At 40.3% G+C, this 144,179-nt stretch overlaps 1 non-coding gene across 1 annotated transcript; it reads right to left on the reverse strand.

The window, feature by feature from the left end:
• Positions 1 to 6,146: 6,146 nt before the first annotated feature.
• Positions 6,147 to 6,250, reverse strand: LOC112804223 (small nucleolar RNA R71). The gene has a single exon (XR_003202840.1). It is a non-coding gene; the product is annotated as a small nucleolar RNA R71 (small nucleolar RNA).
• Between the last annotated feature and the right edge of the window lie 137,929 nt (positions 6,251 to 144,179).

The raw sequence follows: 144,179 nt of genomic DNA on the forward strand, positions 1-144,179 counted from the left end.
CATGGAGACGTCGCCCTTCGGATTTCTCATATGGGAACCCCCGAGATATAGTGCCCGGATCACTGTGCAGGTACCGGCGCCTGCTCGCCCTATAGATCCGAAGGGATGCGAGCGGGATATTCTTGCCTCAGACCTCACATCTCAACGTAAGCGGGATTAACCACCGTCCTTACGCCGCCGCCGCTACCTCGACAGGCGGGATTAACCACCGTCCCTGCCAGCGCATAGCGTCTCAAAATATCATGTAAAAATATTATTCCAGTGGTTTTCAAAAGCATTTTCAGTATACATAGATCCATCATTCCTCATCTCATATACCAATTATCCTTCACCTAACGTCAAACCATTCTCAGCACGCCAGAAACCTAGACCTCCGTTTTCTAATTTACCTTAAGATCATGTACTAGAGCCCTTAATTTATATCCCATGTTCTAATACTCAAAACTAGGTTTTTAACACCAACTTTGAATGATCGTAACTTTCTCTACAAAATTCCAATTTTCACAAACCTTATACTGATTCGAAGAATTTTCAAAGATCTTTAATTCTAAACAATTTTTAATCAATTTTGAAAACCGAGGCAAAGGTTATGATCAAACAAAGTTTACCAAAAACTCAATTTTTCCAAACTTCACAATTACCACCCTATCTCACCATACCCATACCAAATCATACCAAACCATCCAAAGCTCCATTTTTCATCAAAATGTACCTGTTATAGCATAATACATCAACCTCACCACATTTTTCTTCTCATTTCATTATTCTCAATTCCAACATCAACTATATAACACTTATGATCAAAATCACCATCAAACCCACCATTTCATAAATCATGACACTACAATCATTATAAGAACCAACTCCCAATCCATAGAATCATTCATCATCATCATATCATTATAATTCATCACAATCAACTCAACATTCATCAATTCATCAATATTTAGTATACCAACCATCATTTTAATTCAACCTATCCTATTGGTCACTAGCCTATGTGTCCATGAATATTATATACTACATAGAGGAAACTGAAACCATACCTTGGCCGATTCCCTTTATGCACCCAAACTCAAAATGAGCACCAACAAGCTTCCAACCACAATCCAAGCTTTCAAATCCACTCCAACAAGCACAAATAAGTTCCAAAAGCTCCCAAAGCCACAATAATCAAACTATATACATATAAATCACCACAAATCAACCTAGGGTTCAACATAAGCATAATCTCACAAGGGTTTAAGAGCTTTTACCTTTCCCAACAGATTTGACAACGCAAATCTAAAGCTAAGCAAGGATTAAAGCAAACCTAAACATCCAAAATTACAAAAACCCATTTAACCCAAAACTCTAATAAAACCCGAAATTTTGAAGAGCAGAACTGGAAGGATTTCGTGATTACCTTGAGGGTTTCTTGGGTGGGTTTTGTAGAGCTCTTCACAAGGAACGCGTAGCCGTAAACGGTGTGGCGATCGGAGCTCCGTAGCTCAAGATATGAGCTTGGGAAGTTTGAAGTGAATAGTAACAATGGTGGAAAGCTCTCACCTCTCTCTTCACTTCAGCTGCTGTTGTGTTTAGGTTATGAGGGTGAAAGTGGCTGAAATGGGTTCATTTAAGTGTATTTATATGTTGGGCTTGGGCCTAACTTGGGTCCGGTCCAACCCGTTAGCGTTTTTAGTCCGTTTGGCCTAATTTCGGGCCAAACCTTTAAAATTAAAGCCCGGTTTTCCATTTCTAATGTTTTTCTAAGGTTTTTTATGGTTTTCACTTTTCTCGTGCGGTACCAGGCAGACTTGAACCGGTTCAACCGGTTCAATTGCCGGTTCGCAATTTTTCACAGATTTTCGTAGAAAGCACATTTTCTGACTCAGAAAGACCCACTGAGTCCAAAAATCACCTTTAAATCCTCAAATTCTCTCTCTAACCTTTCGAAATCTAATTTGGGCAATTAATTCACTTAATTAACCGGTTGATTCGTTGCGGTTCTTACATTCTCCCCACCAAATAAGAAATTTTGCCCTCAAAATTTGAATCACTTGAGAAAAGCTCGGGATAATCCTTTCGCATCTCAGACTCCAATTCCCAAGTGTGCTCTTCTACTCCTGCTCGCTCCCAAGCAACTTTAACCAATGGGACATCCTTTCCTCGCAGCTTCTTTATACTAGTGTCATCGATCCTCACTGGTGTCACTTGGAGAGTCAAGTTCTCTTTCAACTTGACCGATTCAGGCTCCAACACATGAGCCGCATCCGACGTGTATTTATGGAGTTTTGACATGTGGAATTCGTCATGCAAGTTAGACAGATGAGGTGGCAAAGTGATGAGCGGATAATTTATACGCTTTTTGGCATTGTTTTTAGGTAGTTTTTAGTAAGTTCAAGCTACTTTTAGGGATGTTTTCATTAGTTTTTATGTTAAATTCACATTTCTGGACTTTACTATGAGTTTGTGTGTTTTTCTTTGATTTCAGGTAAATTCTGGCTGAAATTGAGGGACTTGAGCAAAACTCTGAAAAAGGCTGACAAAAGGACTGCTGATGCTGTTGGAATCTGACCTCCCTGCACTCGAAATGGATTTTCTGGAGCTACAGAAATCCAAATGGCGCGCTCTCAACGGCGTTGGAAAGTAGACATCCAAAGCTTTCCAGCAATATATAATAGTCCATACTTTATTCGGAAATTGACGACGTAACTTGGCGTTGAACGCCAAGTACATGCTGCTGTCTGGAGTTAAACGCCAGAAAAACGTCATGATCCGGAGTTGAACGCCCAAAACACGTTATAACTCAGAGTTCAACTCCAAGAAAAGCCTCAGCTCGTGGATAGATCAAGCTCAGCCCAAACATACACCAAGTGGGCCCCGGAAGTGAATTTATGCATCAAATGCTTACTTATGTAAACCCTAGTAGCTAGTCTAGTATAAATAGGATAAGTTACTATTGTATTAGTCATCTTTGGTCTCACTTTTGTATTATTCTTCATCTTAGGAGACTATTGATCACACTCAAGGGGGCTAGCCATTCGGCCATGCCTGAACCTTTTACATATGTATTTTCAACAGTGGAGTTTCTGCACACCATAGATTAAGGGTGTGGAGCTCTGCTGTACCTCAAGTTCCAATACAATCACTATTACTTTTTATTCAATTCCCTTTTATTCTTATTCCAAGATATACGCTACACTTAACTTTGATGAATGTGATGATCCGTGACACTCATCATCATTCTCACCTATGAACGTGCGTGACTGACAACCACTTCCGTTCTACCTTAGGCCGTGCGCATATCTCTTAGATTCCCCAACAGAATCTTCGTGGTATAAGCTAGATAGATGGAGGCATTCATGAGGATCCGGAAAGTCTAACCTTGTCTGTGGTATTCCGAGTAGGATTCCGGTATTGAATGACTGTAACGAGCTTCAAACTCCTGAAGGCTGGGCGTTAGTGACAGACGCAAAAGAATCAATGGATTCTATTCCAACCTGATTGAGAACCGACAGATGATTAGTCGTGCTGTGACAGAGCATAGGAACATTTTCACTGAGAGGACGGGATGTAGCCATCAACCATGGGTGATGCCTCCAGACAATTAGCCGTGCAGTGACAGCGCATAGGATCATTTTCCCGAGAGGATTGAAAGTAGCCACCGATGATGGTGATGCCCTACATACAGCTTGCCATGGAAAGGAGTAAGAAGGATTGAAGGAAGAGTGAGTAGTGAAGTAGAGTTTCAAGAGGAGCACAGCATCTCCATATACCTATCTGAAATTCTCACTATTGATTTACATAAGTATTTCTACCCCTTTTTATTTTCTATTTTATTATTAATTTTCGAAACCATAAACCAATTTAATCTGCCTAACTGAGATTTACAAGGTGACCATAGCTTGCTTCATACCAACAATCTCTGTGGGATCGACCCTTACTCGCGTAAGGTTTATTACTTGGACGACCCAGTACACTTGCTGGTTAGTTGAACGGAGTTGTGAACTATGGTATTGGCATCATGTTTTTGGCGCCATTATCAGGGAATGAAAAGCAATGAATTTTGCAAAATGGAATAACAAGTGAATCACAATTTCGTCCACCAAGTTTTTGGCGCCGTTGCCGGGGATTGTTCGAGTATGGACAACTGACGGTTCATCTTGTTGCTCAGATTAGGTAATTTTCTTTTCAAAAATTTTTCAAAAATCTTTTTCAAAATTTTTCTTTTATTTTTCGTTTTTCTAAACTTTATTTTTGAAAAAATTAATAAAAATCCAAAAAAAATCATAAAATCATAAAAAAAAATCAAAAATATTTTGTGTTTCTTGTTTGAGTCTTGTGTTAATTTTTAAGTTTGGTGTCAATTGCATGCTTTAAAAACTATTCTTGCATTTTTCGAAAATCTCATGCATTCATAGTGTTCTTCATGATCTTCAAGTTGTTCTTGACAAGTCTTCTTGTTTGATCTTGATGATTTTTTGTTTTGTGTTGTTTGTTGTTTTTCATGTGCACTTTTGCATTCATATTTTCCATACATTAAAGATTTCTAAGTTTGGTGTCTTGCATGTTTTCTTTGCATCAAAAATTTTTCAAAATTATGTTCTTGATGTTCATCATGATCTTCAAAGGGTTCTTGGTGTTCATCTTGACATTCATAGCATTCTTGCATGCATTCATTGTTTTGATCTAAAAATTTCATGCATTGAGTATTTTTGTTGTTTTTATCTCTCATAATTAAAAAAATTCAAAAATCAAAAAAATATCTTTTCCTTATTTTCCTCCAAATTTTCGAAATTTTGGGTTGACTTGGTCAAAAATTTTTAAAATTAGTTGTTTCTTACAAGTCAAGTCAAAATTTCAATTTTAAAAATCTTATCTTTTCAAAATCTTTTACAAAAATCATATCTTTTTCATTTTTTTTCGAAAATTTTAAAAAATTATTTTTCAAAAATCTTTTTCTTATCTTTATATCAAATTTTCGAAAATTAGCTAACAATTAATGTGATTGGTTCAAAAATTTGAAGTTTGTACTTTCTTGTTAAGAAAGGTTCAATCTTTAAGTTCTAGAATCTTATCTTGTAGTTTCTTGTTAGTTAAGTCAATTTTAAAATTAATCTTTTATCTTTTATCTTATCTTTTTCAAAAATTTTATCTTTTTCAAAATTTGATTTCAAAATATCTTATCTAACTTCTTATCTTCTTATCTTTTTCAAAATTTGATTTCAAATCCTTTTCAATCAACTAATCAACTTTTTGTTTGTTTCTTATCTTTTTCAAAACCACCTAACTACTTTTCCCCCCTTAATTTTCAAAAATATCTCACCCCTTTTTCAAAAATTCTTTTTAATTAATTAAGTGTTTCATGTTTTAATTTTAATATCTTTTAATTTTCAAAAATACTAACCCCTTTTTCAAATTATTTTCGAAATTTCCCCTCTCTTTTCTTCTTCTATTTAATTAATTAATTACTAACACTTCTCTTCACCTCTCTTCATCTAAGAATCCGAACTTCTTATATCCCTTGTATTTGGATTCTTCTACCCCTTTCTTCTTCTACTAACATAAAGGAATCTCTATACTGTGACATAGAGGATTCCTCTTTCTTTTTTTGTTTTCTTCTCTTTCATATGAGCAGGAACAGGGAAAAAGGCACTCTTGTTGAAATTGATCCAGAACCTGAAAGGACTCTGAAGAGAAAATTAAGAGAAACTAAATTACAACAATCCAGAAACAACCTTTCAGAAATTTTCGAACAAGAGAAGGAGATGGCAGCCGAAAATAATAATAATGCAAGGAGAATGCTTGGTGACTTCACAAAGCCAACGTCCAAGTTTGATGGAAGAAGCATCTCCATTCCTGCCATTGGAGCCAATAACTTTGAGCTGAAACCTCAGCTAGTTGCTTTAATGCAACAAAACTGCAAGTTTTATGGACTTCCATCTGAAGATCCTTATCAGTTTTCAACTGAGTTCTTGCAGATCTATGAGACTGTAAAGACGAATGGAGTTGATCCTGAAGTCTACAGACTCATGCTTTTCCCTTTTGCTGTAAGAGACAGAGCTAGAATATGGTTGGATTCACAACCTAAGGATAGCCTGGACTCCTGGGATAAGCTGGTCACAGCCTTCTTGGATAAATTCTTTCCTCCTCAAAAGCTGAGCAAGCTGAGAGTGGATGTTCAAACCTTCAAACAAAAAGATGGTGAATCCCTCTATGAAGCCTGGGAAAGATACAAGCAGTTGACCAAAAGATGTCCATCTGACATGTTTTCAGAATGGACCATATTAGATATATTCTATTATGGTCTCTCTGAATTTTCGAAAATGTCATTGGACCATTTTGCAGGTGGATCTATTCACCTGAAGAAAATGCCTGAAGAGGCTCAAGAACTCATTGACATGGTTGCAAACTACCAATTCATGTATACCTCTGAGAGGAATTCCGTGAATAATGGGATACCTCAGAAGAAAGGAGTTCTTGAAATTGATGCTTTGAATGCCATATTGGCTCAGAACAAAGTGTTGACTCAACAGGTCAACATGATCTCTCAAAATCTGAATGGACTGCAACATGCATCCAACAGTACTAGAGAGGTAGCTTCTGAAGAAGCTTATGATCCTGAAAACCCTGCCATGGCAGAGGTTAATTACATGGGTGAACCTTATGGAAACACCTATAACCCATCATGGAGAAATCATCCAAATTTCTCCTGGAAGGATCAACAAAAGCCTCAACAAGGCTTTAACAATGGTGGACGCAATAGGCTAAGCAATAGCAAGCCATATCCATCATCTTCTCAGCAACAGACAGAGAATTCTGAACAAAACACTTCTAATCTAGCCAATATAGTCTCTGATCTGTCAAAGGCCACTTTCAGTTTCATGAATGAAACAAGATCCTCCATTAGAAATTTGGAGGCACAAGTGGGCCAGCTGAGTAAGAAAGTCATTGAAACTCCTCCCAGTATTCTCCCAAGCAATACAGAAGAGAATCCAAAAGGAGAGTGCAAGGCCATTGATGTGATCAATATGGTCGAATGCACAAGGGAGGAGGAGGACGAAAATCCTAGTGAGGAAGACCTCCTGGGACGTCCCTCAAGCAAGAAGGAGTTTCCTATTAAGGATCCAAAGGAATCTGAGGCTCATAGAGAGACCATAGAGATTCCGTTAAATCTCCTTCTGCCATTCATGAGCTCTGAAGACTATTCTTCCTCTGAAGAGGTGATGAGCGGATAATTTGTACGCTTTTTGGCATTGTTTTTAGTATGTTTTTAGTATGATCTAGTTAGTTTTTAGTATATTTTTATTAGTTTTTAGTTAAAATTCACTTTTCTGGACTTTACTATGAGTTTGTGTGTTTTTCTGTGATTTCAGGTATTTTCTGGCTGAAATTGAGGGACCTGAGCAAAAATCTGATTCAGAGACTAAAAAGGACTGCAGATGCTGTTGGATTCTGACCTCCCTGCACTCGAAGTGGATTTTCTGGAGCTACAGAAGCCCAATTTGCGCGCTCTCAACGGCGTTGGAAAGAAGACATCTTGGGCTTTCCAGCAATATATGATAGTCCATACTTTGCTCAAGATTTGATGGCCCAAACCGGCGTTCAAAGTCACCCTCAGAAATCCCAGCGTTAAACGCTGGAACTGGCACCAAAATGGGAGTTAAACGCCCAAACTGGCATAAAAGCTGGCGTTTAACTCCAAGAGAAGTCTCTGCACGAAAATGCTTCATTGCTCAGCCCAAGCACACACCAAGTGGGCCCGGAAGTGGATTTTTATGTCATTTACTCATTTCTGTAAACCTTAGGCTACTAGTTTTCTATAAGTAGGACCTTTTACTATTGTATTTTAATCTTTTGATCACTTTAGATCTCTAGATCATCTTTGGACATCTAGTTCTTAGATCATTGGGAGGCTGGCCATTCGGCCATGCCTAGACCTTGTTCTTATGTATTTTCAACGGTGGAGCTTCTACACACCATAGATTAAGGTGTGGAGCTCTGCTGTACCTCGAGTATTAATGCAATTACTATTGTTCTTCCATTCAATTCCGCTTGTTCTTGTTCTAAGATATCACTTGTTCTTCAGCTTGATGAATGTGATGATCCGTGACACTCATCATCATTCTCACCTATGAACGTGTGACTGACAACCACCTCCGTTCTACCTTCGATTGGGTGAATATCTCTTGGATTCCTGATTGCACGATGCATGGGTTGATCGCCTGACAACCGAGTGCTCGCCTGACAACCGAGCCAACCATTCCGTGAGATCAGAGTCTTCGTGGTATAGGCTAGAACTGATGGCGGCATTCAAGAGAATCCGGAAGGTCTAACCTTGTCTGTGGTATTCTGAGTAGGATTCAATGATTGAATGACTGTGACGTGCTTCAAACTCCTAGCAGGCGGGGCGTTAGTGACAGACGCAAAAGAATTGCAAGTATGTTGCCTTTTCTGTTGAGAAAGGTTTAATGTTTGAATCATATCTTTTCTTGTTAGCCAAGTTTTTAATTTTCAAAATCAAATCTTTTTAAAATGTTTTTCAAATCATATCTTCTCAATCACATCCTTTTAAAACTAATCATATCTTCTTAACCACATCTTTTTTCAAAATAATTTTCAATCAAATCTCTTTGATTTCTAATTTCAAATTTTTTTTTCAAAAATCACTTGATTTCTTTTCCACTTTCATTTTCGAAAATTAAGTAATGTTTTTCAAAAATGTTTTCAAAATTTTTTTACTTAATTTTCGAAAATCACTTCCCTCCTTCTCACATCCTTCTATTTATGGACTAACACTATCCTTAATGCAAAATTCGAACTCCATCTTCTTTGATAAGTTCGAATTTTCTACTTCTGTCTTCTACTCTTCTTTTCTTCTGACACTTCCAGGAATCTCTATACTGTGACATAGAGGATTCCACATTTTCTTGTTCTCTTCTCTTTCTTATGAGCAGGAGCAAAGACAAAGGCATTCTTGTTGAGGCTGATCCTGAACCTGAAAGGACCTTGAAGAGAAAGCTAAGAGAAGCCAAAGCACAACTCTCTTTAGAGGACCTGACCGAATTCTTCAAAGAAGAAGAACAGATGGCAGCCGAAAACAACAATGCCAACAATGCAAGGAAGGTGCTGGGTGACTTTACTGCACCTACTCCCGACTTTTATGGGAGAAGCATCTCTATCCCTGCCATTAGAGCAAACAACTTTGAGCTTAAGCCTCAACTAGTTTCTCTAATGCAACAGAATTGCAAGTTCCATGGACTTCCATTGGAAGATCCTCATCAGTTTTTAGCTGAATTCTTGCAAATCTGTGACACAGTCAAGACTAATGGGGTTGACCCTGAGGTCTACAGACTTATGCTATTCCCTTTTGCTGTAAGAGACAGAGCTAGGATATGGTTGGACTCTCAACCTAAAGAAAGCCTGGACTCTTGGGAAAAGCTAGTCAATGCCTTCTTGGCAAAGTTCTTTCCACCTCAAAAATTGAGTAAGCTTAGAGTGGAAGTCCAAACCTTCAGATAGAAGGAAGGAGAATCCCTCTATGAAGCTTGGGAAAGATACAAACAATTAATCAGAAAGTGTCCCTCTGACATTCTTTCTGAATGGAGCATCATAGGTATTTTCTATGATGGTCTCTCTGAACTATCCAAGATGTCTTTGGATAGCTCTGCAGGAGGATCTCTTCATCTGAAGAAGACGCCTACTGAAGCTCAAGAACTGATTGAAATGGTTGCAAATAACCAATTCATGTACACTTCTGAAAGAAATCCTGTGAACAATGGGACTAGTCAGAAGAAAGGAGTTCTTGAGATTGACACTCTGAATGCCATATTGGCTCAGAATAAAATATTGACTCAACAAGTCAATATGATTTCTCAAAGTCTGTCTGGAATGCAAAATGCACCAAGCAGTACTAAGGAGGCTCCATCTGAGAAAGAAGCCTATGATCTTGAGAACCCTTCAATGGAAGAGGTGAATTACATGGGAGAACCCTATGGAAACACCTATAATCCTTCATGGAGAAATCATCCAAATTTTTCATGGAAGGATCAATAGAGACCCCAACAAGGTTTCAACAATAATAATTGTGGAAGAAACAGGTTTAGCAATAGCAAGCCTTTTCCATCATCTTCTCAGCAACAGACAGAGAGTTCTAAGCAGAATAACTCTGACTTAGCAACCATGGTCTCTGATCTGATCAAAACCACTCAAAGTTTCATGACTGAAACAAGGTCCTCCATTAGAAATTTGGAGGCACAAGTGGGTCAGCTGAGCAAGAAAATTACTGAACTCCCTCCTAGTACTCTTCCAAGCAATACAGAAGAAAATCCAAAAGGAGAGTGCAAGGCCATCAACATGGCCGAATTTGGAGAGGAGGAAGAGGCAGTGAACGCCACTGAGGAAGGCCTCACTGGGCGTCCACTGGCCTCCAATGAGTTCCCCAATGAGGAACCATGGGAATCTGAGGCTCAAACTGAGACCATAGAGATTCCATTGGACTTACTTCTGCCATTCATGAGCTCTGATGAGTATTCCTCCTCTGAAGAGGATGCGTATGTCACTGAAGAGCAAGTTGCTAACTACCTTGGAGCAATCATGAAGCTAAATGACAAGTTATTTGGAAATGAGACTTGGGAGGATGAATCCCCTTTGCTCACCAAAGAACTGGATGACTTGTCTAGGCAGAAACTGCCTCAAAAGAGACAGGATCCTGGGAAGTTTTCAATACCTTGTACCATAGGCACCATGACCTTCAAGAAGGCCTTGTGTGACTTAGGGTCAAGTGTAAACCTCATGCCTCTCTCTGTAATGGAGAAGTTAGGGATCTCTGAGGTACAAGCTGCAAAAATCTCACTAGAGATGGCAGACAACTCAAGAAAACAAGCCCATGGACTTGTAGAGGATGTTCTGGTTAAAGTTGAGGACCATTACATCCCTACTGATTTCATAGTCCTAGAGACTGGGAAGTGCATGGATGAATCCATCATCCTTGGCAGACCCTTCCTAGCCACAGCAAGGGCTGTGATTGATGTTGATAGAGGAGAGTTGATCATTCAAGTGAATGAAGAATCCTTGGTGTTTAAGGCCCAAGGATATCCCTCTGTCATCATGGAGAGGAAGCATGAAGAGCTTCTCTCAAAGCAGAGCCAAACAGAGCCCCCACAGTCAAACTCTAAGTTTGGTGTTGGGAGGCCACAACCAAACTCTAAGTTTGGTGTTGAACCCCCACATTCAAACTCTAAGTTTGGTGTTGGGAGGTCCCAACATAGCTCTGGGCATTTCTGAGGCTCCATGAGAGTCCTCTGTCAAGCTAATGACATTAAAGAAGCGCTTGTTGGGAGGCAACCCAATGTTTTATAATTAACTATTTTCTTTTGTTATTTTATATTTTTTAGGTTGATGATCATAAGAAGTCACAAAATCAATGAAAAACAGGAAGAAAAATAGCACACCCTGGAGGACGCACCCACTGGCGTTTAAACGCCAGTGAGGTTAGCTGTTGGGCATTTAACGCCCAGTCTGGCACCATTCTGGGCGTTTAACGCCAGAAAGGGGCACCAGACTGGCGTTAAACGCCAGAAAAGGGCAAGAAGCTGGCGTTAAACGCCAGAAATGGGCACCAGCCCGGCGTTTAACGCCAGAATTGGCACAAAACGAGATTTTGCTTGCCATTTGGTGCAGGGATGACTTTTCCTTGACACCTCAGGATCTGTGGACCCCACAGGATCCCCACCTACCCTACCACCCTCTCTCTCTTCTTCACCCATTCACCAATCACCTCAACACCTCTTCCCCAAAAACCCTTCACCTATCAAATCCCATCTTTCTCTTCACCACTCACATCCATCCTTCATAAAACCCCACCTACCTCACCATTCAAATTCAAACCACTTTCCCACCCAAACCCACCCTCAAGTGACCGAAACCTACCCTTCCCCTCTCCTATTTAAACCCTCCTTCACTCCTTCATTTTCACACACCATACACACCACTTCTCCCCTTCTTGGCCGAAAACAAAAGCCATTCCCTTTCCCCTCATTTCTTCTTCTTCTACTCTCTTCTTTCTTCTTTTGCTCGAGGACGAGCAAACATTTTAAGTTTGGTGTGGTAAAAGCATTGCTTTTTGTTTTCCCATAACCATTTATGGCATCCAAGGCCGGAGAAACCTCTAGAAAGAGGAAAGGGAAGGCAAAAGCTTCTACCTCCGAGTCATGGGAGATGGAGAGATTCATCTCAAGGGTGCATCAAGACCACTTCTATAAAATTGTGGCCTTGAAGAAAGTGATCCCTGAGGTCCCTTTTTCACTCAAAAAGGGTGAATATCTGGAGATCCGACATGAGATCTGAAGAAGAGGTTGGGAAGTTCTTACCAACCCCATTCAACAAGTCGGAATCTTGATGGTTCAAGAGTTCTATGCCAATGCATGGATCACCAAGAACCATGATCAAAGTGTGAACCCGAATCCAAAGAATTATCTTACTATGGTTCGGGGGAAATACTTGGATTTTAGTCCGGAAAGTGTAAGGTTGGCATTCAACTTGCCCATGATGCAAGCAGATGAACATCCTTACACTAGAAGGGTCAACTTTGATCAAAGGTTGGACCAAGTCCTCACAATCATATGTGAAGAGGGCGCCCAATGGAAGAGAGATTCAAGAGGAAAGCCGGTTCAATTGAGAAGGCATGACCTCAAACCCGTGGCTAGAGGATGGTTAGAGTTTATACAACGCTCAATCATTCCCACTAGCAACCGGTCCGAAGTTACCATAGACCGGGCTATCATGATTCATAGCATCATGATTGGAGAAGGAATAGAAGTTCATGAGGTTATAGCTCAAGAACTTTATAAGGTGGCGGACAAGTCCTCTACCTTGGCAAGGTTAGCCTTCCCTCATCTCATTTGTCACCTCTGTTATTCAGTTGGAGTTGACATAGAGGGAGACACCCCTATTGATGAGGACAAGCCCATCACTAAGAAGAGGATGGAGCACACAAGAGACCCCACTCATCATGAGATCCCTGAGATTCCTCAAGGGATGCACTTTCCTCCACAAAACTATTGGGAGCAACTAAACACCTGCCTAGGAGAATTGAGTTCCAACATGGGACAACTAAGGGTGGAGCATCAAGAACACTCCATCACCCTCCATGAAATTAGAGAAGATCAAAGAATCATGAGGGAGGAGCAACAAAGACAAGGAAGAGACATTGAGGAGCTCAAGCACTCCATAGGATCTTCAAGAGGAAGAAAGAGCCGCCATCACTAAGGTGGACCCGTTCTTTGATTTCCTTGTTCTTTATTCTTCTGTTTTTCGAAAATTATGCTTATGTTTATCTATGTTTGTGTCTTGTGATCATTAGTGTCTTAGTGTCTATGCCTTAAAGTTATGAATGTCCTATGAATCCGTCACCTTTCTTGAATTAAAATATGTTCTTAATTGAAAAAGAAAAGAATTGCATGAATTTTGAATTTTATAACAGTTTAATTATTTTGATGTGGTGGCAATATTTTTGTTTCTGAATGTATGCTTAAACAGTGCATATGTATCTTGAATTTGTGGTTCATGAATGTTGGCTCTTGAAAGAATGATGAAAAAGGAGACATGTTACTGAGGATCTAAAAAATCATTCCAATGATTCTTGAAGCAAGAAAAAGCAAAAAAAAAAAATCGAAAAAAAGAGAAAAAGAAAAGAAAACGAAAAAAAAAAGAGAGAAAAGAAAGAAATAAAGTTGTGATCCAAGGGAAAAAGAGTGTGCTTAAGAACCCTGGACACCTCTAATTGGGGACTTTAGCAAAGCTGAGTCACAATCTGAAAAGGTTCACCCAATTATGTGTCTGTGGCATGTATGTATCCGGTGGTAATACTGGAAGACAGAGTGCTTTGGGCCACAGCCAAGACTCAATAAGTAGCTATGTTCAAGAATCATCATACTCTACTAGGAGAATCAATAACACTATCTGGATTCTAAGTTCCTAAAGAAGCCAATCATTCTGAATTTCAAAGGATAGAGTGAGATGCCAAAACTATTCAGAGGCAAAAAGCTAAAAGCCCCGCTCATCTGATTAATACTGATCTTCACAGATGTTTTTGGGATTCATTGCATATTCTCTTCTTTTTATCTTATTTGATTTTCAGTTGCTTGAGGACAAGCAACAATTTAAGTTTGGTGTTGTGATGAGCGGATAATTTGTACGCTTTTTGGCATTGTTTTTAGTATGTTTTTAGTATGATCTAGTTAGTTTTTAGTATATTTTTATTAGTTTTTAGTTAAAATTCACTTTTCTGGACTTTACTATGAGATTGTGTGTTTTTCTGTGATTTCAGGTATTTTCTGGCTGAAATTGAGGGACCTGAGCAAAAATCTGATTCAGAGACTAAAAAGGACTGCAGATGCTGTTGGATTCTGACCTCCCTGCACTCGAAGTAGATTTTCTGGAGCTACAGAAGCCCGATTGGCGCGCTCTCAATGGCGTTGGAAAGTAGACATCCTGGGCTTTCCAGCAATATATGATAGTCCATACTTTGCCCAAGATTTGATGGCCCAAATCGGCGTTCAAAGTCACCCTCAGAAATCCCAGCGTTAAACGCTGGAACTGGCACCAAAATGGGAGTTAAACGCCCAAACTGGCATAAAAGCTGGCGTTTAACTCCAAGAGAAGTCTCTGCACGAAAATGCTTCATTGCTCAGCCCAAGCACACACCAAGTGGGCCCGGAAGTGGATTTTTATGTCATTTACTCATTTCTGTAAACCTTAGGCTACTAGTTTTCTATAAGTAGGACCTTTTACTATTGTATTTTAATCTTTTGATCACTTTAGATCTCTAGATCATCTTTGGACATCTAGTTCTTAGATCATTGGGAGGCTGGCCATTCGGCCATGCCTAGACCTTGTTCTTATGTATTTTCAACGGTGGAGCTTCTACACACCATAGATTAAGGTGTGGAGCTCTGCTGTACCTCGAGTATTAATGCAATTACTATTGTTCTTCCATTCAATTCCACTTGTTCTTGTTCTAAGATATCACTTGTTCTTCAACTTGATGAATGTGATGATCCGTGACACTCATCATCATTCTCACCTATGAACGTGTGACTGACAACCACCTCCGTTCTACCTTCGATTGGGTGAATATCTCTTGGATTCCTGGTTGCACGATGCATGGTTGATCGCCTGACAACCGAGTGCTCGCCTGACAACCAAGCCAACCATTCCGTGAGATCAGAGTCTTCGTGGTATAGGCTAGAACTGATGGCGGCATTCAAGAGAATCCGGAAGGTCTAACCTTGTCTGTGGTATTCTGAGTAGGATTCAATGATTGAATGACTGTGACGTGCTTCAAACTCCTAGCAGGCGGGGCGTTAGTGACAGACGCAAAAGAATCGCTGGATTCTATTCTGGCCTGACCGAGAACCGACAGATGATTAGCCATGCTGTGACAAAGCATAGGAACATTTTCACTGAGAGGATGGGAGGTAGCCATTGACAACGGTGAAACCCTACATAAGCTTGCCATGGAAAGGAGTAAGAAGGATTGGATGAAGACAGTAGGAAAGCAGAGAGACGGAAGGGAAGGCATCTTCATGCGCTTATCTGAAGTTCCTACCAATGAATTACATAAGTATCTCTATCTTTATCTTTATGTTTTTATGCGTTCATCACCATATCCATTTGAGTTTTCCTGACTAAGATTTACAAGATGACCATAGCTTGCTTCATGCTAACAATCTCCGTGGGATCGACCCTTACTCGCGTAAGGTTTATTACTTGGACGACCCAGTGCACTTGCTGGTTAGTTGTGTGAAGTTGTGTAATGCCATGGTAATGAACACCAAGTTTTTGGGGTTCATGACCGGGGATTATGAGAGTTGTGAAAAGTATTGTTCACAATTTCGCGCACCAAGAGGATGAAGATGTGACTGGAGAGCAAGTTGCTCAATATTTAGGAGCTATCATGAAGCTGAATGCCAAGCTGTAATGAAACTTGGGAAAGAGAACCTCCCTTGCTGATTAGTGAACTAGACACTTGGATTCAGAAAACTCTACCTCAAAAGAAACAAGATCCTGGCAAGTTCTTAATACCTTGTACCATTGGCACCATGAGCTTTGAAAAGGCTCTATGTGATCTGGGGTCAGGGATAAATCTTATGCCACTCTTTGTAATGGAGAAGCTGGGGATCATTGAGGTACAACCTGCCTTGTTCTCATTACAATTGGCAGACAAGTCATTGAGACAAGCTTATGGAATAGCAGAGGACGTGTTAGTAAAGGTTGAAGGCCTTTACATCCCTGCTGATTTCATAATCTTAGACACTAGGAAGGAAGAGGATGATTGCATCATCCTTGGAAGACCTTTCCTAGCCACAGCAGGAGCTGTGATAGATGTCAACAGAGGTGAATTAGTCCTTCAATTGAATGGGGACTACCTTGTGTTTAAGGCACATGGCCATCCCTCTGTGACAAAAGAGAGTAAGCATGAAGAGCTTCTCTCAGTTCAGAGTCAAGAAGAGCCCACACAGTCAAACTCTAAGTTTGGTGTTGTGAGGCCACAACCAAACTCTAAGTTTGGTGTTAAGATCCCATATCCAAACTCTAAGTTTGGTGTTGGGACTACACTAACATTGACCTGATCACTTTGTGGCTCCATGAGAGCCACTGTCAAGCTATTGACATTAAAGAAGCGCTTGTTGGGAGGCAACCCAATTTTATTTATCTAATTTTTATTTTATTGTTATTTTGTGTTTTATTAGGTACATGATCATGAGGAGTCACGAAAAAATCATAAAAATTAAAAATAGAATAAAAAACAGCAGAAGAAAAAAATTCACACCCTGGAGGACGCACAGGCTAGCGTTCAACGCCAGTAAGATGCATCTGGTTGGCGTTCAACGCCAAAACAGAGCACCATTCTGGCGCTGAATGCCAGAAACAAGCAACATTCTGGCGCTGAACGCCAGGAATGTGCCCAGAGAAGAAAAGCTGGCGCTGAACGCCAGCAACAAGCATGAAACTGGCGTTCAACGCCAGAAACATGCTTTACATGGGCGTTGACCGCCCAGAACGTGCACCAATGGGCGTTTAAACGCCAGTTGGGTGTGCAAGGGCATTTTACATGCCTATTTGGTGTAGGGATGGAATTCCTTGACACCTCAGGATCCTGTGGACCCCACAGGATCATCTCAGGATCTGTGGACCCCACAGGATCCCCACCTAATATATTCCCACCTTACCTCCTAATCCTATTTTTGTGATTTGAATTCCCCATGTCACACTTCCCAACACTTCTCACCAATCACCTCAATTCCTCTTCCCAATTACCCCTTCACCACTCACATCAATCCACTCTTCCCCATAAACCCCACCTACCTTCATAAAATTCAAAATCAATTTCCCACCCATTCCCACCCAAAATAGCCGAACATACACCCTCCCCTCTCCCTATAAATACCCTTCCATTCTACTTTATTTTCACACAACACTAACCCATCTTCTCCCCCTTAGCTGAACCTACCTCTCTCCCTCTCTACCATATTTTCTTCTTCTTCTTCTTCTCTTTTTTTCTTTCTTGCTCGAGGGCGAGCAAGATTTTAAGTTTGGTGTGGTAAAAGCATAAGCTTTTTGTTTTTCCATTACCATCAATGGCACCTAAGGCCGGAGTATCCTCTAGAAAAGGGAAAGGGAAGACAAAAGCTTCCACCTCCGAGTCATGGGAGATGGAAAGATTCATCTCCAAGAGCCATCAAGACCACTTCTATGATGTTGTGGCAAAGAAGAAGGTGATCCCCGAGGTCCCTTTCAAGCTCAAAAAGAATGAGTATCCGGAAATCCGACATGAAATCCAAAGAAGAGGTTGGGAAGTCCTAACCAACCCCATGCAACAAGTTGGAATATTGATGGTTCAAGAGTTCTATGCCAATGCATGGATCACTAGGAACCATGATCAAAGTATGAACCCGAATCCAAGGAACTATCTCACAATGGTTCGGGGGAAATACTTAGATTTTAGTCCGGAAAATGTGAGGTTGGCGTTTCACTTGCCCATGATGCAAGGAGATGAACGCCCCTACACTAGAAGGGTCAACTTTAACCAAAGGTTGGACCAAGTCCTTATGGACATATGTGTGGAAGGAGCTCAGTGGAGAATAGATTCCAAAGGCAAGCCATTTCAACTAAGAAGACTGGATCTCAAGCCTGTGGCTAGAGGATGGTTAGAGTTCATTCAACGCTCTATCATTCCTACTAGCAACCGATCTGAAGTTACTGTGGATTGGGCCATCATGATTCATAGCATCATGATTAGAGAGGAAGTAGAAGTTCATGAGGTCATCTCCAATGAACTCTACAAAATAGCCGATAAGTCCTCCACCATGGCAAGGCTAGCTTTTCCTCACCTTATTTGCCATCTATGTTACTCAGCTGGAGTTATCATAGAAGGAGATACCTCCATTGAAGAGGATAAGCCCATCACCAAGAAGAGGATGGAGCAAGCAAGAGAGACCATGCACGGTTCTCAAGAAGTGCATGAGGAAGCTCATCATCAACAAATTCCTGAGATGCCTCAAGGGATGCACTTTCCTCCCAACAACTATTGGGAGCAACTCAACACCTCCTTAGAAGATTTGAGCCACAATGTGGAACAATTAAGGGTGGAACATCATGAGCACTCCATCATTCTCCAAGAAATAAGAGAAGACCAAAAAGCAATGAGGGAGGAGCAACAAAGGCAAGGAAGGGACATAGAAGAGCTTAAGGACATTGTTGGTCCTTCAAGAAGAAGACGCCACTAAAGGTGGATTCATTCCTTGTTCTTTATTTCTTTCTGTTTTCGGTTTTTTTAAATGTTGTGTTTATCTATGTTTTGTGTTTCTACTTCATGATCATTAGTATGTAACCATGCCTTAAAGCTATGAATAAAATCCATTAATCCTTCACCTCTCTTAAATGAAAAATGTTTTAATTCAAAAGAACAAGAAGTACATGAATTTCGAATTTATCCTTGAATTTAATTTAATTATATTGATGTGGTGACCATACTTTTTGTTTTCTGAATGAATGATTGAACAGTGCATATGTCTTTTGATATTGTTGTTTATGAGTGTTAAAATTGTTGGCTCTTGAAAGAATGATGAACAAAGAGAAATGTTATTGATGATCTGAAAAAAATCATGAAATTGATTCTTGAAGCAAGAAAAAGCAGTGAAAAAGAAAGCTTGCGAAAAAAAAAAGTGGCGAAAAAAAAATAGAAAGAAAAAGAAAAAACAAGCAGAAAAAGCCAATAGCCCTTAAAACCAAAAGGCAAGGGTAAAAAGGGTCCAAGGCTTTGAGCATCAATGGATAGGAGGGCCTAAGGAAATTAAATCCAGGCCTAAGCGGCTAAATCAAGCTGTCCCTAACCATGTGCTTGTGTCATGAAGGTCCAAGTGAAAAGCTTGAGACTGAGTGGTTAAAGTCATGATCCAAAGCAAAAAGAGTGTGCTTAAGAGCTCTGGACACCACTAACTGGGGACTCTAGCAAAGCTGAGTCACAATCTGAAAAGGTTCACCCAGTTATGTGTCTGTGGCATTTGTGTATCCGGTGGTAATACTGGAAAACAAAGTGCTTAGGGCCACGGCCAAGACTCATAAGTAGCTGTGTTCAAGAATCAACATGCTTAACTAGGAAAGTCAATAACACTATCCAAAATTCTAAGTTCCCAGAGACGCCAATCACTCTGAACTTCAAAGGAAAAAGTGAGATGCCAAAACTGTTCAGAAGCAAAAAGCTACAAGTCCCGCTCATCTAATTATAATTAATATTCATTGATATTCTGAAATTTATAGTATATTCTCTTCTTTTATCCTATTTGATTTTCAGTTGCTTGGGGACAAGCAACAATTTAAGTTTGGTGTTATGATGAGCGGATAATTTATACGCTTTTTGGCATTGTTTTTAGGTAGTTTTTAGTAAGTTCAAGCTACTTTTAGGGATGTTTTCATTAGTTTTTATGTTAAATTCACATTTCTGGACTTTACTATGAGTTTATGTGTTTTTTTGTGATTTCAGGTAAATTCTGGCTGAAATTGAGGGACTTGAGCAAAACTCTGAAAAAGGCTGACAAAAGGACTGCTGATGCTGTTGGAATCTGACCTCCCTGCACTCGAAATGGATTTTCTGGAGCTACAGAACTCCAAATGGCGCGCTCTCAACGGCGTTGGAAAGTAGACATCCATAGCTTTCCAGCAATATATAATAGTCCATACTTTATTCGGAAATTGACGACGTAACTTGGCGTTGAACGCCAAGTACATGCTGCTGTCTGGAGTTAAACGCCAGAAAAACGTCATGATCCGGAGTTGAACGCCCAAAACACGTTATAACTCGGAGTTCAACTCCAAGAAAAGTCTCAGCTCGTGGATAGATCAAGCTCAGCCCAAACATACACCAAGTGGGCCCCAGAAGTGAATTTATGCATCAAATGCTTACTCATGTAAACCCTAGTAGCTAGTCTAGTATAAATAGGATAAGTTACTATTGTATTAGTCATCTTTGGTCTCAGTTTTGTATTATTCTTCATCTTAGGAGACTATTGATCACACTCAAGGGGGCTGGCCATTCGGCCATGCCTGAACCTTTTACTTATGTATTTTCAACAGTGGAGTTTCTGCACACCAAAGATTAAGGGTGTGGAGCTCTGCTGTACCTCAAGTTCCAATACAATCACTATTACTTTTTATTCAATTCCCTTTTATTCTTATTCCAAGATATACGCTACACTTAACTTTGATGAATGTGATGATCCGTGACACTCATCATCATTCTCACCTATGAACGTGCGTGACTGACAACCACTTCCGTTCTACCTTAGGCCGGGCGCATATCATGAGGATCCGGAAAGTCTAACCTTGTCTATGGTATTCCAAGTAGGATTCCGGTATTGAATGACTGTAACGAGCTTCAAACTCCTGAAGGCTGGGCGTTAGTGATAGACGCAAAAGAATCAATGGATTCTATTCCAACCTGATTGAGAACCGACAGATGATTAGCCGTGCTGTGACAGAGCATAGGAACGTTTTCACTGAGAGGACGGGATGTAGCCATCAACCATGGGTGATGCCTCCAGACGATTAGCCGTGCAGTGACAGTGCATAGGATCATTTTCCCGAGAGGATTGAAAGTAGCCACCGATGATGGTGATGCCCTACATACAGCTTGCCATGGAAAGGAGTAAGAAGGATTGAAGGAAGAGTGAGTAGTGAAGTAGAGTTTCAAGAGGAGCACAGCATCTCCATATACCTATCTGAAATTCTCACTATTGATTTACATAAGTATTTCTACCCCTTTTTATTTTCTATTTTATTATTAATTTTCGAAACCATAAACCAATTTAATCTGCCTAACTGAGATTTACAAGGTGACCATAGCTTGCTTCATACCAACAATCTCTGTGGGATCGACCCTTACTCGCGTAAGGTTTATTACTTGGACGACCCAGTACACTTGCTGGTTAGTTGAACGGAGTTGTGAACTATGGTATTGGCATCATGTTTTTGGCGCCATTATCAGGGAATGAAAAGCAATGAATTTTGCAAAATGGAATAACAAGTGAATCACAATTTCGTCCACCACAAAGCTACTTGATACACCACCGGCCCGAATCTCTTCAAAACCTCAAACGGTCCTATATATCTTGGGTGAAACTTCTTGGTCTTGATTGCTCTTCCAATCCCAGTTGTCGGTGTAACCCTAAGGAATACATGTTCTCCCACTTCAAACTCTAAGGGTTTCCTTCTCTGATCCGCATAACTCTTCTGTCGACTTTGGGCAGTTAAAATCCTTGCACGAATCTTCTTAATGTTCTCAGTAGTCTCTGCTATCAAATCTGGACCCAAAACACTTACTTCTCCACATTCATACCAACAAAGTGGAGACTGACACTTTCGTCCATACAAAGCCTCACGGTTTTGCCTTTGATGATAGGGATGATGGCCAAAGCCCCCCAAACTCACTCGTCAAAATGCGTCATGCTAGGGAGAGGTATCCACACCCTTATAAGGCATGCTTCGTTCCCCTCTCCAACCGATGTGGGCCTTACAATCCACCCCCCTAAGGGAGCCCAGCGTCCTTGCTGGCACATCGATCCGGACTCCGGCTCTGATACCATCTGTAACAGCCCAGACCACCCACTAGCACGATATTGTCCGCTTTGGCATACAAGGCCTCACGGTTTTGTCTTTGACGATAGGGATGCTAGCCGAAGCCCCCCACACTCACTCGTCAAAACGCGTCATACTAGGGAGAGGTATCCACACCCTTATAAGGCATACTTTGTTCTCCTCCCCAACCGATGTAGGCCTTACAATCTACCCCCCTAAGGGAGCCCAGCGCCCTCGCTGGCACATCGATCCGGGTTCCGGCTCTGATACCATCTGTAACAGCCCAGACCACCCGCTAGCACGATATTGTCCGCTTTGGCACACAAGGCCTCACGGTTTTGCCTTTGACGATAGGGATGCTAGCCGAAGCTCCCCACACTCACTCGTCAAAACGCGTCATGCTAGGGAGAGGTATCCGCACCCTTATAAGGCATGCTTCGTTCCCCTCTCCTACCGATATGGGCCTTACAACCCACCCCCTAAGGGAGTCTAGTGTCCTCGCTGGCACATCGATTCGGACTCTAGCTCTGATACCATCTGTAACAGCCCAGACCACCCGCTAGCACGATATTGTCCGCTTTGGCACACAAGGCTTCACGGTTTTGTCTTTGACGATAGGGATGCTAGCCGAAGCCCCCCACACTCACTCGTCAAAACGCGTCATACTAGGGAGAGGTATCCACACCCTTATAAGGCATGCTTTGTTCTCCTCCCCAACCGATGTGGGCCTTACAATCTACCCCCCTAAGGGAGCCCAGCACCCTCGCTGGCACATCGATCCGGGTTCCGGCTCTGATACCATCTGTAACAGCCCAGACCACCCGCTAGCACGATATTGTCCGCTTTGGCACACAAGGCCTCACGGTTTTGTCTTTGACGATAGGGATGCTAGCCGAAGCCCCCCACACTCACTCGTCAAAAGGCGTCATGCTAGGGAGAGGTATCCACACCCTTATAAGGCATGCTTCGTTCCCCTCTCCAACCGATGTGGGCCTTAAAAATTTCCCTTTTTGCCTCAGCCGAAAACCCTTCCCCCCAAACTAACGACAGCAGTAGCTGCAAGCAAAATAAAGTAAAAGAAAAGGGTTAAGAGGAAACAGAAAGAAGGAGAGGGGAGAATGGAGGAACGGCGCCGGTGAGGAGCCACTACTGCCGCCGCCGCATCGAGGCTGAGACACAAAGAGGGAGAGGGAGATTGAGCTGCGGCAGGGAGGAGGAGAGGAAGAAGAGCGTCGTGCCTCACCGTCGCCACCATGCCTTGCTGCCGTGGCCTAACAGCATCGCACCACCTTGGAGTCTACCGCCATCCTCGCAGGCATGAAGGAAGCCCCTTACTGCCACTGATGCCCGTGAAGCCACCGCCGTCACTGGTCAGAACTCAGGCGAGAGAGAAGGTCGTGAAGGAGGAGGGAACCGCGCCGTTCAGTCGCCGTTTGTGAAGCCTGGATCGCCGTTCTACCTCGCCATTACCACTGAGTCCGCACCCAACCCCAACCGTGCTGCTGTCCCTACGGTGTCACAGAGCAGATCTGAGGAGAGGGAGAGGACCACGATGGGGGGAAAGAGTCGCGCCACCCAGTTACCGGTGTTGTCACGAGGAAGAGAGAGATAGAGAGAGAAAGAGAGAGAGAGAGAGAGAGAGCCGGAGAAGAACCGTCACGGAGCTGTCCCTGCCGTTGCATCCAGCTGCTGTTGGGAGCCTTGTCGCCGCTCATGGGGCTGCGCCGATAAGCCTTTGCCGCCGGAAGACCTCGCTGCTGTCACTAGAAAATCCTGCTGGTAAGTGTTTAAGTTGGTCTTCGTTTCCTTTTGGGTTTCTAGGAGCTTCATTGTTGTTGTATGATTAGTTTCAGTTATCGTTGCCGGAGAGCTGGTCGCCGCCGCCACTCACGGTGGTTACCGGCGTTGCCGCCAGACCGGTTTGGAGACCACCGTTGTTTCGGTTCAATCGTTCCTTTCTCGTTTCGGTAAGTGATTTCGATTTGAAAGCCCTTTAGATTTAGGCTGAGGTATTATGGCATCATCAGTCGTAGGGTTGTGTATCGATGCTTGTGTGACGTGCTCGGAGTTCGCAGCTGCTTCATTTCACTAGCTCAGTAAGTATTTAAGTTTTGGAAAGTCTCGCGTTAATATTCTGTTGTGTTTTGTTAATGAATGTGAGCTTGGATAACGTGGGGTCGAGTCCTGATTATTGTATGTTGTGATTACTGCTGCTATGGTTATTGCGCAAGTGGCTTGGAGCCAAAGTTTTGATTACCAGTGATTTCGGGTTGAGCTAAAAGGTTTCATTAACGCGCTTTGGGTTATAGTTTCGACTAGTTGAGGTAGGGGCTTTTCATACAAACTAATTTATTTAAATTAGAAATTGTTATAAATAGATATGCTGTGCAAAATATATTTATGGTGATTATGTGAGTCTTATGAATTGTCTGATTTTGTCTTGAATGAATATGGTTTCCTGTTTGATTGAAACAAGGTCTGATGTTGATAAATTGGGATTTCTGGATTGGTTGATTTGAATGATTTTTGATAATCTGAAAGTAGAGTTTTTGTTTTATTAGAAACTGATTTGGTCGTGAACTTGTTGGAAAGAGTTGATGATTGGTTTTGTTGGGACCCGGAAAGGGTGGCAAAGTCCAAGTTTTAGTTGAGATGCTGCCGAAATTTCTATAAAATCCAAGACTTTATTTGAAACAGTATTTTAAAAAGAACGGATTATGCCTTGAACTGTGTTATCGGTAAATGAATTAATTTTGAACCCCTTTATTTAGAAAATTATTATATTTTGAATGTAAACTATTTTAGAAGAGAATCATGTTCTAAAGTCGATTTAAAGATGAAAACAATCAATTTTGGAATTTGATCAAATAAGCAAATTAAAGGAGTTTTAATGGAGTTTGATTAACTAATTTCACTCTACAACATTTTAAGAAATGGTTGAAGTATTTTCTGAAATTTTGATTTAGTGGGCTGAAACACTTTCCGAGCCTTTGGAAACCGATTTAAGAATGAAACGAAAAAAATTGGTGTTTAGTTTAAATGATTTGGTTTTGGGTTAAGTTAGTGGTTTTGAAATGGTTTCGGAATATTTGGATACATGACTTGGTTTTGGTTTATATTCTACTTTTAATTATTCTACTTGGTTTTGGTTTAAGGTTTCGGAGATTTTCAATGAATTTAAGAAATAAGTTAGGTTATTCTCCCCTGAAGTCTTGGGACTTCGCTGAGGAATTCAAATCTTGATTGAGAAATGAATGATTTAGAGTCTTTCAAAGAGATTTTCGAATTTGGCATGTTGTTGTGATTGTTTGGAGGTGTTGGAAAGATGTGGAAAGTGGCTCCATTTTGAAAAGTGATTCTTGGCAAGATGTGAATTGAATACGTTTGTTATTTAAAAGAAAATGGGCCAAGAATGAATTTGAAATAAGTTATTGAGCCTGATTGACTATGGATGTCCTCAAGATTGATGAGTTATGGTTTGATAGGCATAAGGGTCGGGTTCGTCCCACTTATGCTGACATGAGATTTTTTATAAGTCACTGGCCCCGAACAAGGACGGTGGTTTAATCCCACTTGTCGAGGGTACAGGTCCCGCGTAAGGACGGTGGTTTGATCCTGCTTATGGTGGAGACAAGGACGGTGGTTTGATCCCGGTTGCGTGATTGATATATTAAGTTCTAGTTTGGTATAAAGTATCTGACCGGTTCAGCATAGACTTAATGAACCTATACTTGGAACGAGATGGTCATTTATACCGTGTAGGTAACTGCTTTCAATGTTATGGTCTAGAAAATTATGAAAAATTAAACTCTTACAGCATAGACTTAATTGAACCTATGTTTGAGACATGTTGGTCATTCATACTGTCTAGGAAAAACTTTTCAGATTTTACATAAAAGGAAAAAGGTTTTGTTTTAAATTATTTGAGAAATTTACTAAATCTTCAAAAAGGGATTTTCTGGATTTCAAATGTGTACCGAAGGTTTTGGAAAGACTCATAAGACGAGCAATGATCACTGTACTCTAAGAATAATTTTTATTTTACGTATCTTGTTATAGCAATTTCTGTAACCCTATAGTGAGAACAAGAGAGGACGACGTTCTCACTCCCCTACAGGTTATTCCTTTTCAGGATATGGACGACGAAGCTTCAGAAGAGTTATGTTTATTTTTTGGTTATGCGATATTTTTGTATTATCTTAGTTATTATTTTCCCTCGCCTTTGTCTTTATTAAGTTTGTAAGAGGGATAGGAGATTGTGATATGTATGTTTGTAAGCTAGTGTTATGTAAATATATATATCCTAAGGTATTGTATCTGGTTTGTATGTACATGTATGTTTATGTTTTCACGAAAAAGTGTTTACAAAAAGTTATGCGGTTTTTAAGTTTTAAACAAGCTCATATTTTAGTATAAAATATTATAAGAGTCATCGTACTCAAGCTATCAGGGTGACGCAGCCAAAAGCATGACATTTTGATAGTTTGGGTGTTACAAGTCGTACCACCTTATTATCATTGACTTATGACTCGAGCATAGGGATTTAAATGATAGGGTGTTACAAGATATCCAACCTGAGTCTTACCTTTCAAGGTAAGGAGAATATCTAAAATTTTTAAGCTAGGTTGCGATTCAATTTGAGTTAAGGTTTAGCCTAAGAAGGCTTAAGAAAAGAATATCTTTTGAAAAATGTAAACCCCGAGTAATTAGTAAATAATCAACTAATATGTTAATTATTATTTAAAGAAATTAAAAATATAATTTTATAATATAATAGGGTAGAGCTAATTAAAATAAGAATTTTGACACTAATTTTAAAGAATTTGACCCAAAATTGACCCGAACAGGCCGAACCGGGCCCGTATTGGGCCCAAGGCCCAACTCAACTTAAATAAAACCAAGAGCTTCAGCTTTCTCTACCCTCTCTTGATGAAGCATGCTGGAAAATACTTTGCGGGAATGGAAGAACACCTTCCAAAATTACCAACCCTCACTTATCAATCAAATCCACATAACTTTTGATCCGAAATTCCAATCGTCGCACCGTTTATGGCTACACGACCAGTGCGTCGAGCTCTACAAAGCCCAATTCTTAATTGGTATGAAATTTACTCCCCAGTTTTAGATTCTCTCCTTACCAATTTCAAAATTCAATGTGTATCCATGTATCCATGTTGGATCTTGTATAATTCGGTGTTTAAGTTTAAGTTAGCTTGTGAGTTTTGTTGGGTTTAGCTCACTTGAGATATGGACAAGGTAAGCTTCCTCAATTTCCTTATGAAATGTTGAGTTAGAGAATTCTATGTTAATTATAGTGGTTATTATATTGTTAGATTGGAAATTAGTTTGGAAATGAAATTAATTTGAGGATGTGGGAGCTTGAGATCGATTTTTGAAAGCTAAGTTCCTCGGTAAGGGGATGTGTTGATAAGCTTGTGGTGTGGGAACGCTTGAAGTGTTCCGGGTTTATCAAGAAATCGGCCAAGGTGTGGTTTTGGTTTCTCGCATGTAATATATAATATCTTGTGAAAACTTAGGTTAGATGACCATAAGATAGGTTGAAGCATGTATGTATGTTATGAGTTAGTAACCTTAACGAAAATATTGAGTTGTGTTGAAATGGGTTGATGATTGGTGATTTAATGATGATACTTTAATGATTGAGTATGAGATTATGTTGATTATGAATTTTTGGGGTTGAAATTTGTGAATTTGTGTATTGACAGGTCATGGAGTAAATGTGTAAAAAATGGTCAAACCGTAATTAATTAAATAATAAATTAAATAGGAGCAAATATGGTTAGAAAAGTCAGTAATTGGAATTTGATCATTTAAATATGATATTTGGATTCAGTGATTTTTTCTGAGTCGGAAAATATAGTTTTTTGCAGAAAAACGCACACTGGAATTTCGACTGGCAGTACCATCTAAAATCTGTCTAGTACTGCAGCTGAGAAAATGTATTATAAGTGAATAAGGCTAAGAAATTAGGATTTATAATTAGGGAAGTGGTGCACGAGATTGTGATCTCTAACAATGGCACTCAACTTGGCATGCGCATTTATAACTCAGCACTTTTTTCACAACTTCGCATCACTAACCAGCAAGTGTACTGGGTCGTCCAAGTAATAAACCTTGCGTGAGTAAGAAACGATCCCACAGAGATTGTTGGTATGAAGCAAGCTCTGGCCATCTTGTAAATCTCAGTCAGGCAGATAATAAATGGTGATAGAGTTTTCGAATAATAATAATAAATAAACAGAAAATAAAGATAGAAAAACTTATGTAGATCATTGGTGAGAATTTCAGATAAGTGCATAGAGATGCTTGTTCCTGTTGAATCTCTGCTTTCCTACTGCTTTCTTTCAATCCTTCTTATTCCTTTCCATGGCAAGCTGTATGTAGGGCATCACTGTTGTCAATGGCTACCTCCCATCCTCTTAGTGAAAAAGGACCAAATGCTCTATCATGGCATGGCTAATCATCTGTCGGTTCTCGATCATGTCGGAATACAATCCATTGATTCTTTTGCGTTTTTCATCACGCCCAACAATCACAAGTTTGAAGCTCGTCACAGTCATTCAATCCCAGAATCCTACTCGAAATACCACAGACAAGGTTTAGATTTTCCGGATTCTCATGAATGCCGCCATCAATTCTAGCTTATACCACGAAGACTCTGATCTCACAGAATGGAAGGCTCAGTTTTCAGGCGAGGGCAACCATGTGTCGTGCATCAGGAATCCAAGAGATACACACTCTAGCTCTCCCTTGGAGAACGGAAGTGGTTGTCAGGCACGCGTTCATAAGAATGGATGATGATGAGTGTCACGAATCATCACATCCATTAGGTTGAAGTACAAATGGTATCTTAGAACAGGAATAAATTGAATTGAATAGAAAATAGTAGTAATTGCATTAAAACTTGAGGTACAGCAGAGCTTCACACCCTTAATCTATGGTGTGTGGAAACTCCACCATTGAAAATACATAGGGAGAAGGACCAACAATACAATAGTAAAATGTTCTGTTTATACTAAAACTAGCCACTAGGGTTACATAGATAAGTAATTGATGCATAAATCCACATTTGAGGCCCACTTGGTGTGTGTTTAGTCTGAGCTTGAGCTTTACACGTGCAGAGGATTCTTTTGGAGTTGAACGCCAAGTTGTAACCTGTTTTTGGCGTTCAACTCTGGTTCGTGACGTGTTTCTGGCGTTTGACTCCAGAATGCAGCATGGGACTGGCGTTGAGCTCCAGTTTACGTCGTCTAATCTCGAATAAAGTATGAACTATTATATAATGCTGGAAAGCTCTGGATGTCTACTTTCCAACTCCGTTGAGAGCGCATCATTTGGAGTTTTGTAGCTCCAGAAAATCCATTTCGAGTGCAGGGAGGTCAGAATCCAACAGCATCAGCAGTCCTTTGTTAGCCTTCTTATCAGAGTTTTGCTCAGGTCCCTCAATTTCAGCCAGAAAATATCTGAAATTATAGAAAAACACACAAAATCATAGTAAAGTCCAGAAATGTGAATTTAGCATAAAAACTAATGAAAACATCCCTAAAAGTAACTAGATCATACTAAAAACTACCTAAAAATAATGCCAAAAAGCGTAGAAATTATCCGCTCATCACAACACCAAACTTAAATTGTTGCTTGTCCCCAAGCAACTGAAAATTAAATAGGATAAAAAGAAGAGAATATACTATAAACTCAAAATATCAATGAATATTAGTTCTAATTAGATGAGCGGGACTTGTAACTTTTTGCTTCTGAACAGTTTTGGCATCTCACTTTTTCCCTTGAAGTTCAGAATGATTGGCATCTTATGGGAACTTAGAATTTCGGATAGTGTTATTGATTCTCCTAGTTAAGTATGTTGATTCTCGAACACAGCTACTTTTATGAGTCTTGGCCGTGGCCCTAAGCACTTTGTTTTCCAATATTACCACCGGATACATAAATGCCACAGACACATGACTGGGTGAACCTTTTCAGATTGTGACTCAGCTTTGCTAGAGTCCCCAGTTAGAGGTGTCCAGAGCTCTTAAGCACAATCTTTTTACTTTTGGATCACGACTTTAACCACTCAGTCTCAAGTTTTTCACTTGGACCTGCATGCCACAAGCATATGGTTAGGGACAGCTTGATTTAGCCGCTTAGGCCTGGATTTTATTTCCTTGGGCCCTCCTATCCATTGATGCTCAAAGCCTTGGATCCTTTTTACCCTTGCCTTTTGGTTTTAAGGGCTATTGGCTTTTTCTGCTTGCTATTTCTTTTTCTTTTATTATTATTTTTTTTGCCATTTTTTCTTTTTTTCGCAAGTTTTTTATTCACTGCTTTTTCTTGCTTCAAGAATCAATTTTATGATTTTTCAGATCATCAATAACATTTATCCTTGTTCATCATTCTTTCAAGAACCAACAATTTTAACATTCATAAACAACAAGATAAAAAATATGCATTGTTCAAGCATTCATTCAGAAAACAAAAAGTATTGTCACCACATCAATATAATTAAACTAAATTCAAGGATGAATTCGAAACTCATGTACTTCTTGTTCTTTTGTATTAAAAACATTTTTCATTTAAGAGAGGTGAAGGATTAATGGAATTATTCATAGCCTTAGGACATAGTTACTAAATACTAATAATCATGTAATAAAGACACAAAACATAGATAAACATGAAGCATAAAAATCGAAAAACAAAGAATTAAGAACAAGGAATGAGTCCACCTTAGTGATGGTGGCGCCTTCTTCTTGAAGGGGCAATGGTATCCTTGAGCTCCTTTATGTCTCTTCCTTGCCTTTGTGGCTTGATCCCTAGTGATTTTGGTGCTCTTATCCTTAGTTGCTCCCAATAGTTGTGTGGAGGAAAATTTATCCCTTGAGGCATCTAAGAGATTTCTTGATGAGGAAATTCCTCATGCTCTCTTGATGTGCAGTCAAATGCTCTTCTACTGGGCTATGGACCCTTTGAGATGAATTTCTCCATCTCCCATGACTCAGAAGTGGAAGCTTTTGCCTTCCCTTTCCTCTTTCTTGAGGTTTCTCTCGCCTTAGGTGCCATCAATAGTTATGGAAAAACAAAAAACTATGCTTTTACCATACCAAACTTAGAATATTGCTCGCCCTCGAGCAAGAGAAGAAAGAAGATGAAGAAGAAGAAGAAAATATGAAGGAAAGGGGGAAGTGTGTGGTTTCGGCCAAGGTGAAGAAGAGAGGGTTGTGGTGTGTGAAAATGTAGAAGGATAGAGGGCTTTATATAGTGAAGGGAGAGGGAGAAGGTTCGGCTATTTAGGGTGGGTTTGGGTGGGAAAGTGATTTTGAATTTTGAAGGTAGGTGGGGTTTATGGGGAAGGGTAGATGGATGTGAGTGGTGAAGAGGTGATGGGGAAGAGAGATTGAGGTGATTGGTGAAGGGTTTTTGGGGAAGAATGTTATTGGATTGTGTGAAGAGGAAAGAAGGTGAGTTGAGGTAGGTGGGGATCCTGTGGGGTCCACAGATCCTAGGATGATCCTGTAGGGTCCACAGATCCTGAGGTGTCAAGGATTTACATCCCTGTACCAGTGAGGCGTGTAAAACACATTTACATCCCTGTACCAGGTGAGTTGATGCTTGTTTTGGGCGTTCAACGCCCATCTGCAGCATGTTTCTGGCGTTGAACGCCAGTTCCATGCTTGTTTCTGGTGTTCAGCGCCAGCTCTCCTCAGGGTGTATTCCTGGCGTTCAACGCCAGATCCATGCTCTGTTCTGGTGTTGAACGCCAGCCAGATGCTCCTTACTGGTGTTTAAACGCCAGTAAGCCCTTCCTCCAGGGTGTGCTTTTTCTTCTGCTGTTTTTGAGTCTGTTTTTAATTTTAGTATTTATTTTGTGACTCCACATGATCATAAACCTAATAAAACATAAAAGAACAATAAAATGAAAATAAAATTAGATAAAATAAAAATTGGGTTGCCTCCCAATAAGCGCTTCTTTAATGTGAATAGCTTGATAGTGGGCTCTCATAGAGCTTCACAGATGTTCAGAGCATGATGAGGGCCTCCCAACATCAAACTTAGAGTCTGAATGTGGGGGCTTCTCAACACCAAACTTAGAGTTTGGTTGTGACCTCCCAACACCAAACTTAGAGTTTGATTGTGGGGGCTTTGTTTGACTCTGTATTGAGAGAAGCTTATCGTGTCTCTTTTCCATGTTTACAGAAGGATAACCTTGAGCCTTAAACACAAGGTAGTCCCCATTCAATTGAAGGAATAATTCTCCTATGTTAACATCTATCACAGCTTCTGTTGTGGCTAGGAAAGGTCTTCCAAGGATGATGCATTCATCCTCCTCCTTCCTAGTATCTAAGATTATGAAATCAGCAGGGATGTAAAGGCCTACAACCTTCACTAACACGTCCTCTACCAATCCATAAGCTTGTCTTACTGACTTGTCTGCCATTTGTAATGAGAATATGACAGGCTGTACCTCAATGATCCCTAGCTTCTCCATTACAGAGATTGGCATAAGATTTATGCCTGACCCTAGGTCACATAGAGCCTTGTTAAAGGTCATGGTGCCTATGGTACATGGTATTAAGAATTTGCCAGGATATTGTCTCTTTTGAGGTAAAGTTTGCTGAACCCATGTATCTAGTTCACTAATAAGCAAGGGAGGTTCACCTTCGTAAGTCTCATTACCAAACAGCTTGGCATTCAGCTTTATGATGGCTCCTAGATATTGAGCAACTTGCTTTCCAGTTACATCTTCATCCTCTTCAGAGGAAGAATAGTCTTTAGAGCTCATGAATGGTAGAAGGAGATTTAATGGAATCTCTATGGTCTCTATATGAGCCTCAGATTCCTTTAGGTCCTCAATAGGGAACTCCTTCTTGCTTGAGAGACATCCCATGAGGTCTTCCTCATTGGGATTCACGTCTTCTCCTTCCTCTATAGGTTCGGCCATGTTGATCATGTCAATGGCCTTGCACTCTCTTTTTGGATTCTCTTCAGTATTGCTTGGGAGAGTACTAGGACGAGTTTTAGTGACTTTTTTACTCAGCTGGCCCACTTGTGCCTCCAAATTTCTGATGGAGGACCTTGTTTCACTCATGAAACTTAAAGTGGCCCTAGACAGATCAGAGACTATGTTTGCTACGTTAGAGGTACTCTGCTCAGAATTCTCTGTCTGTTACTGTGTAAATGATGGAAAAGGTTTGCTATTGCTGAACGTGTTTCTTCCACCATTATTAAAGCCTTGTTGAGGCTTTTGTTGATCCTTCCATGAGAAATTTGGATGATTTCTCCATGAGGGGTTATAGGTGTTGCCAAAGGCTTCTCCCATGTAATTTACCTCTGCCATTGCAGGGTTTTCAGGATCATAAGCTTCTTCTTCAGAAGATGCCTCTTTAGTGCTGTTGGATGCATTTTGCTATCCATTCAGACTTTAAGAAATCATGTTGACTTGCTGAGTCAACACTTTGTTCTAAGCCAATATGGCATTCAGAGCATCAATTTCAAGAACTTCCTTCCTCTGAGGCATCCCATTATTCACAGAATTCCTCTCAGAAGTGTACATGAATTGGTTATTTGCAACCATTTCAATAAGTTCCTGAGCTTCTGCAGGCATTTTCTTTAGGTGAATGGATCCACCTGCAGAATGGTCCAGTGACATCTTAGAGAACTCAGATAGACCATAATAGAATATATCTATTATGGTCCACTCTGAAAACATGTCAGAATGACACTTTTTGGTCATCTGCTTTTATCTTTCCCAAGCTTCATAGAGGGATTCACCATCTTTTTGCTTGAAGGTCTGAACATCCACTCTAAGCTTGCTCAGCTTTTGAGGAGGAAAGAACTTAACCAAGAAGGCCGTGACCAGCTTATCCTAAGAGTCCAGGCTATCTTTAGGTTGTGAGTCCAACCATGTTCTAACTCTATCTTTTATAGCAAAAGGGAAAAGTATGAGCCTGTAGACTTCAGGATCTACTCCATTAGTCTTAACAGTCTCACAGATTTGCAAGAACTCAGTTAAAAACTGGTAGGGATCTTCTTATGAAAGTCCATGAAACTTGTAGTTCTGTTGCATTAGAGCAACTAATTGAGGCTTTAGCTCAAAATTGTTTGCTCCAATGGCAGGAATTGAGATGCTTCTTCCATTAAACTTGGAAGTAGGTGTAATATAATCATCAAGCATCCTCCTTGCATTATTGTTGTTAGGTTCGGCTACCATATCCTTTTCTTGTTCGAAAATTTCCGTAAGGTTGTCTTTGGATGGTTGTAATTTAGCTTCTCTTAGTTTCCTCTTCAAAGTCCTTTCAGGTTTAGGGTCAGCTTCAACAAGAATGCCTTTCTCCTTGTTTCTACTCATATGAAAGAGAAGAGAACAAAAGAAGAAGAGGAATCCTCTATGTCAAAGTATAGAGATTCCTTTATGTTAGTAGAAGAAGAAGGGAATAGCGGAAGGAAAAGGTAAGAATCCAAACACAAGGGTGAGGATAGGTTCAGGTTCTTGAGATGAAGAGAAGTGTTAGTGAATAAATAAATAAATAGAAGAAGATGAGGGGGAGAGAGTTCAAAAACTAATTTTGAAAAGGGGTTAGTAATTTTCGAAAATTAAAGGAAGAAATAAAATTAAAATTAAAATTTGAAACAATTAATTAATTAAAAAGAATTTTGAAAAAGGGTGAGATATTTTCGAAAATTTGAGAGGGAAAATTAGTTAGGTGGTTTTGAAAAAGATAAGAAACAAACAAAAAGTTAATTAGTGAGTTGAAAAAGATTTGAAAATTAGTTTTAAAAAAGATAAGAAGTTAGATAAGATATTTTGAAATCAAATTTTTGAAAAAGATATGATTTAAAAAGATATGATAAAAAGATATGATTTTTAAGAAAAAGATATTTTGAAAAAGATTTAATTTTTTAAAATTAAAATTAATTACTTGACTAACAAGAAACTAAAAGATATGATTCTAGAATTTAAAGATTGAACCTTTCTTAACAAGAAAGTAACAAACTTCAAATATTTAATCAATCACATTACTTGTTAGTTAAGTTTCGAAAATTTGAAATAAAATTAAGAAAAAGATTTTGAAAAATGTTTTCAAATTTTCGAAAATCATAATAAAAGTGAAAGAGATTTGATCTTTGAAAAAGTTTTTGAAAAGATAAGATTTTTAAAATTGAAAATTTGACTTGACTTATAAGAAATAGCTAAATTTTAAAATTTTTTTACTAAGTCAACTCAATTTTTGATATTTTGAGAGAAATAAGGAAAAGATATTTTTTTTATTTTAGAATTTTCAATGATGAGAGAGAAAAACATAAATATGACCCAAAACATGAAAATTTTGGATCAAAACACTTAATGCATGCAAGAACACTATGAATGTCAAGATGAACACCAAGAACACTTTGAAGATCATGATGAACATCAAGAACATATTTTTGAAAAATTTTTGATGCAAAGAAAACATGCAAAACACCAAACTTAGAAATCTTTAATGCTTAGACAATATGAATGCAAAAATGCACATGAAAAACAATAAAAGACACAAAACAAAAAAAACATCAAGATCAAACAAGAAGACTTACCAAGAACAACTTGAAGATCATGAAGAACACTATGAATGCATGAATTTTCGAAAATTGCATAAATTTTTAGAAATATGCAATTGACACCAAACTTAAAAATTGACCCAAGACTCAAGCAAGAAACACAAAATATTTTTGATTTTATGATTTTCTAAATTTTTTTGTATTTTCTTTTATTTTTTTGGAAAACATATAGGAAAAAGAAAATAAGAAATTCAAAATTTTTAATAAGTATTCTAGGAATCTTTCAATGTTGGCCTGAAGCTCCAATCCAAGGGTTGGATGTGGCTTAATAGCCAGCCAACTTTAGGATATAAATCAGGCATACAACAGCTGATATTTCAATTAACTTGCCCCTATGCTGATGGTTTGGAAGCCTCAGTCCAAAAGAATTAGACATGGCTTTACAGCCAACCAAATTTTAACATGCTTCATGAAACTCTAGAATTCATTCTTAAAAATTTTGAAAATTTTTCAAAAATAGGTGAGAACATTTTGAAAAATATTTAATTTTCTTGAAAACATTTTGAAAAGAAAATAAAAATAAAATTACTTAATCTGAGCAACAAGATGAACCGTTAGTTGTCCAAACTCGAATAATCCCCAGCAACGGCGCCAAAAACTTGGTGCACAAAATTGTGATCTCTAACAATGGCACTCAACTTGGCATGCGCATTTATAACTCAGCACTTTCTTCACAACTTCACATCACTAACCAGCAAGTGTACTGGGTTGTCGAAGTAATAAACCTTACGTGAGTAAGGGTCGATCCCACAGAGATTTTTGGTATGAAGCAAGCTATGGTCATCTTGTAAATCTCAGTCAGGCGGATAATAAATTGTGATAGAGTTTTCAAATAATAATAATAAATAAACAGAAAATAAAGATAGAAAAACTTATGTAGATCATTGGTGAGAATTTCAGATAAGTGCATAGAGATGCTTGTTCCTGTTGAATCTCTGCTTTCCTACTGCTTTCTTTCAATCCTTCTTATTCCTGTCCATGGCAAGCTGTATATAAGGCATCACCGTTGTCAATGGCTACATCCCATCCTCTCAGTGAAAAAGGTTCAAATGCTCTGTCATGGCACGGCTAATCATCTGTCGGTTCTCGATCATGTCAGAATAGAATCCATTGATTCTTTTGCATTTGTCATCACGCCCAACAATCACAAGTTTGAAGCTCATCACAATCATTCAATCCCAGAATCATACTCGGAATACCACAGACAAGGTTTAGACTTTCCGGATTCTCATGAATGCCGCCATCAATTCTAGCTTATACCACGAAGACTCTGATCTCACAGAATGGAAGGCTCGGTTGTCAGGCGAGGGCAACCATGCGTCGTGCATCAGGAATCTAAGAGATACACACTCTAGCTCTCGCTTGTAGAATGGAAGTGGTTGTCAGGCACGCGTTCATGAGGATGGGTGATGATGAGTGTCACGGATCATCACATCCATCAGGTTGAAGTACGAATGGTATCTTAGAACAGGAATAAATTGAATTGAATAGAAAATAGTAGTAATTTCATTAAAACTTGAGGTACAGCAGAGCTCCACACCCTTAATCTATGGTGTGTAGAAACTCCACCGTTGAAAATACATAAGTGATGGTCCAGGCATGGCCGAATGGCTAGCCTCCAAAATGTAATATGAATTCGAAAATAGGGAGAAGGACCAATAATACAATATTAAAATGTTCTATTTATACTAAAACTAGCCACGAGGGTTACAGAGATAAGTAATTGATGCATAAATCCACTTTCGGGGCCCACTTGGTGTGTGTTTGGGCTGAGCTTGAGCTTTACACATGCAGAGGCTTCTTTTGGAGTTGAACGCCAAGTTGTAACGTATTTTTGGTGTTCAACTCTGGTTCATGATGTATTTCTAGCGTTTGACTCTAGAATGCAGCATGGGACTGGCGTTGAGCGCCAGTTTACGTCGTCTAATCCCGAATAAAGTATGGAATATTATATATTGCTGGAAAGCTCTGGATGTCTACTTTCCAATGCCGTTGAGAGCACGCCATTTGAAGTTTTGTAGCTCCAGAAAATCCATTTCCAGTGCAAGAAGGTCAGAATCCAATAGCATCAGTAGTCCTTTGTCAGCCTTCTTATCAGAGTTTTGCTCAGGTCCCTAAATTTCAGTCAAAAAATACCTGAAATTACAGAAAAACACACAAAATCATAGTAAAGTCCAGAAATGTAAATTTAGCATAAAAATTAATGAAAACATCCCTAAAGGTAACTAGATCATACTAAAAACTACCTAAAAATAATGCCAAAAAGCGTATAAATTATCCGCTCATCAGGAAGGTAGAAATATTTAAAGTGCGATTTAGAGCGCTAATCTTAAAAGGTTTTGGCCCTGAATTGGGCCAACGAACAAAAATAAGTGAACTGGGCCCAAGTGGGCCTAAGACCCATCATATAGAAACATTAGTTATGAGCATTTCAGCTCATTTACCCTAATTAAAGGTGCCTGGGGCGCTGAAATAGAGAAGGGAGGAAGAAGAGAGAAATCCTAACTCTCTTTGGTCTTCAAATCACAATAACTTTCTCTCTGGAACTCCGATTGACGAGCCGTTTGCAGCCACGCATTGCTCTTCTCATCCTCTACAATTTTATCTAAGTTTTTTGGTGAGTAATCTACTGTCCTTTGACCAGTTTTCATTTTTCTCTTTAAATTTGAATTTGATTTGGGTTTTGAGGAAACCTTGTGATCTTGGTTGTTTAGGAGTGCTCTAGTATGAGCCATTGGTGATATTCATCATAAAATTTTGTGGATTAAGGTAAGGAACCCTCTAATCCTTGTAATTTATCATTTTCATGAACCCTAGATTGATGCATATATGTGAAATTGGTTATGTTAGTGTATTTGGTGATTTTGGTGCACAATTGGGAGGTTGGTGTTGCTTATGGAGCTTGGTGAGGCTTGGAGCTAAGGGTTGATGGAGACTTCCAAAGAAGAGGCTTAATTGGTTTGGCTTCAAGGGGTACTGTTTAAGTTTCATTTAAGTACTGTGTGGTGTGATGAAAATTCCTAGGCTAGATGTCCTAGGATTAAGTTTGGATTGTGTGAATGGTTGGTGCTAATATGTCTAGTTGATATGTAATGAAAATTAATGATTGGGTTGAGAATTGTGTGAATTGTATGTTTGGTGTGTTGAGAATTTGATGAATTGGATAATGAATATTGGTTTGTGTAATATGCATTTAAATTGTGAATTTGATCCAGAGGCCATGAATTTTGGGTCGGAGGCCATAAAGAGGTAAGAAAGGTAAGTTGATGTGTGTACTGTGTGATGATATAAGAGATTGGATGGATTTTTGTATTAAATGTATGAATAATTGGTTTGGTTATTGAACAATATGGTTTGAGGAAATTGAAGTGTGGAATTTGATGGTTTTCGGTGAAACTGTGTAGATGAGGTAGCTTTGGTTTTGGTTGAGTGTAATTATGTGAATGTGATTGGGTTGTGGTCATTTGGATGAGTGGAAATGAATTTGGCTTGTGAACATTGGAAAAATTGGTGGTTTCTAGTTTTGGGTAAAAACTAATTTTTGACTAACCTTGACAGCCTGTAACTCGGCCCACGGAGTTTGGAATTCTTCAAAATTGGATTTTTATGAAAGTTTATTCAACGATCTTTTCAACGGTTCAAAAATGGTTGAAAAGGGAATTTTGTAGAAGAAGTTATTTGTGTTGTGTAAGACCCAAGACTTTTGAAAGTCCTACTTTGAACTAATCTCAAATGATATATTTATTCACAGTTTTATTTTCGGGAAATCATTTTATTGAGAATAATTTAAGGTAATTTTGATTTATTGGATTTGAAATAAATTAAGGTTTTTATCCAAACTCTATACTCTTGGATTATTTTTCTATTTATGATTTAAAGTTTTAGAAATTCAAAAATAATGAGGTTTGGCTATTTAAATCAGAATTTCATTTAATTTTATAATTATTGAATTATTTTCTATATTTAAATTATAAACTTGGTAGTTATGAAATAATAATAATTTTATATGATTTGGATTAAATAAGTAATATTTTTATATATTAATACTGCTGTTTTGGAAAATAAAGGATTTAATTATATTATTTCTAATTATTTGATTTGGACATTTTATTGAAAATAATTTGTAAAAGTTATGAACAAATAGTATTTTTTATATGTAAATAGTGTTGGATTTAACTTGGGTTTCAATTATTATATCATTCTCAATTTTATGTGAAATTACCAAACTACCCCTGACCCTAATTTTCAAAATAATGAAACCCTAACCTAGCGACCCGCTACCCGACCCGGTTCCCTCCCCCCCACACCCTTAGCCGCCGAAAAATTTTTCTTCCCCTAACTCAATAGCAGCAGCTGCAAATGAAATTGAAGAAAGAAAGAAACAAAAAGGGAAAGAGAGAAGAGGGGGAGGGCCGGAAGGGAAAGAGAGGAGGTAAGAAGGGAGGTGGTACCGGTGGGCGTCACTGCCACCGTCGTCACCGTCGTGACGCCACCAGGAGGTCGGAACTGAAGAGAGTGAGAGAGCAGCAGCACCGAAAGGGAGAAGAGTGATAAGTGAATTTTTGCCGGTATAGAAATTATCAAGTAACCAATCGTAGTATAGTCGAAGCCGACATAAAATCCATTATCAAAGTAATTCTACAATTTATAATCGAGAGTATTAATCTCCCGAGTCGTTCTTCCCTAGGAATGCTACAAGAATGCATGTTATTGGTTAAGTGGTCTTTTGTGGTTTGAACAACACTTAATCAATACTAAAAGCCTTGGCCAAGGTTGAACATTAGAAGTTCCATCACTATAGCTTCCTTCAATTGTGATAACAATGGAGTGTTGCCTCACTTAGTTAACACCTAATCATAGAGGAAAGTCAAGTGAAAGTAACTAACTTGAGTCACAAGTCCTAGTCTTACCCCAGGGAAGTCTAGCTTTAGTGCACTCTAAGTTAATTAGCAATTCTCAATCATCAACCAACAATTGACATCCATTATTCAAGTGTCTCCAATGACTCAACTACTAGGCCAAGTGAGGGAATGCTACTCCATATCTAAAGTTGACATTTTCTCAAACATTTGGAGAGCAAGAATGAAAGACATAATAAAATTGAGAAGAGACTTAGAATCAAAGTAATTCAACACAAGAGATTAACAACAATCAACAATGAACAACAATGAAAATGAGATCTTCAATGCATTAATAGAATCCAAACAACAAAGTTAAATCTAAGATCTATGAGAATTGAACAATTACAAACACTAATTGAGATTAGAGAAGAGGATCTACAACATGAACAAAGTAAATTGAAAGTTGCAATGGATCTCACCAAGGAATGGTTGAGAATTGAGAGAATGAAGATGAACCCTAGAGAGAGGTTGGAGTCTCTCTCTTTACAAAATGTAACCAACTAAAAATATCTAAAAAAGCTTGTAAAATGAGTGTATAGATGTGAATGTCTCCCAATCCCCTTCAATCCTTGGTTCTTATATGCAGTTTGGCACCAAAGTTGGTTGCAGAAACCCTCCAAAATCACCAAACACGTGTTGCAATAACAGAATCACGTGCGGACTGTGACGTGTACGCGCACGGTACGCGTGCACGTCCTTGGCCGAGATCAGTTCTTTGGCTTTTTGTGCTTCTCTCCATTTGCATGCTTCCTTCTTTGCTCCTTTGATCCATGCTTAGCCTATTTTAACTTGAGATTACTAGCAAACACCTCAAGGCATCTTATGGAATCAAGGATGAATTAAAATTATCAAATTAAAGGCTTAAAAAGCATGTTTTTACATTCAAGCACAAACACGGGAGAGATAACAAAACCATGCTAATTCATAGGCTAAATGTGAGAAAAGGTTATCAAAATACTCTAAATTCAACACAAGATAAACCCTAAAAATGGGGTTTATCAAAGAGCACCGCGCCCACCGTCGCAGTCGCCGTCGTGGCTTGCTGCGGTCAGCATCGCCGTCTCGCCGCTGACGTCGTTGAGTAGAGGAGAGTGACCACCATGAGGAGCCACCGTCCTCGCTCGTCGCTCCCCTGGAGTCGTCACCGTCAATCCTTGCCCCTGTCGCCACCGCGAATCATAGAGATCGAAGCCAATGGAGAGGAACGTGCAAGGAGGGGGAGTGTTGCTGCTGGAGATGCGAGCTGGAGGAGCTGCCTTTAGCCACCGCCGTTGCACCAGTCGCCACCGTGTGCAGTCACTACTGCGTGTGCCACCGCCGCCACCTCTGGGTCTATCACCATTTAGCAGATCCGTGAAGAGAGAAAGAGAACCTGGGAAGAGGCCGCTGCTGGACGAGAAACCAATCGCATCGCTGAGGTTTCGGCCATCATCGTCGATGAGGGAGCTCACCGGAGTTGCCGGAGGCTGCCACCGCGCTGTCTGATTTTGTGTTGAGCTGCGTCACTGGAGTTCTGGCCGCCGGAAAACCTAACCGTCGTCACCGAAAAATCCTGCCGGTAAGGGTTTAAGTTGGTCTTTGTTTCCTTTGGGTTTTCGGAAGCTTCATTGTCATTGTATGTTAGTTTCAGCTATCGTCGCCGGAGATCTGGTCACCGCCGCCATTCGAGGTGGTTACCGGGGCTGCCGCTATGCTGGTTCAATGAACACTGCTGTTTCGTTTTCTTATTTTGGTAAGTAGTTGTATTTTAGAAAACCTGCATTAGTATCTTGTTATGTTTGGTTATAAACTATGAGGTATTGGTAGCATAGGTTCGAGTTCCATATGTTGTGTGTCACTTCTAAGTTGCTGTGAGTACTGCGAAAGTGATCAGGGGCTGAGTTTGTTGATCGCTGTTGGATTCGGATAAGAGAAAAGGTTTCGTAATGCATTTTGGGTTATGGTTTTGACGAGTCGAGGTAGGGGCTTTTATACAAACTAATTTATTTTAAAGTGGAAATTGTTATAAATAGATATGCTATGTCAAATGTAATTCTGGTGATTATGTGAGTCTTATGAATTGTCTGATTTTATCTTGAATGAATATGGTTGCCTGTTGGTACAGGTGCAAAACCCTGGATAGTGATCCGAGCACTATATCTCGGGGGTTCCCATACCATGATTCCGAAGGGCAACATCTCCATGGGGATGTGTCAGGTTGGAAGTTGAACCGAAAATGTGATATCATAGCCAGTAGGTAGACATTCATCATTTGTATTTATGTGACATTGTTTTGGTGTGTATATTGTAATTCGTTTGCCTATTTGAATACTTGTTGTAATTGCTATTGATTGTGTTTGAACTACATTATTTGTGATTGTGATTGAGTGGTTGGTTTGTGATGAATTGGTTGATGGCTGAGTTGTTTGGGCTGGGGGGCTGTGTTGGATTGGATGGGCTTGAGGTCGTGATTGGTATATTGAGTTCTAGTTTTGTATAAAGTATCTGATGGGTTCAGCAAAGACTTAATGAACCTATGTTTGGAACGGGATGGTCATTTATACCGCGTAGGTAACTGCTTTCATGGTTGTGGTCTAGAAAAGTATGAAAAATCAAACTCTTACAACATAGACTTAGTGGAACCTATGTTTGGGACATGTTGGTTATTCATACTGTCTAGGAAAAACCTTTCATATTTTACAAGAAAGTAAAAAGGTTTTGTTTTAAATCATTTGAGAAATTTACCAAGTCTTCAAGAAGTAATTTTCTGAATTTCGAATGTGTACCCAAGGTTTTTGGAAAGACTCATAAGGCGAGCAATCATCACTGCACTCTAAGAATAGTTTTTATTTTATGTATCTTGTTATAGCAATTTCTGTAATCCTATAGTAAGAACAAGCGATGACGACGATCTCACTCCCCTACAGGTTATTCTTTTTCAGGATATGGAAGATGGAGCTTATGAACAGTTATGTTTATTTTTCTGTTTATTCGATATCTTTGTATTATCTTAGTTGTTATTTTTCCATCGCCTTTATCTTTATTAAATTTGTAAGAGGGATAGGTAATTATGATATGTATGTTTGTAAACTGGTGTTATATATATATATATATATATATATATATATATATATATATATATATATATATATATATATATATATCGATAAATCCTATGGTATTATATCTGGTTTGTATGTACTTGTATGTTTATGTTTTCAACGAAAAACTGTTTAGGAAGGGTTATGCGTTTTAAGATTTAAACAGGCTCATATTTTAGTATTAATTATTAGAAAAGTCATCGTAATGCTCGAGCTATCAAAGTGGCGCAGCCGGAAGCGTGACACTTTTTTAGTTAGTGTTCATACCCTGGGTCGAGCTATCCGACCCGGGTTGTTTGATGACAAGTCGACCGACCTCTTCAGGATAGAACTACCGACCTCTTCTCAAAGAGTTCGGCCAAATCACCAGGAAAGCCCAAAAAAGGGCCCAAATAGAGGATCCCGACCCAAATCCCAAGGCAGCCCAAGCCTAGAAGAACAAGGGCGGTTCCCTTGAAGATAAGATAACTCTACTCAAAGATAAGATAAGATAACTATCTTATCTCCGGAAAAGATCACTCTACAACATTATAAATACACTGGAGCACCCAAGTATATCTCATACTCTGATTCTACAAAAAACCTACTTAATACCCTCGCTAACTTAAGCATCAGAGTCCCTTGCAGGTACCACCACCCTCTGGTGACAAAGGATCAGCAGGATTACTAGTCCAACAAGTCAGACACGACAGCTCCGGCTGCCACGCACAAGCCGGACCCATCACCTCCGATCAGTACAGAAGATCTCGTTCGAGATCGACCTACAGTTTCAGGTAACCTTCGGAACATTGGCGCCGTTACCGGGGACCTGGAAGTCATCCCACCATCATGGCGGATAACCTGAACAATGACCACAACTCTGATATGGAGAACAGAACACCACACAAGAACGTGGAGGTTACACTAGAGGATACTTTTCAACCTAACAAAGACAAAGACTCCGCAAGCACAGGACCCATGGAAGCACTTCAGGATCGCCTAAAACAACTCGAAAAATAGGTCGAACATCAGCGGGAGGTCGAGAAAGACTACGAATGGAAGTTAGGTGACGCCGTGAATTAGAAGATAAGCTCCAAAAGCTCGAAGCTGATCTCAAAACTAAAATTACTCGATCTGGTCACGAGGATAATTCCCGCAAGGATCAAGATCCATTCACCAAAGAGATCATGAAGGCCAAAATCCCAAAAAACTTCAAACCTCCCGATATGACTTTATATGATGGCACATCAGATCCCAGCCATCATCTCAACAATTTCCAAAGCAGAATGTATCTCACTGACGCCTCAGACGCCACTCAGTGCAAAGCTTTCCCGACCACCTTAACAAAAGCAACAATTAAATGGTTTGACAATCTGCCCCCAGGTCCATCTCAAGCTTTGACGACTTAGCCGAAAAGTTTCTAAACAGATTCTCCATCCAAAAGGACAAAATTAAACACGCCCCAAGTCTACTAGGGATCAAGCAAGGAGATCGGGAAAGTTTTCGTAGCTACATGGAAATATTCAACAAAGCATGTCTGGACATTAAGAGTCTGCCAACCGAAGCAGCCATTATGGGTCTCATCAATGGCCTACGAGAGGGACCTTTTAGTCAATCCATATCAAAGAAATATCCCACATATCTGAATGAAGTACAAGAATGAGCAGAAGAAAATATCAACATGGAAGAAAACTCTCGACTAGGAGAAATCCCAAAATCTGGATTCTTCAACTCTTCTCGAGATAAAGACAAAGATTCCAAGAAAAAAGATGATCCGCATGGAGAGAAGATTAAGAAATACCACAATTACACCTCTATCCGGGTGTCTCTTGTGGAAGTCTATAGTGAAGTATGCCACACGGAGAAGATTCTACCACCCCGTCCACTGAAAAGCAAAAATGGAGGAGGAAACCGGACGGAATATTGCGAATACCATCAAATCTATGGACATCCCACCAACGAGTGCTTCGATTTGAGAGAAATTGGTAAGGGAGGGGAGACTAGATCGGTACCTAGCCAGTAAGACAGATGAGCCCAGAAAAAGAAGAAGAGACGAAGAGGTTGGCCGCTCAGAACGACCACCTCATACCACAGAGAGGCATGTTCACATGATACATGGGGGATTTGTGGGAGGAGGAATCTCCAAATCTTCTCACAAAAGACACCCCAAAGAAGTGTACCACGTCGGAGGAGAGGAGGCACCCGACTTCCCTACTATCACCTTTTCTAAAGAGGACACAGCTGGCGTCATCACGGGACATGACGATCCTATGGTCATCACTATCATGTTGGCCAATGCCAATCTACACCAAACACTGGTGGACCAAGGAAGCTCGGCTGACATTTTATTCAAGACAGCCTTCGACAAACTTGGCTTAGAAGAAAAAGAGCTTAGAGCATATCCGGACAGCTTATTTGGACTTGGAGACACCCCAATCCAACCACTCGGTTACATCTCGCTACACATAACCTTTGGAAAAGGGAACCGGTCTAGGACCCTCAACATAGACTATATCGTGGTCGATGTGAACTCAGCCTACAATGCCTTAATAGGTTGGACAACTCTAAACCAGCTCAGAGCAGTAGTCTCAACTCCACACCTATGCATGAAGTTCCCAACTGCAGAAGGGATCGCTATGGTAAAAGGAGACCAGAAGACAGCCCGCCGCTGTTACAACGAAAGTCTAAACCTCAGAGGCAAAGCAGAAAAAATCCACACCATCAAACTCGGAGGAGTTCGAGGTCGAGAAGAATTCCGTCAAAACCAGAAGGCGAGATCAAAAAAGTCCAGATTGGAGATGTCCCGGACAAAACAACCAACGTCGGCGCAATTCTTAAAGAGGATGTAAAAAAGGCCCTCATACAGTTCTTGAAAGATAACGTCGACCCGAAGCTAATATGCCACAAATTGGCAGTATATCCAGGGTCTCGGCCAGTATAGCAAAGGCATAGAAAGCTCAGACCAGAAAGATCCCAAGCTGTCGAGGAACAAGTACGAGCCCTACTGGAGGCAGGATTCATCAGAGAGGTGAAATACCCATTATGGCTAGCGAACGTGGTCTTAGTGAAAAAATCAAATGAAAAGTGGTGGATGTGCACCGATTACATTGATTTCAACAAAGCCTGCCCAAAAGATCCTTATCCGCTCCTAAGTATCGATACTCTGGTGGACGCCTCCTCCAATTACAAGTACCTCTCATTTATGGACGCTTATTTAGGATACAATCAAATCCCAATGTATCCACCTGATCAAGAAAAAACTTCATTTTTAACTCCCAAAGCAAACTACTATTACATCGTCATGCCCTTCGGACTCAAAAATGTAGGAGCTACCTACCAAAGGTTAATGAACAAAGTCTTCGCAGAACACATCGAACAACTAATGGAGGTATATGTAGATGACATGTTAGTAAAAATGCAAAGTGAGGAGTCGCTACTGTCCGACCTTGCCCAAGTATTCAACACCATAAGTGCTGCGCGAAATTGTGAACAATACTTTTCACAACTCTCATAATCCCCGGTCATGAACCCCCAAAAACTTGGTCTTCAATACCATGGCATTAACACAACTTCTCACAACTAACCAGCAAGTGCACTGGGTCGTCCAAGTAATAAACCTTACGCGAGTAAGGGTCGATCCCACGGAGATTGTTAGTATGAAGCAAGCTATGGTCATCTTGTAAATCTTAGTCAGGCAAACTCAAATGGATATGGTGATGAACGCATAAAAACATAAAGATAAAGATAGAGATACTTATGTAATTCATTGGTAGGAACTTCAGATAAGCGCATGAAGATGCCTTCCCTTCCGTCTCTCTGCTTTCCTACTGTCTTCATCCAATCCTTCTTACTCTTTTCCATGGCAAGCTTATGCAAGGGTTTCACCGTTGTCAGTGGCTACCTCCCATCCTCTCAGTGAAAATGTTCCTATGCTCTGTCACAGCATGGCTAATCATCTGTCGGTTCTCGGTCAGGCCGGAATAGAATCCAGTGATTCTTTTGCGTCTGTCACTAACGCCCCGCCTGCTAGGAGTTTGAAGCACGTCACAGTCATTCAATCATTGAATCCTACTCAGAATACCACAGACAAGGTTAGACCTTCCGGATTCTCTTGAATGCCGCCATCAGTTCTAGCCTATACCACGAAGACTCTGATCTCACGGAATGGTTGGCTCGGTTGTCAGGCGAGCACTCGGTTGTCAGGCGATCAACCATGCATCGTGCAATCAGGAATCCAAGAGATATTCACCCAATCGAAGGTAGAACGGAGGTGGTTGTCAGTCACACGTTCATAGGTGAGAATGATGATGAGTGTCACGGATCATCACATTCATCAAGTTGAAGAACAAGTGATATCTTAGAACAAGAACAAGCGGAATTGAATAGAAGAACAATAGTAATTGCATTAATACTCGAGGTACAACAAAGCTCCACACCTTAATCTATGGTGTGTAGAAACTCCACCGTTGAAAATACATAAGAACAAGGTCTAGGCATGGCCGTGAGGCCAGCCTCCCAATGATCTAAGAACTAGACGTCCAAAGATGATCTAGAGATCTAAAGTGATCAAAAGATGTAAATACAATAGTAAAAGGTCCTACTTATAGAAAACTAGTAGCCTAAGGTTTACAGAAATGAGTAAATGACATAAAAATCCACTTCCGGGCCCACTTGGTGTGTGCTTGGGCTGAGCAATGAAGCATTTTCGTGCAGAGACTTCTCTTGGAGTTAAACGCCAGCTTTTATGCCAGTTTGGGCGTTTAACTCCCATTTTGGTGCCAGTTCCGGCGTTTAACGCTGGAATTCCTGAGGGTGACTTTGAACGCCGGTTTGGGCCCTCAAATCTTGGGCAAAGTATGAACTATCATATATTTCTGGAAAGCCCAGGATGTCTACTTTCCAACGCCGTTAAGAGCGCGCCAATTGGGCTTCTGTAGCTGCAGAAAATCCACTTCGAGTGCAGGGAGGTCAGAATCCAACAGCATCTGCAGTCCTTTTCAGTCTCTGAATCAGATTTTTGCTCAGGTCCCTCAATTTCAGCCAGAAAATACCTGAAATCACAGAAAAACACACAAACTCATAGTAAAGTCCAGAAAAGTGAATTTTAACTAAAAACTAATAAAAATATACTAAAAACTAACTAGATCATACCAAAAACATACTAAAAACAATGCCAAAAAGCGTACAAATTATCCGCTCATCACAACACCAAACTTAAATTGTTGCTTGTCCTCAAGCAACTGAAAATCAAATAAGATAAAAAGAAGAGAATATGCAATGAATTCCAAAAACATCTATGAAGATCAGTATTAATTAGATGAGCGGGGCGTTTAGCTTTTTGCCTCTGAATAGTTTTGGCATCTCACTCTATCCTTTGAAATTTAGAATGATTGGCTTCTTTAGGAACTTAGAATCCAGATAGTGTTATTGATTCTCCTAGTAAAGTATGATGATTATTGAACATAGCTACTTATTGAGTCTTGGCTGTGGCCCAAAGCACTCTGTCTTCCAGTATTACCACCGGATACATACATGCCACAGACACATAATTGGGTGAACCTTTTCAGATTGTGACTCAGCTTTGCTAGAGTCCCCAATTAGAGGTGTCCAGGGTTCTTAAGCACACTCTTATTGCCTTGGTTCACAACTTTATTTCTTTCTTTTCTTTATTTTTTTCGAATTTTTTTTCTCTCTTTTTTTTTCTTTTTTTTTTCGAAAATATATATATTTTTTCATTGCCTTTTCTTGCTTCAAGAATCATTTTAATGATTTTTCAGATCCTCAGTAACATGTCTCCTTTTTCATCATTCTTTCAAGAGCCAACATTCATGAACCACAAATTCAAAAGACATATGCACTGTTTAAGCATACATTCAGAAAACAAAAATATTGCCACCACATCAAAATAATTAAACTGTTATAAAATTCAAAATTCATGCAATTCTTCTCTTTTTCAATTAAGCACGTTTTTTATTCAAGAAAGGTGATGGATTCATAGGACATTCATAACTTTAAGGCATAGATACTAAGACACTAATGATCACAAGACACAAACATGGACAAACATAAGCATTAATTTTCGAAAACCAAGAACATAAAGAACAAGGAAATTAAAGAACGGGTCCACCTTAGTGATGGCGGCTCTTTCTTCCTCTTGAAGATCCTATGGAGTGTTTGAGCTCCTCAATATCTCTTCCTTGTCTTTGTTGCTCCTCTCTCATGATTCTTTGATCTTCTCTAATTTCATGGAGGATGATGGAGTGTTCTTGATGCTCCACCCTTAGTTGTCCCATGTTGGAACTCAATTCTCCTAGGGAGGTGTTTAGTTGCTCCCAATAGTTTTGTGGAGGAAAGTGCATCCCTTGAGGAATCTCAGGGATCTCATGATGAGTGGGGTCTCTTGTGTGCTCCATCCTCTTCTTAGTGATGGGCTTGTCCTCATCAATAGGGGTGTCTCCCTCTATGTCAACTCCAACTGAATAACAGAGGTGACAAATGAGATGAGGGAAGGCTAACCTTGCCAAGGTAGAGGACTTGTCCGCCACCTTATAAAGCTCTTGAGCTATAACCTCATGAACTTCTATTCCTTCTCCAATCATGATGCTATGAATCATGATAGCCCGGTCTATGGTAACTTCGGACCGGTTGCTAGTGGGAATGATTGAGCGTTGGATAAACTCCAACCATCCTCTAGCCACGGGTTTGAGGTCATGCCTTCTCAATTGAACCGGCTTCCCTCTTGAATCTCTCTTCCATTGGGCGCCCTCATCACATATGACTGTGAGGACTTGGTCCAACCTTTGATCAAAGTTGACCCTTCTAGTGTAAGGGTGTTCATCTCCTTGCATCATGGGCAAATTGAATGCCAACCTTACACTTTCCGGACTAAAATCCAAGTATTTCCCCCGAACCATAGTAAGATAATTCTTTGGATCCGGGTTCACACTTTGATCATGGTTCTTAGTGATCCATGCATTGGCATAGAACTCTTGAACCATCAAGATTCTGACTTGTTGAATGGGGTTGGTAAGAACTTCCCAACCTCTTCTTCGGATCTCATGTCGGATCTCCGGATATTCACTGTTTTTGAGTGAAAAAGGAACCTCGGGGATCACCTTCTTCAAGGCCACAACTTCATAGAAGTGGTCTTGATGCACCCTTGAGATGAATCTTTTCATCTCCCATGACTCGGAGGTGGAAGCTTTTGCCTTCCCTTTCCTCTTTCTAGAGGTTTCTCCGGCCTTGGATGCCATAAATGGTTATGGAAAAACAAAAAGCAATGCTTTTACCACACCAAACTTAAAATGTTTGCTCGTCCTCGAGCAAAAGAAGAAAGAAGAGAGAGAGTGGTGGGGTAGGTGGGGATCTTGTGGGGACCACAGATCCTGAGGTGTCAAGGAAAAGTCATCCCTGCACCAAATGGCAAGCAAAATCTCGTTTTGTGCCAATTCTGGCATTAAACACCGGGCTGGTGCCCATTTCTGGCGTTTAACGCCAGCTTCTTGCCCTTTTCTGGCGTTTAACGCCAGTCTGGTGCCCCTTTCTGGCGTTAAACGCCCAGAATGGTGCCAGACTGGGCGTTAAACGCCCAACAGCTAGCCTCACTGGCGTTTAAACGCCAGTAGGTGCGTCCTCCAGGGTGTTCTGTTTTTCTTCCTGTTTTTCATTCTGTTTTTGCTTTTTTCATTGATTTTGTGACTTCTTATGATCATCAACCTACAAAAAAAAGATAAAATAACAAAAGAAAATAGATAAAATATAACATTGGGTTGCCTCCCAATAAGCGCTTCTTTAATGTCAGTAGCTTGACAGAGGACTCTCATGGAGCCTCACAGATACTCAGAGCCATGTTGGAACCTCCCAACACCAAACTTAGAGTTTGAATGTGGGGGTTCAACACCAAACTTAGAGTTTGGTTGTGGCCTCCCAACACCAAACTTAGAGTTTGACTGTGGGGGCTCTGTTTGGCTCTGCTTTGAGAGAAGCTCTTCATGCTTCCTCTCCATGATGACAGAGGGATATCCTTGTGCCTTAAACACCAAGGATTATTCATTCACTTGAATGATCAACTCTCCTCTATCAACATCAATCACAGCCCTTGCTGTGGCTAGGAAGGGTCTGCCAAGGATGATGGATTCATCCATGCACTTCCCAGTCTCTAGGACTATGAAATCAGTAGGGATGTAATGGTCTTCAACGTTAACCAGAACATCCTCTACAAGTCCATGGGCTTGTTTTCTTGAGTTGTCTGCCATCTCTAGTGAGATTTTTGCAGCTTATACCTCAGAGATCCCTAACTTCTCCATTACATAGAGAGGCATGAGGTTTACACTTGACCCTAAGTCACACAAGGCCTTCTTGAAGGTCATGGTGCCTATGGTACAAGGTATTGAAAACTTCCCAGGATCCTGTCTCTTTTGAGGCAATTTCTGCTTAGACAAGTCATCCAGTTCTTTGGTGAGCAAAGGGGGTTCATCCTCCCAAGTCTCATTTCCAAATAACTTGTCATTTAGCTTCATGATTGCTCCAAGGTATTTAGCAACTTGCTCTTCAGTGACATACTCATCCTCTTCAGAGGAAGAATACTCATCAGAGCTCATGAATGGCAGAAATAAGTCCAATGGAATCTCTATGGTCTCAGTTTGAGCCTCAGATTCCCATGGTTCCTCATTGGGGAACTCATTGGAGGCCAGTGGACGCCCAGTGAGGCCTTCCTCAGTGGCGTTCACTGTCTCTTCTTCCTCCCAAAATTCGGTCATGTTAATGGCCTTGCACTCTCCTTTTGGATTTTCTTCTGTATTGCTTGGAAGAGTACTAGGAGGGAGTTCAGTAATTTTCTTGCTCAGCTGTCCCACTTGTGCCTCCAAGTTTCTAATGGAGGACCTTGTTTCAGTCATGAAACTTTGAGTGGTTTTGATTAGATCAGAGACCATGGTTGCTAAGTCAGAGGTATTTTGCTTAGAACTCTCTGTCTGTTGCTGAGAAGATGATGGAAAAGGTTTGCTATTGCTAAACCTGTTTCTTCCACCATTATTGTTATTGAAACCTTGTTGAGGTCTCTGTTGATCCTTCCATGAAAAATTTGGATGATTTCTCCATGAAGAATTATAGGTGTTTCCATAGGATTCTCCCATGTAGTTCACCTCTTCCATTGAAGGGTTCTCAGGATCATAAGCTTCTTCCTCAGATGAAGCTTCCTTAGTACTGCTTGGTGCATTTTGCATTCCAGACAGACTTTGAGAAATCATATTGACTTGTTGAGTCAATATTTTGTTCTGAGCCAATATGGCATTCAGAGTGTCAATCTCAAGAACTCCTTTCTTCTGACTAGTCCCATTGTTCACAGGATTTCTTTCAGAAGTGTACATGAATTGGTTATTTACAACCATTTCAATTAGCTCTTGAGCTTCAGTAGGCGTCTTCTTCAGATGAAGAGATCCTCCAGCAGAGCTATCCAAATACATCTTGGATAGTTCAGAAAGACCATCATAGAAAATACCTATGATGCTCCATTCAGAAAGCATGTCAGAGGGACACTTTCTGATTAATTGTTCGTATCTTTCCCAAGCTTCATAGAGGGATTCTCCTTCCTTCTGTCTGAAGGTTTGGACTTCCACTCTAAGCTTACTCAATTTTTGAGGTGGAAAGAACTTTGCCAAGAAGGTATTGACTAGCTTTTTCCCAAGAGTCCAGGCTTTCTTTAGGTTGTGAGTCCAACCATGTCCTAGCTCTGTCTCTTACAGCAAAAGGGAATAGCATAAGTCTGTAGACCTCAGGGTCAACCCCATTAGTCTTGACAGTGTCACAGATTTGCAAGAACTCAGCTAAGAACTGATGAGGATCTTCCAATGGAAGTCCATGGAACTTGCAATTCTGTTGCATTAGAGAAACTAATTGAGGCTTAAGCTCAAAGTTGTTTGCTCCAATGGCAGGGATAGAGATGCTCCTCCCATAGAAGTCGGGAGTAGGTGCAGTAAAGTCACCCAGCACCTTCCTTGCATTGTTGGCATTGTTGTTGTTTTCGGCTGCCATGTGTTCTTCTTCTTTGGAGAATTCGGTTAGGTCCTCTACAGAGAATTGTGCCTTAGCTTCTCTTAGCTTTCTCTTCAAGGTCCTTTCAGGTTCAGGATCAGCCTCAACAAGAATGCCTTTGTCTCTGCTCCTGCTCATATGAAAGAGAAGAGAACAAGAAAATATGGAATCCTCTATGTCACAGTATAGAGATTCCTTGAGGTGTTAGAGGAAAAGAAAATGGAAGGCAGAAGTAGAAAATTCGAACTTATCAAGAAAGATGGAGTTCGAATTTTGCATTAAGGAATAGTGTTAGTCCATAAATAGAAGGATGTGAGAAGAAGGGAAGCAATTTTCGAAAATTAAGTGAAAGAGTTTGAAAACATTTTTGAAAAACACTAATTGATTTTCGAAAATAAGAGTGGGAAGAAGTAAAGTGATTTTTGAAAAAGATTTTGAAATTAGAAATCAAAAAGATTTGATTGAAAACTATTTTGAAAAAGATGTGGTTAAGAAGATATGATTAGTTTTAAAAAGATGTGATTGAGAAGATATGATTTGAAAAACATTTTTTTAAAAAGATTTGATTTTGAAAATTAAAAACTTGGCTAACAAGAAAAGATATGATTCAAACATTAAACCTTTCTCAACAGAAAAGGCAACATACTTGAGATGTTGAATCAAATCATTAATTGATAGCAAGTATCTTTGAAAATAGAAAGAAATCAATTTTGAAAACATATGATTGAAAAGATATGATTTGAAAAAGATTTGATTTTGAAAAACTTTGAAAACTTGAAAAAAATTTGCATTGAAAACAGAATCTTCCCTCTTGTGCCATCCTGGCGTTAAACGCCCAGAATGGTGCACATTCTGGCGTTTAACGCCCAAAACTATACCCTTTTGGGCGTTAAACGCCCAACCAGGTACCCTGGCTAGCGTTTAAACGCCAGTCTGTCCTTCTTCACTGGGCATTTTGAACGCCCAGCTTTTTCTGTGCAATTCCTCTGCTGTATGTTCTGAATCTTCAATTCTCTGTATTATTGACTTGAGAAGACACAAATAAAAAACATTTTTGGATTTTTAATAATCAAAATGCAACTAAAATCAAATAACAATGCATGCAAGACACCAAACTTAGCAGTTTGTATACCACTGACACTAACAAAATGGGAATGCATATGAGACACACAAAACACTCAAGTCAATAGAATTCAAATATCAGAGCAAGAAATCATCAAGAATTACTTGAAGATCCTTAAGGACACATGAATGGATGCATGCAATTGACACCAAACTTAAGATGAGACACTAGACTTAAACAAGAATTTTTTTTGGATTTTATGATTTTATGATTTTTTTGTGTTTTTCGAAAATTAAAAGGAAGAAGATATCAAAATTCTTAATGAGAATTCCAGGAATCAGTGCAATGCTAGTCTAAGACTCCGGTCCAGGAATTAGACATGGCTTCACAGCCAGCCAAACTTTCAAAGAAAGCTTCGGTCCAAAACACTAGACATGGCCAATGGCCAGCCAAGCCTTAGCAGATCACTGCTCCAAAAGCAAGATTGATAAAAATCAACAAGCTCTTGTGATGATAAGTTGAAACCTCGGTCCAATGAGATTAGACATGGCTTCTCAGCCAGCCAGACTTCAACAAATCATCATAAAACTCTAGAATTCATCTTCAAGAATTTTGAAAAAAAATAAATACCTAATCTAAGCAACAAGATGAACCGTCAGTTGTCCAAACTGAACAATCCCCGGCAACGGCGCCAAAAACTTGGTGCGCGAAATTGTGAACAATACTTTTCACAACTCTCATAATCCCCGGTCATGAACCCCCAAAAACTTGGTCTTCAATACCATGGCATTAACACAACTTCGCACAACTAACCAGCAAGTGCACTGGGTCGTCCAAGTAATAAACCTTACGCGAGTAAGGGTCGATCCCACGGAGATTGTTAGTATGAAGCAAGCTATGGTCATCTTGTAAATCTTAGTCAGGCAAACTCAAATGGATATGGTGATGAACGCATAAAAACATAAAGATAAAGATAGAGATACTTATGTAATTCATTGGTAGGAACTTCAGATAAGCGCATGAAGATGCCTTCCCTTCCGTCTCTCTGCTTTCCTACTGTCTTCATCCAATCCTTCTTACTCTTTTCCATGGCAAGCTTATGCAAGGGTTTCACCGTTGTCAGTGGCTACCTCCCATCTTCTCAGTGAAAATGTTCCTATGCTCTGTCACAGCATGGCTAATCATCTGTCGGTTCTCGGTCAGGCCGGAATAGAATCCAGTGATTCTTTTGCGTCTGTCACTAACGCCCCGCCTGCTAGGAGTTTGAAGCACGTCACAGTCATTCAATCATTGAATCCTACTCAGAATACCACAGACAAGGTTAGACCTTCCGGATTCTCTTGAATGCCGCCATCAGTTCTAGCCTATACCACGAAGACTCTGATCTCACGGAATGGTTGGCTCGGTTGTCAGGCGAGCACTCGGTTGTCAGGCGATCAACCATGCATCGTGCAATCAGGAATCCAAGAGATATTCACCCAATCGAAGGTAGAACGGAGGTGGTTGTCAGTCACACGTTCATAGGTGAGAATGATGATGAGTGTCACGGATCATCACATTCATCAAGTTGAAGAACAAGTGATATCTTAGAACAAGAACAAGCGGAATTGAATAGAAGAACAATAGTAATTGCATTAATACTCGAGGTACAGCAAAGCTCCACACCTTAATCTATGGTGTGTAGAAACTCCACCGTTGAAAATACATAAGAACAAGGTCTAGGCATGGCCGTGAGGATTATCAAGAGACCTGAAAGAGACCTGAACAAGGACCAAGAAAGAGGATTATCAAGTAACTCGACAAGGCCCGACGTGACAAAGTCGGCCCGGAAAGATAAAGTTACAAAAGATAAATCCCTGAAAGAGACCTGAACAAGGTCCAAGAAAGAGGATTATCAAGTAACTCGACCAAAGCCCGACAGATGAAGTCGGCCCAAGATATAAAGCTACAAAGGTAATCCCTGAAAGAGACCTGAACAAAAGAGGATTACCGAGTAATTTGACAAGAACCAACACGATAAAGCTACCATTGGAAGAAGACCTTAAGTAAGGTCCAAAAAGGAGGGCTACAAACAAACAAAAACCAAGTTTAGCAATATCAGAGCAGCGTCAGGCCAAAGAATCAAGTTAATCATGTCAGATAGAAACTTACGAAAGCTCCAAGATGAGTGCAAAGCAGACAGATATAAAAACTACTAAATTATGATAATAGCAAGCTTCATAGGCCACCCAAATCAGCCTAGAAAGCTCGAGAAGTCACTTTGTTTTTCAAAACAAAGTTGCTAAACAAGCAACAGAAAGTATCAACAGTCAACAAAACAACATTTACAAAAAAGAGTTCAAAGCCCACAGGCCGGGCTATACACAAACATGACAGAGAAATCATAGAGGATCCAAAGACTTCCTAGTAGCAGCATCAACATGAGGTGAATGAGGACGAGTCTGGAGAGGCACCGCATCCACTGTCCCATTGCCTCAATTCAAGATCTGACAATCAGGATCTGGCTCAACTACGGTCGAAGGGGCTAAAGAAACCGGCATGGCAGAAGCTTTAAGAGGAGGCGCAGGAGGAAGTTCAATGTCATCATCGGGATCATCCGGGACAATCTTGCCATCCTTTACTACATTATCAAGAATAACGAGAGTCAAATTGGCATCAGGGGCAACAATCCAGAACTGCTTCATCAGGTTCTCATAGGCGGCAGTCACACTGCCCACAAGGTGACCCTGGAGCTCGGCATAATCAACCCGAGCAGTTTCCAAGTCATCTCGAAGATGCACCAACTCCATATAAGCTGAGACATAGCTATTCTTGTGCTTCAATGCCATGTCCTCAGCCAACTTCAAGGAAGCCGCCAAGGCTATAGAGCTAGCCTTCTCACGCTCCATTTCCTTTTCTACCTTCGCCAACTTCACCTCCAATTCCTCCTTCAGACCCTTGATCCGATCAAATTTTGATTTAGCCTCCTCCATGAAGGATTTCATAGCATGAATCGGGATACCCTGAACAGTTCGGAAAATAGCCGCACCCATATGTGCCATCTTCACACTATTTTTGGTGATGAAATCTAGGTGCTGAAGAAGGGACACATCATCCATGGAAAGTCCACCATAAGGGGCAATTTGCTGGTCAACAAGCTCGACAGCATCAAAATCCAGGGCATCCAGGTTAAAGGGCTCAGATGTTTTCTGCTTTTTTGAGGGAAAAGCACCAGAAACTTCTTAGTATCCAGATGCGGAGGCTCCCCCTAAATATCCTCCAAAACACTCACAAAGGCCTGTTCGACCTCGTCCAATATCTCCCAAGTATACCGAGATACCATGACATTCTTTTGCCACTCAAGAGGAAAAGCAGGTTCATCATTTTCATCAAGAAAAAAGGGGCGAACCCCCTCAACAGCTCAAACTTTAAAGAAATAGTTTTTAAAGTCCTTAAAGGACTCGTCATACATGGCAAAGACTTTGTGTCCTTGAGCAGATCTAAAGGAAACCCAAGAAGCTTTCTTTTTTGAGGAGGCCCTAGTGATGACAAGTCATCATATACCCATTTTTCAAGCTAATTTCACTTGTTTTGTTAGCATTTATGCACTTTCTTGCATCCTAAGTAAGTGATTTGGAGTGAAAATGCACAACTTCTCTAAATCAAGCAACCACCATGAAATTAATGTTAAATCATGAGGTTTAAGCTAATTTTAATTGCATTTTAATTGATTTATAAGCCTCTTGAATTTAGTGATACTTTGAGTGGTTGTTTGGTTTATTTTAGGTGAAGAAAAGAAAAGAAAATGAAAAGCGTGGCCTAAGAAGTGTGACGCAAGAAAAGAAAAGCGTGGCAAAGGAAAGGGGAAGCGTGCCGCATTGCAATGGGGAAGCAACCTTGCCCTCCACAAGGGCAGACTGCTCTCTAGGAGGGCAGCATCAAGTGACCAAGCAAGCAAGGCAACCCTGCCCTGCCCACTTCAAAGGCAGAGCACAAAATGGTGCCTTGGAGCCAAGAGAAGAAAACATTGCCCTGCCCTTGTGGAGGGCAGGATCGTGCTCCATGAGGAAAGAAATCCAAGGAAAATGACACCCATGCAAGCCACAAGTTTCGAACAAGGGACCATGAAGAAGCCAAGCTCTAACACACACTAGCGTGCCAAGAAATCAAGAGAAAAAGTGGCGTGTTTGCAAGCTCCCAGGATCGAACCCACGACATGAAGGAAGGGTCATTGCCCTGCCCTTGGCGCGGGCAGGGCAGAAATTTGAATGGCGCACCAACTTTGCTCCCTGGCGCACCAAAATTACTTCCTGGCGCACCAACTCCTTCCTTGGCACGATCCTGGCGCGCGCGTTCCTCTCTGGCCGCACCAAACCGATCCTGCCCTGCCCTTGGCACGGGCAGGGCAGCGTTTTGCAATCCTGGCACGCCAAACGCCCCCTGGCAGCACCATCCGAGCGCTCAACGCTCCCTGGCGCATCAATCCATTCCCGCCCTGCCCTTGGCACGGGCAGGGCAGCCTCTGGCGCACCAACCTTCGCACCACACGCACCAAGGCCGCACCAAATCACACCACCATGCATCAATTTTCTGCCCTGCCCTCCACAAGGGCAGGGCAGCCTCCTGGAAGTGGATTTTGGGCCAAAAATTCAAATTAAAAATTAATTTGAATTCATTTCTTCACCAATCCAAAAGCCCATCCAAATCCCAAAATCCAAGAATAGAAAGTGTATAAATAGGACTTAGTTTGATGTAATTAGGACTTTTGAATTTTTACCTTTTGCTACCTTTATGCTCATTTTTGGAATTTTCACTTTTACCTTGGCTTTGCAATTTTACTTTCATCTTGCTTTCGAGCTTCCTTGAGAGACTTGACCGAGAACTAAGAGGATCAAAGGAGAGTCTCCTTCCTCACTTCTCTTGGGCAATTCTACTCTTCTGTTTTCTGAGTATTGGGTGTGTGAAATTGGGGAAATTCTGTCCCAATTCCCATTCAAGCTCTTTGCCTTTAATTTTCTGCATAATTCAATCCAAATTCTGTTATTCAATTGCTTCTTCTTTAATTTTCTGTCAATTGCTTAGTGAATCTAGATCTGGGAAGGAAATTGGGTTTTAGGCTCTGCTACCTAAGCCCTGGGGATCCTGAGATCACTTTTGGTTCTTCTGTGAACCTTTACTGCACTTTAATTTCCTTGCTGTTTAAATTTCTGTTTGCATCCAATTCAATTTCTGCTATCTTCATTACTGCAATTTACTTTTCTTTTGTTAAGATCTTGCAATCCCACTCCTTAATTCCCTTTTATCTTCTAGCAATTTATCTTTCTTGCCATTTAAGTTACTGCAATTTAAGTTTCTTGCACTTTAAGTTTCAGTCATTTACTTTCTTGCTCTTTAAGTTTCTGCACTTTTACTCTTCTGTTCTTTATTTTACTGCAATTTTCCCTATCCCCTTTACATTTACTGTCATTTACTTTCTGTTAAACACAAATCACTCAACCAAAGCTTGATTCGCTTGACTAAATCACCCACTGAACTAAAATTGCTCAATCCTTCAATCCCTGTGGGATCGACCTCACTCATGTGAGTTATTATTACTTGATGCGACCCGGTACACTTGCCGGTGAGTTTTGTGTTGGATCACTTTCCCCACATCAAGTTTTTGGCGCCGTTGCCGGGGATTGAAATAGATTGACAATGATTAAGTGAAGTAGAGGTCTAGATTAAGTAGTTTTTCTTTTACTGTTACTCTAACCCTCACTAACACACTAATTGTTTGTATTTTTGCTTAAACTAACCGAAACCTCATTCTAGCAATAGATTGAAGTTTCATTGGCTTTCTGGGTTAGTGTGTTTATTGCTGTGTGTTTGTATGTCAGGTATAGGGAGATCCTCTCCTATTATCTCTGAAATTGATCCAAGGACTCTTCGGAGAATAAGAAGAGCTGAAAGAGGGAAGTTCATTGTTGGGGAAGAAGAAGAATCTGAAGAGGAATCTGAAGAAGAATTCCAAGAAATGGAAGGGGATACCAGTCAACCAGGAGGAGGAGCCAACAATAACCAACAGAGAAGAGGTTTGGCCTCATACACATTTGCAAATGCTAGGCATTGTGGGAGTAGCATTCTTCCTCCCAATGTCAATGCAAACAACTTTGAACTCAAGCCACAGCTCATCACTCTAGTGCAAAACAATTGTTCTTTTGGAGGAGGACCTTTGGAGGATCCAAACCAACATTTGTCCACTTTCTTGAGAATCTGTGACACAGTGAAGACAAATGGTGTGCCCCCTGATAGCTACAAGCTGCTGCTCTTCCCATTCTCTCTTAGGGACAAAGCAACCCAATGGCTAGAGACTTTTCCAAAAGAAAGCATCAACACTTGGGATGACTTGGTGAGCAAGTTTCTTGCCAAATTCTACCCCCCTGAAAGAGTCCTAAGGTTGAAGACAGAGGTTCAAACATTCACTCAATTGGAGGCCGAGAACTTATATGAAGCATGGGAGAGATATAAGGCTCTATTGAGGAAGTGTCCACCAGAGATGTTCACTGAGTGGGATAAGTTGCAAAACTTCTATGAAGGTCTCACTCTTAAAGCTCAAGAAGCTCTTGATCACTCTGCCAGAGGCTCTCTACAACTCACGAAGACCACGGAGGAAGCTCAAAACCTTATTGAGATGGTGGCCAACAACCAATATTTCTTTGCTCATCAAAGACAACGCCAACCATCACAGAGAAGAGGAGTCATGGAGTTAGAAGGAGTTGATTCAATCTTAGCTCAAAACAAGATGATGCAACAGCAGATTCAACAACAATTTGAACAAATGGCTAAGAGAATTGATGGCTTGCAAGTGGCAGCAGTGAGCACCACAAGCCAACCTCCAACCACTTGGGTGCAAAGTGAAGAAACTCAAGAAGAGCAACAACAAGAGCAAGTCCAATACATGCACAACCAAAATCCTGGAACAAATGAAGTTTATGGTGATACCTACAATCCATCTTGGAAGAACCATCCCAACCTTAGATGGGGAGACAACCACAACCAAAACCAACAACCATGGCAAAGAAACACAAGCCAAAACAATTGGAAAAACACAAACCACAACTCCCAGCCAAACACTAACCAAACCTCATACAGAAAACCACAAAACAACTACCCAAATTCTAACCAATATCCAACCAATAACTATCCTACCAACCAAAACACTTATCCTCATCCATCAACACCCCAAAACCAACCCATCACACAAGATTCACAGAGAATTACCAATCTAGAAGTACTCATGGAGAAACTAATGAAGAGCCAAGAATTAACAAACAAAAATCAAGAAGCCTCCATGAAGAACCTAGAAAGACAGATTGGACAAATCTCTAAGAAGATCTCTGTTGAGAAGCCATCAAGTTCACTACCTAGTGATACCATTCCCAACCCAAAGGAAGAATGCAAAGTGGTGCAACTGAGAAGTGGAAGGGTGTTGACAGATGGTAGCCAAGAAGCAACAAAGAAACTTATGGAGAATAACACTGAGCCAACAAAGAAGGATGAAACCATCAACCAAGACAAGATAAGCAAGAGTGCTTCAGAAAAGCTCACAGAGGAAGATAACAAGCCACAGAATTCAAAGAAAGGCAAGCAAATCATGGAGGAACCAATTCCAAAACAACATCAAGTAGTGAAGAGCTCAACACCACCACTACCCTATCCTCAAAGATTTCACAAGGAAACAAAGGACCAGCACTTCCACAAGTTTCTTGAAACTTTCAAGAAGTTGGAGATTAACATACCTTTGGCAGAGGCTTTGGAGCAAATGCCCCTGTATGCTAAGTTTCTAAAGGAGCTCATCAACAAAAAAAGAGATTGGAATGAGAAGGAAACGGTGATGCTTAGTGAGGAATGCAGTGCACTCATCAAAAAGGGACTTCCTCCCAAGCTTGATGACCCTGGAGGTTTCTTCTTACCATGCACTATTGGAAACTTGTTCATTAACAAAGGGATGTGCGACCTAGGAGCAAGCATAAATCTGATCCCATATTCTCTAGTGAAAAAGCTTGGCATAGAGGAGATGAAACCAACAGAGATGACTTTGGAATTGGTGGATCAATCAATAGTCTATCCTAAAGGTCTGATTGAGAACCTTTTAGTTAAGGTTGGCAAGTTCATCTATCCGGCAGATTTTGTGATCCTAGATTCTCCAGAACATGGAAATGACTCTATAATACTAGGTCGGCCATTCTTGGCCACTGCTAGAGCCATTGTGGACATAGAGCAAGGAGAGTTAACCCTTAGGATGCATGAGGAGAGCATCATCCTGAAAGTTTTCCCAGAATTCCAAATGGATGAAGAAACAAGCAGAATAAGTGATGATCTCCTTCCAAAGCAATCAACTGAAAAGGAAGTGGAACAAGTAAACGAACAGATACAAGAAGAAAATGGGATTCACAAAGAAGCAGGGGTGATCAACAAAAAGGAAAGCATCACCACTCAAGTAACTGCCAAGAAAGGAAGAACAACAAGTAAGAAAAAGGTGAAGAATAAGAAGAAAGTTCACAAAGGGTGGAAGAACAAGAAAATCCCAACTGAAGGATTCTCTAAGGGTGATAAGGTGCAATTAATATACCAACAGCAGGGAGCAAAAGATTATTACACTATCAATCAAATTCTGTCTCTTGAGCATATGGAAATTGAGCATCAAAGCACTCAGAGAAAGCTGACAGTGAGAGGTGACAAGCTGAGACATCACCAGCATCAACCACCTTAAAGGGAGGTTACTGTCAAGCTAATGACAATAAAAGAGCGCTTGTTGGGAGGCAACCCAACCTGAGGTAGTTTCTTTTCATAGCTTTTCAATAAAGATGTTGAGTAATTGTTGTGAATTGCAAGGAGCTAAGTTTGGTGTTGCACACCAATACAATTTAAGGGAGAATGAAAACTTCTAAGTTTGGTGTCCCACCAAAAATATCATTTAACACATTCTCACCTCTTGCATAATTCTAGCTCCAAGCAATCAAACACATTATTCAACTGTTTAGATGCTTTCTAGCTTTTGTTTCATTTAAACTTTAGCAAGAATACATGGTTTCACATATGGTTAACTTGGTACAGCTGAGACAGTGGCACAACAATTAAGTTTGGTGTTCATACACCAAAATCAATCCAAGAGCCACACTCAGTATTATGCCTACTAACCATATAATTAAGGGCTTGAGAATCAAGCAACTTTGAGAACTATGCAGGATATAAGCCAACATTTGAAGACATTATGCATTGTAACTCAAAGAGGACACAGCAGAAGGAAAAATCAAAGGGCTGCAACTTCAAAGGTTGTATCTGAACTTAATCCTTGCTGCTGTGTGATGTTTCGAATCTGGAAGTCATTGTATTTCTTGCTAAAGTGTTCATTTAGTTACAAGTGAAATTGTTTGTGAAAATGTCAAGTCTGCATAATGCTTGAATCCATCACTTAGCTTTAAACATTGCCTTGTTTCCCATATGCTAAATAAAAGAGTTTGGTTTGAATTGAAAAGTAAAATATCCAATGTTGCTTGAGTTTGAATGGAAGTTAGTGGTGGCACATGTGTTTGATTAAATGCATAACTCATCAACTAAGTGTTGCATAATATCATTCTCATTACTTGTAAGTTAACTTGCTGTTACAAAGACTTTTATGAAGAATGAAACACCCTTGGTAACAAAAACAGAAAGAAAAGAAAGAAAGAAAAAGCCAAAATGGCAAGAAAAACAAAGAATAAAGGTTGGACACCAATGGTTTGAACCTTAGGACAAATGCCTGTGGTGTTGTTGTACTGAGATCTGCTTGGATGAGTAAATTCTAAGGGGTATTTTGAAACCCGGTCACTTAGATCAACTGATTTGGGATGACCAATTGAAAATCCACAATAAAGAGCAACTCAGATACAAAGCACTTAGTGATCCAAAGAGATGCTGGGCATCAATGATCCTAAGGAGAATTAAGCAAGCTAAGTGTCTGTGGTGGAAGGATGTTGAGCAAAAGAAAAGAAAATAAAGCCAAAGGCTATGCTGCAGCATTTGACACCCAACCTATAAAAGAGTAATAAGCTTGTTTGAGCCTTGTAAGCTAAGAAAAGTTATCAAGGGAGTGAGTAAAAAGTGAAGTCTTATAACAGCAAGTTTAGCAAACTTTTGATGCAAAATGTGTATTATGCAGCAGCAACAATAAATGAGTGTCATTGTCTGCATAAATGCTCCATAAACCAAGTTCTGATATCTGCATAATAAGGATATATACACTTGTCTTATTCATTCCATTTTCTCTTGGTTTTGATGCTTGCTTGGGGACAAGCAAGGTTTAAGTTTGGTGTTGTGATGACAAGTCATCATATACCCATTTTTCAAGCTAATTTCACTTGTTTTGTTAGCATTTATGCACTTTCTTGCATCCTAAGTAAGTGATTTGGAGTGAAAATGCACAACTTCTCTAAATCAAGCAACCACCATGAAATTAATGTTAAATCATGAGGTTTAAGCTAATTTTAATTGCATTTTAATTGATTTATAAGCCTCTTGAATTTAGTGATACTTTGAGTGGTTGTTTGGTTTATTTTAGGTGAAGAAAAGAAAAGAAAATGAAAAGCGTGGCCTAAGAAGTGTGACGCAAGAAAAGAAAAGCGTGGCAAAGGAAAGGGGAAGCGTGCCGCATTGCAATGGGGAAGCAACCTTGCCCTCCACAAGGGCAGACTGCTCTCTAGGAGGGCAGCATCAAGTGACCAAGCAAGCAAGGCAACCCTGCCCTGCCCACTTCAAAGGCAGAGCACAAAATGGTGCCTTGGAGCCAAGAGAAGAAAACATTGCCCTGCCCTTGTGGAGGGCAGGATCGTGCTCCATGAGGAAAGAAATCCAAGGAAAATGACACCCATGCAAGCCACAAGTTTCGAACAAGGGACCATGAAGAAGCCAAGCTCTAACACACACTAGCGTGCCAAGAAATCAAGAGAAAAAGTGGCGTGTTTGCAAGCTCCCAGGATCGAACCCACGACATGAAGGAAGGGTCATTGCCCTGCCCTTGGCGCGGGCAGGGCAGAAATTTGAATGGCGCACCAACTTTGCTCCCTGGCGCACCAAAATTACTTCCTGGCGCACCAACTCCTTCCTTGGCACGATCCTGGCGCGCGCGTTCCTCTCTGGCCGCACCAAACCGATCCTGCCCTGCCCTTGGCACGGGCAGGGCAGCGTTTTGCAATCCTGGCACGCCAAACGCCCCCTGGCAGCACCATCCGAGCGCTCAACGCTCCCTGGCGCATCAATCCATTCCCGCCCTGCCCTTGGCACGGGCAGGGCAGCCTCTGGCGCACCAACCTTCGCACCACACGCACCAAGGCCGCACCAAATCACACCACCATGCATCAATTTTCTGCCCTGCCCTCCACAAGGGCAGGGCAGCCTCCTGGAAGTGGATTTTGGGCCAAAAATTCAAATTAAAAATTAATTTGAATTCATTTCTTCACCAATCCAAAAGCCCATCCAAATCCCAAAATCCAAGAATAGAAAGTGTATAAATAGGACTTAGTTTGATGTAATTAGGACTTTTGAATTTTTACCTTTTGCTACCTTTATGCTCATTTTTGAATTTTCACTTTTACCTTGGCTTTGCAATTTTACTTTCATCTTGCTTTCGAGCTTCCTTGAGAGACTTGACCGAGAACTAAGAGGATCAAAGGAGAGTCTCCTTCCTCACTTCTCTTGGGCAATTCTACTCTTCTGTTTTCTGAGTATTGGGTGTGTGAAATTGGGGAAATTCTGTCCCAATTCCCATTCAAGCTCTTTGCCTTTAATTTTCTGCATAATTCAATCCAAATTCTGTTATTCAATTGCTTCTTCTTTAATTTTCTGTCAATTGCTTAGTGAATCTAGATCTGGGAAGGAAATTGGGTTTTAGGCTCTGCTACCTAAGCCCTGGGGATCCTGAGATCACTTTTGGTTCTTCTGTGAACCTTTACTGCACTTTAATTTCCTTGCTGTTTAAATTTCTGTTTGCATCCAATTCAATTTCTGCTATCTTCATTACTGCAATTTACTTTTCTTTTGTTAAGATCTTGCAATCCCACTCCTTAATTCCCTTTTATCTTCTAGCAATTTATCTTTCTTGCCATTTAGGTTACTGCAATTTAAGTTTCTTGCAATTTAAGTTTCAGTCATTTACTTTCTTGCTCTTTAAGTTTCTGCACTTTTACTCTTCTGTTCTTTATTTTACTGCAATTTTCCCTATCCCCTTTACATTTACTGTCATTTACTTTCTGTTAAACACAAATCACTCAACCAAAGCTTGATTCGCTTGACTAAATCACCCACTGAACTAAAATTGCTCAATCCTTCAATCCCTGTGGGATCGACCTCACTCATGTGAGTTATTATTACTTGATGCGACCCGGTACACTTGCCGGTGAGTTTTGTGTTGGATCACTTTCCACACATCACCTAGGCTTGGTTGAAACAAACAAATAGTGGAAAAGAGTTAGAGAAGGCTTGATGCCTAACTCTTGACACAGCAGCTGAAAAATTTTTATAAAACCCCACGAATTGGGATGAAGCTGGGATGGAGCAATGTTACACGACCACAACAAGTCGGTTTCAAAGGCAGAAAAAGGAAAAGTAATGTTCAACTGACTAAAGAAATATTCATAAGCATAGAAGAAGGGACGCTCCCCCTCGACTGAGGTGGGAAAACAAACTCTCTCGTCAGAACCAGGTGCTACAAGCTCATAATCTGTCTCCTGGGCACCGCTACCACAAACCCTATGATGTTTTCACAGCTCTATACAAAACTCAGAGTCCATCACAGAAATACACAGAAGAACCATAGAATCCACCCAATCAGCCATGCCCTCAGGGACTTGGGAAGACGTCTCAACAATATTTTTGCGAGAAGTCATGAGGCCAACTAGTCCTACAATAGGAAAAGAATATTGGATTACTTAAAAACATCTTGGACAACAGCAAAACAACTCGACTACATAACCCAGCACAGTATGAGGAACAAAACGGAGACCCCAGGACCTACACTAAACATCCAGGGGCATCCTTTGGAGGCAGCCACAGAATAAGAACCCAAGTGGATCTACAAGTTCACACCCCAGCAACGACCTTTTTCTTTGTAACCAGAAACAACACCCGGAACAGAAATCATCAAGAAATCATCGTCTCCATCAAAAGAAAAACTACCGACAGAACAAAGCCATTAAAGGAGCAACCTTTTTTCAAGCAGCGGCAACATGTGAAGCTCTAAAAGCACTAAACTGCCAGGAAATCCATCCGAAAGCATACAGAAAGACGAAAAGAAGACCAGAAAAACATACATCATAGCGATAGTCAAGCATGGTAATATGAAAAGATTCAAGCTTTCCAACAATAACTCAGGCAAAATCAAAACTTTATTGAAGTATCACATTCCAAAGCGAGAACAGAAACAAGGAAAAGGTTCAAGCTTTCCAACATCAAAGCGTCATCAAAAGGATCAAAAACAAAAAGTAGCAGAAATAAATGGTGAAGAGAAAGCAAAACCAACCTGGAAGAAGGAGGAAAACTTTGAAGGAAAAAGCCGAAAAGCAGAGCAGAGTAGCAAGGATCAACCATGAAGCAGAAGCACCAGTGAATGCTAAAAACGTCACAAAGAGAAGATGAGAAATGTAGGACAGGAAATGACGAAAAAGAAGGGAAGTTACAGGAAAAAGAAAATCGTCTCTTGGATACAAAATTTGAATAAAAGAACTAAGAGAAATGGGGCATTAAAATCAATTAATGAGGGAATTAAAACCCTCGCACATTCCCGAAGCCAAAGCGCTAATACAAAAAAGCGCGCGCTTTTAAGGAAAAACAAAATGTTCCGCATTCAAAGAAGAAACTACAAGGGCAAAATCGACAAAATGCTCGAGTTCGGCTTCACATGAAGGTTCGAAGTCCTAAAAACTAAGACTCTACCTCCAAATAAAGACCGAACTCGAGCAGGGGCACTGTTCATACCCTGGGTCGAGCTCTCTGACCCAGGATGTTCTACAGACAAAGCGACCAACCTCTTTAAGGTCAGGAGGACCCGACCTCTTCTCAAAGAGATCGGCCAAATCACAGGAAGGCTCAATAATGGGCCCAAATAGAGGAACACGCTACAAATCCTAAGGCAGCCCAAAGCCTAGCGAGAGAAAGGCGGTTCCCTTGAAGATAAGATGACCTCACTTGAAGATAAGATAAAGATAAGATAAGATAACTAACTTATCTTATCTAAGAAGGTCATTCTACGCCATTATAAATACATTGGAGCACCCAGGTATAATTCATACTCTGATTCTACTCAATACCTGCTTAATACCCTTGCTAACTTAAGCATCGGAGTCCCTTGCAGGTACCCCCCCACCTTCTGGGGACGAAGGAATCAGCATCATCACCAAGTCCAACAAGTCGGACGCAAATCACTCCAACCAGTACAGAAGATCTCTTCCGAGATTGACCTCTAGTTTCAGGTAATCCTCAGAACAGATATTATATCCTGACTAAGAGTTACAGGATAACCATAGCTTGCTTCAAGCCAACAATCTTTGTAGGATCGACCCTTACTCACGTAAGGTATTACGTGGACGACCCAGTGCACTTGCTGGTTAGTGGTACGAGTTGTGAAAAGTGTGATTTACAATTTCGTGCACCAACGACCCGAGGTTAAATACGTCGGTTTATAGATTTTATGGGTTTGTTACTTGTGACAAACAAAGTTTTGTATGAAAGGATTAGTGTTGGTTTAGAAACTATGCTTGCAACGAGACTTCATTAGTGAAATTCTAGACCGTCAAAAATCCGATCATCAAAATGGCGCCGTTGTCGGGGAGTTGCAATGGTGTTGTGTTATTGGTTATTGTATATATGTGAATATTGTGAATAGCTTGATTTTTGTTTTTGTTAGTATTTTCTAGTCTTTGGATTTGGTTTTCCTTGTTTCTCATTTAATTTTATTTTCCTTTTCTCTTGCTATCATGGATTCTCACTTTGGCTATAAGCTTGGTTGCAATTATGTTGTAGAAAATGGGAGCTACAATGAAGATGTGTATCAAGAATGGGACAACCAAAGGTGGGAGGAGCCATATGCATATGATCAATCTTCATGGAAACAACCTCTACCAATGCACTATGAAGAAGAGCCATTCTATGATGCATGTCCACCCAATGGGTATGGTGAATCCACTTGTGACTTTCAAGAACCACCACCATATGCCTATGAGCCATATCCTCAACATAACCCTCAACCATACTCACAAGCCCCGTCTTACCAACCACATTCATATGACCCTAATCCATATCCACCATACCAACCACCTTTAGAGCCATGTGAGCCACATATTGAACCATGACCATTCCAACCTCAATACTTCCAAGAGCCGCCTTCTCCATATTATGACCAAGATGAACCACCTCCAATGTGTGAAAACTTTCAACCACAAGATGAATTCTACCTTCCACCACAACCCTCCATGGAAGAATATCCATGTCCATCTTTCAAGGAAGCAATGGATCGACTTCAAGCAACTGTCCATGAAACGTTAGATACATGGGACTCATACCATATGTCCAAGGATGATTGTGGAGGAGCAACCGAAGAGGGAAGCATGAAGGGGATTGTAGAATCTCAACTTGAGAACAATAGATTGGAGTGTGTTGAGCAACAAATGGAACAAATGGAGTACATAGAACCACAACATCATTACTATGATGAACCACCTTCCTATTATGAACCCTTCTTCCAAAATGATGAACCCTTCCACCCACCCCAATCTCTAATGGATGAAACCCTTGGTGTTCTTGTTCAAGGGCAAGAAGAGATGAAAAGGGATGTGCAAAATTTCATGGCTGCCTTAGATGCGGTAATAAATCAATTAGCCTCCCAATGCTTGAACACTCAAGGAACTCCCATGGATACATGTGGAAAATCGAATAAAGAACATAGCATGAAGAAGAGATTGCAAACTTCGGTGAGAAATGAGGGAAGTTGCTTTGTGTTGGAACAATTGGAGGAAGATAGGATTATCGAAGAAAAGGAAGAAATTGTTGAAGACGTAGGAGATGCGAAACCTCCATGGGAACCTAGAGTTGAAGAAGACCCCTCCAAAAAGATTGAAATTAATATTGAGGAGGGATGTGCACAACCTCCAAGGCATATTCCATATGAAGACTTGGATGGGATAGAACGAGAATTGAGTTCCCATGGCAATGAAGAGCAAGCATCAAATTCTAGTGGTGGTAGATCTTTTGAACTTGAAGAACCTTCTCCCGGTGAAATTGGAAGCAATGTGGAGGTAAATCTCTCTCGTCCTCCCATTTATGATTTGTGTAAGGGGAAAGGCGTAGATAAAATTGATGAACAAAGGATTACATTTGAAAAATCTTGTAATGAGGTGGAAGTTTTTAGAAAAAGAAGGACGGGAGTTGGATATGCTTTGTCAAGACCATTGGAAGCTTTTTTACGTAGGTTTCCATCTACTCCTACATTTAAGTGGGTAAGACTCATTTCTATTAGCTTTATTATCCCACTCGAATATGGCTTGCTTGAAAAAGATGGTCAACTTAGAGCATTTTGTGGGATGAAGCATAAGAGAAAGATGTTTCATGGTTGGCGTTGCAAATCAAGGCTCATTATGGTTGATACATCAAAGATAAAATATAATGGTTGGAATAGAGCTCCACTCGATCGGTCTAGGAGGATTGTTGGGCACTTCATCGAGAATTCATCTTGTTTGCCACCCGGAAGGATTAATAATGATCAACTTCAAGACGGGTGTGAAGTGTAGGATCCCGGATTACAAGAAGAGGATTGACTTTGGGAGCCCCAAGCTTGTGAAGAACTCTATCAAGACTTGGTGCAACTCATGAGAAATCTTGGGGAACAATGGAGAACCAAGCATTGGTGGGAGTTCCAAGAAGAATTTAAGCACAAGCCACCTTGAGAGGAGCTCCCCATAAGTCCAACTTAAGGACAATAAACAAAAGTGCTAGGTGGGAGACACCCCACCATGGTAAAATTTTTCCATTCTCTTGTATATATACTTAATAAGTGATTTGAGTTGCCGTTATAGGTAGTTTTCTTCCTTTCTATACTCTTATACATTTTGTTTTGATTGATAGGTTGTTGTAGTGTGTTTTGATTAGTTTAGATTGTTGTTAAAGTAGGTTATTTGAAGTGCAAATTTTGTTTGTTTTGTCTTTGAATTTTTTTAAGAACTTAAGGATTTTTGTGTTAAATTTAAATTTTAGTTGCTTTAGAATGTTTATAGGTTAGGAGAGTATTAAATTCTATTTTTATTCTTCTAAAAAAAAGGGGTATCCACTCGTGAGCGTGTTAGACGCGCGTCGATGGCCTTCGCAGCCCCTGGTACAAAAATCCAGAGAGTCATGCAAGCATTGAGCCAGCATCGAGCCCCACGCCCAATGCCAATCACGCGTGCGCGTACCTGGCGCGTACGCGTCCATGATTCTGAATGCGCAACCCACGTGTCCGCGTGAGCGACGCGTGCGCATCGACTGCGTCACCTGCACTCCTAGCACATTTTCCAGAGAGTTAGGCAAACTCTGGGCTGACACTATGCCCTGCTCCTAACCTAGCCCACGCATGCACGCGCATGACGCGTACGCGTCCCTCTACTGATCTGCGCATCCGCGTCGCCTCGCGCCCTGTTTTTTTTGTCTTTTCTTCTTCTTTCTTTTTCTTCTTTTCTTCTTTCCTTCTTCTTTCTTTCTACCTTTCTTCTTCTCTCCTCTCCCTTTCTTACTTTAGTCTTTACCCTCTCTAAAAAAAGGAGTTTTTTTTCTCATCTTTTATTTTCTTTTGTTTATTGCATTTGGATACTTTTACTCACTGTATTTTAATTTTGTTTTTATAGCTTGTTCTTACCTTCTTTTCTAAGTTCTTATTTTAATAATGGTGTTGAATTTTCATACTCAATTTTTGAGAATTTCTTTAATTATTTTGGTGCTTCTTGACTTGTTTGATATTGATGGGTGATGAAACTTTTAAATCAATGCTTACTCTTGTATGAATATTGTGTCTTTGTGCATTGATATGACCTCATATTGTTTTTCATGATTCACTTTTTTTTTTCTTATTTGAACTTGATGCTCAATATGATCTTTATGCTTTGATTTTACTCTTGCATCAAGTATTAGTTGATATGCCCTTTGCCTATGTTGCTTTCTCACTTACATCCGTAGCTAACATGTAGTGAGAACCCTACTTTTATTTGGCATTAGCCCCCGCCTATGTTCTATTGCTTTGATATCTTTGTTATAGGCTTAATTTTCTTTCCTTTTCTCTCCTTTTAGGTTGGCCATCAAGAAGGAAAAAGGAAAAGTTTCTAAATGGGGCAACAAACAAGTTCATCTGCACATTCTTTTGAAAGAGCTCATTAGTTGTAGCAACCCGTCCACCTTGCTCTTCTTTACATGCACCGAGGACGGTGCAATCTTTAAGTGTAGGAAGGTTGTCTGACCGACTTCCATAGATAACAATTTCCTTTTTCAACACCAATGTTAGTTAGTGATTGCATTGCCTGATATGTTGCATGTTAGTTAGAATTTGTACATATTTTTACCACTTCTTTCTTACTAGGACTACTTGGTTAGGGCTTTCTTTTCCAAGAAAACTGTTTTAGGGCACCCTACCAATTTGGAAGAAAAAAATATTTTGTTGAACTTGCTTGAAAGAATTTATTTTGAAACATGGTGTTTGAGCTAAGAACACAAGCTTGTGAGTTTTGAGCCTAATTGCATGGGTACATCTTATAACCACTTATTTCCATTCTTGTGTGCATTGTTCTCTTTCTATGATTGTAATCTTTGATTTGTTTGATTCTTTATGTCCATTATTCCATGTATACATGTGTTTATATGATTGAGGCCATCATTTCATTTAGCTCACTTACTTAAATAGCCTACCTTTTACCTACAATTGTTAGCCAACTTTGAGCCTACAATTAACGCACTTGTTCTTAATTTTAGTACATTACAAGCCTTAAAGCGAAAAATAATAAATGTCCTTTACTTGGATCTTTGATTAGCTTAGACTAGTGTGTATCATTCAAGTGTGGGGAAACTTGGGACATTGGTTGGGAAAAAAGGGTGTTTTGTAGTTCTATCGGGAATTTAGGGAATTGGGTACATGCTCATGTATTAATTATATGTAAAACCAGATGCATCGATGCCTTCGTATATGCTATGTTGTGTAAAATAAAAAAATGATAAAGAAAAAGAAAAAAAATATATATATATGAATAAAAAGAAAAAAATATAGAAAAAGAAAGGAAAAAAAAGAAAAAAAGCAATAAAAGGGGACAAAATGCCCCAAAGTGAAGATTAATAAAGGTCAATGCATATGTGTGGTAATCAAAAGAAAATGCATGAGTTTGTGAAAAAGTGAAGAATGGTGTTCATACCCTGGGTCGAGCTATCTGACCCGGTGGTGGACGAAATTGTGATTGCCCTCTTTGTAATTGCATGAGATTTATTTAATGGCTCTTTGGCATATGTGATCACAACTACGTTCAACTTAACCAGCAAGTGTACTGGGTCATCCAAGTAATACCTTACGTGAGTAAGGGTCGATCCCACAGAGATTGTTGGTATGAAGCAAGCTATGGTCACCTTGTAAATCTCAGTTAGGCAGATTATTGGTTTAAATTTGATTAATGGAATAAATAGAAAATAAAAAGGGATAGAAATACTTATGTAAACCAATAGTGGGAATTTCAGATAAGTGTGTGAAGATGCTGTGCTCCTCTCGTATCTCTATTTTCTTATTACATTCATCCAATCCTTCCTACTCCTTTCCATGGCAAGCTGTATGTAGGGCATCACCGTTGTCAATGGCTACATCCCATCCTCTCAGTGAAAATGTTCCTATGCTCTGTCACAGCACGGCTAATCATCTGTCGGTTCTCAATCAGGTTGGAATAGAATCCCTTGATTCTTTTGCGCCTGTCATCACGCCCGGAGTTTGAAGCTCGTCACAGTCATTCAATCCCAGAATCCTACTCGGAATACCATAGACAAGGTTTAGAATTTCCGAATCCTCATGAATGCCGCCATCTATCTAGCTTATACCACGAAGATTCTGTTGGGGAATCTAAGAGATATGCGCCCGGCCTAAGGTAGAACGAAAGTGGTTGTCAATCACGCGCGTTCATAGGTGAGAATGATGATGAGTGTCACGGATCATCACATTCATCAAATTTAAGTGTAACGTATATCTTGGAATAAGGATAGAAGAGAATTGAATAGAAAGTAATAATAATTGTATTGAAACTTGAGGTACAGCAGAGCTCCACACCCTTAATCTATGGTGTGTAGAAACTCCACTGTTGAAAATACATAAGTAAAAGGTTCAGGCATGGCCGAATGGCCAACCCCCTGAATGTGATCAATAGCCTCTTCAGATGAAGAATAAAACAAAACTGAGACCAAAGATGTCTAATACAATAGTTACTTATCCTATTTATACTAGACTAGCTACTAGGGTTTACATGAGTAAGTAATTGATGCTTAAATCCACTTCCGGGGCCCACTTGGTGTATGCTTAGGCTGAGCTTGATCTATCCACAAGCTGAGGCTTCTCTTGGAGTTGAACTCCAAGTTATAACGTGTTTTGGGCGTTCAACTCCAAATCATGACGTTTTTCTGGCGTTTAACTCCAGACAGCAGCATGTACTTGGCGTTCAACACCAAGTTACGTCGTCAATTTCCGAATAAAGTATGGACTATTATATATATCTGGAAAGCTCTGGATGTCTACTTTCCAACGCCGTTGAGAGCGCGCCAATTGGAGTTTTGTAGCTCCAGAAAATCCATTTTGAGTGCATGGAGGTCAGATTCCAACAGCATCAGCAGTCCTTTTGTCAGCCTTTTTCAGAGTTTTGCTCAAATCCCTCAATTTCAGCCAGAAATTACTTGAAATCACAAAAAAACACACAAACTCATAGTAAAGTCCAGAAATGTGAATTTAACATAAAAACTAATGAAAACATCCCTAAAAGTAGCTTAAACTTACTAAAAACTACCTAAAAACAATGCCAAAAAGCGTATAAATTATCCGCTCATCACAACACCAAACTTAAATTGTTGCTTGTCCCCAAGCAACTGAAAATCAATTAGGATAAAAAGAAGAGAATATACTATAAATTTCAGAATATCAATGAATATTAATTATAATTAGATGAGCGGGACTTGCAGCTTTTTGCTTCTGAACAGTTTTGGCATCTCACTTTTTCCTTTGAAGTTTAGAATGATTGGCTTCTCTAGGAACTTAGAATTTCGGATAGTGTTATTAACTTTCGTAGTTAAGCATGTTGATTCTTGAACACAGCTACTTATGAGTCTTGGCCGTGGCCCTAAGCATTTTGTTTTCCAGTATTACCACCGGATACATAAATGCCACAGACACATGACTGGGTGAACCTTTTTAGATTGTGACTCAGCTTTGCTAGAGTCCCCAGTTAGAGGTGTCCAGAGCTCTTAAGCACACTCTTTTTGCTTTGGATCACGACTTTAACCACTCAGTCTCAAGCTTTTCACTTGGACCTTCATGACACAAGCACATGGTTAGGGACAGCTTGATTTAGCCGCTTAGGCCTGGATTTTATTTCCTTGGGCCCTCCTATCCATTGATGCTCAAAGCCTTGGATCCTTTTTTACCCTTGCCTTTTGGTTTTAAGGGCTATTGGCTTTTTTTGCTTGCTTTTTCTTTTTCTTTCTATTTTTTTCGCCATTTTTTCTTTTTTTCGCAAGCTTTTTACTTTTCACTGCTTTTTCTTGCTTCAAGAATTAATTTCATGATTTTTCAGATCATCAATAGTATTTCTCTTTGTTCATCATTCTTTCAAGAGCTAACAATTTTAACATTCATAAACAACAAGATCAAAAATATGCACTGTTCAAGCATTCATTCAGAAAACAAAAAGTATTGTCACCACATCAATATAATTAAATTAAATTCAATGATAAATTCGAAATTCATGTACTTTTTGTTCTTTTGAATTAAAACATTTTTCATTTAAGAGAGGTGAAGGATTAATGGATTTTATTCATAGTTTTAAGACATGGTTACTACATACTAATGATCATGAAGTAGAGACACAAAACATAGATAAACACAACATTAAAAACTGAAAAACAGAAAGAAATAAGAACAAGGAATGAATCCACCTTTAGTGGCGTCTTCTTCTTGAAGGACCAACAATGTCCTTAAGCTCTTCTATGTCCCTTCCTTGCCTTTGTTGCTCCTCCCTCATTGCTCTTTGATCTTCTCTTATTTCTTGGAGAATGATGGAGTGGTCATGATGTTCCACCCTTAATTGTTCCACATTGTGGCTCAAATCTTCTAAGGAAGTGTTGAGTTACTCCCAATAGTTGTTAGGAGGAAAGTGCATCCCTTGAGGCATCTCAGGGATTTCATGATGATGAGCTTCCTCATGCATCTCTTGAGAACCGTGAAGGATCTCTCTTGCTTGCTCCATCCTCTTCTTGGTGATGGGCTTATCCTCTTCAATGGAGATGTCTCCTTCTATGATAACTCCAGCTGGGTAACATAGATGGCAAATAAGGTGAGGAAAAGCTAGCCGTGCCATGGTGGAGGACTTGTCGGCTATTTTGTAGATTTCATTGGAGATAACCTCATGAACTTCTACTTCCTCCCCAATCATGATGCTATGAATCATGATGGCCCGATCCACAGTAACTTCAGATCGGTTGCTAGTAGGAATGATGGAGCGTTGAATGAACTCCAACCATCCTTTAGCCACAGGCTTGAGGTCCAGTCTTCTTAGTTGAACTGGCTTGCCTTTGGAGTCTATTCTCCATTGGGCTCCTTCCAAACATATGTCCATTAGGACTTGGTCCAACCTTTGATTAAAGTTGACCCTTCTAGTGTAGGGGCGTTCATCTCCTTGCATCATGGGCAAGTGAAACGCCAACCTCACATTTTCCGGACTAAAATCTAAGTATTTCCCCCGAACCATTGTGAGGTAATTCTTTGGATTCGGGTTCATAATTTGATCATGGTTCCTAGTGATCCATGCATTGGTATAGAACTCTTGAACCATTAAGATTTCGACTTGTTGCATGGGGTTGGTTAAGACTTCCCAACCTCTTTCCATCTCCCATGACTCGGAGGTGGAAGCTTTTGTCTTCCCTTTTCCTTTTCCGGCCTTAGGTGCCATTGATGGTAGTGGAAAACAAAAAAGATTGTGCTTTGACCACACACCAAACATAAAATATTGCTCGTCCTCGAGCAATAGAAGAAAGAAGAGAAGAAGAAGAAGAAGAGAATATGGTAGAGAGGGAGAGATGTGGGTTCGGCCAAGGTAAAGAAGAGGGGGTTGTGTTGTGTGAAAATGAAGTAGAATGGAAGGGTATATATAGGGAGAGGGGGTAGTGTGTATTCGGCCATTTAGGGTGGGAATGGGTGGGAAAAAATGGTTTTGAATTTTGAAGGTAGGTGGGGTTTATGGGGAAGAGTGGATGGATTTGAGTGGTGAAGGGGGTGATTGGGAAGAGGAATTGAGGTGATTGGTGAAGAGTGTTGGGAAGTGTGACATGGGGAATACAAATCACAAAAATAGGATTAGGAGGTAAGGTGGGAATATAGTAGGTGGGGATCTTGTGGGGTCTACAGATCCTGACGTGTCAAGGAATTCCATCCCTGCACCAAATAGGCATGTAAAATGCCTTTGCACACCATTCTGGCGTTTAAACGCCGTGTGGTGCACATTCTGGGCGTTCAATGCCCATGTAAAGCATGTTTTTGGCGTTGAACGCCAGTTTGATGCTTGTTACTGGCGTTCAGCGCCAGCTCTTCCTCTTAGGCACATTCCTGGTGTTCAGCGCCAGAATATTGCTTGTTTCTGGCGTTCAGCGCCAGAATGATGCTCTGTTTTGGCGTTGAACGCCGGCCAGATGCATCTTACTGGCGTTGAACGCCAGCCTGTGCGTCCTCCAGGGTGTGAATTTTTTTCTTCTGCTATTTTTGATTCTGTTTTTAATTTTTATGATTTTTTCGTGTCTCCTCATGATCATGTACCTAATAAAACACAAAATAACAATAAAATAAAAATTAGATAAATAAAATTGGGTTGCCTCCCAACAAGCGCTTCTTTAATGTCAATAGCTTGACAGTGGCTCTCATGGAGCCACAAGGTGATCAGGTCAATGTTGTATAGTCCCAACACCAAACTTAGAGTTTGGATATGGGATCTTAACACCAAACTTAGAGTTTGGTTGTGGCCTCACAACACCAAACTTAGAGTTTGACTGTGGGGGCTCTTCTTGACTCTGAACTGGGAGAAGCTCTTCATGCTTACTCTCTTTTGTCACAGAGGGATGGCCATGTGCCTTAAACACAAGGTAGTCCCCATTCAATTGAAGGACTAATTCACCTCTATTGACATCTATCACAGCTCCTGCTGTGGCTAGGAAAGGTCTTCCAAGGATGATGCATTCATCCTCTTCCTTCCTAATGTCTAAGATTATGAAATCAGCAGGGATGTAAAGGCCTTCAACCTTTACTAACACGTCCTCCACTATTCCATAAGCTTGTCTCAATGACTTGTCTGCCAATTGTAATGAGAACAAGGCCGGTTGTACCTCAATGATCCCCAGCTTCTCCATTACAGAGAGTGGCATAAGATTTATCCCTGACCCCAGATCACATAGAGCCTTTTCAAAGGTCATGGTGCCTATAGTACAAGGTATTAAAAACTTGCCAGGATCTTGTTTTTTTTGAGGTAGAGTTTGTTGAATCCAGGTATCTAGGTCATTAATGAGCAAGGGAGGTTCACTTTCCCAAGTCTCATTACCAAACAACTTGGCATTCAGCTTCATGATAGCTCCTAAATATTGAGCAACTTGCTCTCTAGTCACATTTTCATCCTCGTCAGAGGAAGAATAGTCTTCAGAGCTCATGAATGGCAGAAGGAGATTTAATGGAATCTCTATGGTCTCTATATGAGCCTCAGATTCCTTTGGATCCTTTATAGGAAACTCCGTCTTGCTTGAAGGATGTCCCAGGAGGTCTTCCTCACTAGGATTTTTGTCCTCCTCCTCCCTTGTGCATTCGGCCACATTGATCACATCAATGGCCTTGCACTCTCCGTTTGGATTCTCTTCTGTATTGCTTTGGAGAATACTGGGAGGAGTTTCAATAACTTTCTTACTCAGCTGGCCCACTTGTGGCTCCAGATTTCTGATGGAGGATCTTGTTTCATTCATGAAACTGAAAGTGGCCTTTGACAGATCAGAGACTATATTGGCTAAATTAGAAGTGTTTTGTTCAGAATTCTCTGTCTGTTGCTGAGAAGATGATGGATATGGCTTGCTATTGCTCAGCTTATTGCGTCCACCATTGTTAAAGCCTTATTGAGGCTTTTGTTGATCCTTCCATGAGAAATTTGGATGATTTCTCCATGATGAGTTATAGGTGTTTCCATAAGGTTCACCCATGTAATTAACCTCTGCCATGGCAGTGTTCTCAAGATTATAAGCTTCTTCAGAAGCTGTCTCTTTAGTACTGTTGGATGCATTTTGCCATCCATTCAGACTTTGAGAGATCATGTTGACCTGTTGAGTCAACACTTTGTTCTGAGCCAATATGGCATTCAGAGCATCAATTTCAAGAACTCGTTTCTTCTGAGATATCCCATTATTCACAGAATTCCTCTCAAAAGTGTACATGAATTGGTTGTTTGCAACCATGTCAATGAGTTCTTGAGCCTCTTCAGGCGTTTTCTTTAGGTGAATAGATCCACCTGCAGAATGGTCTAATGACATTTTCAAAAATTCAGATAGACCATAATAGAATATATCTAATATGGTCCATTCTGAAAACATATCAGATGGACATCTTTTGGTCAGCTGCTTGTATCTTTCCCAAGCTTCATAGAGGGATTCACCATCTTTTTGTTTGAAGGTTTGAACATCCACTCTCAGCTTGCTCAGCTTTTGAGGAGGAAAGAATTTATCCAAGAAGGCAGTGACTAGCTTATCCCAGGAGTCCAGGCTATCTTTGGGTTGTGAATCCAACCATATTCTAGCTCTGTCTCTTACAGCAAAAGGGAAAAGCATGAGTTTGTAGACTTCAGGATCAACTCCATTCGTCTTCACAGTCTCACAGATCTGCAAGAACTCAGTTAAAAACTGATAAGGATCTTCAGATGGAAGTCCATAAAACTTGCAGTTTTGTTGCATTAAGGCAACTAGCTGAGGTTTCAGCTCAAAATTATTGGCTCCAATGGCAGGAATGGAGATGCTTCTCCCATCAAACTTGGACGTTGGCTTTGTGAAGTCACCAAGCATTCTCCTTGCATTATTATTATTTTTGGCTGCCATCTCCTTCTCTTGTTCGAAATTTTCTGAAAGGTTGCTTCTGGATTGTTGTAATTTAGCTTCTCTTAATTTTCTCTTTAGAGTCCTTTCAGGTTCCGGATCAATTTCAACAAGAGTGCCTTTATCCTTGTTCCTGCTCATATGAAAGGGAAGAAAACAAGAAAAGAAAGAGGAATCATCTATGTCACAGTATAGAGATTTCTTTATGTTAGTAGAAAAAGAAAGGGGAGAAGAATGCAGAAGAGGGGATTCGGATATTAGGTGGAGAGGGGTGAAGAGAAGTGTTAGTAAATAATTACTTAAATAGAATAAGAAAAGAGAGGGAGAATTTCGAAAACAATTTTGAAAAAGAGGTTAGTAATATTCGAAAATTGGAGATAAGATAAGATTAAAATTAAAATTTAAAACAAAAGAATTTTTGAAAAAGAGATGAGATATTTTCGAAAATTAGAGAGGGAAAAGTAGTTAGGTGGTTTTGAAAAAGATAAGAGACAAACAAAAAGTCAAAGAGTTAGTTGAAAAAGATATTAAAATCAAATTTTGAAAAGATAAGAAGATAAGAAGTTAGATAAGATATTTTGAAATCAAATTTTGAAAAAGATAAAATTTTTGAAAAAGATAAGATAAAAGATAAAAAGATTTAATTCTTAAATTTAAAATTACTTACTTCACTAACAAGAAACTACAAGATAAGATTCTAGAACTTAAAGATTGAACCTTTCTTAACAAGAAAGTAACAAACTTCAAATTTTTGAATCAATCACATTAATTATTAGTGAATTTTCGAAAATATGATATAAAGATAAGAAAAAGATTTTGAAAATATTTTGAAAATTTGACTTGACTTGTAAGAAACAACTAATTTTGAAAATTTTTGACTAAGTCAACTCAAATTTTTGAAAATTATGAGAAAAATAAGGAAAATATATTTTTTTGATTTTTTTGAAATTTTTATTGATGAGAGAGAAAAACAACAAAAATACTCAATGCATGAAATTTTTAGATCAAAACAATGAATGCATGCAAGAATGCTATGAATGTCAAGATGAACACCAAGAACACTTTGAAGATCATGATGAACATCAAGAACATAATTTTGAAAAAAATTTTTATGCAAAGAAAACATGCAAGACACCAAACTTAGAAATCTTTAATGCATGGACTCTAACAAACGAAAAATGCACATGAAAAACAACAAACAACACAAAACAAGAAATCATCAAGATCAAACAAGAAGACTTGTCAAGAACAACTTGAAGATCATGAAGAACACTATGAATGCATGAGATTTTCGAAGAAAATACAAGAAAAATTTCAAAAGCATGCAATTGACACCAAACTTAAAAATTAACACAAGACTCAAACAAGAAACACAAAATATTTTTGATTTTTATGATTTTCTAAATTTTTTTTTGTATTTTTATTTTAATTTTTTTGAAAAACATGGTTAGAAAAACGAAAAAGAAAAGAAAAATTTTGAAAAAGATTTTTGAAAAGAAAATTACCTAATCTGAGCAACAAGATGAACCGTCAGTTGTCCATACTCAAACAATCCCCGGCAACGGCGCCAAAAACTTGGTGGACGAAATTGTGATTGCCCTCTTGGTAATTGCACGAGATTTATTTAATGGCTCTTTGGCATATGTGATCACAACTACGTTCAACTTAACCAGCAAGTGTACTGGGTCATCCAAGTAATACCTTACGTGAGTAAGGGTCGATCCTACAGAGATTGTTGGTATGAAGCAAGCTATGGTCACCTTGTAAATCTCAGTTAGGCAGATTATTGGTTTAAATTTGATTAATGGAATAAATAGAAAATAAAAAGGGATAGAAATACTTATGTAAAGCAATAGTGGGAATTTCAGATAAGTGTGTGAAGATGCTGTGCTCCTCTCGTATCTCTATTTTTTTATTACATTCATCCAATCCTTCCTACTCCTTTCCATGGCAAGCTGTATGTAGGGCATCACCGTTGTCAATGGCTACATCCCATCCTCTCAGTGAAAACGTTCCTATGCTCTATCACAGCACGGCTAATCATCTGTCGGTTCTCAATCAGGTTGGAATAGAATCCCTTGATTCTTTTGCGCTTGTTATCACGCCCAGCCTTCAAGAGTTTGAAGCTCGTCACAGTCATTCAATCCCAGAATCCTACTCGGAATACCATAGACAAGGTTTAGACTTTCCGGATCCTCATGAATGCCGCCATCTATCTAGCTTATACCACGAAGATTCTGTTGGGGAATCTAAGAGATATGCGCCCGGCCTAAGGTAGAACGAAAGTGGTTCTCAATCACGCGCGTTCATAGGTGAGAATGATGATGTGTGTCACGGATCATCACATTCATCAAAGTTAAGTGTAATGTATATCTTGGAATAAGGATAGAAGAGAATTGAATAGAAAGTAATAATAATTGTATTGAAACTTGAGGTACACCAGAGCTCCACACCCTTAATCTATGGTGTGTAGAAACTCCACTGTTGAAAATACATAAGTAAAAGGTTCAGGCATGGCCGAATGGCCAGCCCCCTGAATGTGATCAATAGCCTCTTCAAATGAAGAATAAAACAAAACTGAGACCAAAGATGTCTAATACAATAGTTACTTATCCTATTTATACTAGACTAGCTACTAGGGTTTACATGAGTAAGTAATTGATGCTTAAATCCACTTTCGGGGCCCACTTGGTGTATGCTTGGGCTGAGCTTGATCTATCCACGAGCTGAGGCTTCTCTTGGAGTTGAACTTCAAGTTATAACGTGTTTTGGGCGTTCAACTCCGAATCATGACGTTTTTCTGGCGTTTAACTCCAGACAGCAGCATATACTTAGCGTTCAACGCCAAGTTACGTCGTCAATTTCTGAATAAAGTATGGACTATTATATATTTCTGGAAAGCTCTGGATGTCTACTTTCCAACGCCGTTGAGAGCGCGCCAATTGGAGTTTTGTAGCTCCAGAAAATCCATTTTGAGTGCATGGAGGTCAGATTCCAACAGCATCAGCAGTCCTTTTGTCGGCCTTTTTCAGAGTTTTGCTCAAATCCCTCAATTTCAGCCAGAAATTACCTGAAATCATAGAAAAACACATAAACTCATAGTAAAGTCCAGAAATGTGAATCTAACATAAAAACTAATGAAAACATCCCTAAAAGTAGCTTAAACTTACTAAAAACTACCTAAAAACAATGCCAAAAAGCGTATAAATTATCCGCTCATCACCCGGGATGTTCTACCGACAAATAGACCGACCTCTTCAGGTCAGGACAATCCGACCTCTTCTCAAAGAGCTCGGCTAAATCACCAGGAAGAGCCCAAAAAAGGGCCCAACAGAGGAACACGACCCAAATCCTAAGGCAGTCCAAGCACATTGAGATAACGGCAGTTCCCTCAAAGATAAGATAAGATAAGATAACTATCTTATCTCCAGAAAGGTCGCTCCACACCATTATAAATACACTAGAGCACTCAGGTATAACTCATACTCTGATTCTACCAAAAACCTGCTTAATACCCTTGCTGACTTAAGCATTGGAGTCCCTTGCAGGTACTACCACCCTCCGGTGACGAAGGATCAGCAACACTGCCAGTCCAACAAGTCGGACACGACAGCTCCGGCCGCCACGCACAAGCCAGACACGTCATCTCTGATCAGTACAGAAGATCTCGTCCGAGATCGACCTACAGTTTCAGGTAACCCTCGGAACATTGGCGCCGTTGCCGGGGAACCTGGAAGTCATCCCATCACCATGGCGGACGAGCACGACAATGACCACGATTCAGGTCTAGAAGACAGATCGCCACACAAAAACGTGGACACTACACCAAAAGATACCCCACAACCTAACGAAGACAAAAGTTCACCAAACTCGGGAGCCCTTGAGACACTTCAAGATCGTTTAAAACAACTTGAGAAAGAAGCCCAACATCAGCGAGAAGCTGGGAAGGACCTACGAAGGGAGATAAGGCAACACCGAAAATTGAAGGACAAACTCCTAAAATTCGAAGCCGATCTCAAAACCAAAGCGACTCGTTCCACCCACGAGGACAGCTCCCACAAGGACCAAGATCCATTCACCAAAGAGATCGTGAAGACCAAAATCCCAAAAGACTTTAAACTCCCGGATATGGCCTTATACAATGGCACGGCAGATCCCAGCCACCACCTCAGTAATTTCAAAAGTCGAATGTACCTCACTGACGCCTCAGACATAATCCGCTACAAAGCCTTCTCGACTACCTTAACAAAAACGACAATTAAGTGGTTCGACAATCTACCCCCAGGTCCATCTCAAGTTTCGACGACCTAGCCAAGAAGTTTCTAACTAGATTCTCTATCCAGAAAGACAAAGCCAAGCACGCCCCAAGTCTATTAGGAATCAAATAAGGAGATCGAGAAAGTCTCCGCAGCTACATGGAAAGATTCAACAAGGCATGTCTAGACATACAAAGTCTACCCACGGAAGTGGCCATCATGGGCCTCATCAATGGCCTGCGAGAAGGGCCTTTTAGTCAATCCATATCGAAAAAGCATCCCACATCTCTAAATGAGGTACAAGAACGAGCAGAAAAGTATATCAACATGGTGGAAAATGCTCGACGAGGAGAGACCTCAAAATCCGGATTCTCCTACTCCTCCCGAGATAAGGACAAAGAATCCAAGAAAAAAGAAAATTGACATGGGGAAAAGATAAAAAATACCACAATTATACCCCTCTTTAGGTATCCCTTGTAGATGTCTACAGAGAAGTATGCCATACTGAAAAGATACCCCCAGCTCGACCACTCAAAAGCAAAAAAAAGAGGAGGAAATCGGGCAGAATATTGTGAATATAATCGAATCTACGGACATTCCTGATGACAAGTCATCATATGCCTATTTTTCAAGCTAATTTCACTTGTTTCACTAGTTTTTATGCACTTTCTTGCATTATAAGTAAGTAATTTGGAATGGAAATGCATGGTTTCTTTGAATCAAACAACCACCATTTAATTGATGCTAAATCATGAGGTTTAAGCTAAATTTAATTGTATTTTAATGATTTATAAACCTTGTGAATTTAGTGATACTTTGATTGGTTGTTTTGATTATTTGTAGGTGAAGAAAATAAGAAAATAAGAAAGTGTGGCTTAAGAAGTGTGACTCAATGAAGAAGAAAGTGTGGCAGAGAAAATGAGGAAGCGTGACGCATGGAAGGTGGAAGCACATTGCTCTCCCCAAGAGCACAATGCTCTCCAAGGGAGCACAACAATGAACCAAGCATGCAAAGCTTCAATGCTCTGCGCTCCCTTAAGAGTGGAGCACAAACTTAAGCCAAGAAACAAGGAAGAGCAAAACATTGATCTGCTCTCCTTGAGAGCATTATCGGGCTCCATCCAAAATAATTCAAAGAAAAAAGGTTTGCCAATGCTCTCCCCAAGGATCGAACACAGCACCTTGAGGAAGCAAGGAGCAAGGCGCTACAAGAAACCAAGGAAATTTGCACCAAAAAGCCACCCAGCAATTTTCGAACTTGGGACCTCCCCATGGAAGCACCAATGCTCCGCTCCCAAGGAGAGCAGAGCAAAACAATGACACGGCCAGGGGGATTTGAGCGCGCACATTGACTCGGCCAAGGGGGCTTGGAGCGCGCAAGACATCAGCACAAGCCACTGCTCTGCTCTCCACAAGAGCAAGGCAATCTCCTGATGCCTCTCCAAGCCTTGGCGCAACAAGGATCTCCATCACAAGCCACTGCTCCGCTCTCCACAAGAGCAGGGCAGCCTCCTGGGAGCAACATGGGCTGAAATTCATTTAAAAATCCAATTTAATTCAATTCTTCACCCATCTTTCAAGCTCACTCAAAATTCTAAAATCCAAGAATAGAAAGTGTATAAATAGAGGCTAGTTTGATTTAGTTAGGGATCCTTTACTTTCACTTTTTTTTACCTCTAGAACTTACTTTGAAATTTTCTTTTGTTTTCATTTTTGGAGCTTTTACTTTTGAGTTTAGATCTTAGAAAATTAGGAAGGAGAATTTATCTCCCTTCTTCCTTGTTCTTGCTTGAGCACTTTTTATTTTTCTTGCTTTGGATCTTGGGTGGAAAATTGAAGAACTTCTGTTTCAATCTCACCTTGAGATCTCTTTTTTACTTTCTCTACATAATTGAATTTCACTTTCTGTTTACTGCTTCATCTTTTATTCTTCCTGCAATTTACTTTTCTTTACTTCTTTTGCAATTGTTCTTGTTGGATCAAGGAAGGATTTGAGATCTAGACTTGATATCTAGTCTCTTCCACTCCTGAGATCTTCAACCTTCTTTTAATTTGCTGCAATTGAGCTACATCTACTTTCTGTTTTTATTTCCTCAATCACTTTTACTTTTCCGTTCAAGATCCACTTTACTTTACTCTTCTGCTTATTGCAAGTCACTTGTTCTTGTTTAAATTCTGCAATCACAACTCCCAATTCCCTTTTACATTCTCGCAATTTACATTTCTTGCACTTTAAGTTTCTGTAATTTACTTTTGTTGCAATCTAAGTTTCTTCAATTTAATTTACTTGTTCTTTAAGATTCCGCATTTTTACTTTTTGTTCTTGTTCCGGGGGTTACCTGAAACGTGTAGCTCGGTCGTCTTCGGAGAGGCCCGAGGTGGGGGTCAGGGACCCGAGCTTGATATGTGGAGTGGTTGGTGGTTGTACCTGCAATGACACTCCGATGCTTAAGTTAGCATGGGTCCAAGCAGATATTGAGTAGAATTAGAGTATGAGTTATACCTGGGTGCTCCAGTGTATTTATAGTAGTTGGCTGTGATCTTCCCTGGATAAGATATTCTTATCTTATCTTATCTTTTGGGAGTTTTATCCCTATCTTTGTGGAACCGCCTTTCTTTAGGCCTTTTCGGCCTTTAGGTTTTGGGCTTCGTTCCTTTTGATGGGCCTTCTTTGGCTTATTTGTCCGAGGTCCGACCTCAGGCGTGGGCCTTGGGACGAGGTCGGACCTTCTATGATCTTCCGAGTTGGGGGAGCTCGGTCAGGGTATGAACAGTGCCCCTGCCCGAGTTCGTCCTTTGAGAGGTCGAGCTCGGGCATAGTTCAAAATTTCAAAAAATGGCCGTTTTCAGCATTTATTGCTTTTTACCGTTTCTCCTCGATTTCCGTTCGGGCTCTGTGAAGGCATTATTTATTTGCCCCTTTCCTCATTTTCTTCGTTTATTCTGTTCCCTTTCCATTTTCTGAGTTTTTGCCACCTCTCCTTCGAGCGCCGCTCCTTCTTTGTTCTTCTTCTCCGATTCTTTCTGTGCGTTTTTCCGGGATTTCCTCTGCGCCGCCGTTTTCGTTCTCCTTGCATCGGAGCTCGTCGTCTTCTTCCTTTCTTCCAGGTTTGTTCTTGTCTTCATTTTCTTTGCGCATATATGCTTCTGTTTTCTTTTTCTTCTATGCCTGGGTTGCCCCGAAAAGAGGCGCCGCCATTGCTTTGGTTGTTTGTATGTGGGGGGGGGGCTCTTTTCTCTTGGTATTTTGTTTTCGGGTTTCTGTATTTTCTTCTAAAAGAACTTGGTTTTCTCGCCTTGCTGAATGGGTTTTCGCTGTCTGCCTTTATGTGATTTTTGCCTTGCTGTTGTATTCTTCTTTGTAGGCAAGATTTTTATGTCTCGAAAGGTTCTTCAGGCGATGTCGACCAAGATTCCGAGTGGTCTTGGTTGGGTAGATCCCGTTCCCCTAAGAGTTCCTTCTGTGGTAGATTCTGAGTATTTAGCTAGGTTCCGTAGGCAATGTAGCATATGTGAAGATAGAGAGTCTGAGAGGGATTATGAATTAGTAGCCCCGGATTCTGAGGAGAGAGTGTGCTTTCCGCCTTTAGATAGTTCCGAGAAGCTCTTCTTTTATGCTTATGACTGTTTCTTCTCTAAGCTGAATGTCCGACTTCCTTTTACCGACCTGGAGTCCGAGGTGTTGTGGTCTTGTAACCTCGCCCCTACGCAGCTCCATCCGAATTCTTGGGCGTTTTTAAAGCTGTTTCAACTTTTGTGTCAGTTTCTGGGTGTCTCTCCCTCTATTTCCCTTTTTTCCTATTTGTTTGTGTTGACGAAGCCGGGGTCGGGCGGAGGGAAGGTGTCTTGGGTCTCTTTTAGGGCTAACCAGGGGAGGAAGTTCTGTACCCTGTATGATGAGTCTTTTCACGATTTTAAGAACTTTTATTTCAAGGTCCGGGCTGTTGGAGACGTCCGACCTTTCTTTCTAGATGAGAGTGGGGAGCCTTCTTTTCCTCTTTGTTGGCAGGAGAATATAGTGTCTGTTAAGTATACTTTTGAGAGTCTAGATGAGGTGGAGCAGGCCTTTGTGGGTGTGGTGAGCAGTTTATGGGGTCGGGCACCTCACTTGGACACGAAGAAAATGTTGGGAGATCCAAGCCTTCTCCGTTCCGAGTTAGGTAGTTCTCGACCTCTTTTGAGATTTATCTTTCTTAGTATTTGGGTTTTGTTTTGGTGGAATTTCTGTTGTGGTGATCTTTTTTCCTTTTTATTTCTGCAGAGATGTCTTCTCAGGCGGATTCCATGAAGTTTCTTCGTCGGACGAAGAAGTCGGTGGCTGCTCGAAATCTCGAGGCCGGGGATGCTTCTACCCGATCTTCTCCGCAGAAGACTACTATAGATGTTCAGACTCGGTCGAAGACTATTCCGACTCCCCAGTTCCGAGCTTTAAGTCAGGATCCTCCGACCTCTGGGCCTGCTACCTCTTCTCCTCCTCCGTTCTCGGGTCCTCCTCCCAAGAAGCAGAAGACCTCTCAAGAGCTTGCCGGTTTCAATGATAAGGACTTTGACGCTCTTGGTTGGATTGAGCAGCATATTCTCCCTCAGACCTTTATTTCCACTGATGATGTTTCTATGGAGCATCATTTTCAGTATATGGCGCGGAGCTGTGTCCGGATGGCTAGTCTTCATGCCGCTATTGCCCGGGAGTTCAAGAAATCCCCTCTTGGGGCGACCAGCTCCCGACTTGAGAAGGCTCAGTCCGAGCTCGATAAGATTAGTCAACTGAAGGCTGCCAGGATTACTGAGCTGGAGGCCTCCTTGGAGAAAGAGAAAACTAAAGCTACCGCGGCTGTGGCGGCAGCGAAGACATCTGAGGAGATGGCGAAGGTGGCTACAGAGAATTATACCAAGCTATATGCTGAGCTTGTGGAGACGAAGGAGAAGTTGCAATCTGCTCGGGATGATTTTTACGAGCTGGAGGGTCACGTGGCTAAGGGTATGGATGCGATGTTTGAGAACTTGAAGGCTCAGGTCCGGGTTCTTGCTCCCGACCTGGATCTGAGCTTATTTAGTACGGATAATGTTGTCGTGGAGGGAAAGATTGTTCCTGCTCCTGCCGAGGATGAAGTTCCGAAGTCCGACCCCGGGGTTCCTGTTCAGAACCCGACTTCTCCCTTGGTCGGGGATGGATCTGGTGTGGGGGTTTCGAATCGAGAGGACGTTGCCGTCGATGCTGTCCCGGTTTCTATGTTTGCTCCGCAGCCTTCTGTTGATGTGGAGTCCGGGAAGGACTTTGATCCTCTGTAATCTTTTTATTCTGGTTTTGTGCCCGGCCTGTGGGCTCTTTTGTCTTTTGGATGGTTTCTGTTGAACGCTTTGAACACCTTTTTGCTTTTAGCTACTTTTTAGTAACTTTTTAGCTTATTATGCGGTGTTTTTGTTCGCGTTTTGACCTTTTGTTTCCGCTTTTGTGCTTTTTAGTTGTTTTTGGATAACAACTTTTTAGCTAGCGTTTTGACTTTTTGTTTCCGCTTTTGTGCTTTTTAGTTGTTTTTGGATAACAACTTTTTAGCTAGCGTTTTGACTTTTTGTTTCCGCTTTTGTGCTTTTTAGTTGTTTTTGGATAACAACTTTTTAGCTAGCGTTTTGACTTTTTGTTTCCGCTTTCGTGCTTTTTAGTTGTTTTTGGATAACAACTTTTTAGCTAGCGTTTTGAAACTTCCTTTGATTTCGTTCTTTTCGCTTTGTACTTTTTAGTTGCTTTTGTAAAGCAACTTTTTAGTAAGCGTTTTTCGAAATCTTGGTTCTTGCCGTTTTAAGGCTTCTTTCTTGGGTCCGAGCTTTTTCTCGGACGTCGGGTGCTCGAGTACCTCCTTTTTGTTAGGTCCGACTTTGTCGTCGGTCGGCCCTTTTTGAGTTATTTCTGTAATCTCTTTTTATTTGGCTTTTCGAGCCATTTCAGAGTTACTTTATAACTTTCCCTTTGTTGGGTCCGACTTCGTCATTTGGTCGGCCTTTTTAAGTTATTTTTGTAATCTCTTTTTATTTGGCTTCTTCGAGCCGTTTCAGAGTTACTTTATAACTTCTCACATTAATTTGAACCTCGTCGCTTTATCTTTGCCGACCTTGTATGGTCTCTTGGCAAATGATTTTTTGCGTTTTGCCGAGCATAAATTAATGCGCCTTGGTGGGGTACGTTCTAGGATTTGCTTCATCATGAGGAAGAGAAAATAGAGAAATTTGATTAGTATTAAAAAAGAAAGAATATTAACAAAGTGTTTACCCTTTAGGTCGGGTATCCTACTTAACCGGGTGTCTCATTAAAAAACCCTTGTAGGGAAAAAGAGTACACCTCGGGTTAAGTTTTTTCTAGCTGTAGTACCATCTTAGATTACAGGCGTGCCAGGCCCTGGGCAGCTCATTGCCTTCTAGGTCGGATATTTTGTAGTAGCCTGTCCCTAAGACTTCTGTTACCTTTTAGGGCCCTTTCCAATTTGCGGCTAGCTTTCCTTCTCCCGACTTGTGTGTTCCGATGTCATTTCGGATTAGAATCAGGTCGTGAATGGAGAAACTTCGCTTTATTACCTTTTGATTGTATCTGAGGGCCGTTCGCCGTTTTAAGGCTTCTTCTTGGATTCGGGCTCTTTCTCGGACCTCGGGGAGGAGGTCGAGTTCTTCCCTTTGTGCCTGTGGGTTGCCTCCTTCGTTGTAGAAGATGACTCTGGGCGACCCTTCATCTGTTTCGATAGGAATCATTGCCTCCATCCCGTAAGCTAGTCGGAATGGGGATTCTCCCGTTGTAGAGTGCGGGGTTGTCCGATATGCCCATAGTACCTGGGGGAGTTCTTCGGCCCATGCCCCTTTGGCCTCTTGGAGTCTTTGTTTTAACCCGGCCAAGATGACTTTATTTGCAGCCTCTGCTTGTCCATTGGCTTGTGGGTGCTCGACCGATGTGAATTGCTGTTTGATTTTTAGTTCGGCCACCAAGTTCTGAAAACTTGTGTCCGTGAACTGTGTTCCATTGTCTGTTGTGATGGAGTAGGGGACTCCGAACCTTGTGACAATGTTTTTGTATAGGAATTTGCGGCTTTTCTGAGCCGTAATGGTGGCTAAGGGCTCGGCTTCGATCCACTTTGTAAAGTAGTCGACCCCTACTATGAGGTATTTGACTTGCCCCGGTCCTTGTGGGAACGGGCCAAGTAGGTCAAGTCCCCATTTTGCGAAGGGCCATGGTGCGGTGATGCTGATAAGGTCTTCTGGTGGTGCCTTGTGGAAATTGGCGTGTTTTTGGCAGGGGGGGCATATTTTCACGAATTCCGTTGCGTCTTTCTGCAAGGTCGGCCAGTAGAAGCCGGCTCGGACTACCTTTTTAGATAATGCCCGAGCTCCGAGATGGTTCCCACACATGCCTCCGTGGACTTCTTCGAGGACGTTCTTTGTTTCTGAGGTCGGGACGCACCGAAGGAGGGGATTTGTGAATCCTCTTCTGTATAATACACCATGAATTAGTGTATAATTTTGGGCATCTTTCGTGAGTCTTTTAGCTCCCTTTCTTTCGGCGGGAAGAGTTCCCGACTTCAGGTAGCTGAGTATGGGGGTCATCCATCCTTGCTGTTGGTTGGATATATTCAGCGTTTCTTCCTCTCTTAGCACGGAGGGGGATTGTAAAGTTTCCTGGAGGAGACTTCTGTTGTTGCCCCCGGGCTTGGTGCTGGCGAGCTTTGAGAGGGCGTCTGCCCGGGCGTTTTGTTCCCGAGGTATGTGCTGGATTTGTATTTCTGAAAAGTGGCGTAATTGTGCCTGTGTTTGATCCAGGTATTTTTTCATAGTTGGGTCTTTGGCCTGGTAGCTTCCATTTACTTGAGATGTGACGACCTGGGAGTCGCTGAAGATCGTGATTCTCTGGGCTCCGACCTCTTCGGCTAGCTTTAGACCTGCTAGTAGGGCCTCGTATTCGGCTTGGTTGTTCGAGGCCTGGAACTCGAATTTTAGGGATAGTTCTATCCGTGTTCCTTGGTCGCTTTCGAGTATAACCCCGGCTCCGCTTCCTGTTTTGTTTGAGGACCCGTCGACATACAGATTCCACGAGAGTGGGGTTCCGGGGGTCTCAGTATATTCTGCGATGAAGTCGGCTAGGTACTGAGATTTTATGGTAGTCCGGGCTTCATAGTGGAGGTCGAACTCGGACAGTTCCACCGCCCATTGTAGTATTCGTCCTGTCAGGTCTGTTTTTTGCAGGATGTGTCTCATGGGTTGGTTTGTCCGGACTTTGATGGTGTGGGATTGAAAGTAGGGACGGAGCCTCCGAGCTGTGAATATTAGGGCGTAGGCGAATTTTTCTATTTTCTGATAGTTTAATTCGGCCCCTTGCAGTGCCTTGCTCACAAAGTATACGGGGCGTTGTCCTTGGTCATTTTCCCGTATTAATGCTGAAGCGACTGCCCGATGTCTGACCGAGAGGTATAATACGAGCTCTTCCCCTTTTAAAGGTCGGGTTAGGATTGGTGGCTGCCCGAGGAATTCCTTGAATTCTTGAAAGGCTTTTTCGCACTCCGGGGTCCATGAGAAGGGTTTCCCTTTCTTTAGGAGTGAGTAGAGAGGTAGTGATTTTATCGCTGATCCTGCCAAAAATCTTGATAGGGCGGCCAGCCTTCCATTCAGCTGTTTTACTTCTTTGACACAGGTCGGGCTTTTCATATTGAGTATCGCTTGGCATTTGTCCGGGTTTGCTTCGATGCCCCTTTGAGTCAGCATGAAGCCTAAGAATTTTCCGGCTTCTGCGGCGAAGGTGCACTTTGTCGGGTTAAGTCTCATGTTGTGCTTTCTGAGGGTGCCGAAGACACTGGTGAGGTCGGTCAGCAAGTTTCCGTCTTCTTGTGTCTTTACCAGCATGTCGTCGACGTACACCTCTAATTGTAGTCCGATGTGTTCTGAGAACACTTTGTTCATTAGCCTCTGGTAGGTTGCCCCTGCGTTCTTCAGCCCGAAGGGCATTACTACGTAGCAGTAGTTTGCCCTTGGGGTTATGAACGAGGTCTTTTCTTGGTCGGGTCCGTACATCGGGATTTGATTGTATCCCGAGTATGCGTCCATGAAGGAGAGGTATCTGTAGCCTGAGGCTGCGTTTACTAAGGCGTCGATGTTTGGTAGTGGATATGGGTCTTTGGGGCAGGCTTTGTTGAGATCCGTGTAATCGACGCACATCCTCCATTTTCCATTGGGCTTTTTTACCAGGACCACGTTTGCGAGCCATAGGGGGTATTTTACTTCTCGAATGAACCCTGCATCTAGCAATGCTTGTACTTGTTCTTCTATTGCTTGCACGCGCTCAGGCCCGAGTTTCCGGCGTCTTTGTTGGACAGGTCTGGACCCCGGGTATACTGATAGCTTATGGCACATCAGGTCGGGGCTTATGCCTGGCATGTCGGAGGCTTTCCAGGCGAAGAGGTCGGAATTCTCTTTTAAGAGGGTTATGAGTTCCTCTTTTAGGCCTGCTTCGAGGTTCGCTCCTACGTTTGTTATTTTTTCAGGTGTGTTCCCGATTTGGATTTTTTCGGTTTCTCCCTCTGGTTGTGGCCGGAGGTCTTCTCGGGTTTGAACTCGTCCGAGTTCTATTGTATTGACCTCTTTCCCTTTTAGGCTCAGGCTTTCGTTGTAGCATCGCCGTGCTAGTTTTTGGTCGCCTTTTAGGGTAGCGATTCCCTTTGTGGTAGGGAACTTCATACAGAGGTGTGGGGTTGAGACTATAGCTGCTAGTCTGTTTAGGGTTGGTCGCCCAATGAGGGCATTGTATGCTGAAGTGACGTCGACTATAATGTAGTCGATGCTTAATGTTCTAGACTGTTCGCCTCTTCCAAAGGTAGTATGTAGCGAGATGTATCCTAAGGGATGGATCGGGGTGTCCCCTAGTCCAAATAAGTCGGTGGGATAGGCCTTTAGCTCTTTTTCTTCAAGTCCGAGTTTGTCGAAGGCTGTTTTGAACAGGATATCTGCTGAGCTTCCCTGGTCAACCAGGGTTCGATGTAGGTTGGCGTTTGCTAGGATGATGGTGATTACCATTGGATCGTCGTGCCCGGGTATTACCCCTTGAGCATCTTCTCGGGTAAACGAGATAGTAGGTAATTCGGGCAGGGGGCTGTCTTCTCGGACATGATAGACGTCTTTGAGGTGTCTTTTTCGCGAGGATCTGGATGTTCCTCCGCCTGCAAAACCTCCATTTATCATGTGAACGTGCCTTTCAGGGGTTCGCGGGGTTTGCTCAGCCCGATCTTCGTTATCTCCCCTCCTTCTCTTTTTGGTCTCTTCTCCCTTCTCTGCTATGTATCTGTCGAGTTTTCCTTCTCTGGCTAGCTTTTCTATAACATTTTTTAGGTCGTGGCAGTCGTTAGTAGAATGACCGTAGAGCTTGTGGTATTCACAGTATTCAGACCGATCTCTCCCTGCTCTCTTGTGTTTTAGAGGTCGGGGCGGTGGGATTTTTTCGGTGTGGCATACTTCTCTGTAGACGTCTACCAGGGAAACTCGGAGGGGAGTGTAGCTATGATACTTCCGTGGCTTGTCCGAGTTGGATTCTTCTTTCTTCTTCTGTTCCCGATCTCGATCTCGGAACGGGTAGGTTGATTCCTTCCTAGAAGAGTCTCTTAGTTGGGAGGTTTCCTCCATGTTGATATATTTTTCTGCCCGTTCCTGCACCTCGTATAGGGAGGTCGGGTATCGTTTAGATAGGGATTGGCTAAACGGTCCCTCTTTTAGGCCGTTTGCTAGTCCCATGATGGCTGCTTCAGTGGGCAAGTGTTGTATGTCCAGGCAGGCTTTGTTGAATCGCTCCATGTACTCTCAGAGAGTTTCTTGGTTACCTTGTTTGATCCCGAGTAGACTGGGGGCATGTTTTGCCTTGTCCTTTTGAATGGAGAATCTTGTTAGGAATTTTTTGGTTAGGTCTTCGAAGCTGGTGATTGATCTAGGTGGCAGGTTGTCGAACCACTTCATGGCTGATTTGGTGAGAGTGGTGGGGAAGGCTTTGCACCGAATCGCGTCGGAGGCGTCGACTAGGTACATTCTGCTTCTGAAGTTGCTGAGGTGGTGACTTGGGTCGGTGGTGCCGTCGTAGAGATCCATATCGGGTGGTTTAAAGTTTCGCGGTACCTTCTCCTTCATGATCTCTTGCGTGAAGGGATCATGGTTGCCTTCGGGGGTGGGGCTGCGGTCTGACCGATCTTTCAGGTTGGCCTCTATTTTCCGCAGTTTTTCTTCTAATTCTCTGCGCTTGCGAGCTTCCCTTCTCAGATCTTGTTCAGTTTCTTTTTGCTTCTTTATGTCCTCTTCGAGTTGTTTTAGTCGGTTTTGTTGTGCCCGGACTGCTTCTAGAATTTCCGAGCTCTTTTCTTTTTCGGGATTTCGTGGATCTTTGTTTGGGAGTGACGTCTTTGGGCGATTCTGTTTGTTTCCTCCTGGAGTGCGTGGTGATAGAGGGCTGTCCGGTCGTTCTCCGGTGTCAACTTCCTCCTCTTGTTCTGATGCCGTGCGGTCATTGTTGGAGGGGTCGTCCGCCATGGTAGAGGGATGACTTCCAGGTCCCCGGCAACGGCGCCAATGTTCCGGGGGTTACCTGAAACGTGTAGCTCGGTCGTCTTCGGAGAGGCCCGAGGTGGGGGTCAGGGACCCGAGCTTGATATGTGGAGTGGTTGGTGGTTGTACCTGCAATGACACTCCGATGCTTAAGTTAGCATGGGTCCAAGCAGATATTGAGTAGAATTAGAGTATGAGTTATACCTGGGTGCTCCAGTGTATTTATAGTAGTTGGCTGTGATCTTCCCTGGATAAGATATTCTTATCTTATCTTATCTTTTGGGAGTTTTATCCCTATCTTTGTGGAACCGCCTTTCTTTAGGCCTTTTCGGCCTTTAGGTTTTGGGCTTCGTTCCTTCTGATGGGCCTTCTTTGGCTTATTTGTCCGAGGTCCGACCTCAGGCGTGGGCCTTGGGACGAGGTCGGACCTTCTATGATCTTCCGAGTTGGGGGAGCTCGGTCAGGGTATGAACAGTTCTCTTTAATTTACTGCAATTCTTCCCTCTCCCTTTACATTTCAAGCAATTTAGCTTCTGTCAATTACAAACCACTCAAACCAATACTTGATTCACTTGACTAAATCAACCATTAAACTAAAATTGCTCAATCCTTCAATCCCTGTGGGATCGACCTCACTCATGTGAGTTATTATTACTTGATGCGACCCGGTACACTTGCCGGTTAGTTTTGTGTTGGATCGTTTTCCACACATCAAGTTTTTGGCGCCGTTGCCGGGGATTGAAATAGATTGACAATGATTAAGTAAGGTGGTAGTTTAGATCAAGCATTTTTTTTCTTATATTTTTTACTAACATACTAACTGTTTGAAGATTTGCCTCTATCAACACACTAACTGTTTGAAATTTTCTCTCAACCAACTGCACTCAATTTTCAAAAAGTACCACTGTGTGTTCCTTGTATTGGTTTGCATGTCACAGGAAAGAAGAAAAGTTCCAAATTTTGAAGGTCAAGACGAACTGACTATCAGAAGGTTGAGAAGAGAAGTCAGAGGGAAGAATATTATTGGAGAAGAAGTCTCTGCGGAAGAAGAATATCATGACATGAAGCCACCACTCATTACACTAATCAAGAACAATTGTTCCTATGGCGGAAATCCATTGGAGGATCCTAAACAGCACATATCCACTTTTCTGAAGACTTGTGGTGCTGTCAAACCCAATGGTATAGATCATGACACCTATAAGCTTTTGTTATTCCCCTTCTCACTAAGGGGTGAAGCTGCACAATGGCTTGAAACCTTTCCCCAAGGAAGTATCACTAGTTGGGATGATTTGGTTACCAAGTTTCTAGCCAAATTCTCCTCATCCCAATAGATCATCAAGCTGAAAGAGGGGGTACATCCATTCACACAAGGAGAAGAAGAACCACTCTTCAAGGCATGGGAAAGATACAAGAAAGCAAATGACAAAGTGGGTTTCCAAGCTTTCTATGAAGGATTAACCCCAGAAACAAGAAAAGCAGTGGACTACTTCTCAGATGGCCTACTCAAAGCGACAACAACTGCCCAAGGAACTGCAAATTTGAATGACAAAGGAGTCAACAACCAACACTCATTTGAGAAACCACAGAATGCAATTTCAGAAAAAGAAGTGATGAATCTTGAAGGAGTGAATGCAATCATAAACCTAAACAAACAAATGCACCATCAAACCCAGCAACACATGGAGTTGAGAGCTAGAAAAGTTGATTGCCTGCGTTCTGCTGCAGTGAATGCACAATTTCCACCATGGAGGCCCCATTCTTATCTGAGAATGGGGGAGTATCAACATCAAGAACAAAGAGGTTTCAACCAAGGCAAATCCATGACCACAAACAACCAACGTCACTCATCCAATAATGCCAATCAAAACCAATACTCACAAAACATGCACTCCCAGCCTCATAACAACTCACAAAATCACCAGAACACCTCTGCAACACCCACATCTTATCCACACAATACCTATGCAATTCCTTCACAAGATTTCCCACATCAACCAGTTCATCTCATACATCTACAACTTTTTCAGAGAATCTCGTACTTGGAAATGATGATAGAGAAACTCATGGAAGTTCAAGCCCACGAGACCAAAAACCATATGGATGCACATAAGAAGCTTGGAGAACACATACTGCTATTGGCTCAGCATTTTTCAAAAACAACCAAGAAGGAGGAAGTCCCTCTCAACATCACTAAAGACAAACCAAATAACAACGAAAATGCTGCAAAAAGGGAAGAATGGAAAAAGATCATAGAGGAAAGTAAGAAAACCTTGGACAAAGGAAGTACCAGCCAAGAAGAACACAACAAAGAAGTCTTACAAGGAGAGACAGAGGATAGAATTAAAGAAGATCAGAAAATCCCTACTGAGGAATTTTCACTAGGGGATAAAGTACTACTAAACATTCAAACCATGAAGGTGCCCCCACAGCTGTCTGATTACTATATTGTGACTGAGATCCTTCTACGGGAACTCATAGAGGTCATCAAAGAGGAAACTGGAAGGAAGTTCACGGTAAAGAAAGACAAGCTAAGGCACTGTGATCTTCAATTTCCTTGATCAACAGAATGAAGGATGTCAAGCTAGTGACAATAAAAAAGTGCTTGTTGGGAGGCAACCCAACCTGAGGTAGTTTTCTTTTCATAGCTTTTTCAATAAAAATGCTGAATAATTGGTATGTATTGCAAGGAGCTAAGTTTGGTGTTGCACACCAAAACAATTTAAGGGAGAATGAAGGATTCTAAGTTTAGTGTTCCACCAAAATCTCACTTAAAAGCACATTCTCACTTCCTGCACAATGCTAGCTCCAAGCAATCAGACAAATTATTCAACTATTTAACAACTTTCTAGCTTTAATTCCATAACCTCTAGCAAAGACATAAGGATTTCACATATGGTTAACTTGTTGCATCAGAGGCAGTAGCAAGGAATTGAGTTTGGTGTTTCCACACCAAAATAAATCCAAAAGACACACTCAATTTATGCATACTAACCATTCATTTAAGGGCTTGAGAAGCAAGCAACTTTTGAGAATTATGCAGGAAATTAGCCAACAATTGAAGACAATTTGCATTGTGACTCAAAAAGGATACAACAAGAGGAAGAATGAAAAGCTGCAACCCAAAAGGTTGTATCTACAATTAATCCTTGTTGTTGTGAAATGTTTTAATTCAGGAATTCTTGTATGTCTTGCTAAAGCGTTCATCTAGTTGCAAGTGAAGTTGTTTGATTAAGTATGCTGATCTGCATAATGTTTGTTATCCATCACTTAGCTTTGAATTTTGTGTTGTTTCCCTTGCTGTTAGAACTACTATTGATCTGCATAAAACCCCATAAACCAAATTCAACTATCTGCCTAATAAGGACATATATACTTCTCTATTTCATTCTATCTTCTCTTATGTTTAGTGCTTGCTTGGGGACAAGCAAGATTTAAGTTTGGTGTTGTGATGACAAGTCATCATATGCCTATTTTTCAAGCTAATTTCACTTGTTTCACTAGTTTTTATGCACTTTCTTGCATTCTAAGTAAGTAATTTGGAATGGAAATGCATGGTTTCTTTGAATAAAACAACCACCATTTAATTGATGCTAAATTATGAGGTTTAAGCTAAATTTAATTGTATTTTAATGATTTATAAACCTTGTGAATTTGGTGATACTTTGATTGGTTGTTTTGATTATTTGTAGGTGAAGAAAAGAAGAAAATAAGAAAGTGTGGCTTAAGAAGCGTGTCTCAATGAAGAAGAAAGTGTGGCAAAGAAAATGAGGAAGCGTGATGCATGGAAGGTGGAAGCACACTGCTCTCCCCAAGAGCACAATGCTCTCCAAGGGAGCTGAACAATGAACCAAGCATGCAAAGCTTTAATGTTCTGCCCTCCCTTGAGAGCGGAGCACAAACTTAAGCCAAGAAACAAGGAAGAGCAAAACATTGCTCTGCTCTCTTTAAGAGCATTATCGGGCTCCATCCAAAACAATTCAAAAAAAAAGGTTTGCCAATGCTCTCCCCAAGGATCGAACACAGCACCTTGAAGAAGCAAGGAGCAAGGCGCTACAAGAAACCAAGGAAATTTGCACCGAAAAGCCACCCAGCAAGTTTCAAACTTGGGACCTCCCCTTGGAAGCACCAATGCTCCGCTCCCAAGGAGAGCAGAGCGCAACAGTGACACGGCCAGGGGGATTTGAGCACACACATTTACTCGACCAGGGGGGCTTAGAGCGCGCAAGACATGAGCACAAGCCACTGCTCCGCTCTCCACAAGAGCAAGGCAATCTCCTGATGCCTCTCCAAGCCTTGGCACAACAAGGATCTCCATCACAAGCCACTGCTCCGTTCTCCACAAGAGCAGAGCAGCCTCCTGGGAGCAACATCGGCTGAAATTCAATTAAAAATCTAATTTAATTCAATTCTTCACGCATCTTTCAAGCCCACTCAAAATTCCAAAATCCAAGAATAGAAAGTGTATAAATAGAGGCTAGTTTGATTTAGTTAGGGATCCTTTACCTTCACTTTTTTTACCTCTAGAACGTACTTTGAAATTTTCTTTCGTTTTCATTTTTGGAGCTTTTACTTTTGAGTTTAGATCTTAGAGAATTGGGAAGGAGAATTGATCTCTCTTCTTCCTTGTTCTTGCTTGAGCACTTTTTATTTTTCTTGCTTTGGATCTTGTGTAGAGAATTGAAGAACTTCTGTTTCAATCTCACCTTAAGATCTCTTGTTTACTTTCTCTGCATAATTGAATTTCACTTTCTGTTTACTGCTTCATCTTCTATTCTTCCTGCAATTTACTTTTCTTTATTTCTTTTGCAATTTTTCTTGTTGGATCAAGGAAAGATTTGAGATCTAGACTTGATATCTAGTCTCTTCCACTCCTGAGATCTTCAACCTTCTTGTAATTTGCTGCAATTAAGCTACATCTACTTTCTGTTTTTAATTCTTCAATCACTTTTACTTTTCCGTTCAAGATCCACTTTACTTTACTCTTCTGCTTATTGCAAGTCACTTGTTCTTGTTTAAATTCTGCAATCACAACTCCCAATTCGCTTTTACATTCTCACAATTTACATTTCTTGCACTTTAAGTTTCTGTAATTTACTTTTCTTGCAATCTAAGTTTCTACAATTTAATTTACTTGTTCTTTAAGATTTCGCATTTTTACTTTCTGTTCTCTTTAATTTACTGCAATTCTTCCCTCTCCCTTTACATTTCAAGCAATTTAGCTTCTGTCAATTACAAACCACTCAAACCAATATTTGATTCGCTTGACTAAATCAACCACTAAACTAAAATTGCTCAATCCTTCAATCCCTGTGGGATCAACCTCACTCATGTGAGTTATTATTACTTGATGCGACCTGGTACACTTGCCAGTTAGTTTTGTGTTGGATCGTTTTTCACACATCAATTCCACCAACGAATATTTTGACTTAAAAAATATCATAGAAAAACTGGTAAGAGAAGGAAAATTTGATCGATATTTGGCGAGCCGAGCAGATGATCCCAGAAAAAGAAGAAGGGATGAAGATATCGGACAGGCAGAACGACCACCTCGTACACCCGAGAAACACGTCCACATGATACACGGAGGATTTACGGGAGAAGGGATCTCCAAATCATCTCGCAAAAGATATCTTAAAGAAGTATATCATGTTGAGGGAAGAGAGGAAACACCCGACATCCCTACAATTACTTTTACCAAAGAGGATGCATTTGGCATCATCCCAGGACATGACGATCCTATGGTCATCACTATCATATTGGCAAACGCAAATCTCCACTGCACACTGATAAACCAAGGAAGCTCCGCCGACATATTATTCAAAACTGCCTTTGACAAACTCGGTCTGGAACAAAAAGAACTCAGAGCATATCTGAATAGCCTATTCGGACTGGGAGACACTCCAGTTCAACCACTCGGATACGTCTCACTACACACGACCTTTGGAAAAGGAAACTAGTCAAGAACACTCAAAATAGACTACATTGTGGTTGACGTAAGCTCAGCCTACAATGCCTTAATAGGTCGGACAACATTGAATCAGCTCGGCGCAGTAGTCTCGACCCCACATCTATGCATGAAGTTCCCAACTGCAGAAGGAATAGCTACAATAAAAGCAGACCAGAAGATGGTGCGCCGCTGCTACAACAAAAGTTTAAACCTCAGAGGTAGAGGAGAAGAATTCCACACCGTTAAACTCGGTGGAGCTCAGAGGCAGGAAGAACTTCGCCCACAACCTGAAGGTGAAGTAGAAAAAGTCTAGATCAGAGATATCCCAGACCAAACAACCAATATTGGTACAATCCTAAAAGGAGACATAAAAGAATCACTCGTATAGTTCTTGCAAGATAACGTCGACCTTTTTGCATGGAAGGCTGTAGACATGCCAGGCATAGACCCCAAGTTAATGTGCCACAAGCTAACAGTCTACCCAGGATCTCGGCCAGTACAACAGAAACATAGAAAGCTTGGGCCAGAACGATTCCAAGCTGTGGAAGAGCAGGTACAAGCCCTATTGGAGGTAGGATTCATAAGAGAAGTGACGTACCCACTATGGCTAGCCAACATTGTCTTGGTGAAAAAATTGAATGGGAAGTGGCGGATGTGCACCGACTTCACTGATCTCAACAAAGCCTGCCCAAAAGATCCTTATCCACTCCCAAGTATCGACGCCCTGGTAGATGCCTCCTCCGGGTATAAATACCTCTCGTTTATGGACACATATTCGGGATACAATCAAATCCCGATGTATCTGACCGACCAAGAAAAAACCTCGTTCTTAACCCCAAAAGCAAACTACTGCTACATCATCATGCCTTTTGGACTAAAAAACGCAGGAGCTACCTATCAGAGATTAATGAATAAGATCTTCACGAATCACATCAAAAAAATCATGGAAGTATATATGGACGACATGTTAATAAAGACACAAAGTGAAAAGACGCTGTTGTTCGACCTCACCCAAGTATTCAACACTATAAGAAGGCATGGCATGCGATTTAATCCTGCAAAATGCACCTTTGCAGTAGAAGCTGGCAAGTTCTTGGGTTTTATGCTCACACAAAGAGGAATCGAGGCAAATCCGGATAAATGTCGGGCCATACTCAACACGAAGAGCCCGACTTGTGTCAAGAAAGTACAACAACTTAATGGAAGGTTGGCAGTCTTGTCCAGATTTCTAGCTGGATTAGCAATAAGATCTCTCCCCTTCTATGCCACTCTAAGGAAGGGAAAGAGGTTTGAATGGACAACGGAGTGCGAAGAGGCCTTCTAAGATTTCAAAAGATTCCTGGGACAGCCACCTATCCTAGCTCGGCCTCAGGAAGGAGAACCACTCATATTATATCTCGCAGTAGGAAGTCGGGCAGTAGCATCAGCACTAGTCCAAGACGACGACAGTGGGCAACAACCTGTGTACTTCATCAACAAAGCATTACAAGGATCTGAGCTGAACTACCAAAAAATAGAAAAATTCACCTATGCTCTCATATTAACATCTCGACGACTTCATCCATATTTCTAAGCTCACACCATTAGGGTTCGGACCAACCAACCCATAAAAGGAATTTTGCAAAAAATAGACTTAGCAGGCAGAATCTTGCAATGGCCAGTCGAGTTGTCCGAATTCGACCTTCAATATGAAGCTCAGACATCCATCAAATCACAATATCTAGCCGACTTCATTACAGAATTTACAGACACCCCGGAAATCCCTATAGAATGGAATCTCTACGTAAATGGTTCCTTAAATAAAATGGGAAGCGACGCAGGTGTGATAATTGAAAGCAACCAGGGAACCCAAATCAAACTTTCCCTCAAATTTGGGTTCCCTGCCTCAAACAACCAAGCAGAATATGAGGCGCTACTAGCTGGTTTGAAGCTGGGCAAGGAGGTTAGAGCTCAAAAGCTTATCATCTTTAGCGACTCACAAGTTGTCACTTTACAAATAACAGGGAGCTACCAAGCCAAAGATCCCACCATGAAAAAATACTTGGACAAAACCAGGGAACAACTCGGACAACTTGGGTAATATGAGGTCCGCCACATACCCCGAGAAAAAAATGACCGAGCTGATGCACTCTCAAAACTAGCCAGCACCAAACCAGGGGGCAACAATAGAAACCTCGTCCAAGAAATGCTATAGAACCCGTCAATCTCGGAAGAAGAAAAAGTCCTAGCCATAACAGGTCAGGATCAGGGATGGATGACTCGCATAATTAACAACCTCAAAACAGAAATGCTCCCTACAGATATAAAAGAGGCAAAGAGGTTGAAACGAGAGGAACAATACTTCACTATCATAAATAATACTCTATACAAAAGAGGGATCTCAATACCATTGTTAAAATGTGTGCCGACATCCAACACAAAGGAAGTTTTAGAAGAAGTACACAGTGGCACCTGTGGCAATCATCTCGGGGCACAGGCACTCACCAAAAAAGTACTTCGGGCAGGATTTTATTGGCCAACTCTACAAAAAGAAGCCACAGAATTTGTAAAGACATGTTCACCATGTCAGAAACATGCCAACTTTCACATCGCCCTGCCAGAGGAACTCATCAGCGTAATTTCACCTTGGCCATTCGCAAAATGGGGACTCGACCTTCTCGGACCTTTTCCTCAGGGAACGGGACAAGTCAAATTCGTCATAGTAGGGATAGACTATTTCACAAAATGGATCGAGGCATAACCCTTAGCTCACGCCACCGCTCAAAGAAGTCAAAAATTCCTATATAGAAACATTGTCACAAAGTTTGGGGTTCCATACTCCATCACCACAGACAACGGTACTCAATTTATAGATACGGGCTTCAGAAAATTGGTGGCTGATTTGAACATAAAACACCAATTTACGTCCGTAGAACACCTTCAGGCCAATGGACAAGCAGAAGCTGCCAACAAAGTCATATTGGCCGGGCTAAAATGAAGATTACAGGATGCAAAGGGAGCCTGGGCCGAAGAGCTCCCACAAGTCCTATGGGCATATCGAACAATGCCACATTCCACCACAAAGGAATCCCCTTTCAGATTAGCTTATGGGATGGAGGCAATGATCCCAGTAGAGGTCGAAGAAGGGTTAACCAGAGTGATCCATTATAGTGTAGAGGCCAATTCCCAACTTCAAAGGGAAGAACTCGACCTACCTTTAGAAATTTGAGAAAGAGCTCGGATCAGGGAAGAGGCATTAAAACGTCGAATGGCTTCAAGATACAATCAAAAGGTAATACCGCGAGGTTTTGCCGAGAATGACCTCATCCTAATCCAAAATGATATCAGAACAACTCGACCTGGAGAAGAAAAGCTGGCAGCAAATTGGAAAGGACCCTACCGAGTCATAGAAGTACTTGGAAAGGGCTACTACAGACTATCCGAACTAGAAGGGCGAGAGCTTCCCAGGTCATGGCACGCCTGCAACCTAAGAAGATACTACAGTTAGAGGTAATAAAGATCTTAGGATAAGGTACACTCTTTTTCCTGAAAAGGTTTTTTAATGAGGTGCCAAGCCAAGATCTACAAAATTGATCGACCTATAGGGATAAAACTCCCACATGTATGTATGTGCATTTTTCTTCTGAATAAAGTTTTTTAGATTTTCTACAAATTCTCAAGATGCATTAGTCTGAAATGCTAAAAAATTGATCGCCCGATTATAAAGCTACAAGATGGATAGAAAGTAAAGATCAAAATTTACTGTCCAACCACAATAAAGATAAAAAAAGATGAAAACCAAATTCATCAAAAGGTCAACCAAACAAGGATCAAACCTGAATTCGACAAAATTGGCAAAGATGAAAAAGTGACAAAACAGAATAATGCGAGAAGTTATCGAAAGTGATCCATAGAAAGGACGTGACGAGATCTTAATAAAATGGGTTGCTAAAAATAACTTAAAAGACAGGCTGACGTAGTGAAGTCAGACCAGTCGATCACAATAACCAAAGTTATAAAAAGTCAATCCCTGAAAAGAGGCCTTAATAGCCCTAAAAAAGAGGATTACTAAAAATAACTTAGAAGGGACCGATGCAAAGAAGTCGACCCAAAATCAGAAAGTTATAAAAAGTAATCCCTGAAAGAGACTTGACAAAGGTCTAAGAAAGAGGATGACTAGAAATAACTCATAAGGGACCGACATGATGAAGTCGGCCTCCCACAAACAAGTTATAAAAAGTAATTCCTGAAAGAGACCTGACAAAGGTCCAAGAAAGAGGATTACTAGAAATAACTCATAAGGGACCAAAAGTAATCCCTGAAAGAGACCTGACAAAGGTCCAGAAAGAGGATTACTAGAAATAACTCATAAGGGACCGACATGATAAAGTCGGCCTCCCACAAACAAGTTATAAAAAGTAATCCCTGAAAGAGATCTGACAAAGGTCCAAGAAAGAGGATTACTAGAAATAACTCATAAGGGACCGACATGATGAAGTCGGCCTCCCACAAACAAGTTATAAAAAGTAATCCCTGAAAGAGACCTGACAAAGGTCCAAGAAAGAGGATTACTATAAATAACTTATAAAGGACCGACATGATGAAGTCGGCCCCCCACAAACAAGTTATAAAAAGCAATCTCTAAAGGAAACCTGACAAAGGTCCAAAAAGAGGATTACTAGAAATAACGTCAAACCAAAGTAAGGAAGTCGACATACAAGTTGGACCCAAACATCTACAACCTCAAAAAGAATCAAGCCACAAGTATGAAAATACAAGTGCAATCCAAAGAGGTCAGACAATAAGGTTCCAACACTCTCAAAAACATAAAAAGGTACTAGACAGATGCAGACAAACGTGTCATAAAAAGCACAAGTTATAATAATAACGAACTCAAGAGGCCACCAAAATCAGCACCAAGAGCTTGAAAACTACTTTGTTTTTCAGAATAAAGTTGCTAAACAAGCAACTAAGAAAGTAGTAGAAAGTCAGAAGCACCAGTTACAAAATATAAAAAGTTCAAAAAGCCCACAAGCCGGGCTATCTACACAAACATCCAGAATAATCATTGAGGACCCGAAGACTTCTTAGTAGCATCAACACGGGGTGAAGGAGGACGAGTCTAAAGAGGCACCTCATCCACTGTCCCATCATCCTGGTTCAAGATTTGACAATCAGGTTCCAACTCAAAATGACCAACCTCAGCTAAAGAAGTTAAAGAGGTCGGCACAACAGAGGTTTTGGTGGCAGGTATTAAAGGAGGGACGACATCATCATCATCAAGGTCATTAGGAACAATTTTATCGTCTTTCACAACGTTGTCCAAGCTGAAGAGAGTAAGGTTGAGCTCGGGTGCAAGAACCTGAACCTGCTTCTTCAGGTTCTCATAAGCAGCATTTACGCTGCCTACAAGGTAACCCTGGAGCTCAGCATAATCAGCTCGAGCAGACTCTAAATCATCCCTGAGACGCATCATCTCCCTATAAGTTGTGACATAGCTCTCCTTGTGCTTCAATGTCGTATCCTCAGCCAACCTCACAGAAGCCGCCAAGGCAAGAGAACTAGCCTTTTCGCCCTCCAACTCCTTCTCCAGCTTGGTCACTTTCACCTCGAGCTCCTTCTTTAAACCCTTCATCCGGTTGAACTCCGACATAGCTTCCTCCATAAAGGCTTTTGTAGCATGAATGGGAAGATCTTGGGCAGTCTGATATAAAGTCGAACCCATGTGTGCCATCTTAACACTGCACCGAGTAATAAAGTCTAAAGGGCAAAGAAGAGAAACATCGTCAGTAGGCATGGTACCATAAGGACCAATTTGCTGGTCCACAAACTTGATGGCGTCAAAGTCAGGAGCATCAAGGTTAAAGGGCTCACGATTTTTTGCTTTTTCAGAGGAGGAGCGCCAGTAAGAGAAGAGGTAGCTGCAGAAGGCTATGGGGGATCGACCAAATGAACTCGAGGGGTAGGAATCATCCTCCTCGGTCTGGGAGAGCTCGGCACCGATGGCTTGGACAAAGCATGAGAAGATCCTTCCCCAGCTACTTTGATCGAGATGTTTTAGACCGTCGTAGCCTTCCTTGCCTTTTTAAAAGCCTTCATAGAGTCATTATTCTTGGCCATCTCTGAAAAACAAGATCAACCATAGAAACGGATCACGAAATTGGAAAAAGAAGGAAACAAAATAAAAACAAAGCAAAATATATTGATCAATACCCAGCATAGTTTGGATAAGGGACGGATCCCCCAAAAACTTCCTATTATCAAGATGGGGAGGTTCCCCCCAAATATCCTCCAAGACATTCACAAAAGATTGCTCAACCTCATCAAGCATCTTCCACGTATACCGAGACACTACCACATTCTTTTGCCAACACAAGGGGAAGGCAGGCTGGTTATTTGCTTCTAAGAAAAAAGGCCGAGCTCCCTCAACAGCTCGGACCTTAAAAAAGTAATTCTTAAAGTCCCTAAAGGACTCATCATACATAGTAAAAACTTTATGTCCCTGGGCAGACCTAAAAGAAACCTAAGAAGCTTTCTTTTTGGTAGTCCCAGGCTTGGTCAAAACAAAGAGATACAGAAAGAGAGTCTGAAAAGGGGTGACGCCCAGCTCTTGGCAAAGCAACTGAAAAATCTTGATAAAACCCCAGGAGTTCGGATGGAGTTAGGATGGAGCTACATCACACGACCACAACAAGTCGGTCTCGAAGGAAGTAAAAGGCAAAGTAATGTTTTACTGGCTGAAACAATAGTCATAAGCATAAAAGAAGGGGCGTTCCTCCCATGTCAGAGTAGGAAAGCAAACCCTCTCCTTAGAATCAGGCGGTACCAATTCATAATTCTTCTCCTGCTCCCGATCACTACAAATCCTGTGATGCTTTCTCAGCTCCACACAATACTCAGAATTTACCACAGAAATACACATCAACATGAGGGAATCCATCCAGTCCGACATACCCTCAGGGACTCTGGAAGAGATCTCGACAATATTCTTGCGAGACGACATGGGTCAACTAAATCCTACAGTAAGAAAAAGAAAAAGGGATTACTAATCAAACAACTCGGGCATAAAATGGATACAACTCGTACTAAAGCATATAGGTGTCAATAAGCCAAATAGAGCAACAAAAGGAGACCCTAGGACCCATACTAAATATCCAGGGGCATCCTTTGGAGGCAAGTAGGGAACAAGGATTCAGGAAAATCTACAAGCCTTCATCTCTACACTTTCTAATGGGAAGATAATGTCTCCATTCCAACAAAGGCAACATTCTAGAAAACCATAAACCAGATAAAGCCATCAAACCAACCACCTCTCAAACTACAGTTTCAGTCTATCAACAAAAGGAACTACCAAACAACAAGAGCATGCCAAGCGAAAAATTGTCAAAAACACAATCTTTCTTCAGAATCAGACAAGCCATCATCAAAAAGATTTATTATCAGCAAAATACAGAAATAGGCAACAACATGCAAAAACCTAAAAGCTTCAACCATCAAGGAAATATCAGAAAAGAGGACCAGAAATCACAATGACAAAAAGTACAGAATTGCGAAAAGGTTCAAGCTTTCCAGTATACACTTAAAGATCAAAACTTTACCAAAAGAAACAAGAACAATACAGAGAAAGAAACGGAAAGGAGAACCAACCTGGTAAAAGGAAAAAGCTTTGAAGAAATTAAAGACAGAAAGACAGAGTCCTGAATCACCTTCCAAAGCAACAAAGGCACCAACAATCACTAAATGGCATCGCAGAGGGAAACGTGAGTCTCAGGCAAACAGAAGGTAGAAAAAAAAGGGGGAAGTTACAGCGAAGAAACGAGAGAAGAGAAACCTTTTTTGTGAAAGAGTTCAAAATGAACGCAGGAGGCAAAGAAACGGAGCATTAAAAGAATTAATGAGGGTAATTAAACCATCGTGCATTCCCAAAGCAAGGAGATGCGCATATTCAAAAGAATGAAAATTCAAAGAAAAATGTTCCGCATTCGAATGAGAGCTCTACAAAGAAGAAGTCGACAAAATGCTCGAGTTCGGCTTCACCATAAAGGGACCGAAGTTCTAAAAACTAAAGACTCGACCTCAAAAAGGAAGACCGAGCTCGAGCAGGGGCACTGTTCATACCCTGGGTCGAGCTATCCGACCCGGGATGTTCTACCGACAAATCAACCGACCTCTTCAGGTCAGGACAATCTGACCTCTTATCAAAGAGCTCGGCCAAATCACCAGGAAGAGCCCAAAAAAGGGCCCAACAGAGGAACACGACCCAAATCCTAAGGCAATCCAAGCCCATAGAGATAAGGGCGGTTCCCTCAAAGATAAGATAAGATAAGATAAGATAACTATCTTATCTCCAGAAAGGTCGCTCTACACCATTATAAATACACTAGAGCACCCAGGTATAACTCATACTCTGATTCTACCAAAAACCTGCTTAATACCCTTGCTAACTTAAGCATCGAAGTCCCTTGCAGGTACTACCACCCTCCGGTGACGAAGGATCAGCAGCACTGCTAGTCCAACAAGTCAGACACGACAGCTCCAGCCACCACGCACAAGCCGGACACGTCATCTCCGATCAGTATAGAATATCTCGTCCGAGATCGACCTACAGTTTCAGGTAACCCTCGGAACAAATGGGTAGTTAGGTTAGCACATAAATTGTATAGGTTGCCATAGGTTAGGTGGGAAGTTTAAGTTGATTAAAGATTCAAATTCTAACCCACTTAACCATATACAATCCTACCTTGACCCTAGCCCCATTACAACCTATGAAAAGACTTCATGATGAATGTATGAATGCATCGAATAATTGTTGATTGTTAGATAAAAAATAAATTTTGGAAAAGCATGAGTAGAGGAGAATTGAGTGGTCAACCCTACAGACCGAGCGACTAGAGTGCAGACACTTCCGGTGAGGGTTCGATGCTCAATTCCTTGATTCCCAGCTTTCATGAGTGTTCTTCTTGCAAGTCTATTTGAACTTCATTTTCATATTTGAATTGGTAGGATTCGTGAATCGTTATATGATCTTAGCCCTACTTGTGCATGTATGTCTTGGAGATTGATCTACTTTTAACCAAGTAGGTAGAATCATCTTGCATTTAGTTACATTCATTTAGATAGGATGCATATAGATAGATTGCATTGAATAAATGTTCATACCCATTTTCTTGTCCTTCTTGGTTTAGCATGAGGACATGCTATGGTTTAAGTGTGGGGAGGTTGATAAATCCCATTTTTAGGGTTTATCTTGTATTAATTTTAGGGGATTTTATTACCTTTTCCCACATTTATCCAAAGAAATAGCATGGTTTGGTAGATTCTCCTTTAATTGCACTTGAATGTGAAAACATGCTTTTTAGGTCTTAAAATAGCTAGATTTAATTCACTTTGATTCCATTAGATGCCTTGATATGTTTGTTAAGTGATTTCAGGTTTAGGAGGCAAAGATTAGAATTGGGGGAATGAAGAAAAAGCATGTAGAAATGGAGAACTCATGAAGAAATGAAGGAATCGCAAAGCTGTCAATCCTGACCTTTTCACACTTAATCGATCATAACTTGAGCTACAAAAGTTCAAATGAGATGGTTTTAGTTGCGTTGGAAAGCTAACATCTGCGGCTTCAAGATGATATAAAATTTACCATAGTTTCCTAGTGTTTAGGGACGCGTACACGTGATGTTCGCGTACGCATCGATGCTCGCACATGACTCACTAAAGACAACTCGTGGCCAGCGATTTCTGAAGCATTTTGGGCCCAATCCAACTCATTTCTGATTCTATTTAACTCAAGGATTGAAGGGGAATAAACTAGTTACTTTCCAATTAGTTTAGTTTGAGTTTAGAGTTAGTTTCTAGAGAGAGAAGCTCTCTCTTCTCTCTAGAATTAGGATTAGAATTAGGCTTAATTTTTCTCTAGATCTAAGTTTAATTCATGCTTTGATTTACTTTTTCTTTATCAATTCTTGCTCCTCTACTCTTCTTCTCTCTAGTTTTGTACTTTAATTCTTGTAATTCCTTACTTTTATGTTGATGCACTCTTGTTTCTGCTATTTTCCTTTTAATGCAATTTATGATTCATGTTCCTTTATTGTTGATTTGATTTGTTGATTGTTAATCTCTTGCTATTCGTAATTGTAGATTAATTTTTTTGCAATTTCATCTTACTTTCCTTTTATGCCTTCCAAGTATTTGATTAAATGCTTGAAAGGATGCTAGAGTAGAATTTTCTCCTCTTGGCTTAGGTTGAGTAATTGATGACACTTGAGTTATCAAACTCTCTTATTGATTGATAATTAGAGATTGCTAATTGACTTGAATGCCACTAAGCTAGTCTTTCCTTAGGAGTTGGCTAGGACTTGTGGAATCAAGTTAATTAATCCACTTGACTTTCCTCTATGGTTTTAGGTTAACCAAGTGGGAGCAATGGACAACTCTCATCATAATTGATAAGGATAGCTAGGATGAAACTTCTAGTTCTCATACCTTGCCAAGAGATTTGTTAGTTGTTAGTCTATTCCCTTTGCCATTTATAGTTCTTGTCTATTATCTAAAAAAAAAAAAACCCAAAACGTACCTCTAACCAATGACAAGAACACTTTATTGTAATTTCTAGGGAGAATGACCCGAGGTTTGAATACTTCGGTTTATATTTTTAGGGATTTGTTACTTGTGACAACCAAATTTTTTTACGAAAGGATTTTACTTGGTTTAGAAACTATACTTGCAACGAGAATTTATTTGTGAGTTCTTTACCAACAAAAAATCCGTTCATCAGTATGCCGTGAGCCAAAGGGCTGTATTTGATAGTGATTATTAGCTGGTTATGGGTTATGCCATGAGCCGGATGGCTATGATAAGAATTGAGTTATGGCTAATTATGTATATTTGTATGATTAATGATCAAATGTGGAATGTAACGTGTGACCCCGGGTAGTAGGCAGTGGCATTATCCACTTACTCCGGGTATGAGATGGGGAAGGAGGATTATGATAATGAGTTTAATTATAGAATTTTGAATAAATGTGTATCTGTGATACCTGGGTAGTAGCAAGGGTCGTGGTTCATCCCACTTGCTCTGGGTCATTGTTTGAGAATGGATAATAATGAAGGGTGATTATGAATAAATGGGTATTTGTGATACCTAGGTAGTAGTAAGGGGTCGTGGTTCGTCCCGCTTGCTCTAGGTTAATGTTTGAGATTTGATAACAATGATGATTGATCGAGAGGCTTTAACATGTGGCGAGTATGCCGGTGATGCATGATGACACGTCATCATATACCCATTTTTCAAGCTAATTTCACTTGTTTTGTTAGCATTTATGCACTTTCTTGCATCCTAAGTAAGTGATTTGGAGTGAAAATGCATAACTTCTCTAAATCAAATAACCACCATGAAATTAATGTTAAATCATGAGGTTTAAGCTAATTTTAATTGAATTTTAATTGATTTATAAGCCTCTTGAATTTAGTGATACTTTGAGTGGTTGTTTTGGTTTATTGTAGGTGAAGAAAAAGAAAAGGAAAAGCGTGGCCTAAGAAGTGTAGCCCAAGGAAAGGAAAGTGTGGTCAAAGCAAGAGGAAGTGTGCCGCATGCAAAGGGGGAGGCAAACATTGCCCTCCACAAGGGCACACTGCCCTCTAGGAGGGCAACATAAGGGAACCAAACAAGGAAGGCAACTCTGCCCTGCCCACTACAAGGGCAGAGCACAAAAGTGTGCCTTGAAACCAAGAAGAAGAGAACCTTGCCCTGCCCTCCACAAGGGCAGTATCGGGCTCACCAAGGAAGAAAATCAAAGGAAAAATGTCACCCATGCATGCCACAAGAATCGAACACGGAACAAGGAAGAAGCAAGGAACTAAGGTTGAGTGCCGTGCCAAGAAACCAAGGAAATTAATTGAGCGTGTGTTCCAGCCGTGTTTCGAACACGGGACATCATTTTGGAAACACTGCCCTGCCCTCTGGCGCACCAAGCTCATTCCTGGCAGCACCAGCACGCACCAAGCTCAATCCTGGCAGCACCAAATTTTCCTGCCCTGCCCTCCGCGAGGGCAGGGCAGCATTCTGTGCACCGTGGCACGTTCCTGGCAGCACCAGCGCGCACTAAAGCTCAAATCTGGCGCACCACAGCTTGAATCTGGCGCACCAATTTTTCCTGCCCTGCCCTCGGCGCGGGCAGGGCAGCATTTTGCGCACCAACACGCACCAGACCGCACCAAGGCCGCACCAACATGCACCAAATCCTGCCCTGCCCTCCGCAAGGGCAGGGCAGCCTCCTGGGAGCAACTTCTCGTGGGCCGAAAATTCAAATTAAAACCCCATTTTAATTCATTTCTTCACCAAATCAAAAGCCCATCCAAATCCCAAAATCCAAGAATAGAAAGTGTATAAATAGAAGCTAGTTTGATGTAATTAGGACCTTTTTGACTTACCTTTTGCTTAGCTTTTGAATTTTACACTTTCTTTGAGCTTTGAATTTTAGCAACTTTCCTAGAGAGACTGAACCGAGCTTTCAGAGAATTGGGGAGGGGAATTGATCTCTCTTCTTCCTCGTTCTTGCTTGGGCATTTTTAATTTCCTTGTTTTAATTCTTGGGTGTTAAGAATTGAGGAAATTCTGTCTCAATCTCCACTCAAGAACTCTTTAGTTTCTTTTCTGCATAATTGAATCAATTTACATTCTCTTTACTGCTTCTTCTTCAATTTCTTATCAATTGCTTTGAGAACTTGGATCTAGGAAGGTAATTGAGATCTGGGCTCTGCTACCTAGTCTCTTGAACCCTGAGATCCCAATTTACCTTTGGTTCTTCTGAGAACCTTGCTGCACTTTAAATTCAATCCCTGTTTGAATCCTCATTGCTACCAATTTAATTTCTGCTTTATTAATTGTTGCAATTTACTTTTTCTTCGTTTAGATTCTGCAATCCCAGTCCTCAAATCCCTTTTACATTCAAGCAATTTACATTTCTTGCACTTTAAGTTTCTGCAATTTACATTTCTTGCACTTTAAGTTTCAGTCATTTAATTTCTTGTTCTTTAAGATTCAGTCTATTTTACTTTCCTGTTCTTTAATTTACTGCAATTTCCCTTCTCCCTTTACATTTCAAGCAATTTAGCTTCTGTTAAATACAACCCACTCAACCAAAACTTGATTCGCTTGACTAAATCAACCACTAAACTAAAATTGCTCAATCCTTCAATCCCTGTGGGATCGACCTCACTCATGTGAGTTATTATTACTTGATGTGACCCGGTACACTTGCCGGTGAGTTTTGTGTTGGATCGTTTTCCACACATCAATGCATATATGATTAATGAACGAATGTGGTGAACAAATAATGTTGGAAAATTTTGAATGTGAGTATGCTTGTGTTTTCTCTCTGGTTGTAATGGCAACAGGGTGCAGATACCCTCTAACGGTGACAGGGCGTGGAAACACTCTAACGGCGACAGGATGCGGATACCCTCTAACGGCAACAGGGCGCAGATACCATCTGACGGCAACAAGGCGCAGATACCCTCTGACGGCGACAGGGTGCAGATACCCTTTAATAGTGACAGGGCGCGTACTCCCTCTAATGATATTAATGCCCAACAGAGAGACTGTGCTCGGGTCAGCTACCAGACATGTCGGGTTGGCTTGATAACCGACAGATGATATCATCAGCCATAGGACAAACATTCATCATTTGTATATATTTGAATTGTTTGGGTTTGCCCACTTGTTTTGGATTGCTATATCATATATGCTATATTACCTGGTTATATGCTACGTGTTCTACTTGTACTTTAATTGTGTATTACTTGCCTATATTGCTTGTGTTTGTACAACTGAGAGGTCCCTCATGCTGGTGTCGGTGGACATTGAGGGCTGTTCTGGATGAGATGAATTGATGATGTGATTGAATAATGAAGATGATTATTGAATGAGATAATTTGAGCTCCCTATTTAGACGCAGTGAAGTGAGTTCACTTGCTCCAGGTGAGGATATGATGTATTGATATATAAGTGCTGAGACAGAATAACTGGTAATAGTTTTGCTTATAACTCTGATTCTAATTCGTTGGAGAGTTAGAGAGAGTTGAGAAGCATGAAGAATAAGTATTAGATTTAGCATTCCCTTATGACAGTTGCCTATTTATGGATTAGCGAGAACATAGGATGAATGTCGGCGAAAGGAAGCTTAGGATGCTTATTGAGTTTTTGTTACAGTGCATTGTATTTATTTGGCACTTTTACCGTACTGGGAACCCATGGGTCGGGGGTTCTCATTTCGTATATATCTCTTGTTTTTTCAGGTCCAGGTGTTCAGAAGTGAGCTGTGGTTCATTCGAGAGACGGCAAAGATCTTTATATTCTCTACTTTATATTTTGCTTAGAATCTCTCCACCTTTTTTTTGTAAGGCTTGATTATGTATTGAACTCTTTTGAATTTGCCTATAGAGGCTCTTATGTTTCTTTTGGGAGAGATTAGGAGATACTGTTGTCAACTACTTTCATACTGTACCCTAGCCAGCCTAAACTTCGCGGGTCGCGATTAGTGACTATTTACTTATGTTATATATCCATGTACTGTACCTTTCTTATTCTTCTTTATGCCTTTATCCTTAAATCGCTTTCGACTTCTCGGTTTATCTTTTGTTGTCGAACGTGAGTGTTACGTCTTCGTAATTTTATTTTTACTCTTTTCAGATTTCTCAATTAGTACTCCTTTTAATTTTACTTATAACTATATATTAAAAATCCACCTTGAGAGTCATACCACCTTATTATCATTGACTTATGACTTGAGCATAAGGATTTGATTATTAGGGTGTTACAAAATGAGAATTGGTTAGGTATAAGAACGAATTGGTTAGATGAGTATGAGTTGGTGTATGTAGAAATGTTGTTGTAAAAATATTGATGAGTATTGACTTGAAGTATATTAAATTGAGAATCTTGAATGAGTTGAGGAATTGAGAATTGAATAGTTTAAATGGTTTAATGATTGATTAAAGGTTGATAAGCATTTGGCATTTATTATGAGTGATTTGGAAGTGTCTTGGTTGATAGTGATTTGGTTTTGAAAATGAAAATTTGGTAAAAATAGAGGTTGGTGTTTTTTAGGAAAAATATGGTTTTTATCCGAACTTTGATGAGCCATAACTTGCCTTCTAAACTGCCAAATTATTTCAAACTTATTTCATATGAAAATTGGGTTCGTGAAGTTTACACTATTTGAAGAACGGATAAAAAATGTTTTAAAACGAGAAAGTTATGTGCGTCGGAAGTTTAGTATGTAAGGTTGAAATTCTACAGACTTAGCCATTTTTGAATGATCTGCACTGTATGTGTATGCAAACCCCTCCATACGCGAAGGGTCATCTCTGTCTGGCATGTATGCGTACGCATGATAGGCCAAACGCACTCCGACACGCACGCTTGGCCCACCCATATGCGTGACTTCTCAGTAATGCAGGCCCATGCGTACGCGTGGCCTCTGTTTCAGCAAACATCATATTTGGGATTTAAAGCTTAATTTCAAACTTCTAAACCACTATTTTTACTCCCCAGTGTCCTAAACTTAAATTTAATTATAGAAAGGGAGTTGAACATTGGGAGGATAATAACATGCGAGTGAAGAAAGATTGTAACGAGGTGATTTAAGTTGAAAAGTTTAACGGGGATGCTGATTTGTAAATAAATGTGATTGTGTCCCCAGGTAGTAGGTAGTGGCGATGTCACTTGCTCCAGGTATGAGATAGAGAAGTGATGAGCGGATATTTTATACGCTTTTTGGTGGTATTTTCTTGTAGTTTTTAGTATGCTTTAGCTACTTTTTAGTATATTTTTATGCAAAAATCACATTTCTAGACTTTACTATGAGTTTGTGTGTTTTTTTTGTGATTTCAGATATTTTCTGGCTGAAATTGAGGGACCTGAGCAAAAATCTTATTCAGAGGCTGAAAAAGAACTGCAGATGCTGTTGGATTCTGACCATCCTACATGTGAAATGGATTTGCCAGAGCTACAGAAGCCCAATTGACGCGCTCTTGGGCTTTCCATCAATGTATAATAGTTTATACTTTGCCCGTGATTTAATAGTGCAAACTGGCATTTTAACGCTAACGTTTTACCCTTTTCTGGCGTTAAACGCCAGAACTAGCACCAAAGCAGGCGTTTAACGCCAGGAATAGCCTCTACACGTGAAAACTTTAATGCTCAACCCAAACACACACCAAGTGGGCCTCGAAAGTAGATTTCTGCACTATCTACTTAGTTTACCCATTTTCTGTAAACCTAGGTTACTAGCTTAGTATAAAAAGTACTTTTAGAGATTCATTTTATACCTCATGACATTTTACATCTGAATTTGTATCTTCTACGACATGAGTCTCTAAACCCCATGGTTGGGGGTGAGGAGCTCTGCTGTGTCTCGATGGATTAATGCAATTATTTCTATTTTCCATTCAATCACACGTGTTTCTATTCTAAGATATGCATTCGCACTTCAACATGATGAATGTGATGATCCGTGACACTCATCACCATTCTCAACTTATGAACGCGTTCCTGACAACCACCTCCATTCTACCTTAGATTGAGTGTATATCTCTTGGGTTCCTGGTTCACGAGCTTGATTACCTCTCCTGACAACAGAGTGTTCAAATCTGTGAAACCAGAGTCTTCGTGGTATAAGCTAGAATCAATTGGCAGCACTCTTGAGATCCGGAAAGTCTAAACCTTGTTTGTAGTATTCTGAGTAGGATCTGGGAAGGGGTAACTGTGACGAGCTTCACACTCATAAATGTTGGGCGCAGTGACAGTGTGCAAAAGGATTAATAGATCCTATTCCAGCACAAGTGAGAACCGACAGATGATTAGCCCTACGTAATTCGTAGTAGGACCATTTTCACTGAGAGGACGGATGGTAGCCATTGATAACAGTGATCCACCAACATACAGCTTACCATGGAAGGAGCCTTGCGTGCGTGAAGAAGACAACAGTAGGAAAGCATAGATTCAGAAGACAGAGCATCTCCAAAATCTCAACATTTTCCTCATTATTGAATTACAAGTACTTTTTATTTCATGTTATTTATTCTTCATAAACAAAAATCATTTTTTTTCATTAATCTCCTGACTAACAGTTACAAGATAACCATAGCTTGCTTCAAGCCAACAATCTCCATGGGATCGACCCTTACTCACTTAAGGTATTACTTGGACGACCCAGTGCACTTGCTGGTCAGCTACACGAAGTTGTGTATCACGATTTCGTGTACCAAGTTTTTGGCTCCATTGCCGGAGATTGTTCAAGTTTGGACAACTGACGGTTCGTCTTGTTGCTTAGATAAGAAATAGTTTATTTTTGTTGGTTTAGAGTCACTAAATTTGAGTCTTTTGTTTGAGTTTAGTTTCATGTTTTAAGTTTGGTGTCCTCTTTGTGTTTTTCCTTTTTAATTTTCAAAATATATATATATATATATATATATATATATATATATATATTTCGTGTTTGGTTTTCTAAAAATTCTAAGTTTGGTGTATTTTGTTGCTTATTATCTTATACATTTTCAAATTATTAGTGTTCCAAGTCTAAAAATTTTTAAGTTTGGTGTCCTTTATGTTCTTATTTTCTTAAAAAAATTTCAAAGTGTTCTTGGTGTTCATCTTGATATTCAAAGTTTTCTTGTTTGTTCCCATTGTTTTAATCTAAAACTCCCAAGTTTGGTGTCACTTTGTTGTTTTTCTCTCTCCATTTTAAATTCAAAAATAAAAAAGTATATTTTCTCCCTTAATTCCTCATAAAATTTCGAATCCCTTGGGTTGACTTGGTCGAAATTTTTAAAATCATATCTTTTTCAAAATTTCCTAACTACTTTTTCTCTCTCTATTTTTCGAAAATATTCTACAAAATTTTTCAAAATCTTTTTAATTAATTAATTATTTTAGTTTTCAATTTCCTTTTATTTCATTTTTTTATTTCATTTTTTTTACAATCCACATCATCTCCCTTTCTCCATCATGGACCTAAGTGGAAATGAATAGTCCAGAAGGACTCTGGGGTCATATGCTAACCCCACTACTGCTTCATATGGGAGTAGTATCTATATAACCCCCATAAGAGCTAACATTTTTGAGCTAAATCCTCAGCTCATTATCATGGTGCAGCAAAACTGCCAGTATTACGGTCTTCCACAGGAAGAGCCTACTGAGTTTCTGGCACAATTCTTACAAATTGCTGACACAGTACGTGATAAGGAAGTGGAACAGGATGTCTACAGATTATTGCTGTTTCCATTTGCTGTAAAAGACCAAGCTAAGAAGTGGTTAAATAACCAACCCAAAGCCATCATAAGAACATGGAAACAATTATCAGACAAATTCTTGAATCAATATTTCCCTCCAAAAAGGATGACACAGCTAAGGCTGGACATCCAAGGCTTTAACCAAGAGGATCATAAATCTCTTTATGATGGCTTGGAGAGGTACAGAGAGATGCTAAGGAAATGCCCCTCTGAAATATTTTCAGAGTGGGTGCAGTTAGACATCTTCTACTATGGGCTTACAGAAAAAGCCCAAATATCTCTAGACCACTCAGCTGGTGGATCTATACACATGAGAAAAATAATTGAAGAAGCTCAAGAGCTCATAGACACAGTTGCTAGAAATCAGCATTTGTACTTAAGTGGTGAGTCCTCCATGAAAGAAGAAGCTAAGGTAGTATCCACTGAACTTAGTCCTCCAGAACAAGTTGCTGAATTCAATTGAATCAAACAAAACAGCAGTTATCCAGACAAATAACAGAAGAATGCCAAGTTGTTCAATTAAGGAGTGGGAAGACATTAAATGTCTCAATTCAAGGCAACAGAAAGTCAAGGAATGAACAACCAATAGAGGATGAGCAAACTACTGCCCAAAATCCCTCTGAGGATAGTAAGAGCCCCGAGAGGAATAATTCTAGCGTTTAAATGCCAGAAAAGGGTGGAAAATTGGCGTTAAACGCCTAGTGGATACCCATTCCTGGCGTTCAAACGCTAGAAAAGGGTGAGAAACTGGCGTTGAATGCCCAATCTATGACTAGTTCTAGCATTCAAATGCCAGAAAAGGGTGGAAATTGGCGTTAAACGCCCATCCAACCCCTAATCATGGCGTTCAAATGCCAATGAGGGATCAGACACCTGCAAGTGCTGATAGTAACCCTCCCAAAAAGGCTTCTCCAACCACCTCTGTAGGACATAAACCTGCAGCAACTAAGGTTGAAGAATACAAAGCCAAGATGCCTTATCCTCAGAAACTCTGCTGATGAGCGGATATTTTGTACGCTTTTTGGGGGTAATTTCATGTAGATTTTAGTATGTTTTAGTTAGTTTTTAGTAAAATAATATTAGTTTTTAGGCAAAAATCATATTTCTGGACTTTACTATGAGTTTGTGTGTTTTTCTGTGATTTCAGGTATTTTCTGGCTGAAATTGAGGGAGCTGAGCAAAAATCTGACTTAGGCTGAAAAAGGACTGCTGATGCTGTTGGATCCTGACCTCCCTGCACTCGAAATGGATTTTCTGGAGCTATAGGAGTCCAATTGGTGCGCTCTCAACGGCGTTGGAAAGTAGACATCCAGGGCTTTCCAGCAATATATAATAGTCCATACTTTGAGCGAGGATAGACGACGTAACTTGGCGTTAAACGCCAAGTTCATGCTGCTGTCTGGAGTTAAACGCCAGAAAAACGTCATGATCCGGAGTTGAACGCCCAAAACACGTCATAACCTGAAGTTTGACGCCAAGAAAGGCCTTTGCACGTGGAAAGCTTTAGTCTCAGCCCCAGCACACACCAAGTGGGCCCCAGAAGTGGATTTCTGCACCAATTATCTTAGTGTAGTCATTTTCTGTAAACCTAGGTTACTAGCTTACTATTTAAACAACTTTTACAGACATATCTTGTAACCTCATAACATTTTCAGATCTGAATTACATACTTTGTGACGGCATGAGTCTCTAAACTCCATTGTTGGGGGTGAGGAGCTCTGCAGCGTCTCGATGATTTAATACAATTCCTTTGTTTTCCATTCAAACACGCTTGTTCTTGTCTAAGATGTTTATTCGCGCTTAACTGTGGAGAAGGTGATGATCCGTGACACTCATCACCTTCCTCAACCCATGAACGTGTGCCTGACAACCACCTCCGTTCTACATCAGATTGAATGAATATCTCTTAGATTCCCCAACAGAATCTTCGTGGTATAAGCCGGATTGATGGCGGCATTCATGAGAATCCGGAAAGTCTAAACCTTGTCTGTGGTATTCCGAGTAGGATTCCGGGATTGAATGACTGTGACGTGCTTCAAACTTTAACCTGCTGGGCGTTAGTGACAGACGCAAAAGAGTGATTCTATTCCAGTAGGAGCGGGAACCAACCGGTGATTAGCCGTACTGTGACAGAGTGCGTGCATAGTTTTCACTGCGAGGATGGGAAGTAGCCATTGACAACGGTGACACCCTACATAGAGCTTGCCATGGAAGGAACCTGCGTGTGAGAAGAGGATTTCAAGGAAGAGTTGAAATCGGAGGACAAAGCATCTCCAAAACTCCAACATATTTCTCAGTGCTGCAAATCAAAGTAACATTGTTCCCTCTTTTATCAATTTCAGTAATTTCACTTTTAATCCAATTAATCCTATTGATATCCTGACTAAGATTAATAAAATAAATATTGATTGCTTCAAACCAATAATCTCTGTGGATTCGACCCTTACTCACGTAAGGTATTACTTGGACGACCCAGTACACTTGCTGGTCAGTTGAACGGATTTGTGAGCTTCTCTAATCAGTTAGTTAAATTAGTTCTCCTTGGCACATGCCAAGGAGCCATTAATTAAAGATCACAATTTCGTCCACCAAGTTTTTGGCGCCGTTGCCGGGGATTATTGAGTTTGAACAATTGAAGGTTTATTTTAATTCTTAGATTAGGAATAATTTATTTTTATTTTTATTGTTATAGAGTCATTAAATCTTGATAGGATAGTTTCTTTTCAAAAATATTATTTTTCTTAATTAAGTATTGATTTTTCGTGAGTTTAGTGTCTTATTCTAAGTTTGGTGTTGATTGCATGTTTTATATGTTCTTTGAAAATTTCGTGTTAGTGTTCTTGGTTCTTCCTTGATCTTTAAGTTGTTCTTGATAATTGGTTATACCCTTTGGAACCTTTTTCAAAAATAATTTTTCTTGGATTGAATCTTGTGCCAAACTTTAAGTTTGGTGTTTTCTTGTTAATCTTTTTTTTTTTTATAATTTTCGAAAATTTTCTTAAAAGTTTTCTAAAAATTTTAAGTTTGGTGTTCTTTCTTTTGTTCTTGGTGTTCTTGTGAATCTTCAAGGTGTTCTTGAGTTTTTCTTATATCTTGATCTTAAAATTTTTAAGTTTGGTGTTCCTTGGTGTTTTCCCTTCAAAAAATTTTCGAAAAATAAGGAGCACTAGATCTAAAAATTTTAAATCTTGTGTCTTTTGTGTGTTTTTCTCTTTCATCAAAAAAATTTTTCAAAATTCAAAAAAATTTTGTTTTCTAACCAATTTTTTAAAAAAAAAAAAAAAAAAACTACTTTTTCGAAATTTTTAATATAAAATCCAAATTTCAATTTCAAATTTTTTCGAAAATTTTCACAAAGTACTTTCAAAATATTTTTACAAATTCCATTTTTATTTATTCCATTATTATAACACAGATAATAGCAACATACATATCATCTCTTTTATTCCATTATGGAATTAAATGGGAGTGATCAGTCCAAGAGGACTTTGGGGTCATATGCCAACCCCACTACTGCTTCATATGGGAGTAGTATCTGTATACCCTCCATTGAAGTTAGTAGCTTTGAGCTGAATCCTCAGCTCATTATCATGGTGCAGCAAAACTGCCAGTATTCTGGTCTTCCACATGAAGAACCTACAGAGTTTCTGGCACAATTTCTGCAAATTACTGATACAGTACATGATAAGGAAGTGGATCAGGATGTCTACAGATTACTACTGTTTCCATTTGCTGTAAAAGATCAAGCTAAGAGGTGGTTAAATAACCAGCCTAAGAACAGCATAAAAACATGGAAACAGCTGTCAGAAAAATTCCTGAATCACTATTTCCCTCCAAAAAGGATGACACAGCTAAGGCTGAGCATCCAAGGCTTCAAACAAGGAGATACTGAATCTCTTTATGATGCCTGGGAGAGATACAGAGAGTTGCTAAGAAAATGCCCCTCTGAAATGTTTTCGGAATGGGTGCAATTAGACATCTTCTATTATGGGCTTACAGAAAAAGCTCAGATTTCTCTAGACCACTCAGCTGGTGGATCTATACATATGAGAAAAACAATTGAAGAGGCTCAAGAGCTTATTGATACAGTTGCCAGAAATCAACATCTGTACTTAAGCAATGAATCTTTCAAGAAAGAAGAAGCTAAAACAGTAACTGCAGAACTCAGTCCAGTGGATCAGGCTAATGAGTTTAATCAGCAATTAGACTTTCTAACTCAGTAGCTAGCCGAATTCAAGGAAATGTTACAGGAAACAAGAATGGCTAACAGGAACATGGAAGTACAATTAAAGCAGACAGAAAAACAACTGTCAAGACAAATAACAGAAGAATGTCAAGCAGTTCAATTAAGAAGTGGGAAAACATTAAATACCTCACTTCAAAGCAGCAGGAAACCAAGAAATAAACAAGTGGATACTCAAAATCCTCCTGAAGACAGTCCGAGCCCAGAAAGGGACAAAGCTGGTGCTGAACGCCCAAACCATGCTCATTCCTGGCGTTCAACGCCAGAAACAAGCATGGATCTGGCGTTGAACGCCCAAAAGAAACATGGTTCTGGCGTTCAAACGCCAGAAACAAGCAGGGAGGTGGCGTTTAACGCCACCCCAGCTTCCACCCCTGGTATTCAAACGCCAGTGGGTGATCAGTCACATACAAGTGCTGATAACAATCCTTCTAAAAAGGCTTCCCAACCCACTTCTGTAGGTAATAAACCTGCAGCAACTAAAGTTGAGGAATACAAAGCCAAAATGCCTTATCCTCAAAAACTCCGCCAAGCGGAACAGGATAAGCAATTTGCCCGCTTTGCAGACTATCTCAGAACTCTTGAAATAAAGATTCCGTTTGCAGAAGCACTTGAGCAAATACCTTCTTATGCTAAGTTCATGAAAGAGATATTAAGTCATAAGAAGGATTGGAGGGAAACTGAAACAGTTTACCTCACTGAAGAATGCAGTGCAGTCATTCTAAAAAGCTTACCTGAGAAGCTTAAAGATCCTGGGAGCTTTATGATACCATGCACATTAGAAGGTGTTTGTACCAAGCAAGCTTTATGCGATCTTGGGGCAAGTATCAACCTAATACCTGCATCTACTATCAGAAAGCTTGGTTTAACTGAAGAAATCAAACCAACCAGGATATGTCTTCAACTTGCTGATGGCTCCATTAAATACCCATCAGGCGTGATTGAGGACATGATAGTCAAGGTTGGGCCATTTGCCTTTCCTACTGACTTTGTGGTGCTGGAAATGGAGGAGCACAAGAGTGCAACCCTCATTCTAGGAAGACCTTTCCTAGCAACTGGCCGAACCCTCATTGATGTCCAAAAAGGGGAAGTAACCTTGAGAGTCAATGAGGAAGAGTTCAAGCTGAATGTTGTTAAAGCCATGCAACATCCAGACACCCCAAATGACTGCATGAGTGTTGATATTATTGACTCTCTGGTAAGAGAGGTCAATATGGCTGAGAGTCTCGAATCAGAGCTAGAGGAATTTAGACTCAATGCTTTCGAAAATGCAAAGATTTACAAAGAGAAAGCGAAAAGATGGCATGATAAGAAATTGTCATCCAGAGTCTTTGATCCGGGGCAGAAAGTTCTGCTATTCAATTCTAGGCTCAGATTATTCCCTGGGAAATTAAAATCCCGGTGGAGAAGTCCATATGTCATTACAAACGTATCACCATATGGATACATAGAGCTTCAAGATAATGACTCTAACAAAAAGTTTATTGTTAATGGACAAAGAGTCAAACATTATTTTGAGGGCAATTTTGAGCAAGAATGCTCAAAACTGAGACTTGATTAAAACTCAGTCCAGCTAATGACATTAAAGAAGCGCTTGCTGGGAGGCAACCCAGCCACTCACAAAATATAATTTTATTTGATCTAGTTTTACAGGTAGATGCTAGAGTATCTTCAAAAGGTGAAATAGCAATTGATTGAAGTCACAGAGTTACAAGGAAAATTGGAAGCTCACTGGCGTGAAAAAGCCAGTAAGAAACAATTTGGGCGTTGAACGCCCATGAGAAGCACCCACTGGGCGTTTAACGCCAGTAAGGGTAGCATCTGGGCGTTAAACGCCAGAAAGATGCATCAGCTGGGCGTTGAACGCCCAGAAGAAGCAGCATTTGGGCGTTAAACGCCCAAACCATGCACCATGTGGGCGTTTAACGCCAGGATGATGGGAGGAGGTACAATTCGTTTTTCTTCATAATTTTTCAAAGTTTTTAAGTTTCAATTCATGATTTCTTGCATAAACATGTTTCAAAATGTCATCCTTCAAAATCAAATTGGTTTTCTAAAGAACACTAATTTCTAAAATCCCTTTTTCAAAAATATCAAATGTATCTTAACTCATAAACATAAATCTTTTTCCAATCCAATTCTTTTTCAAATATTTTTAATTTCTTCTCATATCTTTTTCAACTCATCTTATCTTTATTTGAAAAATGCCTTTCCTTCTACTCCTCTCCTTTCCTTTCTTTTGCTTGAGGACAAGCAAACCTCTAAGTTTGGTGTGATTTGCCATGATCACTGAGCTAAAACTCATTAAGATCATGGCACCTAAGAGAACAGGGAGAGCAAGGATGTGAACTTAAGGGAGCTGAAGCGTCAGAAATTAATTCTTGAAGGCACCCCACAGACTAGAGGAACATCCACTTCCCAAAATACAGGTTGTTAAGTTCTAATTCCAGCTTTAACTCTGTGATAGTATGATTATAGGATTTTACCTTAGAAGTTATATAGTAGTAGTAGTAATTAGTATGTCTATTTTGATTTTATTTCCAATTAAGCTATAATTTATTTTTCTCATCATCATTAGGCATGAATAAAGTAGTAGATTTTTTTTAGAATAAAGAAGTAATCTATATTTTTTGAGTTCTTAATAATAAAATTTATAATTAATTATATGTGGTGGCAATACTTTTTGTTCTCTGAATGAATGCTTGAACAGTGCATAATATGTACTTTGAATTTGATGAATATTGGCTCCTGAAAGAATGATGAACAAAGAGAAATGTTATTGATGATCTGAAAAAAATCATGAAATTGATTCTTGAAGCAAGAAAAAGCAGTGAAAAAAAAAAAGAGGCGAAAAAAAAAGAAAAGAAAGAAAAAGAAAAAGCAAGCAGAAAAAGCCAATAGCCCTTAAAACCAAAAGGCAAGGGTAGCAAGGATCCAAGGCTTTGAGCATCAATGGATAGGAGGGCCCAAGGAAGTTAAATCCAGGCCTAAGCGGCTAAATCAAGCTGTCCCTAACCATGTGCTTGTGTCATGAAAGTCCAAGTGAAAAGCTTGAGACTGAGTGGTTAAAGTCGTGATCCAAAAGAGTGTGCTTAAGAGCTCTGGACACCACTAACTGGGGACTTTAGCAAAGCTGAGTCACAATCTGAAAAGGTTCACCCAGTTATGTGTCTGTGGCATTTGTGTATCTGGTGGTAATACTGGAAGACAAAGTGCTTAGGGCCACGGCCAAGACTCATAAGTAGCTGTGTTCAAGAATCAACATGCTTAACTAGGAGATTCAATAACACTATCCGAAATTCTGAGTTCCTAAGGATGCCAATCATTCTGAAAATTTAAAGATACAGGGAGATGCCGAAACTGTTCAGAGACAAAAAGCTACAAGCCCCGCTCATCTAATAAGAATCTGAGCTTCATTTAAAACTCGAGAATATTATTACTTCTTTATTTCTGTTAAAACCTATTTTATTCATCTAGTTGCTTGAGGACAAGCAACAGTTTAAGTTTGGTGTTGTGATGAGCGGATATTTTGTACGCTTTTTGGGGGTAATTTCATGTAGATTTTAGTATGTTTTAGTTAGTTTTTAGTAAAATAATATTAGTTTTTAGGCAAAAATCATATTTCTGGACTTTACTATGAGTTTGTGTATTTTTCTGTGATTTCAGGTATTTTCTGGCTGAAATTGAGGGAGCTGAGCAAAAATCTGACTTAGGCTGAAAAAGGACTGCTGATGCTGTTGGATCCTGACCTCCCTGCACTCGAAATGGATTTTCTGGAGCTATAGGAGTCCAATTGGTGCGCTCTCAACGGCGTTGGAAAGTAGACATCCAGAGCTTTCCAGCAATATATAATAGTCCATACTTTGAGCGAGGATAGACGACGTAACTTGGCGTTAAACGCCAAGTTCATGCTGCTGTCTGGAGTTAAACGCCAGAAAAACGTCATGATCCGGAGTTGAACGCCCAAAACACGTCATAACCTGAAGTTTGACGCCAAGAAAGGCCTTTGCACGTGGAAAGCTTTAGTCTCAGCCCCAACACACACCAAGTGGGCCCCAGAAGTGGATTTCTGCACCAATTATCTTAGTGTAGTCATTTTCTGTAAACCTAGGTTACTAGCTTACTATTTAAACAACTTTTACAGACATATCTTGTAACCTCATAACATTTTCAGATCTGAATTACATACTTTGTGACGGCATGAGTCTCTAAACTCCATTGTTGGGGGTGAGGAGCTCTGCAGCGTCTCGATGATTTAATACAATTCCTTTGTTTTCCATTCAAACACGCTTGTTCTTGTCTAAGATGTTTATTCGCGCTTAACTGTGGAGAAGGTGATGATCCGTGACACTCATCACCTTCCTCAACCCATGAACGTGTGCCTGACAACCACCTCCGTTCTACATCAGATTGAATGAATATCTCTTAGATTCCCCAACAGAATCTTCGTGGTATAAGCCGGATTGATGGCGGCATTCATGAGAATCCGGAAAGTCTAAACCTTGTCTGTGGTATTCCGAGTAGGATTCCGGGATTGAATGACTGTGACGTGCTTCAAACTTTAACCTGCTGGGCGTTAGTGACAGACGCAAAAGAGTGATTCTATTCCAGTAGGAGCGGGAACCAACCGGTGATTAGCCGTACTGTGACAGAGTGCGTGCATAGTTTTCACTGCGAGGATGGGAAGTAGCCATTGACAACGGTGACACCCTACATAGAGCTTGCCATGGAAGGAACCTGCGTGTGAGAAGAGGATTTCAAGGAAGAGTTGAAATCGGAGGACAAAGCATCTCCAAAACTCCAACATATTTCTCAGTGCTGCAAATCAAAGTAACATTGTTCCCTCTTTTATCAATTTCAGTAATTTCACTTTTAATCCAATTAATCCTATTGATATCCTGACTAAGATTAATAAAATAAATATTGATTGCTTCAAACCAATAATCTCTGTGGATTCGACCCTTACTCACGTAAGGTATTACTTGGACGACCCAGTACACTTGCTGGTCAGTTGAACGGATTTGTGAGCTTCTCTAATCAGTTAGTTAAATTAGTTCTCCTTGGCACATGCCAAGGAGCCATTAATTAAAGATCACAATTTCGTCCACCATCTGCCAAGTGAAACAGGATAAACAATTTGCCTGCTTTGCAAACTATCTCAGGATTCTTGAAATAAAGATTTCATTTGCAGAAGCACTTTAGCAAATACCCTCTTATGCTAAGTTCATGAAAGAGATCTTAAGTCATAAGAAGGATTGGAGAGAAACTGAAAAAGTTCTCCTCACTGAAGAATGCAGTGCAGTCATTCTGAAAAGCTTACCAAAGAAGCTTTAGGACCCCGGAAGCTTTATGATACCATGCACATTAGAGGGTACTTGTACCAAGATAGCTCTATGTGATCTAGGGGCAAGTATCAACCTGATACCTGAATCCACTATCAGAAAGCTTGGTTTAACTGAAGAAGTCAAACCAACCTGGATATGTCTCAAACTTGCTGATGGCTCTATTAAAATGCCATCAGGCGTGATTGAGGACATGATTGTCAAGGTTGGGCCATTCGTCTTTCCCACTGACTTTGTAGTGGTGGAAATGGAAGAGCACAAGAATGCAACTCTTATTCTAGGAATACCTTTCCTAGCAACTGGACAAACTCTCATTGACGTTGAAAAAGGGAAAGTGACCCTGAGAGTCAATGAGGATAAGTTTAAGTTGAATGCTGTCAAAGCTATGCAGCATCCAGACACTTCAAGAGATTGCATGAGTATTGATATTATTAACTCCCTGGTGGAGGAGATCAATATGACTAAGAGTCTCGAATCAGAGCTAGAAGATATCTTTAAAGATGTTTAGCCTGACTTGGAGGAAATCAGAGAAAACAGAAGAACCTCTGATAACTCCTCATAAGGAGGAGAAGCCTCCTAAACCTGAGCTCAAACCACTACCACCATCCCTGAAATATGTATTTCTGGGAGAAGATGACACTTTTCCAGTGATCATAAGCTCTGCTTTAGATCCACAGGAAGAGGAAGCACTAATTCAGGTACTAAGGACACACAAGACAGCTCTTGGGTGGTCCATAAGTGATCTTAAGGGCATTAGCCCAGCCAGATGCATGCACAAGATTCTATTGGAGGATGATGTCAAGCCAGTGGTTCAACCACAGCTGCGGCTGAATCCAGCCATGAAGGAGGTGGTGCAGAAAGATGTCACTAAATTACTAGAGGTTAGGATCATTTATCCTATTTCTAATAGCCCCTGGGTGAGCCCTGTCCAAGTTATCCCCAAGAAGGGAGGCATGATAGTGGTTCATAATGAAAAGAATGAACTGGTTCTTACAAGAACAGTCACAGGGTGGCGCATGAGTATTGACTACAGAAGGCTCAATACAGCCACTAAAAAGGATCATTTTCCTTTACCATTCATATACCAGATGCTAGAAAGATTAGCAGGTCATGACTATTACTGCCTTTTGGATGGCTATTTAGGTTATAACCAAATTGTAGTAGATCCTCAGGATCAAGAAAAAACAACATTTACATGTCCATCTGGAGTATTTGCCTACAGAAGGATGCCATTTGGTCTGTGCAATGCACCTACAACCTTTCAGAGATGCATGCTTTCTATTTTCTCTAATATGGTGGAAAATTTTTTGGAAGTCTTCATGGATGACTTCTCAGTATTTGGAGACTCATTCAGCTCCTGTCTTGATCATCTAGCACTTGTTCTGAAAAGATCCCAAGAGACTAGCCTGGTTTTAAACTGGAAAAAATGACACTTTATGGTGACTGAAGGAATTGTCCTTGGGCATAAAATTTTGAACAAGGAAATAGAGGTGGATCAAGCTAAGGTAGAGATATTTGAAAAATTACCACCACCTGCCAATGTTAAGGCAATCAGAAGCTTTCTGGGGCATGCAGGATTCTATATGAGGTTTATAAAGGATTTTTCAAAAATTGAAAAACCTCTAAGCAATCTGCTAGCTGCTGATACACCCTTTGTCTTTGACACAGAGTGTCTGCAGGCATTTGAGACTCTGAAAGCTAAGCTGGTCACATCACCAATCATTTCTGCACCAGACTGGACATTACCATTTGAACTAATGTGTGACGCCAGTGACTATGCTATTGGTGCAGTATTAGGACAACGGCGTAACAAGCTTCTGCACGTCATTTACTATGCCAGCCGTGTTCTGAATGACGCACAGAAGAATTACACAACCATAGAAAAAGAGCTGCTTGCAGTGATTTATGCCATTGACAAGTTTAGATCCTATTTAGTAGGATCAAAAGTGATTGTGTATACTGACCATGCTTCTCTAAAATATCTACTCACAAAGCAGGATTCAAAACCCAGGCTCATAAGAGGGGTGTTGCTTCTGCAAGAGTTTGATATAGAAATAAGAGACAAAAAAGGGACAGAAAAACAAGTAGCAAATCACATGTCCCGAATAGAACCAGTAGAAGGGGCGTTCCACCCCTCTACTGAGATCTCTGAAACCTTCCCAGATGAGCAACTATTTGCCATTCTGGAAGTACCATGGTTTGCAGACATTGCAAACTATAAAGAGGTAAGATTTATACCCAAAAAGTATAGCAGGCAGCAAACCAAAAAATTAGTTACTGATGCAAAGTACTATTTGTGGGATGAACCATATCTCTTTAAGAGATGTGCAGACGGAATGATCCGTAGGTGTGTGCCCAGAGAAGAGGCACAGAAGATCCTATGGCATTGCCATGGATCACAATATGGAGGACATTTCGGAAGTGAGCGGACAGCCACAAGAGTCCTCCAATGTGGTTTTTACTGGCCTACTCTCTATAGAGACTCCCGAGAGTTCGTACGTAGCTATGATAGTTGCCAAAGAGCTGGTAATCTGCCTCACAGTTATGCCATGCCTCAGCAAGGAATCATAGAGATTGAGTTGTTTGATGTATGGGGTATTGACTTTATGGGGCCTTTCCCACCATCATACTCAAACACTTACATTCTGGTGGCAGTAGATTATGTATCTAAATGGGTAGAGGCAATTGCCACACCCACTAATGATACCAAGATAGTGCTGAAGTTCCTCCAGAAGCACATCTTCAATAGATTTGGTGTCCCCAGAATACGAATCAGTGATGGAGGAACTCATTTCTGCAATAAACAGCTTGACTCTGCTATGATCCGTTATGGAATTAACCATAAAGTGACAACTCCATATCATCCACAGACAAATGGGCAGGCTGAAGTCTCAAATAGAGAACTAAAATGAATCCTGGAACGGACGGTAAGTACCCATAGAAAGGATTGGGCAAGGAGTCTGGATGATGCTCTATGGGCATACAGAACTGCATTCAAAACTCCTATAGGGACCTCTCCATACCAGCTTGTGTATGGAAAAGCCTGTCACCTTCCAGTGGAACTGGAACACAAGGCCTACTGGGCAACCGGATTTCTAAACCTTGATGCCAAGTTAGCTGGAGAGAAAAGATTGCTCTAGTTGAATAAGCTAGAGGAATTCAGACTCAATGCTTTCGAAAATGCAAAAATTTACAAAGAGAAAGCAAAATGGTGGCATGACAAGAAACTGTCATCCAGAGTCTTTGAGCTATGACAGAAGGTTCTGCTGTTTAACTCTAGGCTCAGATTGTTCCTCGAGAAATTAAAATTCCGGTGGAGGGGACCATATGTGATCACAAGTGTGTTACCATATGGATATGTAGAGCTTCAGGATGTTAACTATGACAAAAAGTTCATTGTTAATGGACATAGAGTCAAACATTATCTTGAAAGCAATGTTGAGCAAGAATGCTCAAAACTGAGACTAGACTAAAGCTCAATAAAAGTCCAGCTAAAGACAATAAAGAAGCGCTTGCTGGGAGGCAACCCAGTCATTAGCAAAGGTTCTTGTTATTTAAATAATAATTATAGGAGTTTGATATAAATTATCTATAAGGTTGATTGTCTAAATGCAGAAGTTCACAGAGTTACAGAAGGATTCAGAGCACAAAGTAGAGAAAAAGAGCTCACTGGCTCGAAAACGCCAGTAGGAGGTATTTTGGGCGTTAAACGCCAGAATGGGTATCATTCTGGGCGTTTAACGCTAGTAAAGATACCTTTCTGGGCGATAAATGCCAGAATGGGCACCATTCTGGGCGTTTAACGCCAGAATTGTAGCATATGGGCGTTTAGAAAAATGCCCAGTGATAAAAGATTTCTGGCGTTTAACGCCAGCCAGGGTACCTGGCTGGGCGTTAAACGCCCAAAATGGCAAACAAATGGGCGTTAAACGCCAGAAAGGATAAGGGGAGGCGATTTTGTTCTCACTTCAATTTTTTTCAAATTTTCATGTTTTAATTCATAATTTTCTGCATAAACATGTTACAAATTTTCATCTCTCAAATTCAATTTTCAAAATTTTAATAATCTTCTAGATTCTTTTTAATTTTCTTTCAAAATCTCTTTCAAATCTTTTTCAAAAATTCATTTATCTTTTCTATTTCTTTCCAAATCGTTTCCAACTCATCATATCTTCTTTAAATTCTTGGACACATCAATAAAAATTCAGATTTAACTTCTTTATATCTTTTCCATATCTTTTGAATTTTAAAATCTCATCTTTTCATATCATGATTCATCTTTTACAAATCATATCTTTTTCAAAAATTTTTCGAAACCACCCCCTCCCTTTTAAATATATGTTCGTCCATCCCATACCTCCACCATTCGAATCTGTCTCCCCCTCTATTCCTCTCCTTTCCTTTCTTTTGCTTGAGGACAAGCAAACCTCTAATTTTGGTGTGTTTTTCTGTGATCACTGAGCAAAAACTCACCAAGATCATGGCTCCTAAAGGAAAACAAACCCCACTCTAAGAGGCAAGAAAGAGAATAATCCAAAACCACTTTAGAATCAAGAGAGGTTCTTAACCAAAGAACATGCAGACCATTACCACAAAATAATGGGTTTGAGGTCAGTGATCCCAAAAGTTAAGTTCGATCTGAAAGAAGATGAATATCCGGAGATCTAAGAACATATTCGAAATAGAGGTTGGGAAATCCTAGCTAATCTTGAGACAAAGGTTGGAAGAGACATGGTCCAGGAATTCTACTCTAATCTGTGGTTAACAGATAAGTAGAGAATGACGGGAACTGCTTTCCATACCTTTTGAACTATGGCCAGAGGAAAGACTATTTACTTCCACCTTGACAAAATAAGATAGGTATTCAAGCTGCCTCAACTACAAGATGATCCAGAATCCTTTAATAGGAGAATGGTGAGAGTAGATAAGCGCTTGGACCAAGTTCTAGAGGACATATGCGTCCCTGGAACTAAGTGGATAACCAACTCAAAAGGTGTCCCAAACTAACCCAAGAGAGGAGATCTCAAACCGGTCGCTAGGGGCTAGTTGGACTTCATTGGGTATTCTATACTGCCCACTAGCAACCACTCTGAGGTCACTGTCAAAAGAGCAGTAATGATTTATTGCATTATGCTGGGAAACAAAGTGGAGATTCATCATCTGATTTCTTGTGAGATTTACACAACTGCAAATAAGAACTCCACTAAAGCCAAATTGGCTTACCCAAGCTTAATATCTCTACTGTGTAAAGATGCTGGGGTAAAGATGGGAGTAGATGAGTTTATCTCAGTTGAGCATCCAATCACCAAAAAGTCAATGGAGGGACAATAAGTACACGACAACTCCATCAAGAGGAGGGCACAGGAGTTCCTCCCAGAAATCCCTCAAATTGATTACTGGGCCCGCCTAAAAGCATCTGTCACCAAGCTACAAGAAGCTATGGATCAAGTTAAGGAAGAACAGCAAAATCAAAATAGCAGGCTCTGTAAGCTGCTTAAGGAACAAGGAAAGCAAGGGCATGAGCTACAGGAGCTGAAGCACCAGAAGCTCTCCCTTAAGGGACCAGACACCCCACAGATTGAAGGAGCACCCATCTCCCAAAATAAAGGTTGTTGAGTCCTAATCTTAAATATGTGATAACTTTTATTATTAGAAACCTATCTTAAGAATTACATGAGTATTAATAATTAGGGTCTTTATTTTTATTTTTATTTTTATCTCCAAGTAAGCTATAATTTATTCTTCTCATCATCACTAAATATGAATAAAATAGTAGATTTTCTCTAGAGTAAGGAGGCAGTTATTTCAAGTTTTTAATAAGAAAAATTCTAATTATTTTTATGTGGTGGCAACACTTTTTGTCTTATGAATGAATGCTTGAACAGTGCATATTTTTTATAGTGAAGTTTATGAATGTTAAATTTGTTGGCTCTTGAAAGAATGATGAAAAGAAAGAGAAATGTTATTGATAATCTGAAAAATCATGAAATTGATTTCTGAAACAAGAAAAAGCAGTGAAAAATACAAAAAAAAATTTGGCAAAAAAAAATTAAGAAAAAAGGAAAGAAAAAGAAAAAACAAGCAGGAAAAGCCAAAAGCCCTTAAAATCAAAAGGCAAGGTAAAAAGGATCCAAGGCTTGGAGCATTAATGGATAGGAGGGCCCAAAGGAATGAAATCCTGGCCTAAGCGGCTAAATTAAGCTGTCCCTAACCAAGTGCTTGCGTCATGAAGGTCCAAGTGAAACACTTGAGACTGAGTGGTTAAAGTCGTGATCCAAAGCAAAAGAGTGTGCCTAAGAACTCTGGGCACCTCTAACTGGGGACTCTAGCAAAGCTGAGTCACAATCTTAAAGGTTCACCCAGTTATGTGTCTGTGGCATTTATGTATCCTGTAGTATTACTGGAAAACAAGATGCTTGGGGTCACAGCCAAGACTCATAAAGTAGCTGTGTTCAAGAATCAACATATTAAACTAGGAAAATCAATAACACTATCTGAATTCTGAGTTCCTATGGATGCCAGTCATTCTGAGCTTTAAAGGATGAACTGAGATGCCAAAACTATTCAGGATCAAAAAGCTACTAGCCCCGCTCATCTAATTAGAATCTGAGCTTCACTTAAAACTCTGAGATGTATTACCTCTTGATCTTCTTTTTATCCTATTTTATTTATCTAGTTGCTTGAGGACAAGCAACAGTTTAAGTTTGGTATTGTAATGAGCATATATTTTATACACTTTTTGGTGGTATTTTCTTGTAGTTTTTAGTATGCTTTAGCTACTTTTTAGTATATTTTTATGCAAAAATCACATTTCTGGACTTTACTATGAGTTTTTGTGTTTTTCTGTGATTTCAGGTATTTTTTGGCTGAAATTGAGGGACTTGAGCAAAAATCTTATTCAGAGGCTGAAAAAGGACTGCAGATGCTATTGGATTCTGACCCTCCTGCACGCGAAATGGATTTTCTGGAGTAACAGAAGCCTAATTGGCATGCTCTCAATTGTGTTGAAAGGTAGACATCTTGGGCTTTGTAGCAATGTATAATAGTCCATCCTTTACTCGAGATTTGATAGCGCAAACTGGCGTTTTAACGCCAACTTTTTACCCTTTTCTGGCGTTAAACGCCAGAACTGGCATAAAAGTTGGAGTTAAACGCCCAAACTGGCACCAAAGCTGGTGTTTAACACCAAGAATAGCCTCTACACGTGAAAGCTTCAATGCTCAATCCAAACACACACCAAGTGGGTCCCAAAAGTGGATTTCTGCACTATCTATCTTAGTTTACCCATTTTCTGTAAACCTAGGTTACTAGTTTAGTATAAAAAGTACTTTTAGAGATTCCTTTTGTACCTCATGACATTTTACATCTGAATTTGTATCTTCTACGGCATGAGTCTCTAAACCCCATGGTTGGGGGCGAGGAGCTCTGCTGTGTCTCGATGGATTAATACAATTATTTCTGTTTTCCACTCAATCACGCTTGTTTTTATTCTAAGATATTCATTTGCACTTTAACATGATGAATGTGATGATCTGTGACACATATCACCATTCTCAACTTATGAATGCGTTCCTGACAACCACATCCGTTCTACACTAGATTGAGTGTGTATCTCTTGGGTTCCTGGTTCACGAGCTTGGTTGCTTCTCCTGACAACAGAGTGTTCAAATCCATGAAACCAGAGTCTTCCTGGTATAAGCTAGAATCAATTGGCAGCACTCTTGAGATCCAGAAAGTCTAAACTTTGTCTGTGGTATTTTGAGTAGGATCTGGGAAAGCGCGACTGTGACGAGCTTCAAACTCACAAATGCTGGGCGCAGTGACAGTGTGCAAAAGGATCAATGGATCCTATTCTAGCACAAGTGAGAACCGACAGATGATTAGCCCTACGTAACCCGTAGTCGAACCATTTTCACTCAGAGGACGGATGGTAGCCATTGACAACGGTGATCTGATGGTGTTTTTGTGGAAAAATAAATTTCCAACACACAAATCCAACCGGCAAGTATACCGGGTCGCATCAAGTAGTAATAACTCACTTAGAGTGAGGTCGATCCCACAGGGATTGATGGATCAAGCAACTTTAGTGGGTGATTAGTTTAGTCAAGCTAACATTGAAGTGGAATTGAGTGAAATAGTAGCCAACAGAAAGTAAATTGACAAGAATTGTAAATGACAGAATGTAAATTGGTAGGAAACGTAAAGAACAAGAAAGTAAAAGAGCTAAAACTTAAATTGCAAGAATTGTAAATTGCATCAAATGTAAAGGGGGTTGGGTGCTGGAAATTAAAGAGAGCAGTAAAGCAAAGCGTAGAACAATTGCAGGGAGATTAACTTGCAGGAAAGTAATTTGGGATCATGAACAGAAATGTAAAATAAAGAACAAGTGCAGAAGAATTAAATTTGCTTGAGAGTAAATTGAAAGCCAATGGAACAGTAAAAACAGAAGAGCTGCCAAGAACTCAACTCAAGTGCAAAATAAAATTGAAGATCTCAAGGAATCAAAGAGACTAGAAAATAAGTCTAGATCTCACTCCCTTCCTTGATCCAACAGCAGCAATTGCAAAAGAAATAAAGGAAAGCAAATTGCAGAAATCGTAGAAGAAGATGAAATGAACAGAAAGTAGAATTCAATTATGCAGAAAATTAAAGAAGAGATCTCAAGGTGAGATTGAAACAGAAGTTCTTCAATTCTTCACCCAAGATCCAAAGCAAGAATGAAAACTAAGAGAGCTCTCTAATGGATCTGCACTCCAATATTCTCTAAGGGGGCCCTCTTTACAAAGATGGAAATGATGCCTTATATAGGCTTTACAAAATGAAAAATGAAAATGAAATTAAAACAAATTACAAAAATGAAAATCCTAATTTAATTGATCCATGTGCCTTTGAGTGATGATGTGGGCTTAGCTTGCTTTGGATTTGTGGAGAAATGGGTTTGGTTGGCCTTGATTCAATTTGGTGAGGAATTGAATTAAATTGAATTTTGGTTGATTTTTGGCCCATAACACTCCCAGGAGGCTGCCCTGCCCTTGTGGAGGGCAGGGCAGAAAATGTTCGTGTGCCCTTGGTGCGTGCTGGTTGGTGTGAGTTGGTGCTGCAGGATGCTGCCCTGCCCTCGCGGAGGGCAGGGCAGAGTCTTTTGGTGCGCCAGAATGGTGCTGCTGGTGCTGCCGGGTGATGCCTGTGCGCCAGAATGATGCTGCCGAGCCTTCCCTTGGTGCGCCAGATTGGTGCATGTGTGTGCATCACCAAAATGCTGCCCTGCCCTCGCGGAGGGCAGGGCAGTGTTTTCAAAAGTGAAGTTCCAAGTTCGAAACTTGGTGGATGCACACGCTACTTCTTTTCCTTGGTTTTCTTGGCACCAAAGTAAGGCCTAGTTTCTTGCTTCCTCATGGCCCTTAAAGATGCCTTTCGTTCCTGCCTGAATTGTACGCCAAATATAAATTGCTATATATCGTTGGAAAGCTCTGAATGTCACCTTTCAAACGCAACTGGAAGCACATCAATCGGACGTCTGTAGCTCAAGTTATAGCCCTTTGAAGTAGGCATGGTCATGCTGTGAGCGCCCAGATTTTAACTTAGCGAAAATTTGCTTCATCCTCACTTTGCTTCATCATGATTCTGCCCTGCCCTTGGCAAGGGCAGGGTAGTGTGCGTGCTGGCTGCTTCCTTCTTTGATTTGGTCATGGGCCACGCTTTTAAAAGCGTGGCCTAAGGCTCCAAAGTGTACCCCAACTTCAAAGTGTACCCCAAAGCTCTTTTTTCTCCTTTTTTTCTTCTTATTTTCTACAAGATTTATAAAATTAAAATATCAAGAAAATATATCATTTAAGTACAAAAGCATTCAATATTTAAGCACAAATTATCAATTTCTTGTATGAAAAGCATAGAAAAATAGGTATATGATGACATGTCATCACAACACCAAACTTAAACCTTGCTTGTCCCCAAGCAAGAAAAGAATCATGCAATAAAGATTGACAATCCAAGGTAAGAAGAATAGCAACTCAATGTTCATGGCAAGCTAGTTTTCTATGCATGCTACAATTACAAAAGAGATGTAAATGATTGATGCTTCTATCTAGCTTATTTTATGAAATATTTTTCTTATAATTCTTCCTTGAAACAAGCTTTTGATTTTTTTTTTAGCTTCTCGTTTTGGGTGCTTTGCCCCATGAGTAAATAACAAAGCTACGACTTCTAAATGCTTTATTTTCAAGTATTACCACTTGATACATAAGCACCACAAGCATTTGAATTAGAGGACTTTATTAAGCTCATTTTTCTTTTCTTTTCTTGACTCTCTAATCATTGATGCTCAGAGCCTTGAGCTTTGAGGGAGTGCTTTTGCACTTGAGCTTAGCCTTGACTTCTAAGTGTTTTGTTTTCAAGCATTTGGCTTGATACATAAACACCACAAGCACTTAGCAAATAAATTGCCATTGGTACTCAGAGCCTTCAGCTTTCTCATTCCTTCCCTTTTTCTTTTCTTGCTTTAATTGTATTTGCTTCTTCAAGGTTTTCATGATTTCAAAAGATTTCACAAAATGTACTAGACGAAAAACTTCAATTAAATAAAATCCAATGCAATTGAGCAACAATTAATCATACTAGCTTTCCAATACTTGTATGCACATGCTTAAAATCTTCTTTAATGCCTTGTTTGTTTATGATCATGATACTTTATTGCTTTTGAATTCACAAAGCTCAAGTTGGTAGTCATAATGCCACAGCACCATGTTTCAATCAAAATTCAAGCTATGCTTAGTCATACCACACATACATACAGAGAATATAAAGACAATCATGCAATTTAAAGTGCTGGAAACAAAGGAGAGGAAAAGGAACTTTACAACCTTGTAGTTCATCTTTATTATTGTTGTCCTTTTTCTCCAATTCTTCCCTTTCCCTTGCCAACTTAGAGTGCTTGCTCATCCTCAAGCAACAATTAGAACAATGGCTATGGGGCTAAGATGGATCATGAATGTCTTACACAATGAAATGTTAGTAGCACATGTGTTTTAAGCAAGCAAAAATGAAAAATAACAATCAAGGCACAAGAGACAGCGACATTTGATTGCAAGCATAAGAAGGTGTGCACAATACTTTGCATAAAGAATAAGTGGCACACCAAACTTAGTGTGACACTTTCACTTGGAATTGATGCAAGTATCTAATAGATATTGGAACCAAATTTTGTTGCATAGCAACACCAAACTTAGAATGCAACATATGTCAATTTTATTTAAAACAAAACTAAATGAAACTGTTGTATGTTAAAGACAATCACCAAGCCAATAATCTGTCATGAATAAAGCTCTCTTGGTAATGTATTAACAAACACAGTAAATAAGCAAACTAAAATGAAAGCATTAAAAACAAAGAATTAACTAAAGTAAACAGAATAACAAAATATCAAACCAAAAGAAAATTAACACTGCAAAGACATTATAGTTATGCAGACAAGTGGTGTTGCTTGAATGAATTGCATAGAAAATAAGTGGCACACCAAACTTAAAATCTTGGTGTGTCACTTTCATTTTTGATTTGATGCAATCATCCAAAAAGATTGAAAATAATTTGTTGCAAGGCAACACCAAACTTAAAATGTAACCATATGCCCATTTATTGAATTTAAACAAAGTAAAGAACGAAATGTACCTACAGTTGGGTTACCTCCCAACAAGTGCTCTTTTAGTGTCATTAGCTTGACATGTTGCTCTTCACTTTCTTCCTCTTCTTCCAGTTTGTTAAGAGGAATGACCTCAAATGGGGAGAAGATTCAGCTACTGTCCCTTGCCTTGGCCTTTCCTCAGCAAGCTTCCTTTTGCAAATGGCTTGATTGATCTTGCTTGCTGGATTAGGGACAGAGTTGGTGCTCTTGTTAGTTTCCTTCACTTCTTTGAATTCAAGACTTGTTTGCTGTGTGATTATTGGAGTTTTGTATTCATCTAGGGCTTTTTGCATTGGTGGTTCCATGAGTTTTTCTTCTATGTACTTCTCTGCTTCAATTGAGTTTGACTTCTCTTGAGTATCCTCCTCACTAGCTTGTTCTTCCACTTCCTCTTTTACACTCAACATTTGCTTTAGTAGCTCTTTCATGGAGGAGGTTTGTTGATCTTCCCAAGCTTTCTTCATCTCCTCTTCATATTTTTTGATCAGTGTTGAGCATCTTTGGTCCAGGGGAGTTTGAGGAGGTTGTGAGTGTTCAGGTTCTCTTGTCATCTCAAGTGCAGTTTTAGGTTCAAATGTTTCCACCACCTCTTCCTTCTTTGCAATTTCACTTGATGCAGTAGCCTCTTCCTCTTGTTTTTCCTCCTTCTTCGTTGCACTCACCACTTGAGCTAGCTGCACTTCCATGTTTTTGAGGAAGTTTTCTTGTTCTTTCCAGACTTTCATTGTCTCCTCCTCATATTTTTTGAACATGGACTCAAGCTTTGAGAGCCTTGAGTGGTTCATGGAAGTTTGTGTGGGTGGTGAGTTTTGAAAGGGGCTTTCTGTTGAAGTATGGTCAAGTGATGATGTCTTTGGATGAATATCATATGGAGCACTAGAGTTCCCTTCCCAGCCACCATTAGAATCATGACTTGCATCATTTTGTGGTGGAGGGAAATATCCCATATGATTTTCTTTCTCATCTTGTGGTTCTGAAGCATAGCTCCATGAATTGGAGTGCTCAGAATTTGAAGTTTCTTGGTGATATTCCCAACCACCATTAGAGATTGGTGATGGTGGGTGATATCCCATAATATTTTGTTTGACCATAAGATGAGTTGAACTCCATTTGTATTTTGTAAACATCAATGAAATTTGAGATTCATGTCATAGAGAAAGAATTTCTAAGTGAGGCAATAACTCAAACACCTTGGTTTCAATCCAAAACAGAAAACAAAAATAAAGAAAATGCTTGATCTAGACTTCTCACCCACTTAATCATTGTTGATCTAATCAATCCCCGGCAACGGTGCCAAAAACTTGATGGTGTTTTTGTGGAAAAATAAATTTCCAACACACAAATCCAACCGGCAAGTATACCGGGTCGCATCAAGTAGTAATAACTCACTTAGAGTGAGGTCGATCCCACAGGGATTGATGGATCAAGCAACTTTAGTGGGTGATTAGTTTAGTCAAGCTAACATTGAAGTGGAATTGAGTGAAATAGTAGCCAACAGAAAGTAAATTGACAAGAATTGTAAATGACAGAATGTAAATTGGCAGGAAACGTAAAGAACAAGAAAGTAAAAGAGCTAAAACTTAAATTGCAAGAATTGTAAATTGCATCAAATGTAAAGGGGGTTGGGTGCTGGAAATTAAAGAGAGCAGTAAAGCAAAGCGTAGAACAATTGCAGGGAGATTAACTTGCAGGAAAGTAATTTGGGATCATGAACAGAAATGTAAAATAAAGAACAAGTGCAGAAGAATTAAATTTGCTTG

The sequence above is a fragment of the Arachis hypogaea genome, chromosome 5 (genome assembly GCF_003086295.3).
Source record: "Arachis hypogaea cultivar Tifrunner chromosome 5, arahy.Tifrunner.gnm2.J5K5, whole genome shotgun sequence".
NCBI lineage: Eukaryota > Viridiplantae > Streptophyta > Magnoliopsida > Fabales > Fabaceae > Arachis > Arachis hypogaea.